This window comes from Oncorhynchus mykiss, chromosome 14, assembly GCF_013265735.2.
Source record: "Oncorhynchus mykiss isolate Arlee chromosome 14, USDA_OmykA_1.1, whole genome shotgun sequence".
In the NCBI taxonomy this organism is placed as follows: domain Eukaryota; kingdom Metazoa; phylum Chordata; class Actinopteri; order Salmoniformes; family Salmonidae; genus Oncorhynchus; species Oncorhynchus mykiss.
The window spans coordinates 40,856,919-41,001,097 of NC_048578.1; the positions used below are offsets into that span (position 1 = coordinate 40,856,919).

Below are 144,179 nucleotides of genomic sequence, written 5' to 3' on the forward strand. Positions count from 1 at the left end.
ACCCACACATGGTGTCTATGACAGTATATAACCAACCCACACATGGTGTCTATGACAGTATAGATAACCAACCCACACATGGTGTCTATGACAGTATAGATAACCAACCCACACATGGTGTCTATGACAGTATAGATAACCAGCCCACACATGGTGTCTATGACAGTATAGATAACCAACCCACACATGGTGTCTATGACAGTATAGATAACCAACCCACACACAGTGTCTATGACAGTATAGATAACCAACCCACACATGGCGTCTATGACAGTATAGATAACCAACCCACACACGGTGTCTATGACAGTATAGATAACCAACCCACACATGGTGTCTATGACAGTATAGATAACCAGCCCACACATGGTGTCTATGACAGTATAGATAACCAACCCACACATGGCGTCTATGACAGTATAGATAACCAACCCACACACGGTGTCTATGACAGTATAGATAACCAACCCACACACGGTGTCTATGACAGTATAGATAACCAACCCACACTTTCCAGTTACGAAAGCATTTTTCAAGGTAATAATCATTTTTCTATGGTTGGCCATGCTTTCCACCCGGCTACCCCTACCCGGTCAACTGCCCAGCACCCTCCACAGCAACCTGCCAAAGCCCCCACCATTTCTCCTTCACCCAAATCCAGATAGCTGATGTTCTGAAAGAGCTGCAAAATCTGGACCCCTACAAATCAGCTGGGTGGGCTAGACAATCTGGATCCTCTCTTTCTAAAATGATCTGCCGAAACTATTGCAACCCCATTTACTAGCCTGTTCAACCTCTCTTTCGCGTCATCTGAGATTCCCAAAGATTGGAAAGCTGCCGCGGTCGCCCCCCTCTTCAAAAGGGGGAGACACTCTAGAAACTGCTACAGACCTAAATCTATCCTACCCTGCCTTTCTAAGGTCTTCGAAAGCCAAGTTAACAAACAGATGACCGACCATTTCGAATCCCACCGTACCTTCTCCGCTATTCAATCTGGCTTCTGAGCTGGTCACGGGTGCACCTCAGCCACGCTCAAGGTCCTAAACAACATCATAACAGCCATCGATAAGAGACAATACTGTGCAGCCTTATTCATCTACCTGGCCACGGCTTTCGACTCTGTCAATCACAACATTCTATTTGGCAGACTCAACAGCCTTGGTTTCTCAAATGACTGCCTCGCCTGGTTCACCAACTACTTCGCAGACAGAGGTCAGTGTGTCAAATCGGAGGGCCTGTTGTCCGGACCTCTGGCAGTCTCTATGGGGGTGCCACAGGGTTCAATTCTCGGGCCGACTCTTTTCTCAGTATATATATCAATGATGTTGCTCTTGCTGATCCACCTCTACGCAGACGACACCATTCTGTATACTTCTGGCCCTTCCTTGGACACTGTGCTAACTAACCTTCAAACGAGCTTCAATGCCATACAACTCTCCTTCCGTGGCCTCCAACTGCTCTTAAATGCAAGTAAAACTAAATGCATGCTCTTCAACCGATCACTGCCCGCACCTCCAGAATCACTACTCTAAACGGTTCTGACTTAAAATACGTGGACAACTACAAATACCTAGGTGTCTGGTTAGACCGTAAACTCTCCTTCCAGACTCACATTAAACATCTCCAATCCAAAATTAAATCTAGAATCGGGTTTCCTATTTCGCAACAAAGCATCCTTCACTCATGCTGCCAGACATACCCTCGTAAAACTGACTATCCTACCGATCCTTGACTTCGGTGACTTCAGTTACAAAATAGCCTCCAATACTCTACTCAGCAAATTGGATGCAGTCTATCACAGTGCCATCCGTTTTGTCACCAAAGTCCCATATTCTACACACCACTGCGACCTGTATGCTCTCGTTGGCTGACCCTCGCTTCATATTCATCGCCAAACCCACTGGCTCCAGGTCATCTATAAGTCTTTGCTAGGTAAAGCCCCACCTTATCTCAGCTCACTGGTCACCATAGCAGCACCCACTCCAGCAGGTATATCTCACTGGTCACCCCCAAAACCAATTCTTCCTTTGGCCGCCTCTCCTTCCAGTTCTCTGCTGCCCATGACTGGAACGAACTGCCAAAAATCTCTGAAGCTGGAGACTCATATCTCCCTCACTAACTTTAAGCACCAGCTGTCAGAGCAGCTCACAGATCACTGCACCTGTACACAACCCATCTGTAAATAGCCCATCTATCTACCTCATCCCCTTATTGTATTTATTTATCTTTTTCTGCACCCTAGTATCTATGCTTGCACATTCATCTTCTGCACATTCTACCATTCCAGTGTTTAATTGCTATATTGTAATACATCGCCACCATGGCCTATTTATTGCCTTAACTCCCTTATCTTACCTCATTTGCACTCACTGTATATAGACTTTTTTCTACTGTATTATTGATTGTATGTTTGTTTATTCCATGTGTAACTCTGTTGTTGTTGTTTGTGTCACACTGCTTTGCTTTATATTGGCCAGTTGCAAATGAGAACTAGCCTGCCAGGTTAAATAAAGGTTAAATAAGATGTAAAAAATTAATTAATTAACACACACATGGTGGTTGTGTCTATGACAGTATACAGTTGAAGTCGGAAGTTTACATACACTTAGGTTGGAGTCATTAAAACTCGTTTTTTCAACCACTCCACAAATTTCTTGTTAACAAACTACAGTTTGGGCAAGTCGGTTAGGACATCTACTTTGTGCATGACACAAGTCATTTTTCCAACAATTGTTTACAGACAGATTATTTCACTTATAATTCACTGTATCACAATTCCAGTGGGTCAGAAGTGGCTTAAGGACAATGGCTTAAGGACAACAAAGTCAAGGTATTGGAGTGGCCATCACAAAGCCCTGACCTCAATCCTATAGAAAATATGTGGGCAGAACTGAAAAAGCATGTGCGAGCAAGGAGGCTTACAAACCTGACTCAGTTCCACCAGCTCTGTCAGAGGAATGGGCCAAAATTCACCCAACTTATTGTGGGAGGCTTGTGGAAGGCTACCCAAAACATTTGACCCAAGTTAAACAATTTAAAGGCAATGCTACCAAATACTAATTGAACTTCTGACCCACTGGGAATGTGATGAAAGAAATAAAAGCTGAAAGAAATAATTCTCTATACTAATATTCTGACATTTCACATTCTTAAAATAAAGTGGTGATCCAGACTGGCCTAAGACTGGAATTTTTACTAGGATAAAATGTCAGAAATTGTGGAAAACGGAGTTTAAATGTATTTGGCCAAGGTGTATGTAGACTTCCGAGTTTAATTGTAGATAACCAACCCACACATGGTGGTGTCTATGACAGTATGGATAACCAACCCACACATGGTGGTGTCTATGACAGTATAGATAACCAACCCACACATGGTGGTGTCTATGACAGTATAGATAACCAACCCACACATGGTGTCTATGACAGTATAGATAACCAACCCACACATGGTGTCTATGACAGTATAGATAACCAACCCACACATGGTGGTGTCTATGACAGTATAGATAACCAACCCACACATGGTGTCTATGACAGTATAGATAACCAACCCACACATGGTGGTGTCTATGACAGTATAGATAACCAACCCACACATGGTGGTGTCTATGACAGTATAGATAACCAACCCACACATGGTGGTGTCTATGACAGTATAGATAACCAACCCACACATGGTGGTGTCTATGACAGTATAGATAACCAGCCCACACATGGTGGTGTCTATGACAGTATAGATAACCAACCCACACATGGTGGTGTCTATGACAGTATGGATAACCAACCCACACATGGTGGTGTCTATGACAGTATAGATAACCAACCCACACATGGTGTCTATGACAGTATAGATAACCAACCCACACATGGTGTCTATGACAGTATAGATAACCAACCCACACATGGTGTCTATGACAGTATAGATAACCAACCCACACACATGGTGGTGTCTATGACAGTATAGATAACCAACCCACACATGGTGTCTATGACAGTATAGATAACCAACCCACACATGGTGTCTATGACAGTATAGATAACCAACCCACACACATGGTGGTGTCTATGACAGTATAGATAACCAACCCACACATGGTGTCTATGACAGTATAGATAACCAGCCCACACATGGTGTCTATGACAGTATAGATAACCAACCCACACATGGTGTCTATGACAGTATAGATAACCAGCCCACACATGGTGGTGTCTATGACAGTATAGATACCCAACCCACACATGGTGTCTATGACAGTATAGATAACCAACCCACACATGGTGTCTATGACAGTATAGATAACCAGCCCACACATGGTGGTGTCTATGACAGTATAGATAACCAACCCACACATGGTGTCTATGACAGTATAGATAACCAACCCACACATGGTGGTGTCTATGACAGTATAGATAACCAACCCACACATGGTGTCTATGACAGTATAGATAACCAACCCACACATGGTGTCTATGACAGTATAGATAACCAGCCCACACATGGTGGTGTCTATGACAGTATAGATAACCAGCCCACACATGGTGGTGTCTATGACAGTATAGATAACCAGCCCACACATGGTGGTGTCTATGACAGTATAGATAACCAAACCACACATGGTGTCTATGACAGTATATTGTGTTTTAACAGGTTTTTAAATGCCCGTGTCCTCCACACCATAAATCAGAAACCTTGTTAAAAACATTGTAAAATAATTCAGAGGCGATTCATCATCTTAACAGTCTATCCACAGACACAGGCAGATATCCACAGGGTTGAGGGAGAGATACCCTAAACCTTGTGGGTCAGTGCCTATCCACAGACACAGACAGATATCCACAGGGTTGTGCGTTGAGGGAGAGATACCCTAAACCTCGTGGGTCGTGGGTCGTGGGTCAGTACCTTTGGAGAACAGAAGCACTAAATAAAACCAACCAATAACAATCCAAGAGGTTTTCAACAATGTTAAAATGTGCCACAATTGCAATAAAAATACATTTTTTTTTATTGTATAAGGTAACTGTTTTCCATACTACATAGTGAAGTACACAGTAGATTAGATCTGATAAACAGAAGGCTGCCAGTTCTCCATGTTTCAACCTGGATCTCTTCTCCCTCGTTGCAAAACAGCAAAGTCTAGTCTCAGTCGCCCCTGTGTGTGAATGATCCCTGGCTGTCAGCCAATAGCAACGCAGTATCGCAGTCCCGACTGGAAAATGGTGTTGCACCAGGGTCCCTTGGCTTGGTGAGGAAACAGAGGAGGAGGACGAAGAGTGGGAATGAGAGAAGGCCTCAGGCCGTCGGGGTTGTATGGACATAGTTGTGTTGGGGGGGGGGGGGGGGGGGGGGGTCAGTTACTGGGCTGCGTTGGAAGGAACCTTTTTGAGGGTAAAGTTGGACCAGTTTACTGCAACCTTCTGACGGGTCTGTTTAGCAGAGTCAAGGCAAAACCTACAGAGAGGAGAGAGATATATCACTATCTGGTTCAATGAACAGGAGGCTGGTGGTGGCAAAACAACAAACAAAACAAGGGCCAGTTTCCCAGACAAAGACCAAGTTTAGTCTTCTTAGACTGAGAATCTCTTGTCTGTTTGGTAAAGCGGCCCCTAAATGTTTCGGATCGTCACCGAGGCCGAGCGTTACCTTTTGAAGTATTCCACCTCACGATCAATCTCATCCATTTCTTTTGGGTCCACGTCTTTAGGGAGAAACACATCGTCTAGGGGAGAAGGAGACAGGACAGAAACATCACAACCAACGAACGGTCACGCTGTCTGATCGCTTTATCATTCACACTGACGTCTCCTTTCCTACATGTATAACACAAGAGACAGTCAACTGGAGGGGTGTCTAAACTAACGTACCTGACATGTCTCCTCTCCTACTACATGAATAACACAAGAGACAGTCAACTAGAGGGGTGTCTAAACTAACGTACCTGACATGTCTCCTCTCCTACAACATAAGAGACAGTCAACGAGAGGGTTATCTAAACTAACGTACCGATGTTGCGGCTGGTTTTCTCTCCCTTGTTCTTGTTCTTCTTATTCTTCCCCTTGGGTTGCTGCTGCTGCTGGGCTTGGTTGTGATTGGTTGAGGTGACAGAGTGACCTTTGGCCTCTTGCTCCTCCCCCTTCCCTCTTTGGGTGCTGGGAGCACCAGAGCTACTCACTGTCCCGTTGGTGGCCTGCTGACGGGTGGGTCTGGTCTCCTCCGCCCTCCTTGCCCCGGTTCTCTGGCTCTCAGCCGAGTGAGGTGGTGGTTTGGAACCAGAACCAGCCTTAGAACCCACAGCATCAGAACTGTTGGGACCAGTTTTCTGCAACTCCGCAGCTGCTTTGGATCCGGGTCTGGTCTGGTTCTGTTCTGGAGGCAGCTGGTCCTGACGTTGCTGCTTCTTGCCCTTCTTCAGCTTACCAGCCCCAGCATTAACCCCAGACCCAGGAGTAGGAGTAGTCATGTTCCTACCAGCCCCAGCATTAACCCCAGGAGTAGGGGTAGTCATGTTCCTACCAGCCCCAACATTAACCCCAGGAGTAGGAGTAGTCATGTTCCTACCAGCCCCAACATTAACCCCAGACCCAGGAGTAGTCATGTTCCTACCAGCCCCAACATTAACCCCAGACCCAGGAGTAGTCATGTTCCTACCAGCCCCAACATTAACCCCAGGAGTAGGGGTAGTCATGTTCCTACCAGCCCCAACATTAACCCCAGACCCAGGAGTAGTCATGTTCCTACCAGCCCCAACATTAACCCCAGGAGTAGGGGTAGTCATGTTCCTACCAGCCCCAACATTAACCCCAGACCCAGGAGTAGTCATGTTCCTACCAGCCCCAACATTAACCCCAGGAGTAGGGGTAGTCATGTTCCTACCAGCCCCAGCATTAACCCCAGGAGTAGGGGTAGTCATGTTCCTACCAGCCCCAACATTAACCCCAGGAGTAGGGGTAGTCATGTTCCTACCAGCCCCAACATTAACCCCAGGAGTAGGGGTAGTCATGTTCCTACCAGCCCCAACATTAACCCCAGGTGTAGGGGTAGTCATGTTCTTGGGCTCCGCTGGGGTCTCCTCTTTAGGCTTAGCTACCTTAATAGAGCCCTGGGTCTGGATCGAAGCAGGGACCTGGTGTTTATTCTCAGGCCTAGCAGAGGGGCACCTCTCTGGGGAGCGCACCCGGATCAGCTTGGAGAGGCTGGGGGTGGTGTGGAGCCTCTGAACATCCTTCGCCACAGTACCAGCCGCAGCCCATGGTCCCCCTACCCCAGGTACAGTAGCACAAGCCGGGGGTGAGATGGGGCCGATGGGGGAGTTGTCCCGGGGATGGGCCTCCTCCCAGCCGCTGACCAGGTCCAGATGGCTCTTGAAGGTACCCAGGGAGAGAGGGGCCAGGTCGAGGTCTATCTGCTGCAGGTCAGAGCAGGAGGAGCCGTTGAGGTGGGAGAGAAGATGGTTGCCCTCCAGAGTAGCCGCTTTTTTGGGGAAGTCATTCACATCCAGGTTGAGGTCGTACATGGAGAACGAGGCCCGGATAGAGTCCTGCAAGGTCAAAGGTCAACGTTTTTATTTTGGAAAAGAGAAGAAAAGCGGAAATAAGTTTAATAAACCAACATTTAAAACAGCTAAAAATGCCTTAAATCAGGGTTTCAACTGTTTCTCAGATTGCAGAGAGGATACACTTTCTGAAACACTGAAATTCACAGATTAAGGACCGGTATCATGGACAGATTAAGGACTGGTTTCATGGACAGATTAAGGACTGGTTTCATAGACAGATTAAGGACTGGTTTCATGGACAGATTAAGGACTGGTTTCATGGACAGAGTAAGGACTGGTTTCATGGTCAGATTAAGGACTGGTTTCATAGACAGATTAAGGACTGGTTTCATGGACAGATTAAGGACTGGTTTCATGGACAGATTAAGGACTGGTTTCATAGACAGATTAAGGACTGGTTTCATAGACAGATTAAGGACTGGTTTCATAGACAGATTAAGGACTGGTTTTATGGACAGATTAAGGACTGGTTTTATGGACAGATTAAGGACTGGTTTCATAGACATATTAAGGACTGGTTTCATAGACAGATTAAGGACTGGTTTCATAGACAGATTAAGGACTGGTTTCATGGACAGAGTAAGGACTAGTTTCATGGTCAGATTAAGGACTGGTTTCATAGACAGATTAAGGACTGGTTTCATGGACAGATTAAGGACTGGTTTCATGGACAGATTAAGGACTGGTTTCATAGACAGATTAAGGACTGGTTTCATAGACAGATTAAGGACTGGTTTCATAGACAGATTAAGGACTGGTTTTATGGACAGATTAAGGACTGGTTTTATGGACAGATTAAGGACTGGTTTCATAGACATATTAAGGACTGGTTTCATAGACAGATTAAGGACTGGTTTCATAGACAGATTAAGGACTGGTTTCATAGACAGATTAAGGACTGGTTTCATAGACAGATTAAGGACTGGTTTTATGGACAGATTAAGGACTGGTTTCATAGACAGATTAAGGACTGGTTTTATGGACAGATTAAGGACCGGTTTCATGGACAGATTAAGGACCGGTTTCATGGACAGATTAAGGACTGGTTTTATGGACAGATTATGGACTGGTTTCATGGACAGATTAAGGACTGGTTTTATGGACAGATTAAGGACTGGTTTTATGGACAGATTAAGGACCGGTTTCATGGACAGATTAAGGACTGGTTTCATAGACAGATTAAGGACTGGTTTCATGGACAGATTAAGGACTGGTTTTATGGACAGATTAAGGACTGGTTTCATGGACAGATTAAGGACTGGTTTCATAGACAGATTAAGCCCAGCACTGGACTACATTTAGCTTCCGATGTATATGCTAGATTTTTTTCCACAGACTTCATGTCTGAGAAACACCCCTTTAAAAGACTCCAACTCCAGATTATCTTCACGAGACAATGTGCGACTAATAACATGTAAAATAAAAACAACACATCAATAGATAGACAAACAACATCAAAACAATAGGCCCTGCCATAGACTAGTGTCCTGTCCAGGGGGTGTCAAGCTGCCTCAATACAATAGGTCCTGCCATAGACTAGTGTCCTGTCCAGGGGGTGTCAAGCTGCCTCAATACAATAGGTCCTGCCATAGACTAGTGTCCTGTCCAGGGGGTGTCAAACTGCCTCAATACAATAGGCCCTGCCATAGACTAGTGTCCTGTCCAGGGGGTGTCAAGCTGCCTCAATACAATAGGTCCTGCCATAGACTAGTGTCCTGTCCAGGGGGTGTCAAACTGCCTCAATACAATAGGCCCTGCCATAGACTAGTGTCCTGTCCAGGGGGTGTCAAGCTGCCTCAATACAATAGGTCCTGCCATAGACTAGTGTCCTGTCCAGAGGGTGTCGCTGCCTCAAAACAATTGGTCTGGACATATTTATTTTTCCTTTATTTAACCAGGTAGACCAGTTGAGAACAAGTTCTCATTTACAACTGTGACCTGGCCAAGATAGAGCAAAGCAGTTCAACACAAACAACAACACAGAGTTACACATGGAATAAACATACAGTCAATAACACAATACAAAAAAAGGAAGTCTATATACAGTGTGTGCAAATGGCTTGAGGAGGTAAGGCAATAAATAGGCCATAGTAGTGAAGTAATTACAATGTATCTGATTAACACTGGAGTGATAGATGAGCAGATGATGATGTGCAAGTAGTGATACTGGTGTGCAAAAGAGCAGAAAAGTAAATAAAAAACAATATGGGGATGAGGTAGGTAAGATTGGGTGTGCTATTTACAGATGGACTATGTACAGCTGCAGCGATCGGTTAGCTGCTCAGATAGCTGATGTTTAAAGTTGGTGAGGGAGATAAAAGTCTCCAGATTCAGCTATTTTTGCAATTCGTTCCGGTCGTTGGCAGCAGAGAACTGGAAGGCAGCCAAATTACGTGTTGGCTTTGGGGATGACCAGTGAGATATACCTGCTGGAGCAGTGCTACGGTTGTTGTTATCGTGACCAGTGAGCTGAGATAAGGCAGAGCTTTACCTAGCAAAGACCTTTTGCTGACCTGGAGTCAGTGGGTCGGGCAATAAATATGTAGCGAGGGCCAGCCGACTAGAGCGCACAGGTCGCAGTGGTGGGTGGTGTAAGTGGCTTTGGTGACAAAACGGATGGCACTGCGATAGACTGCATCCAGTTTGCTGAGTAGAGTGTTGGAGGCGATTTTCCAAATGACATCGCCGAAGTTGAGGATCGGTAGAATAGTCAGTTTTACAAGGGTGTGTTTGGTGGCGTGAGTGAAGGAGGCTTTGTTGCGGAATAGAAAGACGATTCTAGATTTAATTTTGGATTGGAGATGTTTAATAGGAGTCTGGAAGGAGAGTTTACGGTCTAGTCAGACACCTAGGTATTTGTAGTTGTCTAGAGGGTAACCCTAAGTCAGAACCGTCCAGAGTAGTGATGCTAGTCGGGCGGGCAGGCGGGTGCGGGCAGTGAACGGTTGAAAAGCATGCATTTAGTTTTACTAGCGTTTAAGAGCAGTTGGAGGCCACGGAAGGGGTGTTGTATGGCATTGAAGCTCGTCTGGAGGTTAGTTAACACAGTGTCCAAGGAAGGGCCAGAAGTATACAGAATGGTGTCATCTGCGTAGAGGTGGATCAGAGAATCACCAGCAGCAAGAGCAACATCATTGATGTATATAGAGAAAAGAGTCGGCCCGAGAATATAACCCTGTGGCACCCCCATAGAGACTGCCAGAGGTCCGGACAACAGGCCCCCCCGATTTGACACACTGAACTCTATCAGAGAAGTAGTTGGTGAACCAGGCAAGGCAGTCATTTGAGAAACCAAGGATGTTGAGTCTGCCGAAAGTCGAAAGCCTTGGCCAGGTCGATGAAGACGGCTGCAGAGTTTAGGACCTTGAGTGTGGCTGAGGTGCACCCGTGACCAGCTCGGAAACCAGATTGTATAGCGGAGAAGGTACGGTGGGATTCAAAATTGTCAGTGGTCTGTTTATTAACTTGGCTTTCGAAGGCAGGATGGATATAGGTCTATAACAGTTTGGGTCTAGAGTGTCACCTCCTTTGAAGAGGGGGACGACCGCGGCAGCTTTCCAATCTTTAGGGATCTTGGACGATACGAAAGAGAGGTTGAACAGACAGGTAATAGGGGTTGCAACAATGGTGGCGGATAATTTTAGAGAGGGTTCAGATTGTCTAGCCCAGCTGATTTGTACGGGTCCAGGTTTTGCAAAGAACATCTGCTATCTGGATTTGGTCGAAGGTGAAGCTGGGGAGGCTTGGGCGAGTAGCTGCGGGGGGGGGGGGGGGGAGTAGCCAGGAAAAAAGCATGGCCATCCGTAGGGAAATACTTATTGAAATTATCGTGGATTTATCGGTGGTGACAGTGTTTCCTAGCCTCAGTACAGGGGGCAGCTGGGAGGAGGTGCTCTTGTTCTCCATGGACTTTAGTGTCCCAAAACTTTTGGAGTTAGAGCTACAGGATGACAGTTAAAAAAAAAAAAGTTTTTAAATTAATCGAACCTTTGACTGCCTGTGTATTGGTTCCTGACTTCCCTGAACAGTTGCATATCGCGGGGACTATTACAGTCCGCCACAGGATGTTTTTGTGCTGGTCGAGGGCAGTGAGGTCTGGAGTGAACCAAGGACTATATCTGTTTTTAGTTCTACATTTTTTGAAAGGGGCATGCTTATTTAAGATGGTGAGGAAATTACTTTTAAAGAACGACCAGGCATCCTCTACTGACGGGATGAGGTCAACGTCCTTCCAGCATACCCGGGCAAGGTCGATTAGAAAGGCCTGCTCGCTGAAGTGTTTTAGGGAGCGTTTGACAGTGATGAGGGGTGGTCGTTTGACTGCGGGCCCTTAGCGGATGTATTTGGTGTATTTGGAGGGCAAGTTGATCAGGATGATATCTATGAGGGTGCCCGTGTTTACAGATTTGGGATGTGCCTGGTGGGTTCATTGATAATTTGTGTGAGATTGAGGGCATCTAGCTTAGGTCACCTAACAGAACGAACTCTGAAGATAGATGGGAGGCGATCAATTCACAGGCTGGGAGCTGAGGGGGTCTATGACAGGCAGCAACAGTGAGAGACTTATTTCTGGAGATTCATTTTTAAAATTAGAAGCTCGAACTGCTTGGGCATAGCCTGCAAAGTAATGTCATACTTTCCAGGTCTATCTCTGGAGTAGATTGCAGCTTCTCCCCCTTTTGGCAGCTCTATCTTGACGGAAATTGTTGTAGTTGGATATGGAAACCTCAGAATTTTCGGTGGCCTTCCTAAGCCAGGATTCAGACACAGCAAGGACATCAGGGTTGTCGGACTGTGCTAACAGCAGTGAGTAAAACAAAGTTAGGGAGGAGGCTTCTGATGTTAACATGCATGAAACCAAGGATTTTTCCTGTTACAGAAGTTAACAAATGAGAACGCCTGGGGACACACAGGGCCTGGGTTAACCTCCACATCACCCGAGGAACAGAGGAGTAGTAGGACGAGGGTACGGCTGAAGGCTATCAAGACTGGTCGTCTAGTGCGTTGGGGACAGAGAATGAAAGGGGCAGATTTCTGGGCGGGGTAAAATATACTAGTGACGTGTCCAGAGGTATGTTAGTTTAGATAACCCTCTAGTTGACTGTCAAGCTGGCTCAATACAGACACAGGAGATAGGAGGATTCTGGCTCAGACAAACTTACTTTACAATATAACAAGAGACAACCATTAGGCGATAACTACATGTTATCAGTGGGCCCATTATAATCTTTTACATTTTTCGCCTAATTCTCTTTTATACGTTTAGTTTTTCTAAGGTTCAGATTTTTTAGTCCTTCATAAATCACACTTTGTTTAGAGAAAAACAACCGAATTGGATCTAAATCCGTAAGAATACATAAAAACAACAGCAGGAGACCACTGAGGAATCGACCACATTTTTTGTTTTGGTGTGATTGCCGAGTTTACTAAACAAATCACCACTGGATTGATGCAAATAATCATGGTATCATTCTGCCAGGTAAGCCATAGACTACACTGTAGTTAACATTTCATTAATTGAGAAGTTTTTTTTTGGGGGAAAGCCTTTCCATCTACCAGAAGATGGTCGTCATTAGCATCATCGCTAACGGCTACACAAAGTGGTTGAAAAACAGACAGGGGCATTCCTGTGTTAGCATCATCGCTAACGGCTACACAAAGTGGTAGAAAAACAGACAGGGGAATTCCTGTGTTAGCATCATCGCTCAAGGCTACACAAAGTGGCAGAAAAACAGACAGGGGCATTCCTGTGTTAGCATCATCGCTAACGGCTACACAAAGTGGTAGGAAAACAGACAGGGGCATTCCTGTGTTAGCATCATCGCTAACGGCTACACAAAGTGGTAGGAAAACAGACAGGGGCATTCCTGTGTTAGCATCATCGCTAACGGCTACACAAAGTGGTAGGAAAACAGACAGGGGAATTCCTGTGTTAGCATCATCGCTAACGGCTACACAAAGTGGTAGGAAAACAGACAGGGGCATTCCTGTGTTAGCATCATCGCTAACGGCTACACAAAGTGGTAGGAAAACAGACAGGGGCATTCTTGTGTTAGCACCATCGCTAACGGCTATACAAAGTGGTAGGAAAACAGACAGGGGCATTCCTGTGTTAGCATCATCGCTAACGGCTACACAAAGTGGTAGAAAAACAGACAGGGGCATTCTTGTGTTAGCATCATCGCTAACGGCTACACAAAGTGGTAGGAAAACAGACAGGGGCATTCTTGTGTTAGCATCATCGCTAACGGCTATACAAAGTTAATAGATTTTCGAATAAATTCAATACATTTATACTGAATGAAAATATAAAAACTCAACTTGCAACAATTTCAAAAGATTTTACAGAGTTTACATTTCATATTATGAAATCAGTCAATTGAAATAAAATCATTAAACCCTGGATTTCAATTGACTGGGCAGTGTCGCAGGCATGGGTGGGAGTGGGTGGGCCAAACCATTGAGGAGCCATGCCAGACCATTGAGGAGCCAGGCCAAACCATTGAGGAGCCAGGCCAAACCATTGAGGAGCCAGGCCAAACCATTGAGGAGCCAGGCCAAACCATTGAGGAGCCAGGCCAAACCATTGAGGAGCCAGGCCAAACCATTGAGGGGCCAGGCCCAGCTAATCAGAATATGTTTTTCCCCACAAAAAAGGCTTTATTACAGACATAAATGCTCCTCAGCTGTCCTGATGGCTGGTCTCAGACGATTCCGCAGGTCGTGGACCTCAGATGACCCTGCACGTGAAGAAGCCGACTGTGAAGGTCCTGGACTGGTCTGGTTACAACGTGGTCTGCGGTTATGAGGCCGGTTGGACGTGCTGACAAATTCCCTAAAACGATGTTGTAGGCGGCATATGGTTGATAAATTAACATCAAATTCTCTGGCAACAGCTCTTGCTGACATTCCTGCAGTCATCATGCCAATTGCACAATCTGTCAAAACTTGAGCCATCAGCAGCATTCTGCTGTGTGACAAAACTGCACATTTTAAAGTGGCCTTTTACTGTCCCCAGCACAAGGTGCACCTGTGTGACGATCATGATGTTCAATCAGCTTCTTTGATATGCCACACCTGTCAGGTGGATGTTAACAAATTTGTGCAGAAAATTAAGCTTCATCTGCATGTGGAACATTTCTAGAACCTTTTATTTCAGCTCATGAAACATGGGACCAACACTTTACATGTTGTGTTTATATTTCTGTTCAGTATAGTTGATTTCCTACTAAATTCGATCAAAAATGTTTTGTTGAATTCCTTCCGCCTTCCGGATTTTATAGTGCCCTACATATGGACAATGATCATATGAGTCCCAGATGGCTCCCGGACAATAATCATTTGAGTCCCAGATGGCTCCCGGACAATGATCATATGAGTCCCAGATGGCTCCCTATTCCCTATATAGTACATTAGTTTTGCCCATGGGCCCTGGTTAAAAGTAGCGCACTATTTAGGGAATAGGGAGTAATTTGGGACGCAGTTATCCTTACCTTGATGGTGTTTTTGATCTCCTCTAGCCGAGAGGTCAGGAAGGAGTTGACCCTCTCTAGTTCCAGCTGGGGCCACTCCAGCAGCCGACTAGCCTCCGGGTCCTCACCGTACTCCACATCCTCCTCCTCCTCCTCCTCCTCCTCCAGGCTGAGGTGGTCTGGGTCCTCACTGGGCTCTGGAGGGGTGGAGGGGGGGTCGCTACCAGCTCCCTCACCATCACCACTACCGGCCTGGGTCTGCTTCTCCTGAGATGGGGAGAGACAGACAGATGGTTCGACAGGAGGCCGTCATTGTAAATAAGAATTTGTTCATAACTGACTTGCCTAGTTAAATCAAGGTTAAACAAAAATAAAATTAGACAGGACAGACAGTCTCACTACAGAAACAGGAGACAGACTAGTGTCCTGTCCAGGGGGTGTACTGGTACATCAAGCTGCCTCACTACAGAAACAGGAGATAGACTAGTGTCCTGTCCTGTCCAGGGGGTGTCCTGTACATCAAGCTGTCTCACTACAGAAACAGGATATAGACTAGTGTCCTGTCCAGGGGGTGTCCTGTACATCAAGCTGCCTCACACTACACAAACAGGCGATTACTACCAATATTACATCCTACTTACACAAATACATATTTAGATGTTCTGAACCAATACTTTAATATGTATTAACTGGTCTGTATTGGTGACTATTCCCACCACGTCATGTGACATCACCTTCTTCTTCTGTTTATGGCGTGCCCGCTTGGCAGCCTTAGCGCTGTTGGCTGGTTTGTGCTCTGAGGAGTTGATGAAGTCCAGCAGCTCGTCCACGTCTCGGTGGTCGATGGAGGTGGACACGGCCGGGTCAGAGTCCCGTCTCTGGGGAAGACACTCCTCCTTACGACGCGTCAGCCGGGACCGGAGCTTCTCTCGGATCTCTGTGTAGTTACGGCTGGTCGGAGCCGCCGGGGGCTAAAGGGATGGACAGGATATGATCAGAGGAGAGATAACCCTTATTTAATAGGATGCGTTTCATTTCAATGACTTGCTGCCTTCCTCTGTCCTTTGGTCACTCCCCTTAGGTGACAGAAACAGAAACAAGCCACCTCAGATTTAGGGGAAGGATGGCAGAAGGGAGGAGAGCATCTTTATGGATTGAAACCGAGCCACCATCTGATTTAGCTTTTTGTATGTTTATTGGCTGGAGAGAGAGAGACCAAGATGAAAGGTAGGACAGAGAGTGCTGAAAGAGCAGTGTGTTGGATTCCGACCCATGCTGGCAGTGGTATATCGTTCATGTCCTCCACGGGCAGCAGCTTAGACTGCTAGACCACCCCAGGTCACCGGATTTCACTATCCTTTAACCAGGCAAGTTAAAAACAAATTATTATCTACAATCACGGCGGGTTATAACGGCATTGTTCAGGGAAAGAACGACAGATTTTTACCTTGTCAGCTCAAGGATTCGATCCAGCAACCTTTCAGTTACTGGTCCAACTCACAAACCACTAGGCTACCTGCCGCCCCGACCAAATGGGTTTACATTTAGCCCCAGCGTGAACAATGTGGCAAAGGAAAAGTTCTCCATAAATGCTATTAGAATTCATTACTAAAAGACATACAACACGGTGTCAGAACTCACAGTAGCAGCAGTCAAATTACTTTTGTCAATCAATGCTTATATTGTTATTTTAATGCTATTTCAATCAATGACTAAGTGTGCCACACTATACATTAGGGCTGAGAATTGCCAGGGACCTCACGATATCCTGTTGGCATATGTATTGCGATTCGATGTTCCAAACGGGCCTACGAGAACCCCCTGGGTGACAAATTATTGGGGAAAAAGCCTAAATGTAAACGAAAATCTGTTTTTGTGGGGAAATTAGCGAGCAATGTTGTAGTATAAAAGTTGTCATTGACAACCAACAATGTACAAGAGGGTGGGATTTTCATTTTGGGCGACAAGTGGCCATAATCGGGGAAGTATGGTGCTCATAAAAACAGGTTCACGCTTTCTTCCGATATTGCTTGATCAGTTGGTAGGACCATTAGCTGGCCAAAATGAAAAGTGATCCCAAATACATTAACAGTATTGCAATAGTTCTGAATGATTTTTGGATTTCAGGTAGCAAAGTAATCAATATCCTATTCTACAACTTCCTGTCATTATCGGTCATTCTGAGTCGCGTCCCATTTCTTGCAGGCCACTTGCCTTTCCTCCTAGATGGAAAAAAGCAACACCAATCTACTGCTTTTAGTCTCCGACGAGTGCACGGATGAGAAGGGACTGATTTATCCTCAGTTAGTTGACGTCTCAGATAAATAGCCATGTTGCTTGTTGTTTGATTTAGCTAGCTAGTTGTCATTACTTTGAGGCCGTCGGTATGCTCTGGATTACTGCTAATCAAATCACCTCATCTCTCCATCCATGATGAGAGCATCTTCAACGAGGAACAAGCAAAGTATGTTACGCTAGTTAGCTAGCTAAGTGCACCACATATACATGCTCAAATGCGTGTGTATAATGGCCAAACTAAAGGAGCATTGAAACGTTGCATCGCAGTAGATATCAAAACCACAGACGACGCTACTGCGCACCACTGTAGACGCCAACCATGTCTCACCTTCCTCCCTGCGCTTCGTAACCACAGAAGGATGTCCACATTTGACCAAGTAGAGGATACATTGTAGTACACTAAAACAGAGGGAATCTAGCTCTGCTTTCTTTTTGTTGGCGGGTGCTCCAACTCATTTCTACCTCGAATTAGTCATTTTGGAAGCTTTTCCTTGGTAAGCCCGTAACACGATACATTAATACAACTAAAATCAGGCCTTCACTACCTGCCTGTATTTTTGTTTTGTTGTTTCCTGACCCCTCCTGTCTCAGTCTCCAGTATTTATGCTGCAGTAGTTTGTGTGTGTGTGTGTGTGTGTGTGTGTGTGTGTGTGTGTGTGGGGCTAGGGCCAGTCTGTTATATCTGGAGAATTTCTCCTGTCTTATCCAGTGTCCTGTTTGAATTTAAGTATGCTCTCTCTAATTCTCTCTTTCTTTCTCTCTCTCTGAGGACCTGAGCCCTAGGACCATGCCTCAGGTCTACCTGGTCTGATGACTCCTTGCTGTCCCCAGTCCACCTGAGCCCTAGGACCATGCCTCAGGTCTACCTGGTCTGATGACTCCTTGCTGTCCCCAGTCCACCTGGCCCTAGGACCATGCCTCAGGTCTACCTGGTCTGAGGACTCCTTGCTGTCCCCAGTTCACCTGGCCCTAGGACCATGCCTCAGGTCTACCTGGTCTGAGGACTCCTTGCTGTCCCCAGTTCACCTGGCCCTAGGACCATGCCTCAGGTCTACCTGGTCTGAGGACTCCTTGCTGTCCCCAGTCCACCTGGCCGTGCTGCTGCTCCAGTTTATTATTATTGGACCATGCTGGTCATCTATGAACATTTGAATATCTTGGCCATGTTCTGTTATAATCTCCTGCTGGTCATCTATGAACATTTGAATATCTTGGCCATGTTCTGTTATAATCTCGAGATGGCCTACAGGGAGGAGGTGAGGGCCCTCGGAGTGTGGTGTCAGGAAAATAACCTCACATTCAACGTCAACAAAACTAAGGAGATGATTGTGGACTTCAGGAAACAGCAGAGGGAACACCCCCCTATCCACATCGTTGGAACAGTAGTGGACAGGGTAGCAAGTTTTAAGTTCCTCGGCATACACATCACAGACAAACTGAATTGGTCCACTCACACAGACAGCATCGTGAAGAAGGCGCAGCAGCACCTCTTCAACCTCAGGAGGCTGAAGAAATTCGGCTTGTCACCAAAAGCACTCACAAACTTCTACAGATGCACAATCGAGAGCATCCTGGCGGGCTGTATCACCGCCTGGTATGGCAACTGCACCGCCCTCAACCGTAAGGCTCTCCAGAGGGTAGTGAGGTCTGCACAACGCATCACCGGGGGCAAACTACCTGCCCTCCAGGACACCTACACCACCCGATGTCACAGGAAGGCCATAAAGATCATCAAGGACATCAACCACCCGAGCCACTGCCTGTTCACCCCGCTATCATCCAGAAGGCGAGGTCAGTACAGGTGCATCAAAGCTGGGACCGAGAGACTGAAAAACAGCTTCTATCTCAAGGCCATCAGACTGTTAAACAGCCACCACTAACACTGAGTGGCTGCTGCCAACACACTGACACTGACTCAACTCCAGCCACTTTAATAATGGGAATTGATGGGAAATGATGTAAATATATCACTAGCCACTTTAAACAATGCTACCTTATATAATGTTACTTACCCTACATTATTCATCTCATATGCATACGTATATACTGTACTCTATATCATCGACTGTATCCTTATGTAATACATGTATCACTAGCCACTTTATACTATACTATGCCACTTTGTTTACATACTCATCTCATTTGTACATACTGTACTCGATACCATCTACTGTATCTTGCCTATGCTGCTCTGTACCATCACTCATTCATATATCCTTATGTACATATTCTTTATCCCCTTACACTGTGTACAAGACAGTAGTTTTGGAATTGTTAGTTAGATTACTTGTTATTACTGCATTGTCGGAACTAGAAGCACAAGCATTTCGCTACACTCGCATTAACATCTGCTAACCATGTGTATGTGACAAATAAAATATGATTTGATTTGATCTCCTGCTGGTCATCTATAACATTTGAATATCTTGGCCATGTTCTGTTATAATCTCGACCCGGCACAGCCAGAAGAGGACTGGCCACCCCTCAGAGCCTGGTTCCTCTCTAGGTTTCTTCCAAAGGTTCTGGCCTTTCTAGGGAGTTTTTCCTAGCCACCGTGCTTCTACACCTGCATTGCTTGCTGTTTGGGGTTTTAGGCTGGGTTTCTGTACAGCACTTTGTGACATCAGCTGATGTAAGAAGCGATTTATAAATACATTTGATTTGATATTGTTCAAGGTAGGCTATAGCCCCCGTTGCTGGAATGACAGTAATATTGAAGACAAGCTGCTCTAGCTAACGTTAGCCTAAATGTTTCACTGCCTATTTCACCAGCTGTGGTATTCTTCATCCCTGTATCCCACAAAACAAAATGAGCTAGCTAACAAGTTCATTAAGGGAGGGAGAGAGAAAGATACGAAGAGGAAGTGAATCCCCTTCCGTCTGTGTGTGCGTGAAAACATTTTTGATCTCTGACAATTTACTTTATTGTAGAGCCAAATAAATAAGACTGATAAAGTACAGAAACATGTTTTTCTCCCTCCAGGGTTAGATGGTGAAGGGCAGGCTCATAGATCTGGTGTCCAGCACTGGATCCAAGATGGCCGTCACCATGGAACCCTCAGCTTAGGTAAGAGCGATGACCTAGTAGTTTGTTAGTGATCCCCTGTGTTCGTTTGTCAAAGAGAGCTCTGTCAGGTTGGATGGGGTGTGTCGCTGCACAGCTATTTTCAGGTCTCCCCAGAGATGTTCGATCCGATCGGGTTCAAGTCCGGGCCACTCAAGGACACAGTCCTTTAGGTGTCATGGCAAACTCCAAGCAGGCTGTCATGTGCCTTTCACTGAGGAGTGGCTTCCGTCTGGCCACTCTAACATAAAGGCCTGATTGATGGAGTGCTGCAGAGATGGTTGTCCTTCTGGAAGGTTCTCCCATCTCCACAGAGGAACTCTGTCAGAGTGACCATAGTGTTCCTGGTCAACTCCCTGACCAAGGGCCTTCTCCCCTAACTGTTCTGTTTGGTCAGGCGGCCATCTCTATGAAGAGTTTTCATCCATTTAAGAATGATAGCTGTACATAGCCCATCTGTAAATAGCCCACCCAATCTACCTACCTCATCCCCATATTGTTTTTATTTACTTTTCTGCTCTTTTGCACACCAGTATCACTACTTACACATCATCATCTGCTCATCTGTCACTCCAGTGTTACTCTGCTAAACTGTAATTACTTCGCTACTATGGCCTATTTATTGCCTTACCTCCTCACGCCATTTGCACACACTGTATATAGACTTCGTTTTTTCTATTGTGTTATTGACTGTACGCTTGTTCATGTATAACTCTGTGTTGTTTCTGTCGCATTGCTTTGCTTCATCTTGGCCTGGTCTCAGTATATGAGAACTTGTTCTCAACTGGCCTACCTGGTTAAATAAAGGTGATCTGGTCTACCTGGTTAAATAAAGGTGATCTGGTCTACCTGGTTAAATAAAGGTGATCTGGCCTACCTGGTTAAATAAAGGTGATCTGGCCTACCTGGTTAAATAAAGGTGATCTGGTCTACCTGGTTAAATAAAGGTGATCTGGTCTACCTGGTTAAATAAAGGTGATCTCGCCTACCTGGTTAAATAAAGGTGATCTGGCCTACCTGGTTAAATAAAGGTGATCTAGTCTACCCGGTTAAATAAAGGTGATCTGGTCTACCTGGTTAAAAAGAGGTGATCTGGTCTACCTGGTTAAATAAAGGTGATCTGGTCTACCTGGTTAAATGGAGGTGATCTGGTCTACCTGGTTAAATAAAGGAGATCTGGTCTACCTGGTTAAATAAAGGTGATCTGGTCTACCTGGTTAAATAAAGGTGATCTGGTCTACCTGGTTAAATAAAGGTGATCTGGTCTACCTGGTTAAATAAAGGTGATCTGGTCCACCTGGTTAAATAAAGGTGATCTGGTCCACCTGGTTAAATAAAGGAGATCTGGCCTACCTGGTAAAATAAAGGTGAAATAAAATAAATAAATAGAACGATGAAGTGAAAACAGGTTTTAGAATTATAGAAAAAACAAAAAACAGGCTCTAAATTGAGCTCGGGTGCATCCTGTTTCCATTGATCATCCTTGAGATGTTTCTACAACTTGATTGGAGTCCACCTGTGGTAAATTCAATTGATTGGACATGTATAATATGGCTGATGTGTAGCTGTATAATATGGCTGATGTGTAGCTGTATAATATGGCTGATTTGTAGCTGTATAATATGGCTGATGTGTAGCTGTATAATATGGCTGATGTGTAGCTGTATAATATGGCTGATGTGTAGCTGTATAATATGGCTGATGTGTAGCTGTATAATATGGCTGATGTGTAGCTGTATAATATGGCTGATGTGTAGCTGTATAATATGGCTGATGTGTAGCTGTATAATATGGCTGATGTGTAGCTGTATAATATGGCTGATGTGTAGCTGTATACTATGGCTGATGTGTAGCTGTATACTATGGCTGATGTGTAGCTGTATACTATGGCTGATGTGTAGCTGTATAATATGGCTGATGTGTAGCTGTATAATACGGCTGATGTGTAGCTGTATAATACGGCTGATGTGTAGCTGTATAATATGGAGCCATGTGTACCTGTATAATATGGAGCCATGTGTACCTGTATAATATGGCTGATGTGTAGCTGTATAATATGGCTGATGTGTAGCAGTATAATATGGCTGATGTGTAGCTGTATAATATGGCTGATGTCTAGCTGTGTAATATGGCTGATGTCTAGCTGTATAATATGGCTGATGTGTAGCTGTATAATATGGCTGATGTGTAGCTGTATAATATGGCTGATGTGTAGCTGTATAATATGGCTGATGTGTAGCTGTATAATATGGCTGATGTGTAGCTGTATAATATGGAGCCATGTGTAGCTGTATACTATGGCTGATGTGTAGCTGTATACTATGGCTGATGTGTAGCTGTATAATACGGCTGATGTGTAGCTGTATAATACGGCTGATGTGTAGCTGTATAATACGGCTGATGTGTAGCTGTATAATATGGCTGATGTGTAGCTGTATAATATGGCTGATGTGTAGCTGTGTAATATGGCTGATGTGTAGCTGTGTAATATGGCTGTAGTGTAGCTGTGTAATATGGCTGATGTGTAGCTGTATAATATGGCTGATGTGTAGCTGTATAATATGGCTGATGTGTAGCTGTATAATATGGCTGATGTGTAGCTGTATAATATGGCTGATGTGTAACTGTATAATATGGCTGATGTGTAACTGTATAATATGGCTGATGTGTAGCTGTGTAATATGGCTGATGTGTAGCTGTATAATTTGGCTGATGTGTAGCTGTGTAATATGGCTGATGTGTAGCTGTGTAATATGGCTGTAGTGTAGCTGTGTAATATGGCTGATGTGTAGCTGTATAATATGGCTGATGTGTAACTGTATAATATGGCTGATGTGTAGCTGTATAATATGGCTGATGTGTAGCTGTATAATATGGCTGATGTGTAGCTGTGTAATATGGCTGATGTGTAGCTGTGTAATATGGCTGATGTGTAGCTGTGTAATATGGCTAATGTGTAGCTGTGTAATATGGCTAATGTGTAGCTGTATAATATGGCTGATGTGTAGCTGTATAATATGGCTGATGTGTAGCTGTGTAATATGGCTGATGTGTAGCTGTATAATATGGCTGATGTGTAGCTGTGTAATATGGCTAATGTGTAGCTGTATAATATGGCTGATGTGTAGCTGTATAATATGGCTGATGTGTAGCTGTATAATATGGCTGATGTGTAGCTGTATAATATGGCTGATGTGTAGCTGTATAATATGGCTGATGTGTAGCTGTATAATATGGCTGATGTGTAGCTGTATAATATGGCTGATGTGTAGCTGTATAATACGGAGCCATGTGTAGCTGTATAATACGGCTGATGTGTAGCTGTATAATACGGCTGATGTGTAGCTGTATAATACGGCTGATGTGTAGCTGTATAATACGGCTGATGTGTAGCTGTATAATACGGCTGATGTGTAGCTGTATAATACGGCTGATGTGTAGCTGTATAATACGGCTGATGTGTAGCTGTATAATACGGCTGATGTGTAGCTGTATAATACGGCTGATGTGTAGCTGTATAATACGGCTGATGTGTAGCTGTATAATACGGCTGATGTGTAGCTGTATAATATGGCTGATGTGTAGCTGTATAATATGGAGCCATGTGTAGCTGTATAATATGGAGCCATGTGTAGCTGTGTAATATGGCTGATGTGTAGCTGTATAATATGGCTGACGTGTAGCTGTATAATATGGCTGATGTGTAGCTGTATAATACGGCTGATGTGTAGCTGTATAATATGGCTGATGTGTAGCTGTATAATATGGAGCCATGTGTAGCTGTATAATACGGCTGATGTGTAGCTGTATAATACGGCTGATGTGTAGCTGTATAATACGGCTGATGTGTAGCTGTATAATACGGCTGATGTGTAGCTGTATAATACGGCTGATGTGTAGCTGTATAATACGGCTGATGTGTAGCTGTATAATACGGCTGATGTGTAGCTGTATAATACGGCTGATGTGTAGCTGTATAATATGGCTGATGTGTAGCTGTATAATATGGCTGATGTGTAGCTGTATAATATGGCTGTAGTGTAGCTGTATAATATGGCTGATGTGTAGCTGTATAATATGGAGCCATGTGTAGCTGTATAATATGGCTGATGTGTAGCTGTATAATATGGAGCCATGTGTACCTGTATAATATGGCTGATGTGTAGCTGTATAATATGGCTGATGTGTAGCAGTATAATATGGCTGATGTGTAGCAGTATAATATGGAGCCATGTGTACCTGTATAATGTGGAGCCATGTGTACCTGTATAATATGGCTGATGTGTAGCTGTATAATATGGCTGATGTGTAGCTGTATAATATGGCTGATGTGTAGCTGTATAATATGGCTGATGTGTAGCTGTGTAATATGGCTGATGTGTAGCTGTATAATATGGCTGATGTGTAGCTGTATAATATGGCTGATGTGTAGCTGTGTAATATGGCTGATGTGTAGCTGTGTAATATGGCTGTAGTGTAGCTGTGTAATATGGCTGATGTGTAGCTGTATAATATGGCTGATGTGTAGCTGTATAATATGGCTGATGTGTAGCTGTATAATATGGCTGATGTGTAGCTGTATAATATGGCTGATGTGTAGCTGTGTAATATGGCTGATGTGTAGCTGTATAATTTGGCTGATGTGTAGCTGTGTAATATGGCTGATGTGTAGCTGTGTAATATGGCTGTAGTGTAGCTGTGTAATATGGCTGATGTGTAGCTGTATAATATGGCTGATGTGTAGCTGTATAATATGGCTGATGTGTAGCTGTATAATATGGCTGATGTGTAGCTGTATAATATGGCTGATGTGTAGCTGTATAATATGGCTGATGTGTAGCTGTATAATATGGCTGATGTGTAGCTGTGTAATATGGCTGATGTGTAGCTGTATAATATGGCTGATGTGTAGCTGTGTAATATGGCTAATGTGTAGCTGTGTAATATGGCTGATGTGTAGCTGTGTAATATGGCTGATGTGTAGCTGTATAATATGGCTGATGTGTAGCTGTATAATATGGCTGATGTGTAGCTGTATAATATGGCTGATGTGTAGCTGTATAATATGGCTGATGTGTAGCTGTATAATATGGCTGTAGTGTAGCTGTATAATATGGCTGATGTGTAGCTGTATAATATGGCTGATGTGTAGCTGTATAATATGGAGCCATGTGTAGCTGTATAATATGGAGCCATGTGTAGCTGTATAATATGGCTGATGTGTAGCTGTATAATATGGCTGATGTGTAGCTGTATAATACGGCTGATGTGGAGCTGTATAATATGGCTGATGTGTACCTGTATAATATGGAGCCATGTGTACCTGTATAATATGGCTGATGTGTAGCTGTATAATATGGAGCCATGTGTAGCTGTATAATATGGCTGATGTGTAGCTGTATAATATGGAGCCATGTGTACCTGTATAATATGGCTGATGTGTAGCTGTATAATATGGCTGATGTGTAGCAGTATAATATGGCTGATGTGTAGCAGTATAATATGGAGCCATGTGTACCTGTATAATGTGGAGCCATGTGTACCTGTATAATATGGCTGATGTGTAGCTGTATAATATGGAGCCATGTGTAGCTGTATAATATGGCTGATGTGTAGCTGTATAATATGGCTGATGTGTAGCTGTATAATATGGCTGATGTCTAGCTGTGTAATATGGCTGATGTGTAGCTGTATAATATGGCTGATGAGTAGCAGTATAATATGGCTGATGTGTAGCTGTATAATATGGCTGATGTGTAGCTGTATAATATGGCTGATGTGTAGCTGTATAATATGGCTGTTGTGTAGCTGTATAATATGGCTGATGTGTAGCTGTATAATATGGCTGATGTGTAGCTGTATAATATGGCTGATGTGTAGCTGTATAATATGGCTGATGTGTAGCTGTATAATATGGAGCCATGTGTAGCTGTATACTATGGCTGATGTGTAGCTGTATAATATGGCTGATGTGTAGCTGTATAATATGGCTGATGTGTAGCTGTATAATATGGCTGATGTGTAGCTGTATAATATGGCTGATGTGTAGCTGTATAATATGGCTGATGTGTAGCTGTATAATATGGCTGATGTGTAGCTGTGTAATACGGCTGATGTGTAGCTGTATAATACGGCTGATGTGTAGCTGTATAATACGGCTGATGTGTAGCTGTATAATATGGAGCCATGTGTAGCTGTATAATATGGAGCCATGTGTAGCTATATACTATGGCTGATGTGTAGCTGTATAATATGGCTGATGTGTAGCTGTATAATATGGCTGATGTGTAGCTGTATAATATGGCTGATGTGTAGCTGTATAATATGGCTGATGTGTAGCTGTGTAATATGGCTGATGTGTAGCTGTATAATACGGCTGATGTGTAGCTGTATAATACGGCTGATGTGTAGCTGTATAATATGGCTGATGTGTAGCTGTATAATATGGCTGATGTGTAGCTGTATAATATGGCTGATGTGTAGCTGTATAATATGGCTGATGTGTAGCTGTGTAATATGGCTGATGTGTAGCTGTATAATATGGCTGATGTGTAGCTGTATAATATGGCTGATGTGTAGCTGTGTAATATGGCTGATGTGTAGCTGTGTAATATGGCTGTAGTGTAGCTGTGTAATATGGCTGTAGTGTAGCTGTATAATATGGCTGATGTGTAGCTGTATAATATGGCTGATGTGTAGCTGTATAATATGGCTGATGTGTAGCTGTATAATATGGCTGATGTGTAGCTGTATAATATGGCTGATGTGTAGCTGTATAATATGGCTGATGTGTAGCTGTGTAATATGGCTGATGTGTAGCTGTATAATATGGCTGATGTGTAGCTGTGTAATATGGCTGATGTGTAGCTGTGTAATATGGCTGTAGTGTAGCTGTGTAATATGGCTGATGTGTAGCTGTGTAATATGGCTGATGTGTAGCTGTGTAATATGGCTGATGTGTAGCTGTGTAATATGGCTGATGTGTAGCTGTATAATATGGCTGATGTGTAGCTGTGTAATATGGCTGATGTGTAGCTGTGTAATATGGCTGATGTGTAGCTGTGTAATATGGCTGATGTGTAGCTGTGTAATATGGCTGATGTGTAGCTGTATAATATGGCTGATGTGTAGCTGTATAATATGGCTGATGTGTAGCTGTACAATATGGCTGATGTGTAGCTGTATAATATGGCTGATGTGTAGCTGTATAATATGGCTGACGTGTAGCTGTATAATATGGCTGATGTGTAGCTGTATAATATGGCTGATGTGTAGCTGTATAATATGGAGCCATGTGTAGCTGTATAATATGGCTGATGTGTAGCTGTATAATATGGCTGATGTGTAGCTGTATAATATGGCTGATGTGTAGCTGTATAATATGGCTGATGTGTAGCTGTATAATATGGCTGATGTGTAGCTGTATAATATGGCTGATGTGTAGCTGTATAATATGGCTGATGTGTAGCTGTATAATATGGCTGATGTGTAGCTGTGTAATATGGCTGATGTGTAGCTGTGTAATATGGCTGATGTGTTGCTGTATAATACGGCTGATGTGTAGCTGTATAATATGGCTGATGTGTAGCTGTGTAATATGGCTGATGTGTAGCTGTGTAATATGGCTGATGTGTTGCTGTATAATACGGCTGATGTGTAGCTGTATAATATGGCTGATGTGTAGCTGTATAATATGGCTGATGTGTAGCTGTGTAATATGGCTGATGTGTAGCTGTGTAATATGGCTGATGTGTTGCTGTATAATACGGCTGATGTGTAGCTGTATAATATGGCTGATGTGTAGCTGTATAATACGGCTGATGTGTAGCTGTGTAATATGGCTGATGTGTAGCTGTGTAATATGGCTGATGTGTAGCTGTGTAATATGGCTGATGTGTTGCTGTATAATACGGCTGATGTGTAACTGTATAATATGGCTGATGTGTAGCTGTATAATATGGAGCCATGTGTAGCTGTATAATATGGCTGATGTGTAGCTGTATAATATGGCTGATGTGTAGCTGTGTAATATGGCTGATGTGTAGCTGTGTAATATGGCTGATGTGTTGCTGTATAATACGGCTGATGTGTAGCTGTATAATATGGCTGATGTGTAGCTGTATAATATGGCTGATGTGTAGCTGTGTAATATGGCTGATGTGTAGCTGTATAATATGACTGTAGTGTAGCTGTATAATATGGCTGATGTGTAGCTGTATAATATGGCTGATGTGTAGCTGTGTAATATGGCTGATGTGTAGCTGTGTAATATGGCTGATGTGTAGCTGTGTAATATGGCTAATGTGTAGCTGTATAATATGGCTGATGTGTAGCTATATAATATGGAGCCATGTGTAGCTGTATAATATGGCTGATGTGTAGCTGTGTAATATGGCTGATGTGTAGCTGTATAATATGGCTGATGTGTAGCTGTATAATATGGCTGATGTGTAGCTGTATAATATGGCTGATGTGTAGCTGTATAATATGGCTGATGTGTAGCTGTATAATATGGCTGATGTGTAGCTGTATAATATGGAGCCATGTGTAGCTGTATAATATGGCTGATGTGTAGCTGTATAATATGGAGCCATGTGTAGCTGTATAATATGGCTGATGTGTAGCTGTATAATATGGCTGATGTGTAGCTGTATAATATAGCTGATGTGTAGCTGTATAATATGGCTGATGTGTAGCTGTATAATATGGCTGATGTGTAGCTGTGTAATATGGCTGATGTGTAGCTGTATAATATGGCTGATGTGTAGCTGTATAATATGGCTGTAATGTAGCTGTATAATATGGCTGATGTGTAGCTGTATAATATGGCTGATGTGTAGCTGTATAATATGGCTGATGTGTAGCTGTATAATATGGAGCCATGTGTAGCTGTATAATATGGCTGATGTGTAGCTGTATAATATGGAGCCATGTGTAGCTGTATAATATGGCTGATGTGTAGCTGTATAATATGGCTGATGTGTAGCTGTATAATATGGCTGATGTGTAGCTGTATAATATGGCTGATGTGTAGCTGTATAATATGGCTGATGTGTAGCTGTATAATATGGCTGATGTGTAGCTGTATAATATGGCTGATGTGTAGCTGTATAATATGGCTGATGTGTAGCTGTATAATATGGCTGATGTGTAGCTGTATAATATGGCTGATGTGTAGCTGTATAATATGGAGCCATGTGTAGCTGTATAATATGGCTGATGTGTAGCTGTATAATATGGCTGATTTGTAGCTGTATAATATGGCTGATGTGTAGCTGTGTAATATGGCTGATGTGTAGCTGTATAATATGGCTGATGTGTAGCTGTATAATATGGCTGATGTGTAGCTGTATAATATAGCTGATGTGTAGCTGTATAATATGGCTGATGTGTAGCTGTATAATATGGCTGATGTGTAGCTGTATAATATGGCTGATGTGTAGCTGTGTAATATGGCTGATGTGTAGCTGTGTAATATGGCTGATGTGTTGCTGTATAATACGGCTGATGTGTAGCTGTATAATATGGCTGATGTGTAGCTGTATAATATGGCTGATGTGTAGCTGTGTAATATGGCTGATGTGTAGCTGTATAATATGACTGTAGTGTAGCTGTATAATATGGCTGATGTGTAGCTGTATAATATGGCTGATGTGTAGCTGTGTAATATGGCTGATGTGTAGCTGTGTAATATGGCTAATGTGTAGCTGTATAATATGGCTGATGTGTAGCTGTATAATATGGCTGATGTGTAGCTGTATAATATGGCTGATGTGTAGCTGTGTAATATGGCTAATGTGTAGCTGTATAATATGGCTGATGTGTAGCTATATAATATGGAGCCATGTGTAGCTGTATAATATGGCTGATGTGTAGCTGTATAATATGGCTGATGTGTAGCTGTATAATATGGCTGATGTGTAGCTGTATAATATGGCTGATGTGTAGCTGTGTAATATGGCTGATGTGTAGCTGTATAATATGGCTGATGTGTAGCTGTATAATATGGCTGTAATGTAGCTGTATAATATGGCTGATGTGTAGCTGTATACTATGGCTGATGTGTAGCTGTATAATATGGCTGATGTGTAGCTGTATAATATGGCTGTAATGTAGCTGTATAATATGGCTGATGTGTAGCTGTATAATATGGCTGATGTGTAGCTGTATAATATGGCTGATGTGTAGCTGTATAATATGGAGCCATGTGTAGCTGTATAATATGGCTGATGTGTAGCTGTATAATATGGCTGATGTGTAGCTGTATAATATCGCTGATGTGTAGCTGTATAATATGGCTGATGTGTAGCTGTATAATATGGCTGATGTGTAGCTGTATAATATGGCTGATGTGTAGCTGTATAATATGGCTGATGTGTAGCTGTATAATATGGCTGATGTGTAGCTGTATAATATGGCTGATGTGTAGCTGTATAATATGGCTGATGTGTAGCTGTATAATATGGCTGATGTGTAGCTGTATAATATGGAGCCATGTGTAGCTGTATAATATGGCTGATGTGTAGCTGTATAATATGGCTGATTTGTAGCTGTATAATATGGCTGATGTGTAGCTGTATAATATGGAGCCATGTGTAGCTGTATAATATGGCTGATGTGTAGCTGTATAATATGGCTGATGTGTAGCTGTATAATATGGCTGATTTGTAGCTGTATAATATGGCTGATGTGTAGCTGTATAATATGGAGCCATGTGTAGCTGTATAATATGGCTGATGTGTAGCTGTATAATATGGCTGATGTGTAGCTGTATAATATGGCTGATTTGTAGCTGTATAATATGGCTGATGTGTAGCTGTATAATATGGCTGATGTGTAGCTGTATAATATGGAGCCATGTGTAGCTGTATAATATGGCTGATGTGTAGCTGTATAATATGGCTGATGTGTAGCTGTATAATATGGCTGATTTGTAGCTGTGTAATATGGCTGATGTGTAGCTGTATAATATGGCTGATGTGTAGCTGTATAATATGGCTGATGTGTAGCTGTATAATATGGCTGATGTGTAGCTGTATAATATGGCTGATTTGTAGCTGTATAATATGGCTGATGTGTAGCTGTATAATATGGCTGATGTGTAGCTGTATAATATGGCTGATGTGTAGATGTATAATATGGCTGATTTGTAGCTGTATAATATGGCTGATGTGTAGATGTATAATATGGCTGATTTGTAGCTGTATAATATGGCTATAATGTAGCTGTATGTATTTTCCCCATCACTACTATACATACCGCGTTGTGTCCGAAGAACTCACAGTAGCAGCAGTCACAGTACTTCCCATCCTTCTGGTTGTTTGAGGAGGAAGCACAGGAGCTCCTCTCAGAACTAGAGTCCTCGTCCTCTCCCTCCTCCAGCTCCGAAGGGGGGTGACACAACCCCCCCGCACCGTTAGACAGCTTATGTCCTTTACACGCCTGGTCCCTGGAGCATGGACACAGGATACAGAGAACAGAGAGACAGACCATGCTTAGTGAGGTGACATTTTTAATTGAGCAGTGATGACAGGTAGAACCACGACCATGTCTTATCACTAGATTCTAGAGCAGTGATGACAGGTAGAACCACGACCATGTCTCATCACTAGATTCTAGAGCAGTGATGACAGGTAGAACCACGACCATGTCTCATCACTAGATTCTAGAGCAGTGATGACAGGTAGAACCACGACCATGTCTCATCACTAGATTCTAGAGCAGTGATGACAGGTAGAACTACGACCATGTCTCATCACTAGATTCTAGAGCAGTGATGACCGGTAGAACCACGACCATGTCCCATCACTAGATTCTAGAGCAGTGATGACCGGTAGAACCACGACCATGTCTTATCACTAGATTCTAGAGCAGCAGACAGTGATGACAGGTAGAACCACGACCATGTCTCATCACTAGATTCTAGAGCAGTGATGACCGGTAGAACCACGACCATGTCTCATCACTAGATTCTAGAGCAGCAGACAGTGATGACAGGTAGAACCACGACCATGTCTCATCACTAGATTCTAGAGCAGTGATGACAGGTAGAACCACGACCATGTCTCATCACTAGATTCTAGAGCAGTGATGACAGGTAGAACCACGACCATGTCTCATCACTAGATTCTAGAGCAGTGATGACCGGTAGAACCACGACCATGTCTCATCACTAGATTCTAGAGCAGTGATGACAGGTAGAACCACGACCATGTCTCGTCACTAGATTCTAGAGCAGTGATGACCGGTAGAACCACGACCATGTCTCATCACTAGATTCTAGAGCAGCAGACAGTGATGACAGGTAGAACCACGACCATGTCTCATCACTAGATCCTAGAGCAGTGATGACAGGTAGAACCACGGCCATGTCTCATCACTAGATTCTAGAGCAGTGATGACCGGTAGAACCACGACCATGTCTCATCACTAGATTCTAGAGCAGTGATGACAGGTAGAACCACGACCATGTCTCATCACTAGATTCTAGAGCAGCAGACAGTGATGACAGGTAGAACCACGACCATGTCTCATCACTAGATTCTAGAGCAGTGATGACCGGTAGAACCACGACCATGTCTCATCACTAGATTCTAGAGCAGCAGACAGTGATGAAAGGTAGAACCACGACCATGTCTCATCACTAGATTCTAGAGCAGTGATGAAAGGTAGAACCACGACCATGTCTCATCACTAGATTCTAGAGCAGCAGACAGTGATGAAAGGTAGAACCACGACCATGTCTCATCACTAGATTCTAGAGCAGTGATGACAGGTAGAACCACGACCATGTCTCATCACTAGATTCTAGAGCAGTGATGACAGGTAGAACCACGACCATGTCTCATCACTAGATTCTAGAGCAGTGATGACAGGTAGAACCACGACCATGTCTCATCACTAGATTCTAGAGCAGTGATGACCGGTAGAACTACGACCATGTCTCATCACTAGATTCTAGAGCAGCAGACAGTGATGACAGGTAGAACCACGACCATGTCTCATCACTAGATTCTAGAGCAGTGATGACAGGTAGAACCACGACCATGTCTCATCACTAGATTCTAGAGCAGCAGACAGTGATGACAGGTAGAACCACGACCATGTCTCATCACTAGATTCTAGAGCAGTGATGACAGGTAGAACCACGACCATGTCTCATCACTAGATTCTAGAGCAGCAGACAGTGATGAAAGGTAGAACCACGACCATGTCTCATCACTAGATTCTAGAGCAGCAGACAGTGATGACCGGTAGAACCACGACCATGTCTCATCACTAGATTCTAGAGCAGTGATGACAGGTAGAACCACGACCATGTCTCATCACTAGATTCTAGAGCAGTGATGACCGGTAGAACCACGACCATGTCTCATCACTAGATTCTAGAGCAGTGATGACAGGTAGAACCACGACCATGTCTCATCACTAGATTCTAGAGCAGTGATGACCGGTAGAACCACAACCATGTCTCATCACTAGATTCTAGAGCAGTGATGACAGGTAGAACCACGACCATGTCTCATCACTAGATTCTAGAGCAGCAGACAGTGATGACCGGTAGAACCACGACCATGTCTCATCACTAGATTCTAGAGTAGCAGAAAGTGATGACAGGTAGAACCACGACCATGTCTCATCACTAGATTCTAGAGCAGTGATGACAGGTAGAACCACGACCATGTCTCATCACTAGATTCTAGAGCAGTGATGACAGGTAGAACCACGACCATGTCTCATCACTAGATTCTAGAGCAGTGATGACAGGTAGAACCACGACCATGTCTCATCACTAGATTCTAGAGCAGTGATGACAGGTAGAACCACGACCATGTCTCATCACTAGATTCTAGAGCAGTGATGACAGGTAGAACCACGACCATGTCTCATCACTAGATTCTAGAGCTGCAGACAGTGATGACCGGTAGAACTACGACCATGTCTCATCACTAGATTCTAGAGCAGTGATGACAGGTAGAACTACGACCATGTCTCATCACTAGATTCTAGAGCAGCAGACAGGTAGAACCACGATCATGTCTCATCACTAGATTCTAGAGCAGTGATGACCGGTAGAACTACGACCATGTCTCATCACTAGATTCTAGAGCAGCAGACAGTGATGACAGGTAGAACCACGACCATGTCTCATCACTAGATTCTAGAGCAGTGATGACAGGTAGAACCACGACCATGTCTCATCACTAGATTCTAGAGCAGCAGACAGTGATGACCGGTAGAACCACGACCATGTCTCATCACTAGATTCTAGAGCAGTGATGACAGGTAGAACCACGACCATGTCTCATCACTAGATTCTAGAGCAGCAGACAGTGATGACAGGTAGAACCACGACCATGTTTCATCACTAGATTCTAGAGCAGTGATGACAGGTAGAACCACGACCATGTCTCATCACTAGATTCTAGAGCAGCAGACAGTGATGACCGGTAGAACCACGACCATGTCTCATCACTAGATTCTAGAGCAGTGATGACCGGTAGAACCACGACCATGTCTCATCACTAGATTCTAGAGCAGTGATGACCGGTAGAACTACGACCATGTCTCATCACTAGATTCTAGAGCAGTGATGACCGGTAGAACCACAACCATGTCTCATCACTAGATTCTAGAGCAGTGATGACAGGTAGAACCACGACCATGTCTCATCACTAGATTCTAGAGCAGCAGACAGTGATGACCGGTAGAACCACGACCATGTCTCATCACTAGATTCTAGAGCAGTGATGACAGGTAGAACCACGACCATGTCTCATCACTAGATTCTAGAGTAGCAGACAGTGATGACAGGTAGAACCACGACCATGTCTCATCACTAGATTCTAGAGCAGTGATGACAGGTAGAACCACGACCATGTCTCATCACTAGATTCTAGAGCAGTGATGACAGGTAGAACCACGACCATGTCTCATCACTAGATTCTAGAGCAGTGATGACAGGTAGAACCACGACCATGTCTCATCACTAGATTCTAGAGCAGTGATGACAGGTAGAACCACGACCATGTCTCATCACAAGATTCTAGAGCAGTGATGACAGGTAGAACCACGACCATGTCTCATCACTAGATTCTAGAGCAGCAGACAGTGATGACCGGTAGAACTACGACCATGTCTCATCACTAGATTCTAGAGCAGTGATGACAGGTAGAACTACGACCATGTCTCATCACTAGATTCTAGAGCAGCAGACAGGTAGAACCACGACCATGTCTCATCACTAGATTCTAGAGCAGTGATGACCGGTAGAACTACGACCATGTCTCATCACTAGATTCTAGAGCAGTGATGACCGGTAGAACAACGACCATGTCTCATCACTAGATTCTAGAGCAGTGATGACCGGTAGAACCACGACCATGTCTCATCACTAGATTCTAGAGCAGCAGACAGTGATGACAGGTAGAACCACGACCATGTCTCATCACTAGATTCTAGAGCAGTGATGACAGGTAGAACCACGACCATGTCTCATCACTAGATTCTAGAGCAGTGATGACAGGTAGAACAACGACCATGTCTCATCACTAGATTCTAGAGCAGTGATGACAGGTAGAACCACGACCATGTCTCATCACTAGATTCTAGAGCAGTGATGACAGGTAGAACCACGACCATGTCTCATCACTAGATTCTAGAGCAGTGATGACAGGTAGAACCACGACCATGTCTCATCACTAGATTCTAGAGCAGTGATGACAGGTAGAACCACGACCATGTCTCATCACTAGATTCTAGAGCTGCAGACAGTGATGACCGGTAGAACTACGACCATGTCTCATCACTAGATTCTAGAGCAGTGATGACAGGTAGAACTACGACCATGTCTCATCACTAGATTCTAGAGCAGTGATGACCGGTAGAACTACGACCATGTCTCATCACTAGATTCTAGAGCAGCAGACAGTGATGACAGGTAGAACCACGACCATGTCTCATCACTAGATTCTAGAGCAGTGATGACAGGTAGAACCACGACCATGTCTCATCACTAGATTCTAGAGCAGCAGACAGTGATGACCGGTAGAACCACGACCATGTCTCATCACTAGATTCTAGAGCAGTGATGACAGGTAGAACCACGACCATGTCTCATCACTAGATTCTAGAGCAGCAGACAGTGATGACAGGTAGAACCACGACCATGTTTCATCACTAGATTCTAGAGCAGTGATGACAGGTAGAACCACGACCATGTCTCATCACTAGATTCTAGAGCAGCAGACAGTGATGACCGGTAGAACCACGACCATGTCTCATCACTAGATTCTAGAGCAGTGATGACCGGTAGAACCACGACCATGTCTCATCACTAGATTCTAGAGCAGTGATGACCGGTAGAACTACGACCATGTCTCATCACTAGATTCTAGAGCAGTGATGACCGGTAGAACCACAACCATGTCTCATCACTAGATTCTAGAGCAGTGATGACAGGTAGAACCACGACCATGTCTCATCACTAGATTCTAGAGCAGCAGACAGTGATGACCGGTAGAACCACGACCATGTCTCATCACTAGATTCTAGAGCAGTGATGACAGGTAGAACCACGACCATGTCTCATCACTAGATTCTAGAGTAGCAGACAGTGATGACAGGTAGAACCACGACCATGTCTCATCACTAGATTCTAGAGCAGTGATGACAGGTAGAACCACGACCATGTCTCATCACTAGATTCTAGAGCAGTGATGACAGGTAGAACCACGACCATGTCTCATCACTAGATTCTAGAGCAGTGATGACAGGTAGAACCACGACCATGTCTCATCACTAGATTCTAGAGCAGTGATGACAGGTAGAACCACGACCATGTCTCATCACTAGATTCTAGAGCAGTGATGACAGGTAGAACCACGACCATGTCTCATCACTAGATTCTAGAGCAGCAGACAGTGATGACCGGTAGAACTACGACCATGTCTCATCACTAGATTCTAGAGCAGTGATGACAGGTAGAACTACGACCATGTCTCATCACTAGATTCTAGAGCAGCAGACAGGTAGAACCACGACCATGTCTCATCACTAGATTCTAGAGCAGTGATGACCGGTAGAACAACGACCATGTCTCATCACTAGATTCTAGAGCAGTGATGACCGGTAGAACCACGACCATGTCTCATCACTAGATTCTAGAGCAGCAGACAGTGATGACAGGTAGAACCACGACCATGTCTCATCACTAGATTCTAGAGCAGTGATGACAGGTAGAACCACGACCATGTCTCATCACTAGATTCTAGAGCAGTGATGACAGGTAGAACAACGACCATGTCTCATCACTAGATTCTAGAGCAGCAGACAGTGATGACAGGTAGAACCACGACCATGTCTCATCACTAGATTCTAGAGCAGTGATGACCGGTAGAACTACGACCATGTCTCATCACTAGATTCTAGAGCAGTGATGACCGGTAGAACAACGACCATGTCTCATCACTAGATTCTAGAGCAGTGATGACCGGTAGAACCACGACCATGTCTCATCACTAGATTCTAGAGCAGCAGACAGTGATGACAGGTAGAACCACGACCATGTCTCATCACTAGATTCTAGAGCAGTGATGACAGGTAGAACCACGACCATGTCTCATCACTAGATTCTAGAGCAGTGATGACAGGTAGAACAACGACCATGTCTCATCACTAGATTCTAGAGCAGCAGACAGGTAGAACCACGACCATGTCTCATCACTAGATTCTAGAGCAGCAGACAGTGATGACAGGTAGAACCACGACCATGTCTCATCACTAGATTCTAGAGCAGCAGACAGTGATGACAGGTAGAACCACGACCATGTCTCATCACTAGATTCTAGAGCAGTGATGACCGGTAGAACCACGACCATGTCTCATCACTAGATTCTAGAGCAGCAGACAGTGATGACAGGTAGAACCACGACCATGTCTCATCACTAGATTCTAGAGCAGTGATGACAGGTAGAACCACGACCATGTCTCATCACTAGATTCTAGAGTAGCAGAAAGTGATGACAGGTAGAACCACGACCATGTCTCATCACTAGATTCTAGAGCAGTGATGACAGGTAGAACCACGACCATGTCTCATCACTAGATTCTAGAGCAGTGATGACAGGTAGAACCACGACCATGTCTCATCACTAGATTCTAGAGCAGTGATGACAGGTAGAACCACGACCATGTCTCATCACTAGATTCTAGAGCAGTGATGACAGGTAGAACCACGACCATGTCTCATTACTAGATTCTAGAGCAGCAGACAGTGATGACCGGTAGAACTACGACCATGTCTCATCACTAGATTCTAGAGCAGTGATGACAGGTAGAACTACGACCATGTCTCATCACTAGATTCTAGAGCAGCAGACAGGTAGAACCACGACCATGTCTCATCACTAGATTCTAGAGCAGTGATGACCGGTAGAACTACGACCATGTCTCATCACTAGATTCTAGAGCAGCAGACAGTGATGACAGGTAGAACCACGACCATGTCTCATCACTAGATTCTAGAGCAGTGATGACAGGTAGAACCACGACCATGTCTCATCACTAGATTCTAGAGCAGCAGACAGTGATGACCGGTAGAACCACGACCATGTCTCATCACTAGATTCTAGAGCAGTGATGACAGGTAGAACAACGACCATGTCTCATCACTAGATTCTAGAGCAGCAGACAGTGATGACAGGTAGAACCACGACCATGTTTCATCACTAGATTCTAGAGCAGTGATGACAGGTAGAACCACGACCATGTCTCATCACTAGATTCTAGAGCAGCAGACAGTGATGACCGGTAGAACCACGACCATGTCTCATCACTAGATTCTAGAGCAGTGATGACCGGTAGAACCACGACCATGTCTCATCACTAGATTCTAGAGCAGTGATGACCGGTAGAACTACGACCATGTCTCATCACTAGATTCTAGAGCAGTGATGACCGGTAGAACCACAACCATGTCTCATCACTAGATTCTAGAGCAGTGATGACAGGTAGAACCACGACCATGTCTCATCACTAGATTCTAGAGCAGCAGACAGTGATGACCGGTAGAACCACGACCATGTCTCATCACTAGATTCTAGAGCAGTGATGACAGGTAGAACCACGACCATGTCTCATCACTAGATTCTAGAGTAGCAGACAGTGATGACAGGTAGAACCACGACCATGTCTCATCACTAGATTCTAGAGCAGTGATGACAGGTAGAACCACGACCATGTCTCATCACTAGATTCTAGAGCAGTGATGACAGGTAGAACCACGACCATGTCTCATCACTAGATTCTAGAGCAGTGATGACAGGTAGAACCACGACCATGTCTCATCACTAGATTCTAGAGCAGTGATGACAGGTAGAACCACGACCATGTCTCATCACTAGATTCTAGAGCAGTGATGACAGGTAGAACCACGACCATGTCTCATCACTAGATTCTAGAGCAGCAGACAGTGATGACAGGTAGAACCACGACCATGTCTCATCACTAGATTCTAGAGCAGTGATGACAGGTAGAACCACGACCATGTCTCATCACTAGATTCTAGAGCAGCAGACAGTGATGACAGGTAGAACCACGACCATGTCTCATCACTAGATTCTAGAGCAGCAGACAGTGATGACCGGTAGAACCACGACCATGTCTCATCACTAGATTCTAGAGCAGTGATGACAGGTAGAACCACGACCATGTCTCATCACTAGATTCTAGAGCAGCAGACAGTGATGACAGGTAGAACCACGACCATGTCTCATCACTAGATTCTAGAGCAGTGATGACAGGTAGAACAACGACCATGTCTCATCACTAGATTCTAGAGCAGTGATGACGGGTAGAACAACGACCATGTGTCATCACTAGATTCTAGAGCAGCAGACAGTGATGACCGGTAGAACAACGACCATGTCTCATCACTAGATTCTAGAGCAGTGATGACAGGTAGAACCACGACCATGTCTCATCACTAGATTCTAGAGCAGCAGACAGTGATGACCGGTAGAACCACGACCATGTCTCATCACTAGATTCTAGAGCAGTGATGACAGGTAGAACCACGACCACGTCTCATCACTAGATTCTAGAGCAGCAGACAGTGATGACAGGTGGAACCACGACCATGTCTCATCACTAGATTCTAGAGCAGTGATGACCGGTAGAACCACGGCCATGTCTCATCACTAGATTCTAGAGCAGCAGACAGTGATGACAGGTAGAACCACGACCATGTCTCATCACTAGATTCTAGAGCAGTGATGACCGGTAGAATCACGACCATGTCTCATCACTAGATTCTAGAGCAGTGATGACAGGTAGAACCACGACCATGTCTCATCACTAGATTCTAGAGCAGTGATGACAGGTAGAACCACGACCATGTCTCATCACTAGATTCTAGAGCAGCAGACAGTGATGACCGGTAGAACCACGACCATGTCTCATCACTAGATTCTACAGCAGTGATGACAGGTAGAACCACGACCATGTCTCATCACTAGATTCTAGAGCAGCAGACAGTGATGACAGGTAGAACCACGACCACGTCTCATCACTAGATTCTAGAGCAGCAGACAGTGATGACCGGTAGAACCACGACCATGTCTCATCACTAGATTCTAGAGCAGTGATGACAGGTAGAACCACGACCATGTCTCATCACTAGATTCTAGAGCAGCAGACAGTGATGACAGGTAGAACCACGACCATGTCTCATCACTAGATTCTAGAGCAGTGATGACCGGTAGAACCACAGCCATGTCTCATCACTAGATTCTAGAGCAGCAGACAGTGATGACAGGTAGAACCACGACCATGTCTCATCACTAGATTCTAGAGCAGTGATGACCGGTAGAACCACGACCATGTCTCATCACTAGATTCTAGAGCAGTGATGACAGGTAGAACCACGACCATGTCTCATCACTAGATTCTAGAGCAGTGATGACAGGTAGAACCACGACCATGTCTCATCACTAGATTCTAGAGCAGCAGACAGTGATGACCGGTAGAACCACGACCATGTCTCATCACTAGATTCTAGAGCAGTGATGACAGGTAGAACCACGACCATGTCTCATCACTAGATTCTAGAGCAGCAGACAGTGATGACCGGTAGAACCACGACCATGTCTCATCACTAGATTCTAGAGCAGTGATGACAGGTAGAACCACAACCATGTCTCATCACTAGATTCTAGAGCAGTGATGACAGGTAGAACCACAACCATGTCTCATCACTAGATTCTAGAGCAGTGATGACAGGTAGAACCACGACCATGTCTCATCACTAGATTCTAGAGCAGTGATGACAGGTAGAACCACGACCATGTCGCATCACTAGATTCTAGAGCAGCAGACAGTGATGACCGGTAGAACCACGACCATGTCTCATCACTAGATTCTAGAGCAGTGATGACCGGTAGAACCACGACCATGTCTCATGACTAGATTCTAGAGCAGTGATGACCGGTAGAACAACGACCATGTCTCATCACTAGATTCTAGAGCAGCAGACAGTGATGACCGGTAGAACAACGACCATGTCTCATCACTAGATTCTAGAGCAGTGATGACCGGTAGAACCACGACCATGTCTCATCACTAGATTCTAGAGCAGTGATGACAGGTAGAACCACGACCATGTCTCATCACTAGATTCTAGAGCAGTGATGACAGGTAGAACCACGACCATGTCTCATCACTAGATTCTAGAGCAGTGATGACCGGTAGAACCACGACCATGTCTCATCACTAGATTCTAGAGCAGCAGACAGTGATGACCGGTAGAACCACGACCATGTCTCATCACTAGATTCTAGAGCAGTGATGACAGGTAGAACTACGACCATGTCTCATCACTAGATTCTAGAGCAGTGATGACCGGTAGAACCACGACCATGTCTCATCACTAGATTCTAGAGCAGTGATGACCGGTAGAACCACGACCATGTGTCATCACTAGATTCTAGAGCAGCAGACAGTGATGACAGGTAGAACCACGACCATGTTTCATCACTAGATTCTAGAGCAGTGATGACAGGTAGAACCACGACCATGTCTCATCACTAGATTCTAGAGCAGCAGACAGTGATGACCGGTAGAACCACGACCATGTCTCATCACTAGATTCTAGAGCAGTGATGACCGGTAGAACCACGACCATGTCTCATCACTAGATTCTAGAGCAGTGATGACCGGTAGAACTACGACCATGTCTCATCACTAGATTCTAGAGCAGTGATGACCGGTAGAACCACAACCATGTCTCATCACTAGATTCTAGAGCAGTGATGACAGGTAGAACCACGACCATGTCTCATCACTAGATTCTAGAGCAGCAGACAGTGATGACCGGTAGAACCACGACCATGTCTCATCACTAGATTCTAGAGCAGTGATGACAGGTAGAACCACGACCACGTCTCATCACTAGATTCTAGAGCAGCAGACAGTGATGACAGGTGGAACCACGACCATGTCTCATCACTAGATTCTAGAGCAGTGATGACCGGTAGAACCACGACCATGTCTCATCACTAGATTCTAGAGCAGTGATGACAGGTAGAACCACGACCATGTCTCATCACTAGATTCTAGAGCAGTGATGACAGGTAGAACCACGACCATGTCTCATCACTAGATTCTAGAGCAGCAGACAGTGATGACCGGTAGAACCACGACCATGTCTCATCACTAGATTCTACAGCAGTGATGACAGGTAGAACCACGACCATGTCTCATCACTAGATTCTAGAGCAGCAGACAGTGATGACAGGTAGAACCACGACCATGTCTCATCACTAGATTCTAGAGCAGTGATGACCGGTAGAACCACGGCCATGTCTCATCACTAGATTCTAGAGCAGCAGACAGTGATGACAGGTAGAACCACGACCATGTCTCATCACTAGATTCTAGAGCAGTGATGACCGGTAGAACCACGACCATGTCTCATCACTAGATTCTAGAGCAGTGATGACAGGTAGAACCACGACCATGTCTCATCACTAGATTCTAGAGCAGTGATGACAGGTAGAACCACGACCATGTCTCATCACTAGATTCTAGAGCAGCAGACAGTGATGACCGGTAGAACCACGACCATGTCTCATCACTAGATTCTAGAGCAGTGATGACAGGTAGAACCACGACCATGTCTCATCACTAGATTCTAGAGCAGCAGACAGTGATGACCGGTAGAACCACGACCATGTCTCATCACTAGATTCTAGAGCAGTGATGACAGGTAGAACCACAACCATGTCTCATCACTAGATTCTAGAGCAGTGATGACAGGTAGAACCACAACCATGTCTCATCACTAGATTCTAGAGCAGTGATGACAGGTAGAACCACGACCATGTCTCATCACTAGATTCTAGAGCAGTGATGACAGGTAGAACCACGACCATGTCGCATCACTAGATTCTAGAGCAGCAGACAGTGATGACCGGTAGAACCACGACCATGTCTCATCACTAGATTCTAGAGCAGTGATGACCGGTAGAACCACGACCATGTCTCATGACTAGATTCTAGAGCAGTGATGACCGGTAGAACAACGACCATGTCTCATCACTAGATTCTAGAGCAGCAGACAGTGATGACCGGTAGAACAACGACCATGTCTCATCACTAGATTCTAGAGCAGTGATGACCGGTAGAACCACGACCATGTCTCATCACTAGATTCTAGAGCAGTGATGACAGGTAGAACCACGACCATGTCTCATCACTAGATTCTAGAGCAGTGATGACAGGTAGAACCACGACCATGTCTCATCACTAGATTCTAGAGCAGTGATGACCGGTAGAACCACGACCATGTCTCATCACTAGATTCTAGAGCAGCAGACAGTGATGACCGGTAGAACCACGACCATGTCTCATCACTAGATTCTAGAGCAGTGATGACAGGTAGAACTACGACCATGTCTCATCACTAGATTCTAGAGCAGTGATGACCGGTAGAACCACGACCATGTCTCATCACTAGATTCTAGAGCAGTGATGATCGGTAGAACCACGACCATGTGTCATCACTAGATTCTAGAGCAGCAGACAGTGATGACAGGTAGAACCACGACCATGTCTCATCACTAGATTCTAGAGCAGTGATGACCGGTAGAACCACGACCATGTCTCATCACTAGATTCTAGAGCAGTGATGACAGGTAGAACCACGACCATGTCTCATCACTAGATTCTAGAGCAGTGATGACAGGTAGAACCACGACCATGTCTCATCACTAGATTCTAGAGCAGTGATGACCGGTAGAACCACGACCATGTCTCATCACTAGATTCTACAGCAGTGATGACAGGTAGAACCACGACCATGTCTCATCACTAGATTCTAGAGCAGTGATGACCGGTAGAACCACGACCATGTCTCATCACTAGATTCTAGAGCAGTGATGACAGGTAGAACCACGACCATGTCTCATCACTAGATTCTAGAGCAGTGATGACCGGTAGAACAACGACCATGTCTCATCACTAGATTCTAGAGCAGTGATGACAGGTAGAACCACGACCATGTCTCATCACTAGATTCTAGAGCAGTGATGACCGGTAGAACCACGGCCATGTCTCATCACTAGATTCTAGAGCAGTGATGACAGGTAGAACCACGACCATGTCTCATCACTAGATTCTAGAGCAGTGATGACAGGTAGAACCACGACCATGTCTCATCACTAGATTCTAGAGCAGTGATGACCGGTAGAACCACGACCATGTCTCATCACTAGATTCTACAGCAGTGATGACCGGTAGAACCACGACCATGTCTCATCACTAGATTCTACAGCAGTGATGACAGGTAGAACCACGACCATGTCTCATCACTAGATTCTAGAGCAGTGATGACAGGTAGAACCACGACCATGTCTCATCACTAGATTCTAGAGCAGTGATGACCGGTAGAACAACGACCATGTCTCATCACTAGATTCTAGAGCAGTGATGACAGGTAGAACCACGACCATGTCTCATCACTAGATTCTAGAGCAGTGATGACCGGTAGAACCACGGCCATGTCTCATCACTAGATTCTAGAGCAGTGATGACAGGTAGAACCACGACCATGTCTCATCACTAGATTCTAGAGCAGTGATGACCGGTAGAACCACGACCATGTCTCATCACTAGATTCTAGAGCAGTGATGACCGGTAGAACCACGACCATGTCTCATCACTAGATTCTAGAGCAGTGATGACCGGTAGAATTACGACCATGTCTCATCACTAGATTCTAGAGCAGTGATGACCGGTAGAACAACGACCATGTCTCATCACTAGATTCTAGAGCAGTGATGACAGGTAGAACCACGACCATGTCTCATCACTAGATTCTAGAGCAGTGATGACCGGTAGAACCACGGCCATGTCTCATCACTAGATTCTAGAGCAGCAGACAGTGATGACAGGTAGAACCACGACCATGTCTCATCACTAGATTCTAGAGCAGTGATGACAGGTAGAACTACGACCATGTCTCATCACTAGATTCTAGAGCAGTGATGACAGGTAGAACTACGACCATGTCTCATCACTAGATTCTAGAGCAGTGATGACAGGTAGAACTACGACCATGTCTCATCACTAGATTCTAGAGCAGTGATGACAGGTAGAACTACGACCATGTCTCATCACTAGATTCTAGAGCAGCAGACAGTGATGACCGGTAGAACTACGACCATGTCTCATCACTAGATTCTACAGCAGTGATGACAGGTAGAACAACGACCATGTGTCATCACTAGATTCTAGAGCAGTGATGACCGGTAGAACCACGACCATGTCTCATCACTAGATTCTAGAGCAGTGATGACAGGTAGAACCACGACCATGTCTCATCACTAGATTCTAGAGCAGTGATGACCGGTAGAACCACGACCATGTCTCATCACTAGATTCTAGAGCAGCAGACAGTGATGACAGGTAGAACCACGACCATGTCTCATCACTAGATTCTAGAGCAGTGATGACAGGTAGAACCACGACCATGTCTCATCACTAGATTCTAGAGCAGTGATGACCGGTAGAACCACGACCATGTCTCATCACTAGATTCTAGAGCAGTGATGACAGGTAGAACCACGACCATGTCTCATCACTAGATTCTAGAGCAGTGATGACAGGTAGAACCACGACCATGTCTCATCACTAGATTCTAGAGCAGTGATGACCGGTAGAACCACGACCATGTCTCATCACTAGATTCTACAGCAGTGATGACAGGTAGAACCACGACCATGTCTCATCACTAGATTCTAGAGCAGTGATGACCGGTAGAACCACGACCATGTCTCATCACTAGATTCTAGAGCAGTGATGACAGGTAGAACCACGACCATGTCTCATCACTAGATTCTAGAGCAGTGATGACCGGTAGAACAACGACCATGTCTCATCACTAGATTCTAGAGCAGTGATGACAGGTAGAACCACGACCATGTCTCATCACTAGATTCTAGAGCAGTGATGACCGGTAGAACCACGGCCATGTCTCATCACTAGATTCTAGAGCAGTGATGACAGGTAGAACCACGACCATGTCTCATCACTAGATTCTAGAGCAGTGATGACAGGTAGAACCACGACCATGTCTCATCACTAGATTCTAGAGCAGTGATGACCGGTAGAACCACGACCATGTCTCATCACTAGATTCTACAGCAGTGATGACAGGTAGAACCACGACCATGTCTCATCACTAGATTCTAGAGCAGTGATGACAGGTAGAACCACGACCATGTCTCATCACTAGATTCTAGAGCAGTGATGACCGGTAGAACAACGACCATGTCTCATCACTAGATTCTAGAGCAGTGATGACAGGTAGAACCACGACCATGTCTCATCACTAGATTCTAGAGCAGTGATGACCGGTAGAACCACGGCCATGTCTCATCACTAGATTCTAGAGCAGTGATGACAGGTAGAACCACGACCATGTCTCATCACTAGATTCTAGAGCAGTGATGACCGGTAGAACCACGACCATGTCTCATCACTAGATTCTAGAGCAGTGATGACCGGTAGAACCACGACCATGTCTCATCACTAGATTCTAGAGCAGTGATGACCGGTAGAATTACGACCATGTCTCATCACTAGATTCTAGAGCAGTGATGACCGGTAGAACAACGACCATGTCTCATCACTAGATTCTAGAGCAGTGATGACAGGTAGAACCACGACCATGTCTCATCACTAGATTCTAGAGCAGTGATGACCGGTAGAACCACGGCCATGTCTCATCACTAGATTCTAGAGCAGCAGACAGTGATGACAGGTAGAACCACGACCATGTCTCATCACTAGATTCTAGAGCAGTGATGACAGGTAGAACTACGACCATGTCTCATCACTAGATTCTAGAGCAGTGATGACAGGTAGAACTACGACCATGTCTCATCACTAGATTCTAGAGCAGTGATGACAGGTAGAACTACGACCATGTCTCATCACTAGATTCTAGAGCAGTGATGACAGGTAGAACTACGACCATGTCTCATCACTAGATTCTAGAGCAGCAGACAGTGATGACCGGTAGAACTACGACCATGTCTCATCACTAGATTCTACAGCAGTGATGACAGGTAGAACAACGACCATGTGTCATCACTAGATTCTAGAGCAGTGATGACCGGTAGAACCACGACCATGTCTCATCACTAGATTCTAGAGCAGTGATGACAGGTAGAACCACGACCATGTCTCATCACTAGATTCTAGAGCAGTGATGACCGGTAGAACCACGACCATGTCTCATCACTAGATTCTAGAGCAGCAGACAGTGATGACAGGTAGAACCACGACCATGTCTCATCACTAGATTCTAGAGCAGTGATGACAGGTAGAACTACGACCATGTCTCATCACTAGATTCTAGAGCAGTGATGACAGGTAGAACCACGACCATGTCTCATCACTAGATTCTAGAGCAGTGATGACAGGTAGAACCACGACCATGTCTCATCACTAGATTCTAGAGCAGTGATGACAGGTAGAACCACGACCATGTCTCATCACTAGATTCTAGAGCAGCAGCGATATTTCCCTCTTTATTTGTCATTAAAACAGTCTCCATATACAGTATACTTCCATTCATTTTATTCCCAAATGGTACCGGGGGACAATCAGCGACTCTAGGGTGTAAAACAGCACGATCATTACACAGGTGCACCTTGTGCTGGGGATAATAAAAGGCCACACTGAAATGTCCAGATTGTTCTCACAACGCCACAGATGTCTCATGTTTTGAGGGAGCGTGCAATTGGCATGCTGACTGCAGGAATGTCCACCAGAGCTGTTGCCAGAGATTTTATGTTAATTTCTCTACCATAAAACGTTGTTTTTGAGAATTTGGCAGTGTGTACAACCGGCCTCACAACCGCAGACCATGTGTAACCACGCCAGCCCAGGACCACCACATCCAGCTTCTTCCCCTGCGGGATCATCTGAGGAGTATTTCGGTCTGTAATAAATCCCTTTTGTGGGGAAAAACTCATTCTGATTGGCTGGGCCTGGTAAAATCTTTTAAATTGTTGCATGTTGCGTTTTTATTTAGTGTATATCAACTTCCATTATTATACTAGACAAGGTGTCTATTACTGTACATTCCATGAAAACCACCTATCAACGGAACACCATTACCGTAGAAACATCAACCTATCAACAGGAACACCATTACCGTAGAAACATTAACCTATCAACAGGAACACCATTACCGTAGAAAAATCAACCTATCAACGGAACACCATTACCGTAGAAACATCAACCTATCAACAGGAACACCATTACCGTAGAAACATTAACCTATCAACAGGAACACCATTACCGTAGAAACATCAACCTATCAACAGAACACCATTACCGTAGAAACATCAACCTATCAACAGGAACACCATTACCGTAGAAACATCAACCTATCAACAGGAACACCATTACCGTAGAAACATTAACCTATCAACAGGAACACCATTACCGTAGAAACATCAACCTATCAACAGGAACACCATTACCGTAGAAACATCAACCTATCAACAGGAACACCATTACCGTAGAAACATCAACCTATCAACAGGAACACCATTACCGTAGAAACATCAACCTATCAACGGAACACCATTACCGTAGAAACATCAACCTATCAACAGAACACCATTACCGTAGAAACATCAACCTATCAACGGAACACCATTACCGTAGAAACATCAACCTATCAACAGGAACACCATTACCGTAGAAACATCAACCTATCAACAGGAACACCATTACCGTAGAAACATCAACCTATCAACAGGAACACCATTACCGTAGAAACATCAACCTATCAACAGAACACCATTACCGTAGAAACATCAACCTATCAACGGAACACCATTACCGTAGAAACATCAACCTATCAACAGGAACACCATTACCGTAGAAACATCAATGGAACACCATTACCGTAGAAACATCAACCTATCAACGGAACACCATTACCGTAGAAACATCAACCTATCAACAGAACACCATTACCGTAGAAACATCAACCTATCAACAGGAACACCATTACCGTAGAAACATCAACCTATCAACGGAACACCATTACCGTAGAAACATCAACCTATCAACAGGAACACCATTACCGTAGAAACATCAACCTATCAACGGAACACCATTACCGTAGAAACATCAACCTATCAACAGAACACCATTACCGTAGAAACATTAACCTATCAACGGAACACCATTACCGTAGAAACATCAACCTATCAACAGAACACCATTACCGTAGAAACATCAACCTATCAACGGAACACCATTACCGTAGAAACATCAACCTATCAACAGGAACACCATTACCGTAGAAACATCAACCTATCAACAGGAACACCATTACCGTAGAAACATCAACCTATCAACAGGAACACCATTACCGTAGAAACATCAACCTATCAACAGGAACACCATTACCGTAGAAACATCAACCTATCAACAGGAACACCATTACCGTAGAAACATTAACCTATCAACAGGAACACCATTACCGTAGAAACATCAACCTATCAACAGGAACACCATTACCGTAGAAACATCAACCTATCAACAGGAACACCATTACCGTAGAAACATCAACCTATCAACAGGAACACCATTACCGTAGAAACATCAACCTATCAACAGGAACACCATTACCGTAGAAACATCAACCTATCAACGGAACACCATTACCGTAGAAACATCAACCTATCAACGGAACACCATTACCGTAGAAACATCAACCTATCAACAGGAACACCATTACCGTAGAAACATCAACCTATCAACAGGAACACCATTACCGTAGAAACATCAACCTATCAACAGGAACACCATTACCGTAGAAACATCAACCTATCAACAGGAACACCATTACCGTAGAAACATTAACCTATCAACGGAACACCATTACCGTAGAAACATCAACCTATCAACAGGAACACCATTACAGTAGAAACATCAACCTATCAACAGAACACCATTACCGTAGAAACATCAACCTATCAACGGAACACCATTACCGTAGAAACATCAACCTATCAACAGAACACCATTACCGTAGAAACATCAACCTATCAACAGGAACACCATTACCGTAGAAACATCAACCTATCAACAGAACACCATTACCGTAGAAACATCAACCTATCAACAGGAACACCATTACCGTAGAAACATCAACCTATCAACAGGAACACCATTACCGTAGAAACATCAACCTATCAACAGAACACCATTACCGTAGAAACATCAACCTATCAACGGAACACCATTACCGTAGAAACATCAACCTATCAACGGAACACCATTACCGTAGAAACATCAACCTATCAACAGGAACACCATTACCGTAGAAACATCAACCTATCAACGGAACACCATTACCGTAGAAACATCAACCTATCAACAGGAACACCATTACCGTAGAAACATCAACCTATCAACAGGAACACCATTACCGTAGAAACATCAACCTATCAACAGGAACACCATTACCGTAGAAACATCAACCTATCAACAGGAACACCATTACCGTAGAAACATCAACCTATCAACAGAACACCATTACCGTAGAAACATCAACCTATCAACGGAACACCATTACCGTAGAAACATCAACCTATCAACAGAACACCATTACCGTAGAAACATCAACCTATCAACAGGAACACCATTACCGTAGAAACATCAACCTATCAATGGAACACCATTACCGTAGAAACATCAATGGAAGACCATTACCGTAGAAACATCAACCTATCAACGGAACACCATTACCGTAGAAACATCAACCTATCAACGGAACACCATTACCGTAGAAACATCAACCTATCAACAGAACACCATTACCGTAGAAACATCAACCTATCAACGGAACACCCTTACCGTAGAAACATCAACCTATCAACAGGAACACCATTACCGTAGAAACATCAACCTATCAACAGAACACCATTACCGTAGAAACATCAACCTATCAACGGAACACCATTACCGTAGAAACATCAACCTATCAACAGAACACCATTACCGTAGAAACATCAACCTATCAACGGAACACCATTACCGTAGAAACATCAACCTATCAACGGAACACCATTACCGTAGAAACATCAACCTATCAACAGGAACACCATTACCGTAGAAACATCAACCTATCAACAGGAACACCATTACCGTAGAAACATTAACCTATTTACAGGAACACCATTACCGTAGAAACATCAACCTATCAACAGGAACACCATTACCGTAGAAACATCAACCTATCAACAGAACACCATTACCGTAGAAACATCAACCTATCAACAGAACACCATTACCGTAGAAACATCAACCTATCAACAGGAACACCATTACCGTAGAAACATCAACCTATCAACAGGAACACCATTACCGTAGAAACATCAACCTATCAACAGAACACCATTACCGTAGAAACATCAACCTATCAACAGAACACCATTACCGTAGAAACATCAACCTATCAACAGGAACACCATTACCGTAGAAACATCAACCTATCAACAGGAACACCATTACCGTAGAAACATCAACCTATCAACGGAACACCATTACCGTAGAAACATCAACCTATCAACAGAATACCATTACCGTAGAAACATCAACCTATCAACAGAACACCATTACCGTAGAAACATCAACCTATCAACAGAACACCATTACCGTAGAAACATCAACCTATCAACGGAACACCATTACAGTAGAAACATCAACCTATCAACGAAACACCATTACCGTAGAAACATCAACCTATCAACAGAACACCATTACCGTAGAAACATCAACCTATCAACAGGAACACCATTACCGTAGAAACATCAACCTATCAACAGGAACACCATTACCGTAGAAACATCAACCTATCAACAGAACACCATTACCGTAGAAACATCAACCTATCAACAGGAACACCATTACCGTAGAAACATCAACCTATCAACAGGAACACCATTACCGTAGAAACATCAACCTATCAACAGGAACACCATTACCGTAGAAACATCAACCTATCAACAGGAACACCATTACCGTAGAAACATCAACCTATCAACAGGAACACCATTACCGTAGAAACATTAACCTATCAACAGGAACACCATTACCGTAGAAACATCAACCTATCAACAGGAACACCATTACCGTAGAAACATTAACCTATCAACGGAACACCACTAAGAGCTGTCTTATCACTAGATAGATACTATCACTACATTTTATGAACCTACATAGTTTCACAGGAATCTGGAGGGAGAAGAGCAATCTATCAAACTACCAACCTGCAGGCGCCAGCAGTCAGGTGTTGCCCAGCAGTCAGGTGTTGCCCAGCGGTCAGGTGTTGCCCAGCGGCCAGGTGTTGCCCAGCGGTCAGGTGTTGCCCAGCGGTCAGGTGTTGCCCAGCGGTCAGGTGTTGCCCAGCGGTCAGGTGTTGCCCAGCGGTCAGGTGTCCCACGTTGGAAGAGGGCAGCGCCCCCCCACTGTGGCCATTACAGGGGTGGTTACAGCCCATCAGGGAGGGGCCCAGTTTGCTGTGCTGGCCGTTCACAGGAGGAATGTGTGAGTTCTTACATGCCAAGGGCTTATGGAGGACCGCTGCTGAGCAGTCAGGGCCACTCAGGGTCCCCAGCTTGGCCCCTGTTGGGCAGTCAGGGCCACCCAGGGCCCCCAGCTTGGCCCCTGCCGCGGGGACATGGAGGTTTGGTACCAGCGGGGAGAAGGGGGCGTGAGCAGCTAGACCGGGAGAGGAGGAGGATGTGACATGGCCGTGCTGCTGCCCTCCGGAGCTCTGCTTGAGGGGCAGGAGAGAGGAATGCTGAGAGGAGGAGGAGAGGCCAGTGGGACTGTTGGGGGGGACAGACAGGTCTGAGTGTTGGTGGTGGTCGCTGGGGTGGAATGCTTCGCCTGGAGGAGAGACAAAAGTGTTGAGTGGAATATTGGACAAACATATTTGTGATTCCCGGTGGATACAGATGTCTGCTTCTCTCTAGATGAATAATCTATGGGCCATATCTCTGCTTCTCTCTAGAGGTGTAATCCATGGGCCATATCTCTGCTTCTCTCTAGATTAATACTCTATGGGCCATATCTCTGCTTCTCTCTAGAGGTGTAATCCATGGGCCATATCACTGCTTCTCTCTATATTAATAATCTATGGACCATATATCTGCTTCTCTCTAGAGGTGTAATCTATGGGCCATATCTCTGCTTCTCTCTAGATTAATACTCTATGGGCCATATCTCTGCTTCTCTCTAGAGGTGTAATCTATGGGCCATATCTCTGCTTCTCTCTAGAGGTGTAATCTATGGGCCATATCTCTGCTTCTCTCTAGAGGTGTAATCCATGGGCCATATCTCTGCTTCTCTCTAGATGAATAATCTATGGGCCATTTCTCTGCTTCTCTCTAGAGGTGTAATCTATGGGCCATATCTCTGCTTCTCTCTAGAGGTGTAATCCATGGGCCATATCTCTGCTTCTCTCTAGATGAATAATCTATGGGCCATATCTCTGCTTCTCTCTAGAGGTGTAATCCATGGGCCATATCTCTGCTTCTCTCTAGATGAATAATCTATGGGCCATATCTCTGCTTCTCTCTAGAGGTGTAATCTATGGGCCATATCTCTGCTTCTCTCTAGAGGTGTAATACATGGGCCATATCTCTGCTTCTCTCTAGATGAATAATCTATGGGCCATATCTCTGCTTCTCTCTAGAGGTGTAATCCATGGGCCATATCTCTGCTTCTCTCTAGATTAATACTCTATGGGCCATATCTCTGCTTCTCTCTAGAGGTGTAATCCATGGGCCATATCACTGCTTCTCTCTATATTATTAATCTATGGGCCATATATCTGCTTCTCTCTAGAGGTGTAATCTATGGGCCATATCTCTGCTTCTCTCTAGATTAATAATCTATGGGCCATATCTCTGCTTCTATCTAGAGGTGTAATCCATGGGCCATATCTCTGCTTCTCTCTATATTAATAATCTATGGGCCATATATCTGCTTCTCTCTAGATTAATACTCTATGGGCCATATCTCTGCTTCTCTCTAGAGGTGTAATCCATGGGCCATATCACTGCTTCTCTCTATATTAATAATCTATGGGCCATATATCTGCTTCTCTCTAGAGGTGTAATCCATGGGCCATTTCTCTGCTTCTCTCTATATTAATAATCTATGGGCCATATATCTGCTTCTCTCTAGATTAATACTATATGGGCCATATCTCTGCTTCTCTCTAGAGGTGTAATCCATGGGCCATATCTCTGCTTCTCTCTAGATTAATAATCTATGGGCCATATCTCTGCTTCTCTCTAGAGGTGTAATCCATGGGCCTTATCTCTGCTTCTCTCTATATTAATCATCTATGGGCCATATCTCTGCTTCTCTCTAGAGGTGTAATCTATGGGCCATATCTCTGCTTGTCTCTAGAGGTGTGATCCATGGGCCTTATCTCTGCTTCTCTCTATATTAATAATCTATGGGCCATATCTCTGCTTGTCTCTAGATTAATACTCTATGGGCCATATCTCTGCTTCTCTCTAGATTAATAATCTATAGGCCATATCTCTGCTTGTCTCTAGAGGTGTAATCCATGGGCCTTATCTCTGCTTCTCTCTATATTAATAATCTATGGGCCATATCTCTGCTTCTCTCTAGATTAATAATCTATGGGCCATATCTCTGCTTCTATCTAGAGGTGTAATCCATGGGCCTTATCTCTGCTTCTCTCTATATTAATAATCTATGGGCCATATCTCTGCTTCTCTCTAGATTAATAATATATGGGCCATATCTCTGCTTCTCTCTAGAGGTGTAACCTATGGGCCATATCTCTGCTTCTCTCTAGAGGTGTAACCCATGGGCCTTATCTCTGCTTCTCTCTAGATTAATAATCTATGGGCCATATCTCTGCTTCTCTCTAGATTAATAATCTATGGGCCATATCTCTGCTTCTCTCTAGATTAATAATCTATGGGCCATATCTCTGCTTCTCTCTAGAGGTGTAATCTATGGGCCTTATCTCTGCTTCTCTCTAGATTAATACTCTATGGGCCATATCTCTGCTTCTCTCTAGATTAATAATCTATGGGCCATATCTCTGCTTCTCTCTAGAGGTGTAATCTATGGGCCTTATCTCTGCTTCTCTCTAGATTAATAATCTATGGGCCATATCTCTGCTTCTCTCTAGAGGTGTAATCTATGGGCCATATCTCTGCTTCTCTCTAGAGGTGTAATCTATGGGCCATATCTCTGCTTCTCTCTAGAGGTGTAATCTATGGGCCATATCTCTGCTTCTTTCTAGATTAATAATCTATGGGCCATATCTCTGCTTCTCTCTAGAGGTGTAATCTATGGGCCATATCTCTGCTTCTCTCTAGAGGTGTAATCTATGGGCCATATCTCTGCTTCTCTCTAGAGGTGTAATCTATGGCCCATATCACTGCTTCTCTCTAGATTAATAATCTATGGGCCATATCTCTGCTTCTCTCTAGAGGTGTAATCTATGTGCCATATCTCTGCTTCTCTCTAGAGGTGTAATCTATGGGCCATATATCTGCTTCTCTCTAGATTAATACTCTATGGGCCACATCTCTGCTTCTCTCTAGAGGTGTAATCTATGGGCCATATCTCTGCTTCTCTCTAGATTAAAAATCGATGGGCCATATATCTGCTTCTCTCTAGATTAATAATCTATGGGCCATATCTCTGCTTCTCTCTAGAGGTGTAATCTATGTGCCATATCTCTGCTTCTCTCTAGAGGTGTAATCTATGGGCCATATATCTGCTTCTCTCTAGATTAATACTCTATGGGCCACATCTCTGCTTCTCTCTAGAGGTGTAATCTATGGGCCATATCTCTGCTTCTCTCTAGATTAAAAATCGATGGGCCATATATCTGCTTCTCTCTAGATTAATAATCTATGGGCCATATCTCTGCTTCTCTCTAGAAGTGTAATCCATGGGCTATATCTCTGCTTCTCTCTAGAGGTGTAATCTATGGCCCATATCACTGCTTCTCTCTAGATTAATAATCTATGGGCCATATCTCTGCTTCTCTCTAGAGCTGTAATCTATGGACCATCTCTCTGCTTCTCTCTAGAGGTGTAATCTATGGGCCATATCTCTGCTTCTCTCTAGATTAACAATCTATGGGCCATATATCTGCTGCTCTCTAGATTAATAATCTATGGGCCATATCTCTGCTTCTCTCTAGATTAATAATCTGTGGGCCATATCTCTGCTTCTCTCTAGATTAATAATCCACGGGCCATATCTCTGCTTCTCTCTAGAGGTGTAATCTATGGGCCTTATCTCTGCTTCTCTCTAGATTAATAATCTATGGGCCATATCTCTGCTTCTCTCTAGAGGTGTAATCTATGGGCCATATCTCTGCTTCTCTCTACAGGTGTAATCTATGGGCCATATCTCTGCTTCTCTCTAGAAGTGTAATCCATGGGCTGTATCTCTGCTTCTCTCTAGAGGTGTAATCTATGGCCCATATCACTGCTTCTCTCTAGATTAATAATCTATGGGCCATATCTCTGCTTCTCTCTAGAGCTGTAATCTATGGACCATATCTCTGCTTCTCTCTAGAGGTGTAATCTATGTGCCATATCTCTGCTTCTCTCTAGAGGTGTAATCTATGGGCCATATATCTGCTTCTCTCTAGATTAATACTCTATGGGCCACATCTCTGCTTCTCTCTAGAGGTGTAATCTATGGGCCATATCTCTGCTTCTCTCTAGATTAAAAACCGATGGGCCATATATCTGCTTCTCTCTAGATTAATAATCTATGGGCCATATCTCTGCTTCTCTCTAGAGGTGTAATCTATGTGCCATATCTCTGCTTCTCTCTAGAGGTGTAATCTATGGGCCATATATCTGCTTCTCTCTAGATTAATACTCTATGGGCCACATCTCTGCTTCTCTCTAGAGGTGTAATCTATGGGCCATATCTCTGCTTCTCTCTAGATTAAAAATCGATGGGCCATATATCTGCTTCTCTCTAGATTAATAATCTATGGGCCATATCTCTGCTTCTCTCTAGAAGTGTAATCCATGGGCTATATCTCTGCTTCTCTCTAGAGGTGTAATCTATGGCCCATATCACTGCTTCTCTCTAGATTAATAATCTATGGGCCATATCTCTGCTTCTCTCTAGAGCTGTAATCTATGGACCATCTCTCTGCTTCTCTCTAGAGGTGTAATCTATGGGCCATATCTCTGCTTCTCTCTAGATTAACAATCTATGGGCCATATATCTGCTGCTCTCTAGATTAATAATCTATGGGCCATATCTCTGCTTCTCTCTAGATTAATAATCTGTGGGCCATATCTCTGCTTCTCTCTAGATTAATAATCCACGGGCCATATCTCTGCTTCTCTCTAGAGGTGTAATCTATGGGCCTTATCTCTGCTTCTCTCTAGATTAATAATCTATGGGCCATATCTCTGCTTCTCTCTAGAGGTGTAATCTATGGGCCATATCTCTGCTTCTCTCTACAGGTGTAATCTATGGGCCATATCTCTGCTTCTCTCTAGAAGTGTAATCCATGGGCTGTATCTCTGCTTCTCTCTAGAGGTGTAATCTATGGCCCATATCACTGCTTCTCTCTAGATTAATAATCTATGGGCCATATCTCTGCTTCTCTCTAGAGCTGTAATCTATGGACCATCTCTCTGCTTCTCTCTAGAGGTGTAATCTATGGGCCATATCTCTGCTTCTCTCTAGAGGTGTAATCTATGGGCCATATCTCTGCTGCTCTCTAGATTAATAATCTATGGGCCATATCTCTGCTTCTCTCTAGATTAATAATCTGTGGGCCATATCTCTGCTTCTCTCTAGATTAATAATCCACGGGCCATATCTCTGCTTCTCTCTAGAGGTGTAATCTATGGGCCTTATCTCTGCTTCTCTCTAGATTAATAATCTATGGGCCATATCTCTACTTCTCTCTAGAGGTGTAATCTATGGGCCATATCTCTGCTTCTCTCTACAGGTGTAATCTATGGGCCATATCTCTGCTTCTCTCTAGAGGTGTAATCTATGGGCCTTATCTCTGCTTCTCTCTAGATTAATAATCTATGGGCCAAATCTCTGCTTCTCTCTAGATTAATAATCTATGGGCCATATCTCTGCTTCTCTCTAGAGGTGTAATCCATGGGCCTTATCTCTGCTTCTCTCTATATTAATCATCTATGGGCCATATCTCTGCTTCTCTCTAGAGGTGTAATCTATGGGCCATATCTCTGCTTGTCTCTAGAGGTGTGATCCATGGGCCTTATCTCTGCTTCTCTCTATATTAATAATCTATGGGCCATATCTCTGCTTGTCTCTAGATTAATACTCTATGGGCCATATCTCTGCTTCTCTCTAGATTAATAATCTATAGGCCATATCTCTGCTTGTCTCTAGAGGTGTAATCCATGGGCCTTATCTCTGCTTCTCTCTATATTAATAATCTATGGGCCATATCTCTGCTTCTCTCTAGATTAATAATCTATGGGCCATATCTCTGCTTCTCTCTAGAGGTGTAATCCATGGGCCTTATCTCTGCTTCTCTCTATATTAATAATCTATGGGCCATATCTCTGCTTCTCTCTAGATTAATAATATATGGGCCATATCTCTGCTTCTCTCTAGAGGTGTAACCTATGGGCCATATCTCTGCTTCTCTCTAGAGGTGTAACCCATGGGCCTTATCTCTGCTTCTCTCTAGATTAATAATCTATGGGCCATATCTCTGCTTCTCTCTAGATTAATAATCTATGGGCCATATCTCTGCTTCTCTCTAGATTAATAATCTATGGGCCATATCTCTGCTTCTCTCTAGAGGTGTAATCTATGGGCCTTATCTCTGCTTCTCTCTAGATTAATACTCTATGGGCCATATCTCTGCTTCTCTCTAGATTAATAATCTATGGGCCATATCTCTGCTTCTCTCTAGAGGTGTAATCTATGGGCCTTATCTCTGCTTCTCTCTAGATTAATAATCTATGGGCCATATCTCTGCTTCTCTCTAGAGGTGTAATCTATGGGCCATATCTCTGCTTCTCTCTAGAGGTGTAATCTATGGGCCATATCTCTGCTTCTCTCTAGATTAATAATCTATGGGCCATATCTCTGCTTCTCTCTAGAGGTGTAATCTATGGGCCATATCTCTGCTTCTCTCTAGAGGTGTAATCTATGGGCCTTATCTCTGCTTCTCTCTAGATTAATAATCTATGGGCCATATCTCTGCTTCTCTCTAGAGGTGTAATCTATGGGCCATATCTCTGCTTCTCTCTAGAGGTGTAATCTATGGGCCATATCTCTGCTTCTCTCTAGAGGTGTAATCTATGGCCCATATCACTGCTTCTCTCTAGATTAATAATCTATGGGCCATATCTCTGCTTCTCTCTAGAGGTGTAATCTATGTGCCATATCTCTGCTTCTCTCTAGAGGTGTAATCTATGGGCCATATATCTGCTTCTCTCTAGATTAATACTCTATGGGCCACATCTCTGCTTCTCTCTAGAGGTGTAATCTATGGGCCATATCTCTGCTTCTCTCTAGATTAAAAATCGATGGGCCATATATCTGCTTCTCTCTAGATTAATAATCTATGGGCCATATCTCTGCTTCTCTCTAGAAGTGTAATCCATGGGCTATATCTCTGCTTCTCTCTAGAGGTGTAATCTATGGCCCATATCACTGCTTCTCTCTAGATTAATAATCTATGGGCCATATCTCTGCTTCTCTCTAGAGCTGTAATCTATGGACCATCTCTCTGCTTCTCTCTAGAGGTGTAATCTATGGGCCATATCTCTGCTTCTCTCTAGATTAACAATCTATGGGCCATATATCTGCTGCTCTCTAGATTAATAATCTGTGGGCCATATCTCTGCTTCTCTCTAGATTAATAATCCACGGGCCATATCTCTGCTTCTCTCTAGAGGTGTAATCTATGGGCCTTATCTCTGCTTCTCTCTAGATTAATAATCTATGGGCCATATCTCTGCTTCTCTCTAGAGGTGTAATCTATGGGCCATATATCTGCTTCTCTCTACAGGTGTAATCTATGGGCCATATCTCTGCTTCTCTCTAGAAGTGTAATCCATGGGCTGTATCTCTGCTTCTCTCTAGAGGTGTAATCTATGGCCCATATCACTGCTTCTCTCTAGATTAATAATCTATGGGCCATATCTCTGCTTCTCTCTAGAGCTGTAATCTATGGACCATCTCTCTGCTTCTCTCTAGAGGTGTAATCTATGGGCCATATCTCTGCTTCTCTCTAGAGGTGTAATCTATGGGCCATATCTCTGCTGCTCTCTAGATTAATAATCTATGGGCCATATCTCTGCTTCTCTCTAGATTAATAATCTGTGGGCCATATCTCTGCTTCTCTCTAGATTAATAATCCACGGGCCATATCTCTGCTTCTCTCTAGAGGTGTAATCTATGGGCCTTATCTCTGCTTCTCTCTAGATTAATAATCTATGGGCCATATCTCTGCTTCTCTCTAGAGGTGTAATCTATGGGCCATATCTCTGCTTCTCTCTACAGGTGTAATCTATGGGCCATATCTCTGCTTCTCTCTAGAGGTGTAATCTATGGGCCTTATCTCTGCTTCTCTCTATATTAATAATCTATGGGCCAAATCTCTGCTTCTCTCTAGAGGTGTAATCTATGGGCCATATCTCTGCTTCTCTCTAGAGGTGTAATCTATGGGCCTTATCTCTGCTTCTCTCTAGATTAATAATCTATGGGCCATATCTCTGCTTCTCTCTAGAGGTGTAATCTATGGGCCATATCTCTGCTTCTCTCTAGAGGTGTAATCTATGGCCCATATCACTGCTTCTCTCTAGATTAATAATCTATGGGCCATATCTCTGCTTCTCTCTAGAGGTGTAATCTATGGGCCATATCTCTGCTTCTCTCTAGAGGTATAATCTATGGGCCATATATCTGCTTCTCTCTAGATTAATAATCTATGGGCCATATCTCTGCTTCTCTCTAGAGCTGTAATCTATGGACCATCTCTCTGCTTCTCTCTAGAGGTGTAATCTATGGGCCATATCTCTGCTTCTCTCTAGAGGTGTAATCTATGGGCCATATCTCTGCTTCTCTCTAGATTAACAAGCTATGGGCCATATATCTGCTGCTCTCTAGATTAATAATCTATGGGCCATATCTCTGCTTCTCTCTAGATTAATAATCTGTGGGCCATATCTCTGCTTCTCTCTAGATTAATAATCTACGGGCCATATCTCTGCCTCTCTCTAGATTAATAATATATGGGTCATATTTCTGGTTCTCCCTAGATTAATAATCTATGGGCCATATCTCTGCTTCTCTCTAGAGGTGTAATCCATGGGCCATATCTCTGCTTCTCTCTAGAGGTGTAATCCATGGGCCATATCTCTGCTTCTCTCTAGAGTTGTAATCTATGGGCCATATCACTGCTTCTCTCTAGATGAATAATCTATGGGCCATATCTCTGCTTCTCTGTAGAGGTGTAATCTATGGGCCATAACTCTGCTTCTCTCTAGATGAATAATCTATGGGCCATATCTCTGCTTCTCTCTAGAAGTGTAATCCATGGGCCATATCTCTGCTTCTCTCTAGAGGCGTAATCTATGGGCACAATCTTTCCCTGAGATCTGTGTGTGTATGCATTAATAATGCGCTATTGTCAACAGGACACGTGAACTGTAATTCAGGTTAGATGCCGGTATGTCTTGAATTCTCAGTGTCCTAAAAAGGGTGGAGAGAAAGAGAGAGATCTCACCAGGCGGTGTTGGTCGTCGGCACATGGTCTTGAAGTGCTTTGGGGTGGTCTTACAGAGGTCCCCGGAGGTAGAGAGCGGGTTCCCGGGGGAAGAACCACTGGAATTCTGGGAAGGGTGACTGTAGGGGCACACTTTGGCCCCAGGCGTTTTAGCAGATTTCCCAGGAGCCTCATGAGAGCCTCGCTTCTCGTGACACGCTGGTCCCCCTGTTCCTATTGGACCAGAGGGGGGGGGGGGGGGGGGGGGGGGGGGGGAGGGAGGGATAATGAAGAGGAGGAAGATGAACGTTTGAACATCTTGGCCATGTTTTGTTATAATCTCCACCCGGCACAGCCAGAAGAGGACTGGCCACCCCTCAGAGCCTGGTTCCTCTCTAGGTTTCTTCCTAGGTTCTGGCCTTTCTAGGGAGTTTTTCCTAGCCACCGTGCTTCTACACCTGCATTGCTTACTGTTTGGGGGTTTTAGGCTGGGTTTCTGTACAGCACTTTGTGACATCGGCTGATGTAAGAAGGGCTTTATAAATACATTTGATTTGATTGAAGAAAGTTTTACTCAGAGGAGCAACAGGTTCTGTTTCAGTAGACACACACTGGAGTACAGCTCCCTCCATTCTGTCAGTGGAAATGGCTGCAAATGTTACAATTCTGCAAATAATGAAATGTCTACAGTAGTTTGCATCCGTGTAGGACTTCACCTTGAGAGACCCGAGCAGAGAGGTGTGGGGTCAAGGTGCGTTTTACCTTGCTGTGGGTGCGAGGCAGTGCTGTGGTTGCAGTGGATCCCTCCGTTGCTGTGAGCCGAGTTCCAGAGACCAGAAAGCTTGTGGGCTGAGAGGAAGGAGGATGGGTCCCAGTCTACCGAGCTCTGCTCTGGGTAACCATTCCCACAACTCTGAGCCTTACACAACGATGAGTGGGACAACGGAACCTGGGGGGAGGGGGGGGGAAGAGAGAAGATGCTAGTTCAGGACATGGTTGATTAGGTATAGCCTCCCCCCCCCCCACTAACATTTGATGCTGTAGACAGAGCAGAAATGGAGGAAGATACAATGCTATTAATTGGAGCTCTCTGACTGGTACCTGGGAGCGGAGGAAGCAGGAGAAACAAGATATGTTAGTTCAATTGCATTATTTATGTCTGTGTTCACACTCAGGAATGTCCTTTTTTTATTTTGAAGAAAAACATTTTTTGGTCCATTAAAATAACATCAAATTGATCAGAAATACAGTGTAGACATTGTTAATGTTGTAAATGACTATTGTAGCTGGAAATGGCAGATTTTTTATGGAATATCTACATAGGTGTACAGAGTCCCATTATCAGCAACCATCACTCCTGTGTTCCAATGGCACATTGTGTTAGCTAATCCAAGTTTATCATTTTAAAAGGCTAACTGATCATTAGAAAACCCTTTTGTAATTATGTTAGCACAGTTGAAAACTGTTGTCCTGATTAAAGAAGCAATAAAACTGACCTTCTTTAGACTCATTGAGTATCTGGAGCATCAGCATTTGTGCGTTCGATTACAGGCTCAAACTGGTCAGAAGAACTTTCTTCTGAAACTCGTCAGTCTATTCATGTTCTGAGAAATGAAGGCTATTCCATGTGAGAAATTGCCAAGAAACTGAAGATCTCGTACAACGCTGTGAACTACTCCCTTCACAGAACAGCACAAACTGGCTCTAACCAGAATAGAAAGAGGAGTGGGAGGCCCCAGTGCACAACTGAGCAAGAGGACAAGTACATCAGTGTGTTTAGTTTGACAGACACCTTCCAAGTCCTCAACTGGCAGCTTCATTAAATAGTATGCTCAAAACACCAGTCTCAAAGTCAACAGTGGAGAGGTGACTCCGGGATGCTGGTTTTCTAGGCAGAGTTGCAAAGAAAAAGCCACATCTCAGACTGGCCAATAAAAAGAAAAGATTAAACTGGGCAAAAGAACACAGACACTGGACAGAGGATCTCTGCCTAGAAGGCCAGCATCGCGGAGTCGCCTCTTCACTGTTGAAGTTGAGACTGGTGTTTTGTGGGTACTATTTAATGAAGCTGCACCACAGTTCATAACATTAATGAGCCCCACAGTTCATAACATTAATGAGCCCCACAGTTCATAACATTAATGAGCCCCACAGTTCATAACATTAACGAGCCCCACAGTTCATAACATTAACGAGCCCCACAGTTCATAACATTAATGAGCCCCACAGTTCATAACATTAACGAGCCCCACAGTTCATAACATTAATGAGCCCCACAGTTCATAACATTAATGAGCCCCACAGTTCATAACATTAATGAGCCCCACAGTTCATAACATTAATAAGCCCCACAGTTCATAACATTAACGAGCCCCACAGTTCATAACATTAATGAGCCCCACAGTTCATAACATTAATGAGCCCCACAGTTCATAACATTAATGAGCCCCACAGTTCATAATATTAATGAGCCCCACAGGTTAACATTAATGAGCCCCACAGTTCATAACATTAATGAGCCCCACAGTTCATAACATTAATAAGCCCCACAGGTTAACATTAATGAGCCCCACAGTTCATAACATTAATGAGCCCCACAGTTTATAACATTAACGAGCCCCACAGTTCATAACATTAATGAGCCCCACAGTTCATAACATTAATGAGCCCCACAGTTCATAACATTAATGAGCCCCACAGTTCATAACATTAATGAGCCCCACAGTTCATAACATTAATAAGCCCCACAGGTTAACATTAATGAGCCCCACAGTTCATAACATTAATGAGCCCCACAGTTTATAACATTAACGAGCCCCACAGTTCATAACATTAATGAGCCCCACAGTTCATAACATTAATGAGCCCCACAGTTCATAACATTAATGAGCCCCACAGTTCATAACATTAATAAGCCCCACAGGTTAACATTAATGAGCCCCACAGTTCATAACATTAATGAGCCCCACAGTTTATAACATTAACGAGCCCCACAGTTCATAACATTAATGAGCCCCACAGTTCATAACATTAATGAGCCCCACAGTTCATAACATTAATGAGCCCCACAGTTCATAACAGTAATGAGCCCCACAGGTTAACATTAACGAGACCCACAGTTCATAACATTAATGAGCCCCACAGTTCATAACATTAATGAGCCCCACAGTTCATAACATTAATGAGCCCCACAGTTCATAACATTAATGAGCCCCACAGTTCATAACATTAATGAGCCCCACAGTTCATAACATTAATGAGCCCCACAGTTCATAACATTATGGGACGTTCTGTCTCTGACAACACTAGTTATTTACCTTACCTTGAGCACAGAGCAATCTCTTAGATTTGTATTGCATTTAAATACAGATATTTTTTTTAAAATATAAAAACGCCTCTTAAGACGAAAAGTATATTTTCTCCAGAATCCACATGAATAAGACTACCTCTGCTTGTGACGAGAGAAGGCCCAGTCTGACAGAGAACAAACAGCTTTAGAAGAGACTAATCTTATGTCAGGATGTTTAGATGTGGTATTCATTTAGCCGTGCAGAATGAAGCACTGTAACACCATAAAGAGTCACGGCATAACAGTCCCAAAGCTGCCTGTCTCCATCACCACCAAATCCAGTGCCTTTCAGCTTGTTGGCGTATAAGCTGACCAAACACACACACACTATTGTAAAAACATTTTTTTTTTTAAATTTAAAGACCTTCAGAAAACAGCCATTTCCATAAACACAACCCATAGCTAGCAGGCTGGAACATGGGTGTTGTGGAACATAACTGTAGATAGTACTAATACTAGGCTTGAGGTGCATGCATGGTCTTGTCATATGCAGCAGTGCAGACGTCTCCTCACCTCCCTTCTCTCCTCTCACTCGCCTAACTCTTCTACTCCCCTACGTTCCCCACCTCCTACCAGCTCAGTCTCTCCCCCGCCTCACTCATTCTTCTCCTTACGGCGCAGGTGTCTCCTGGGCACTCTGTCTCTCCTCATCTTCCACCCTCTCCCCTCCCCACCTCCTCCTTTCCTTCCTACCTCCTCACCCCCCCCCCCCCCCCCTTTACCTGTGCAGGTGTCTCCTGGGCGCTCAGTCTCTCCTCATCTTCCACCCCTCCCTACCTCCTCCTCTCCTCTCCCTACCTCCCCTCCCTAACTCCTCCTCCCTACCTCCCTTACTGGTGCAGGCGTTTCCTGGGTGCTCTGTCTCTCCTCATCTTCCACCCCTCCCTACCTCCTCCCTCCCTCCCTCCCCTTCTTACTGGTGCAGGTGTTTCCTGGGCGCTCAGTCTCTCCCCATACCACCTCTCCCCTCCCTCCTCCTCCTCTCCTCTCCCTACCTCCCCTCCCTACCTCCTCCTCCCTACCTCCCTTCTTACTGGTGCAGGCGTTTCCTGGGTGCTCTGTCTCTCCTCCTCCCTACCTCCTCCTCCTCCCTACTTCCCTTCTTACTGGTGCAGGCGTTTCCTGGGCGCTCAGTCTCTCCCCATACCACCTCTCCCCTCCCTACCTCCTCCTCCTCCTCCTCCTCTCCCCTCCCCCCCCTCCCCTTCTTACCGGTGCAGGCGTTTCCTGGGTGCTCAGTCTCTTCTCATCTTCCTCCTCTTCCTCTCCGCATACCACCTTCTATCCCCTTCCCCCTCCTCCCTCCCTCCCCTTCTTACCGGTGCAGGCGTTTCCTGGGCGCTCTGTCTCTCCTCATCTTCCACACTCTCCCCTCTCTACCTCCTCCCTCCCTCCCCTTCTTACCGGTGCAGCCGTTTCCTGGGCGCTCTGTCTCTCCTCATCTTCCACACTCTCCCCTCTCTACCTCCTCCCTCCCTCCTCTTCTTACCGGTGCAGGCGTTTCCTGGGCGCTCTGTCTCTCCTCATCTTCCACACTCTCCCCTCTCTACCTCCTCCCTCCCTCCCCCCTCCCCTTCTTACCGGTGCAGGCGTTTCCTGGGTGCTCTGTCTCTCCTCTTCCTCAACACTCTTCCGGCAGCTCTGGCAGATCCAGAGCGGAACCTCTCCCAGTAGAGACTGGCTCAGCGAAGGCACGGTGTCGGACAGCTTCTGGCCCGGCACCTCTCGGAGCAGGGCCTGGGACAGGGCTGGGACAGTGTCAGCTAGCTTCGCCCCGTGACCCCCAGGGAGACCGTTGGCAGAGCTCGCCCCCCAGTCCTTAAACTCACGGTGACACAGGAGGCAGCAGGTGTGCCTCGGCTGGGGGAGAGCGACAGAGAGGTGAGCCAGTGACATTAGGAATGCAGTGGAGAGGAGGAGAGAGAAAGGTCAATCATCTAGGTGAAGGGCAGGAGAGGAAGAGAGAAGGGGAGGAGAAGAGAGGGTTGGAGAGGAGGACGGGGGAGAGGAGAATGGATTTGGTCAATAAGATTAGGTGTGGGGGGGAAAGGATGGGATCTGAGGAGAGGTGGATGTCAGTGAGATAGACATGGAGCATGATGAAGTTGCCCTCTGGACACTGATCTGAGGTCAGGTTTTTAACAGACAAGAATTTCACGAGTAAGATCTGACTATGTTGACCACGATCACAACATCTATATAGCAAAGAGGAAGTAAAGGTTGGCCATGGAGAAGGCTTGGCACATGCACAGAGGCAAGTTTGTAGTGATTTAATGTGGCCCAGGTCCACACTAGCTAGTGGTCTGCTGGTAAAGTAAGCTTTGTTGACCACAAAACCCCATACACCTACAAGGGCGTCCATGTAATGTTTAGGTAACAACTTCGACTCATGCATATGACACTTCAGAGTAGAAATAAATGCGCGCAGAGAAACTGTATGAAAATACTACAGACGCTGATCTCGCATGCAAAGTGCAAACATAACAACGCAAGCCATGCATGGTGCTAGCCAAACGTTAAAACCATTTACAGCTGGCCAGATGAATACCCCCGGGATGTAGTGTGTTGGCCAACTAGCTACAACATGTAGTAACAGCACCGATGCTCAGTATATGGTGTACCAACTGCCAAGTGCGGTTAAAATGTAAGCAAACTTGCAATACCACGGCGAGCTAGGAGCTAACAAGCTAGATACAAATTAGATGGCAACATTTTACAACTTATCCGTGGCAGGCGATTGCAACAATGTCAATCTTGTGGATGACACGAACTACTACCAGCAAATGCAGACTGGATGTAGCTAGTTACTGTAGCTAGACTAGTTGGCTAAATGCAGACTGGATGTAGCTAGTTACTGTAGCTAGACTAGTTGGCTAAATGCAGACTGGATGTAGTTAGTTACTGTAGCTAGTCTATTTGGCTAAATGCAGACTGGATGTAGTTAGTTTCTGTAGCTAGACTAGTTGGCTAAATGCAGACTGGATGTAGTTAGTTACTGTAGCTAGACCAGTTGGCTAAATGCAGACTGGATGTAGTTAGTTACTGTAGCTAGACCAGTTGGCTAAATGCAGACTGGATGTAGTTAGTTACTGTAGCTAGACTAGTTGGCTAAATGCAGACTGGATGTAGTTGGTTACTGTAGCTAGACTAGTTGGTTAAAACTGATGCGAATGGGTCTGTATTGTCGACTTGCTGGCTAAGTTTTAATGATGTATTATGCTAGTGGAGCTAGCTATAATTCCGCCCCGATCACAAATAGTAAATGAACGAAAATACAAAACCTGGAGCACAAGCTAGTTATACAACTGAGCTAGAATCAACCATCCAAACCCCCTCTCTAAAGAAATAAGCAGAACTACAGGATGGCTCTAACTGATCGGTAGGTTAGCTAACCTTTTAACTAGCCCGCTAGTAGTTTTCTCTGCTTGCTAGGCTAGTTACCTGATTCGCCCTGGCCGCCAGTCTATCCAGCCCTGCATCACCGCCAGCTGCATCTCCGGGAGAGACGGGGCTCTTCGATATGCTCTGTTGTCCGGACACTAACTCCTTGCTCGCGACTCCTTGTTGTTTGCTTTTCTTCCTCGCCATCACGCAGATATCGGATATAGCCTTTGGTCACGGTTGCACTAGTTTAGAGATGTTTAAAAGCACGGTTTCTATTTGTTCTAGGATCACAAATGTTTCCCTATCTTCTCCAGTCAAGACAACAGTCAATATGGCGGAGCGCTGCCACACTCTGGGGGTTCATAGGTCAAAGATAGTGCTGGCAAAATGGCTTCACCGTGATGACGCTAAAAGCAGTCGCCATGTTGAATGAGGGCAACCGTTCCAGGTTAGTCTCACACAGTATATAGCATGTTGTACAAAATCTCTGGTTACAGGCCACAAATTAGTGCATTTATTGGCATAATGAATCTATCAACGATTGGCTACCACATCATTCAACGTCATGTTATTACACACGTATTATATGAATTGCATTATATGTCTAAGATATCTAAATGTTGTCTAAGATCTAAATGTAAACTAGAAAATAACTATTCAGATTTTATGCAGCCATACATTTGCGTATGTGTTTCAATATGCCAGTGTAATCTTGTAAAATGTTGCTCAAGTGTTCAAACCATAGAGTTGGGGCCATGTCATGTCTATGTTCCCTGGGCCTTATATGTTCCCGGTGGCTGAGGGAACATAGGGGTGTACCGTACCTAAAGGTCATTCAATTTTGCATTAGGAGAACATTTTGTAGCAAGCTATTGATGTCAGTGTACAATTAAATACTTTCTATCTTCTTCGCAATAATGCTCAGATTGGTTCGGTCCTTTGGATGACGATGGCAGCCAGAGATGAGGGTTCCCCCAACTCGTGGTTTTATTTGGACCCCAAAGTGTTTGGAGAAAAAAAAATATTTTCATTGTTGGACATAAAAGACTGTAACAAAAATATAAAAAAAATCTCCAAGTGATTTTCATTTAAGAAATCCTTTCCCAAGTATTCCCACGCATAATAGACACGGGATGCATGCAAATGTAAGCAAGGTTTGAAATGATTATGTTTTAGTCAAACATTATATGTGTTTCTTGTGGTCAATTTGCAGTGTAGAAATGATTTGTAATTATTTTCTGGCCCCCGACCTGCTCAAGAAACAAATCGTCCAGCAGCTGAAACTAGTTGATGATCCCTGCCCTAGACTTGTGGAACAATTATTGATATGAAAACACAATTCAAATCAGAAGACCAAACGACTGACTGGGCATAACAATTTCTCTCTTGAAATGTTTTCAGTTTCAATATGCATAAAAACTGTAGGTACGTCTCATTATAAAGAACAAAACGTTTTAGATGTCAATACAACCACGTTATCGTTCAAGGTCGTATTTCGAGAATATCAGTCGATCAGTTCTGTTCTATTAATAGGCTGCTCATAATTCAAAGTCAAAATCGCGCCCGCTCCGACTGAGGCCGATGGAAAACAAGAGAGCGCTTGTCGAGGAGTACGGTAGCGGATGACGTCATTACGTAGCGGAAGAAGGTGATTTCTTTGCTGAAGTGCAGAAGACGTAGCACATCGTCTTGCAGCACTCTGTCGTTGAGATACATCTTGCTTGGTATATTTACCTATAGTTCAACCAGTGGCGATTATAGCATGTAAGTCTTGGTGGGGCAAATAAAAAGGAAAGTGGGATGCATGCCAGCAAAGTCACTACACAAAAGAACACTAAACAATACATTAATTGCACTATAACGGTGACAAACGATGCCCACAAACTGTTAGGGCCTACAGTACATAACGCTATCCCAACAGCGGAGTCACAACACCCCCTACACCTGGCTATCAGCAGAGGCTTGACTGGCAGCGAAACAGTTCATTGAGCCTCATTTACTGCCTTTAAAAAAAACATAGCTGATATGTCTGACTTGCTTAAATAAATGTGGTTTCTACTGACCATTGAGATGTACAAACTATGGCGTAAGGTATAAGAGGCCATCCGTAATTTTGATTAAGACATTAATGAGTGAGCCAGGATTGACATAGTTCATATAACTATTTGTTCAGCACTTTTGAAATGTACAGCGACAGAATTCAGAACATGGGCCGTTCTTACAGTGTTTTCCCCGTACACCAAGTCAGAACCGTAGGATAAATAAAGGGGGTATATAAGCAGACATCAAAACTCTTACAATATTCAATGATTACATTTCTCAAAACAGATTATAGGCTACATGTGCACCACCGAGTCAGAACAGTAACGTCAGGTGAAATTAAGAGGTGAAAATAGACCAAGTTATTAGGGTGAGGCACATGGGCTACTAACAGCTTACTACACAACATACACTTAGTATTACTTTCTTAGCTACAGTATACATATCTCCCTGGCAAATTACATCATTTATGCAGCAGCATACAATACATTTTTGGACTCACCTTGTTGCGATGTGCTTACTTGAACAGGAAGGTGGCATGGCGGTCCTTCGTGGGCAAATTGTATCATCAAAGAAAGACAATGAGGCCGGATTTACAATTCCAAGTTGCTAGCTAAGATTTTGAAAGTAAGATGTTGACCTGATCCGTCCAATCAAAGCTACTGTACGTTTAACGTGATTTGACATAATTTTATCCGTTAGCCAATGACCTTGAGCCTTCTTGGAAGGGCACTACTAATGTAATTCTATGGCAGGAGCCAAAGGGCTTGAATGTTCGATGAATGTCTAATCTACTTGGCTGTGACATAAAGTCCCCATGAGTGACAGAAGACTGAGCTGTTGGCTAGTTGTCTAGTGATATTGGTGTCTAGCTGTAGGCTAGTTGTCTAGTGATATTGGTGTCTAGCTGTAGGCTAGTTGTCTAGTGATATTGGTGTCTAGCTGTAGGCTAGTTGTCTAGTGATATTGGTGTCTAGCTGTCGGCTAGTTGTCTAGTGATATTGGTGTCTAGCTGTCGGCTAGTTGTCTAGTGATATTGGTGTCTAGTGATATTGGTGTCTAGCTGTCGGCTAGTTGTCTAGTGATATTGGTGTCTAGTCATATTGGTGTCTAGTGATATTGGTGTCTAGCTGTAGACTATTTGTCTATTGATATTGGTGTCTAGTGATATTGGTGTCTAGTGATATTGGTGTCTAGTGATATTGGTGTCTAGCTGTAGACTATTTGTCTATTGATATTGGTGTCTAGTGATATTGGTGTCTAGTCATATTGGTGTCTAGCTGTAGACTATTTGTCTAGTGATATTAGTGTCTAGTGATATTGGTGTCTAGTGATATTGGTGTCTAGTGATATTGTTGTCCATCTTCAGCTGATTCAGGAAATATAACAACTATTGATATAAAATAATCAGCTAAATAAAAGGTCTACTACTTCTGGTCAGGGATGGCACGGAGCAGACCAGTACCCGCGATGCACCTGAAAAAACAATGAGCCCTCTAAACAGCTGACTGACAAAAGCAAACCATGGATACCTCAACAGATACATCTAATGCATTGGAATAAAGGCAGAGGCTATTTTTTTTATCAAGGACGCATGGCAAAGAAATGGCGAAAATGAGGAATTTCAAACTGCCATATAGTATTGTAAAGGATCTCAGCATTGTCCCAAATTCAGCCGTTCGCGGTCAAGGAGACGGTTTGTGCAGCCCCATAGAAATAAATGATTTAAACGTTTACATTTTAGTCATTTAGCCATTTTCCAACGTGATTTATAGGAGCAATTGGGGTTAAATGCCTGGCTAAACCATGACAGAGAGGTGAGTGTGTTAGTTTCATAGCTACGTAAAACATATGTACCACTGCATTATAAAATAAATAGTAGAATGGTTTAATGTTATTATTTAGAGAGCAAAAACATAAATCCGCTTTGACATTATGGCATATTGTGTTTACGTCAGTGACCCAAACATCTACATTTAATACATTTTAAGTTCAGGCTGTAACACAACAAGATGTGGACAAAGTCTAGGGTATCAATACTTTCTGAAGGCTCTGTGAGTGTCAATTAAAACGAGTCCTTTCGCTCTTTTCTATCCAGAGGCAGAACATGGCTATGCGTCAGTCAAACGCCTAAAATTAAACTTTGTGTTTACAATCACATTTATTTCTTCATTTTGCCTGTCATTGATTTCCCAAGGCAATAGTCTATGAAAACATACGTTTATGTCACGGTCTTGGAAAGGAGCGGACCAAGGCGCAGTGTGAGTATAGTTCCACATATTTATTTAAGTGAAACTAACAACACCAAAATAACAAAGATCGTGAGGACGTAGTGCCCAAACACACTAACAAACAATCAATATCCCACAAAACACAGGTGGGGAAATAGCTACCTAAATATGAACCCCAATCATAACGAAGGCTGAGAGGCTTACGTTGCCAACTTCCCTTGCTTGACTAATCATTTGGACCAACGGTAAATATGGTAGCGGGGATTCCCCGAAGGGCACAAGGCGAGGTTAAGTAGAGGAGGGGGTTTTACGACTTTGAAACGCAGCCCAGATTTCAGTCCTGGAGGTGTGATCCCTGGCAGATTTGGTTATTGATGATTATCCCCCATGAGCCACTGTACACGTGATAGCCTATTTCACAATCTAAGATGATTCAAGAAATCTATACATTTTTAGATTTTTTTTTAGCCAAGGATGTTTTATTTGTGCAATTTTACATCTAACTAAGTTGTTTTGGTGCAGTATTTCTCTAGTTAAAAATAATGTGCAAAGTGTTGTCTTCTGTAAACAAAGTCAGAGCTGCTGGACAGGTCTGTCTCACTGTCTGTGCTAGTGGATAGAGAGCAGTCACTGCAGCTGTTCACCTTATGTTAGTGAGCAAATGGACATCGTCAAAATCAAAACCCAACTGTCATTTACTCGTTGTGACTCACGGCTCTTCCAAACTCTGTTTTAGACAGACTGACTTGATCCTATTTACACTTTGTAGTCAAGGTTGACCCTAAAACAATTGTTTGTGAATCATATCGATGCCACAGCCTGTTGTCAAAGGGATTTGTTGCTTTTTAAAGGCAGTCGCTTTTTAAGGTCTTAATTCATTTAATAGAGATTATTGCAACTGGACTTTTGTTTTATTTAGTAAAGTAAGTAGCCTTAAAAAAAAGCCCTGTGTGAGTCAGAACGGCCCATAGGGCAGGAGTCCATCTTCTGTTTCTATAGAGTGAACCAGAACGGCCCGTAGGGCAGGAGTCCATCTCCTGTTTCTGTAGAGTGAACCAGAACGGCCCGTAGGGCAGGCGTCCATCTTCTGTTTCTATAGAGTGAACCAGAACGGCCCGTAGGGCAGGAGTCCATCTCCTGTTTCTGTAGAGTGAACCAGAACGGCCCGTAGGGCAGGAGTCCATCTTCTGTTTCTATAGAGTGAACCAGAACGGCCCGTAGGGCAGGAGTCCATCTTCTGTTTCTATAGAGTGAACCAGAACGGCCCGTAGGGCAGGAGTCCATCTCCTGTTTCTGTAGAGTGAACCAGAACGGCCCGTAGGGCAGCAGTCCATCTCCTGTTTCTATGGTGTGAGGCAGCTTAATGTACAGTACACCTCCTGGATAAGACACTCGTCTATGGCAGGTTCTAGTTTACAAATAGTTGTATTATTGTAACAAACGTGCTCAGTGTTATTGTGTTGTATTGTGTTGTTGTATTGTATTGTGTTGTATTTTGTTTTTGTGTTGTGTTGTAACAGACATGCTCAGTTGAGACATTGTTGTGTTGTGTTGTAACAGACGTGCTCAGTTGAGACATTGTTGTATTGTGTTGTTGTGTTGTGGTGTTGTTGTATTGTGTTGTTGTGTTGTGTTGTTGTATTGTATTGTGTTGTGTTGTGGTGTTGTTGTATTGTGTTGTTGTATTGTGTTGTATTGTATTGTTGTGTGGTTGTATTGTATTGTGTTGTTGTGTTGTGTTGTTGGATTGTATTGTGTTGTTGTGTGGTTGTATTGTATTGTTGTGTTGTGTTGTGTGGTTGTATTGTATTGTGTTGTTGTGTTGTGTGGTTGTATTGTATTGTGTTGTTGTGTTGTGTGGTTGTATTGTATTGTGTTGTTGTGTTGTGTTGTTGTATTGTATTGTTGTGTTGTTGTATTGTATTGTATTGTGTTGTTGTGTGGTTGTATTGTATTGTGTTGTTATGTTGTGTGGTTGTATTGTATTGTGTTGTTGTGTTGTGTTGTTGTATTGTATTGTTGTGTTGTTGTATTGTATTGTATTGTGTTGTTGTGTGGTTGTATTGTATTGTGTTGTTATGTTGTGTTGTTGTATTGTATTGTATTGTGTTGTTGTGTTGTATTGTGTTTTTGTGTTGTGTGGTTGTATTGTATTGTGTTGTGTGGTTGTGTTGTTGTATTGTGTTGTGTTGTTGTGTTGTTGTATTGTATTGTTGTGTGGTTGTATTGTATTGTGTTGTTGTGTTGTGTGGTTGTATTGTATTGTATTGTGTTGTTGTGTTGTATTGTATTGTGTTGTTGTGTTGTGTGATTGTATTGTGTTGTTGTGTTGTGTGGTTGTATTGTATTGTATTGTGTTGTTGTATTGTATTGTATTGTGTTGTTGTGTTGTATTGTATTGTGTTGTTGTGTTGTGTTGTTGTATTGTATTGTTGTGTGGTTGTATTGTATTGTGTTGTTGTATTGTGTTGTGTTGTTGTGTTGTGTTGTTGTATTGTATTGTTGTGTGGTTGTATTGTATTGTGTGGTTGTATTGTATTGTTGTGTGGTTGTATTGTATTGTGTTGTTGTGTTGTGTGGTTGTATTGTATTGTTGTGTTGTTGTATTGTATTGTTGTGTGGTTGTATTGTATTGTGTTGTGTGGTTGTATTGTATTGTTGTGTGGTTGTATTGTATTGTGTTGTTGTGTTGTGTGGTTGTATTGTATTGTTGTGTTGTTGTATTGTATTGTTGTGTGGTTGTATTGTATTGTTGTGTGGTTGTATTGTATTGTGTTGTTGTGTTGTGTGGTTGTATTGTATTGTTGTGTTGTTGTATTGTATTGTTGTGTGGTTGTATTGTATTGTGTTGTGTGGTTGTATTGTATTGTTGTGTGGTTGTATTGTATTGTGTTGTTGTGTTGTGTGGTTGTATTGTATTGTTGTGTTGTTGTATTGTATTGTTGTGTGGTTGTATTGTATTGTGTTGTTGTGTTGTTGTATTGTGTTGTGTTGTTGTGTTGTGTTGTTGTATTGTATTGTTGTGTGGTTGTATTGTATTGTATTGTGTTGTTGTGTTGTATTGTATTGTGTTGTTGTGTTGTATTGTATTGTGTTGTTGTGTTGTATTGTATTGTGTTGTTGTGTTGTGTGGTTGTATTGTATTGTTGTGTGGTTGTATTGTATTGTGTTGTTGTGTTGTGTGGTTGTATTGTATTGTGTTGTTGTGTTGTTGTATGGTGTTGTGTTGTTGTGTTGTTGTATTGTATTGTTGTGTGGTTGTATTGTATTGTGTTGTTGTGTTGTGTGGTTGTATTGTATTGTTGTGTGGTTGTATTGTATTGTATTGTGTTGTTGTGTTGTATTGTATTGTGTTGTTGTGTTGTGTGATTGTATTGTGTTGTTGTGTTGTTGTATTGTATTGTTGTGTTGTTGTGTTGTATTTTATTGTGTTGTTGTGTTGTATTGTTGTGTTGTGTTGTTGTGTTGTTGTATTGTATTGTTGTGTGGTTGTATTGTATTGTGTTGTTGTGTTGTGTGGTTGTATTGTATTGTTGTGTGGTTGTATTGTTGTGTGGTTGTATTGTATTGTGTTGTTGTGTTGTTGTATTGTATTGTGTTGTTGTGTTGTATTGTATGTTGTTGTTGTATTGTATTGTTGTGTTTTTGTGTTGTGTGGTTGTATTGTATTGTGTTGTTGTGTTGTATTGTATTGTGTTGTTGTGTTGTATTGTATTGTGTTGTTGTATTGTATTGTGTTGTTGTGTTGTGTTGTTGTATTGTATTGTGTTGTTGTGTTGTTGTATTGTATTGTTGTACCACACTTGTTGTACCACGCTCAAGGTACTAAACGATATCATAACCGCCATCGATAAAAGACAGTACTGTGTAGCCGTCTTCATCGACCTGGCCAAGGCTTTCGACTCTCTCAATCACCATATTCTTATCGGCAGACTCAGTAGCCTCGGTTTTTCTAATGACTGCCTTGCCTGGTTCACCAACTACTTTGCAGACAGAGTTCAGTGTGTCAAATCGGAGGGCATGCAGTCTCTATGGGGGTGGCACAGGGTTAAATTCTCGGGCCGACTCTTTTCTCTGTATATATCAATGATGTTGCTCTTGCTGCGGGCGATTCCCTGATCCATCTCTACGCAGACGACACCATTCTATATACTTCCGGCCCTTCCTTGGACACTGTGCTATCTAACCTCCAAACGAGCTTCAATGCCATACAACACTCCTTCCGTGGCCTCCAACTGCTCTTAAACGCTAGTAAAACCAAATGCATGCTTTTCAACCGTTCGCTGCCCGCACCCGCACGCCCGACTAGCATCACCACCCTGGATGGTTCCGACCTAGAATATGTGGACATCTATAAGTACCTAGGTGTCTGGCTAGACTGTAAACTCTCCTTCCCGACTCATATCAAACATCTCCAATCTAAAATCAAATCTAGAGTCGGCTTTCTATTCCGCAACAAAGCCTCCTTCACTCACGCCGCCAAACTTATCCTAGTAAAACTGACTATCCTACCGATCCTCGACTTCGGCGATGTCATCTACAAAATAGCTTCCAATACTCTACTCAGCAAACTGGATGCAGTTTATAACTACCATTCATTACCAACATCTCTTTATACTGTATATCACTCGAGGTGAGGGAAACTACCATCCATTACCAACATCTCTTTATATATACCTCGAGGTGAGGGAAACTACCATCCATTACCAACATCAGCAATAGTCCCTATAGTTATATTATCTTTAGTCCCTGTAGCTATATCATCTATAGTCCCTAAAGCATATAAAGTCCCTATAGTTATATCATCTATAGTCCCTATAGTTATATCATCTATAGTCCCTAAAGCATATAAAGTCCCTATAGTTATATCATCTATAGTCCCTATAGTTATATCATCTATAGTCCCTGTAGTTATATCATCTATAGTCCCTATAGTTATATCATCTATAGTCCCTGTAGTTATAGCATCTATAGTCCCTATAGTTGTATCATCTATAGTCCCTATAGTTGTCATCTATAGTCCCTGTAGTTATATCATCTATAGTCCTTATAGTTATATAATCTATAGTCCCTATAGTTGTCATCTATAGTCCCTATAGTTATATCATCTATAGTCCCTATAGTTGTATCATCTATAGTCCCTATAGTTGTCATCTATAGTCCCTATAGTTATATCATCTATAGTCCCTGTAGTTATAGCATCTATAGTCCCTATAGTTGTATCATCTATAGTCCCTATAGTTGTCATCTATAGTCCCTGTAGTTATATCATCTATAGTCCTTATAGTTATATAATCTATAGTCCCTATAGTTGTCATCTATAGTCCCTATAGTTATATCATCTATAGTCCCTATAGTTATATCATCTATAGTCCTTATAGTTATATCATCTATAGTCCCTATAGTTATATCATCTATAGTCCTTATAGTTATATAATCTATAGTCCCTATAGTTATATCATCTATAGTCCCTATAGTTATATCATCTATAGTCCCTATAGTTATATCATCTATAGTCCCTGTAGTTATATCATCTATAGTCCCTGTAGTTATATCATCTATAGTCCCTGTAGTTATATCATCTATAGTCCCTATAGTTATATCATCTATAGTCCCTGTAGTTATATCATCTATAGTCCCTATAGTTGTATCATCTATAGTCCCTGTAGTTATATCATCTATAGTCCCTATAGTTATATCATCTATAGTCCCCTGTAGTTATATCATCTATAGTCCCTGTAGTTATATCATCTATAGTCCCTATAGTTATATCATCTATAGTCCCTGTAGTTATATCATCTATAGTCCCTATAGTTATATCATCTATAGTCCCTGTAGTTATAGCATCTATAGTCCCTATAGTTGTATCATCTATAGTCCCTATAGTTGTCATCTATAGTCCCTATAGTTATATCATCTATAGTCCCTATAGTTATATCATCTATAGTCCCTATAGTTATATCATCTATAGTCCCTATAGTTGTATCATCTATAGTCCCTATAGTTATATCATCTACATTCCCTGTAGTTATATCATCTATAGTCCCTATAGTTATATCATCTATAGTCCTTATAGTTATATCATCTATAGTCCCTGTAGTTATATCATCTATAGTCCCTATAGTTATATCATCTATAGTCCCCTGTAGTTATATCATCTATAGTCCCTGTAGTTATATCATCTATAGTCCCTATAGTCATATCATCTATAGTCCCTGTAGTTATATCATCTATAGTCCCTATAGTTATATCATCTATAGTCCCTATAGTCATATCATCTATAGTCCCTGTAGTTATATCATCTATAGTCCCTGTAGTTATATCATCTATAGTCCCTGTAGTTATATCATCTATAGTCCCTATAGTTATATCATCTATAGTCCCTGTAGTTATATCATCTATAGTCCCTGTAGTTATATCATCTATAGTCCCTGTAGTTATATCATCTATAGTCCCTATAGTTATATCATCTATAGTCCCTGTAGTTATAGCATCTATAGTCCCTACAGCATCTATAGTCCCTGTAGTTATATCATCTATAGTCCCTGTAGTTATAGCATCTATAGTCCCTACAGCATCTATAGTCCCTGTAGTTATATCATCTATAGTCCCTATAGTTGTATCATCTATAGTCCCTATAGTTGTCATCTATAGTCCCTATAGTTATATCATCTATAGTCCCTATAGTTATATCATCTATGGTCCCTGTAGTTATATCATCTATAGTCCCTATAGTTATATCATCTATAGTCCCTATAGTTGTCATCTATAGTCCCTATAGTTATATCATCTATAGTCCCTATAGTTATATCATCTATAGTCCCTATAGTTATATCATCTATAGTCCCTATAGTTGTCATCTATAGTCCCTATAGTTATATCATCTATAGTCCCTATAGTTGTCATCTATAGTCCCTATAGTTATATCATCTATAGTCCCTATAGTTATATCATCTATAGTCCCTATAGTTATATCATCTATAGTCCCCTGTAGTTATATCATCTATAGTCCCTATAGTTATATCATCTATAGTCCCTATAGTTATATCATCTATAGTCCCTGTAGTCATATCATCTATAGTCCCCTACAGCATCTATAGGCCCTATAGTTATATCATCTATAGTCCCTGTAGTTATATCATCTATAGTCCCTATAGTTATATCATCTATAGTCCCTGTAGTTATATCATCTATAGTCCCTATAGTTATATCATCTATAGTCCCTGTAGTTATATCATCTATAGTCCCTATAGTTATATCATCTATAGTCCCTGTAGTTATATCATCTATAGTCCCTATAGTTATATCATCTATAGTCCCTATAGTTATATCATCTATAGTCCCTATAGTTATATCATCTATAGTCCCTATAGTTATATCATCTATAGTCCCCTACAGTTATATCATCTATAGTCCCTAAAACATCTATAGTCCCTGTAGTTATATCATCTATAGTCCCTAAAACATCTATAGTCCCTATAGTTATATCATCTATAGTCCCTATAGATATATCATCTATAGTCCCTGTAGTTATATCATCTATAGTCCCTGTAGTTATATCATCTATAGTCCCTATAGTTATATCATCTATAGTCCCTGTAGTTATATCATCTATAGTCCCTATAGTTATATCATCTATAGTCCCTGTAGTTATATCATCTATAGTCCCTATAGTTATATAATCTATAGTCCCTACAGCATCTATAGTCCCTGTAGTTTTATCATCTATAGTCCCTAAAGCATCTATAGTCCCTGTAGTTATATCATCTATAGTCCCTATAGTTATATCATCTATAGTCCCTGTAGTTATATCATCTATAGTCCCTATAGTTATATCATCTATAGTCCCTATAGTTATATCATCTATAGTCCCTATAGTTATATCATCTATAGTCCCTGTAGTTATATCATCTATAGTCCCTGTAGTTATATCATCTATAGTCCCTACAGCATCTATAGTCCCTGTAGTTATATCATCTATAGTCCCTGTAGTTATATCATCTATAGTCCCTATAGTTATATCATCTATAGTCCCTAAAGCATCTATAGTCCCTATAGTTATATCATCTATAGTCCCTATAGTCATATCATCTATGGTCCCTAAAACATCTACATTCCCTGTAGCTATGTCATCTATAGTCCCTGTAGTTATATCATCTATAGTCCCTGTAGTTATATCATCTATAGTCCCTGTAGTTATATCATCTATAGTCCCTGTAGTTATATCATCTATAGTCCCTATAGTTGTCATCTATAGTCCCTATAGTCATATCATCTATGGTCCCTAAAACATCTACATTCCCTGTAGCTATGTCATCTATAGTCCCTGTAGTTATATCATCTATAGTCCCTGTAGTTATATCATCTATAGTCCCTGTAGTTATATCATCTATAGTCCCTGTAGTTATATCATCTATAGTCCCTGTAGTTATATCATCTATAGTCCCTGTAGTTATATCATCTATAGTCCCTATAGTTATATCATCTATAGTCCCTGTAGTTATATCATCTATAGTCCCTATAGTTATATCATCTATAGTCCCTGTAGTTATATCATCTATAGTCCCTGTAGCTATATCATCTATAGTCCCTAAAACATCTATAGTCCCTATAGTTATATCATCTATAGTCCCTATAGTTATATCATCTATAGTCCCTATAGTTATATCATCTATAGTCCCTGTAGTTATATCATCTATAGTCCCTACAGCATCTATAGTCCCCTGTAGTTATATCATCTATAGTCCCCTGTAGTTATATCATCTATAGTCCCTATAGTTATATCATCTATAGTCCCTAAAACATCTATAGTCCCTGTAGTTATATCATCTATAGTCCCTATAGTTATATCATCTATAGTCCCTGTAGTTATATCATCTATAGTCCCTATAGTTGTCATCTATAGTCCCTATAGTTATATCATCTATAGTCCCTGTAGTTATATCATCTATAGTCCCTACAGCATCTATAGTCCCCTGTAGTTATATCATCTATAGTCCCTGTAGTTATATCATCTATAGTCCCTATAGTTATATCATCTATAGTCCCTGTAGTTATATCATCTATAGTCCCTGTAGTCATATCATCTATAGTCCCTATAGTTATATCATCTATAGTCCCTAAAACATCTATAGTCCCTGTAGTTATATCATCTATAGTCCCTATAGTCATATCATCTATTGTCCCTAAAACATATATAGTCCCTGTAGTTATATCATCTATAGTCCCTGTAGTTATATCATCTATAGTCCCTGTAGTTATATCATCTATAGTCCCTATAGTCATATCATCTATTGTCCCTAAAACATATATAGTCCCTGTAGTTATATCATCTATAGTCCCTATAGTTATATCATCTATAGTCCCTGTAGTTATATCATCTATAGTCCCTGTAGTTATATCATCTATAGTCCCTGTAGTTATATCATCTATAGTCCCTATAGTTATATCATCTATAGTCCCTCCCTACAGCTTCTATAGTCCCTATAGTTATATCATCTATAGTCCCTAAAACATCTATAGTCCCCTGTAGTTATATCATCTATGGTCCCTATAGTTATTTCATCCATAGTCCCTATAGTTCATGGTCTCTATATTCTATATGGTCTATATATTCTCTATGGTCTCTATGGTCTCTATATTCTCTATGGTCTCTATATTCTCTATGGTCTCTATATTCTCCATATTCTCTATGGTCTCTATATTCTCTATGGTGTCTATATTCTCTATGGTGTCTATGTTCTCTATGGTCTCTATATTCTCTATGGTCTCTATATTCTCTATGGTCTCTATGGTCTCTATATTCTCTATGGTGTCTATATTCTCTATGGTGTCTATATTATCTATGGTGTCTATATTCTCTATATTCTCTATGGTCTCAATAATCTCTATGGTCTCTATATTCTCTATGGTCTCTATGATCTCTATATTCTCTATATTCTCTATGGTGTCTATGTTCTCTATGGTCTCTATATTATCTATGGTCTCTATATTCTCTATGGTCTCTATATTCTCTATGGTCTCTATGGTCTCTATATTCTCCATGGTGTCTATATTCTCTATGGTGTCTATATTCTCTATGGTGTCTATATTCTCTATATTCTCTATGGTCTCAATAATCTCTATGGTCTCTATATTCTCTATGGTCTCTATGATCTCTATATTCTCTATATTCTCTATGGTCTCTATATTCTCTATGGTCTCTATATTCTCTATGGTGTCTATATTCTCTATGGTGTCTATAATCTCTATATTCTCTATGGTGTCTATATTCTCTATATTCTCTATGGTCTCTATATTCTCTATATTCTCTATGGTGTCTATATTCTCTATATTATCTATGGTGTCTATATTCTCTACGGTTTCTATATTCTCTATGGTCTCTATATTCTCTATGGTGTCTTTATTCTCTATGGTGTCTATATTCTCTATGGTCTCTATATTCTCTATGGTCTCTATATTCTCTATGGTCTCTATATCCTCTATATTTTCTATGGTCTCTATATTCTCTATGGTCTCTATATTCTCTATGGTCTCTATATTCTCTATGGTGTCTATATTCTCTATATTCTCTATGGTCTCTATATTCTCTATGGTGTTTATATTCTCTATGGTGTCTATATTCTCTATATTCTCTATGGTCTCTATATTCTCTATGGTCTCAATATTCTCTATGGTGTCTATATTCTCTATATTCTCTATGGTCTCTATATTCTCTATGGTCTCTATATTCTCTATGGTGTCTATATTCTCTATGGTCTCTATATTCTCTATGGTGTCTATATTCTCTATATGCTCTATGGTCTCTATATTCTCTATGGTCTCTATATACTCTATGGTATCTATATTATCTATGGTCTCTTTATTCTCTATATTCTCTATGGTCTCTATATTCTCTATGGTCTCTATATTCTCTATGGTCTCTATATTCTCTATGGTGTCTATATTCTCTATATTCTCTATGGTCTCTATATTCTCTATGGTCTCTATATTCTCTATGGTGTCTATATTCTCAATGGTCTCTATATTCTCTATGGTCTCTATATTATCTATGGTGTCTATATTCTCTATATTCTCTATGGTCTCTATATTCTCTATGGTGTCTATATTCTCTATATGCTCTATGGTCTCTATATTCTCTATGGTCTCTATATACTCTATGGTATCTATATTATCTATGGTCTCTTTATTCTCTATATTCTCTATGGTCTCTATATTCTCTATGGTCTCTATATTCTCTATGGTCTCTATATTCTCTATGGTGTCTATATTCTCTATATTCTCTATGGTCTCTATATTCTCTATGGTCTCTATATTCTCTATGGTGTCTATATTCTCAATGGTCTCTATATTCTCTATGGTCTCTATATTATCTATGGTGTCTATATTCTCTATATTCTCTATGGTCTCTATATTCTCTATGGTGTCTATATTCTCTATGGTCTCTATATTCTCTATGGTCTCTATGCTCTCTATATTCTCTATATTCTCTATGGTGTCTATGATCTCTATATTATCTATGGTGTCTATATTCTCTATATTCTCTATGATCTCTATATTCTCTACGGTCTCTAAATTCTCTATGGTCTCTATATTATCTATGGTCTCTATATTCTCTATGGTCTCTATATACTCTATGGTCTCTATATTATCTATGGTCTCTTTATTCTCTATATTCTCTATGGTCTCTATATTCTCTATGGTCTCTATATTCTCTATGGTCTCTATATTCTCTATGGTCTCTATATTCTCTATATTCTCTATGGTGTCTATATTCTCTATATTCTCTATGGTCTCTATATTCTCTATGGTCTCTATATTCTCTATGGTCTCTATGATCTCTATATTCTCGATGGTCTCTATATTCTCTATATTCTCTATGGTCTCTATATTCTCCATGGTGTCTATATTCTCTATATTCTCTATGGTGTCTATATTATCTATATTCTCTATGGTGTCTATATTCTCTATATTCTCTATGGTCTCTATATTCTATATGGTCTCTATATTCTCTATGGTCTCTATGATCTCTATATTCTCTATATTCTCTATGTTCTATATGGTGTCTATATTCTCTATATTCTCTATGGTGTCTATATTCTCTATGGTCTCTATGATCTCTGTATTCTCTATGGTCTCTATATTCTCTATATTCTCTATGGTCTCTATGATCTCTATATTCTCTATATTCTCTATGGTGTCTATATTCTCTATGGTCTCTATATTCTCTATGGTCTCTATATTATCTATGGTGCCTATATGATCTATGGTGTCTATATTCTCTATAGTCTCTATATTCTCTATGGTGTCTATATTCTCTATATTCTCTATGGTCTCTATATTCTCTGTGGTCTCTACATTCTCCATGGTGTCTATATTCTCTATGGTCTCTATATTATCTATGGTGCCTATATTATCTATGGTGCCTATATTATCTATGGTGTCTATATTCTCTATAGTCTCTATATTCGCTATGGTGTCTATATTCTCTATATTCTCTATGGTCTCTATATTCTCTATGGTCTCTATATTCTCTATGGTCTCTATATTCTCTATGGTCTCTATATTCTCCATGGGGTCTATATTCTCCATGGGGTCTATATTCTCTATGGTGTCTATATTATCTATGGTGTCTATATTATCTATGGTCTCTATATTCTCTATGGCCTCTATATTCTCTATATTCTCTATGGTGTCTATATTCTCCATGGTCTCTATATTCTCTATGGTCTCTATATTCTCTATGGTGTCTATATTATATATATTCTTGTCATGCGTAGGTGTAATAGGTGGCAGGGAAGTCAGGCGCAGGAGAGTCAAATGGAGTGTAAAATGGAGTCTTTTAATAAAGTCCACGGAGTATGCTCCATAACACTAAATGTACATAAACATGGGTACGAGGACCCGACGCGCACCTATACAACAATCACACTACACTGACAATAAAACAATCTCTGACAAAGACATGAGGGGAAACAGAGGGTTAAATACACAACAGGTAATGAATGGGATTGAAAACAGGTGTGTGGGAAGACAAGACAAAACCAATGGAAAATGAAAAAAGGATCAATGATGGCTAGAAGACCGGTGACGTCGAACGCCGAGCACCGCCCGAACAAGGAGAGGCAACGACTTCGGCAGAAGTCGTGACAATTCTCTATGGTCTCTATATTCTCTATGGTCTCTATATTCTCTATGGTGTCTATATTCTCTATATTCTCTATGGTGTCTATATTATCTATGGTCTCTATGATCTCTATATTCTCTATATTCTCTATGGTCTCTATGATCTCTATATTCTCTATATTCTCTATGGTGTCTATATTCTCTATGGTCTCTATGATCTCTATTTTCTATATGGTCTCTATATTCTCTATGGTCTCTATATTCTCTATGGTCTCAATATTCTCTATGGTCTTTATATTCTCTATGGTCTCTATATGCTCTATGGTCTCTATATTCTCTATGGTCTCTATATTCTTTATAATCTCTATGGTCTCTATGATGTCTATATTCTCTATGGTCTCTATATTATCTATGGTGTCTATATTCTCTATGGTCTCTATATTATCTATGGTGTCTATATTCTCTATGGTCTCTATATTATATATGGTGCCTATATTATCTATGGTGTCTATATTCTCTATAGTCTCTATATTCTCTATGGTCTCTATATTCTCTATATTCTCTATGGTCTCTATATTATCTATGGTCTCTATATTATCTATGGTCTCTATATTATCTATGGTCTCTATATTCTCTATGGTGTCTATATTATCTATGGTGTCTATATTATCTATGGTCTCTATATTCTCTATGGTCTCTATATTCTCTATGGTCTCTATATTCTCTATGGTCTCTATATTCTCTATGGTCTCTATATTTTCTATATTCTCTATGGTCTCTATATTTTCTATGGTGTCTATATTATATATATTCTCTATATTCTCTATGGTCTCTATATTCTCTATGGTGTCTATATTCTCTATGGTCTCTATATTCTCTATGGTCTCTATATTCTCTATGGTGTCTATATTCTCTATGGTCTCTATATTCTCTATGGTGTCTATATTCTCTATATTCTCCATTGTGTCTATATTCTCTATATTCTCTATGGTCTCTATATTCTCTATGGTGTCTATGGTCTCTATATTCTCTATGGTCTCTATATTCTCTATATTCTCTACGGTCTCTATGATCTCTACATTCTCTATAATCTCTATATTCTCTATGGTGTCTATATTCTCTATGGTCTCTATATTCTCTATGGTGTCTATATTCTCTATTGTGTCTATATTCTCTATATTCTCTATGGTCTCTATATTCTCTATGGTGTCTATGGTCTCTATATTCTCTATGGTCTCTATATTCTCTATATTCTCTACGGTCTCTATGATCTCTACATTCTCTATAATCTCTATATTCTCTATGGTGTCTATATTCTCTATGGTCTCTATGGTGTCTATATTCTCTATTGTCCCCCCCCCCCCAATAAATCAGAACACAACACCCCCCCCCCCCCCTAATAAATCAGAACCCCCCCCCAATAAATCAGAACACAACACCCCCCCCCCCCCCTAATAAATCAGAACACAACACCCCCCCCCTAATAAATCAGAACACAACCCCCCCCCTAATAAATCAGAACACAACACCCCCCCCCCCCTAATAAATCAGAACACAACACCCCCCCCCCCCCCCCCCCCCCCCCTAATAAATCAGAACACAACACCTTCCCCCCCCCCATAATAAATCAGGACCCAACACCCCCCCCCTAATAAATCAGGACCCAACACCCCCCCCCTGATAAATCAGAACACAACACCCCCCCCCCCCCCCCCTAATAAATCAGAACACAACCCCCCCCCTAATAAATCAGAACACAACACCCCCCCCCCCCCCCCCCTAATAAATCAGAACACAACACCTCCCCCCCTAATAAATCAGAACACAACACCTCCCCCCCCTAATAAATCAGGACCCAACACCCCCCCCCTAATAAATCAGAACACACCCCCCCCCCCCTAATAAATCAGAACACAACTTGAGATAAAAATAATAGCATACAAGTAGTTCTACTACGACGAACTAGTGCATGGCCCTACGAACTAGAGCATGGCCCGAATAACTAGTGCATGGCCCGACGAACTAGTGCATGGCCCGAAGAACTAGTGCATGGCCCGACGAACTAGTGCATGGCCCGACGAACTAGTGCATGGCCCGACGAACTAGTGCATGGCCCGACGAACCAGTGCATGGCCCGACGAACTAGTGCATGGCCCGAAGAACTAGTGCATGGCCCGACGAACTAGTGCATGGCCCGACGAACTAGAGCATGGCCCGACGAACTAGTGCATGGCCCGACGAACTAGTGCATGGCCCGAAGAACTAGTGCATGGCCCGACGAACTAGTGCATGGCCCGACGAACTAGAGCATGGCCCGACGAACTAGTGCATGGCCCTACGAACTAGTGCATGGCCCGAAGAACTAGTGCATGGCCCGACGAACTAGTGCATGGCCCGAAGAACTAGTGCATGGCCCGACGAACTAGTGCATGGCCCGACGAACTAGTGCATGGCCCGACGAACTAGTGCATGGCCCGACGAACCAAGTCTCGGGCCTTTGGAAGGAACATTTTACAGGCCCATCTCTTGACATCGGAGGGAGCATTGAGCAGTTTAAGCAAATTTCTTGCCATGAGTGAAGAGTTTTAAAGCTTAAATTACAGTGCATTTAAAAATATCAATCTTTTTTTAATGGAATACAAGAAGTATCGAGCTGAAAAATGTATAGATGGTGGAGTACTGTGGATATCAATGTCCTTGTGAGTCTCCCAGGTCTTGTTGCCCAGGGTTCAAGGCGCTGCATGGTCAATCCGACGTCTGCATTGGTCGTACAGCATTTACGGTGATACGGCCTCTGCAGATGTCACGGCATTCATATTTCTTGCGCTTCACGGAGAAGAGCTGTTTGGGAAGGAATTTATCAAAGTGAGTGAGTGTGTGTTTATACAGGACCTCCCACCCCTACCTACCATCAACCAATCAAAGCCCTAAGGCATTGTTACAAAATGTGGGAGCTGTACGACGATGTGGTACGGACCTCCATTTGGCCTCTGCATGCCTCCGGAGGATCCAAAGTTGCTTCACATCCTCCATACGATCAGATCGAGCATAAATTGGCTCCTAAGAACTTTGTAGACTCATAATACTACATCGATCTCTAAACTTATTCCACGGATCCCTTGGCCAAAATTAATCAAATCTGTAGTCCGTAATATTCATATGAATATCAGGCTGCTGACCCCCTGCAGTACAGACCCCACTTTGAGAACCCCTGGTACAGGGGATAGGGTGCCATTTGGTGATGTACCCCTTATATCTTGTAAGGGTTGTGGGTAATATCACCTTGAGCAGTGCTTCTACTGAACTGGGATAAGTTTCTCTAGAAAACGAGCATTAAGCATTAGCATTAAGATCATTGTCTACCAATGGATTTAAGATGTTCTTTGTGTTCTTAAGAAACACACCCCGGGCACAGATTAAGATTACTGTACCTGTCCCGCAGGTGTGATGTTCGGATGTACCGATCCTGTGCAGGTGTTCGTTACATGTGGTCTGCCACCAGATTTGGAAGGATGGCTCCGCGAGACGCTGAGTGCCTTCAGGATGTTACCCACTGAGGTGTGCTGAGTGACTGCCTGCTACCCACTGAGGTGTGCTGAGTGACTGCCTGTTACCCACTGAGGTGTGCTGAGTGACTGCCTTCCGTCAGGATGTTACCCACTGAGGTGTGCTGAGTGACTGCCTTCCGTCAGGATGTTACCCACTGAGGTGTGCTGAGTGACTGCAGGATGTTACCCACTGAGGTGTGCTGAGTGACTGCAGGATGTTACCCACTGAGGTGTGCTGAGTGACTGCCTGTTACCCACTGAGGTGTGCTGAGTGACTGCCTGTTACCCACTGAGGTGTGCTGAGTGACTGCCTGTTACCCACTGAGGTGTGCTGAGTGCCTGCCTGTTACCCACTGAGGTGTGCTGAGTGACTGCCTGTTACCGACTGAGGTGTGCTGAGTGACTGCCTGTTACCCACTGAGGTGTGCTGAGTGACTGCCTGTTACCCACTGAGGTGTGCTGAGTGACTGCCTGTTACCCACTGAGGTGTGCTGAGTGACTGCCTGTTACCCACTGAGGTGTGCTGAGTGACTGCCTGTTACCCACTGAGGTGTGCTGGGTGACTGCCTGTTACCCACTGAGGTGTGCTGAGTGACTGCCTGTTACCCACTGAGGTGTGCTGAGTGACTGCCTGTTACCCACTGAGGTGTGCTGGGTGACTGCCTGTTACCCACTGAGGTGTGCTGAGTGACTGCCTGTTACCCACTGAGGTGTGCTGAGTGACTGCCTGTTACCCACTAAGGTGTGCTGAGTGCCTTGAGGATGTTACCCACTGAGGTGTGCTGAGTGCCTTCAGGATGTTACCCACTGAGGTGTGCTGAGTGACTGCAGGATGTTACCCACTGAGGTGTGCTGAGTGACTGCAGGATGTTACCCACTGAGGTGTGCTGAGTGACTGCCTGTTACCCACTGAGGTGTGCTGAGTGACTGCCTGTTACCCACTGAGGTGTGCTGAGTGACTGCCTGTTACCCACTGAGGTGTGCTGAGTGCCTGCCTGTTACCCACTGAGGTGTGCTGAGTGACTGCCTGTTACCCACTGAGGTGTGCTGAGTGACTGCCTGTTACCCACTGAGGTGTGCTGAGTGACTGCCTGTTACCCACTGAGGTGTGCTGAGTGACTGCCTGTTACCCACTGAGGTGTGCTGAGTGACTGCCTGTTACCCACTGAGGTGTGCTGAGTGACTGCCTGTTACCCACTGAGGTGTGCTGGGTGACTGCCTGTTACCCACTGAGGTGTGCTGAGTGACTGCCTGTTACCCACTGAGGTGTGCTGAGTGACTGCCTGTTACCCACTAAGGTGTGCTGAGTGCCTTGAGGATGTTACCCACTGAGGTGTGCTGAGTGCCTTCAGGATGTTACCCACTGAGGTGTGCTGAGTGCCTTCAGGATGTTACCCACTGAGGTGTGCTGAGTGCCTGCCTGCCTTCAGGATGTTACCCACTGAGGTGTGCTGAGTGACTGCCTGTTACCCACTGAGGTGTGCTGAGTGACTGCCTGTTACCCACTGAGGTGTGCTGAGTGACTGCCTGTTACCCACTGAGGTGTGCTGAGTGACTGCCTGTTACCCACTGAGGTGTGCTGAGTGACTGCCTGTTACCCACTGAGGTGTGCTGAGTGACTGCCTGTTACCCACTGAGGTGTGCTGAGTGACTGCCTGTTACCCACTGAGGTGTGCTGAGTGACTGCCTGTTACCCACTGAGGTGTGCTGAGTGCCTGCCTGTTACCCACTGAGGTGTGCTGAGTGACTGCCTGTTACCCACTGAGGTGTGCTGAGTGACTGCCTGTTACCCACTGAGGTGTGCTGAGTGCCTGCCTGTTACCCACTGAGGTGTGCTGAGTGACTGCCTGTTACCCACTGAGGTGTGCTGAGTGACTGCCTGTTACCCACTGAGGTGTGCTGAGTGACTGCCTGTTACCCACTGAGGTATGCTGAGTGACTGCCTGTTACCCACTGAGGTGTGCTGAGTGACTGCCTGTTACCCACTGAGGTGTGCTGAGTGACTGCCTGTTACCCACTGAGGTGTGCTGAGTGACTGCCTGTTACCCACTGAGGTGTGCTGAGTGACTGCCTGTTACCCACTGAGGTGTGCTGAGTGACTGCCTGTTACCCACTGAGGTGTGCTGAGTGACTGCCTGTTACCCACTGAGGTGTGCTGAGTGACTGCCTGTTACCCACTGAGGTGTGCTGAGTGCCTTCAGGATGTTACCCACTGAGGTGTGCTGAGTGCCTTCAGGATGTTACCCACTGAGGTGTGCTGAGTGCCTGCCTGCCTTCAGGATGTTACCCACTGAGGTGTGCTGAGTGCCTTCAGGATGTTACCCACTGAGGTGTGCTGAGTGACTGCCTGTTACCCACTGAGGTGTGCTGAGTGCCTTCAGGATGTTACCCACTGAGGTGTGCTGAGTGCCTTCAGGATGTTACCCACTGAGGTGTGCTGAGTGCCTTCAGGATGTTACCCACTGAGGTGTGCTGAGTGACTGCCTGTTACCCACTGAGGTGTGCTGAGTGCCTGCCTGTTACCCACTGAGGTGTGCTGAGTGCCTGCCTGTTATCCACTGAGGTGTGCTGAGTGCCTGCCTGCCTTCAGGATGTTACCCACTGAGGTGTGCTGAGTGCCTTCAGGATGTTACCCACTGAGGTGTGCTGAGTGCCTTCAGGATGTTACCCACTGAGGTGTGCTGAGTGACTGCCTGCTACCCACTGAGGTGTGCTGAGTGCCTGCCTTCCTTCAGGATGTTACCCACTGAGGTGTGCTGAGTGACTGCCTGCTACCCACTGAGGTGTGCTGAGTGACTGCCTTCCTTCAGGATGTTACCCACTGAGGTGTGCTGAGTGCCTTCAGGATGTTACCCACTGAGGTGTGCTGCCTTCCTTCAGGATGTTACCCCCTGAGGTGTGCTGACCGACTGCCTTCAGGATGTTACCCACTGAGGTGTGCTGCCTTCCTTCAGGATGTTACCCCCTGAGGTGTGCTGAGTGCCTTCAGGATGTTACCCACTGAGGTGTGCTGAGTGACTGCCTGTTACCCACTGAGGTGTGCTGAGTGACTGCCTGTTACCCACTGAGGTGTGCTGAGTGACTGCCTGTTACCCACTGAGGTGTGCTGAGTGACTGCCTGTTACCCCCTGAGGTGTGCTGACCGACTGACTGCCTTCAGGATGTTACCCCCTGAGGTGTGCTGACCGACTGACTGCCTTCAGGATGTTACCCCCTGAGGTGTGCTGACCGACTGACTGCCTTCAGGATGTTACCCCCTGAGGTGTGCTGAGTGCCTTCAGGATGTTACCCCCTGAGGTGTGCTAACCGACTGCCTTCAGGATGTTACCCCCTGAGGTGTGCTGAGTGCCTTCAGGATGTTACCCCCTGAGGTGTGCTGCCTGCCTTCAGGAGGTTACCCCCTGAGGTGTGCTGACCGACTGCCTGCCTTCAGGATGTTACCCCCTGAGGTGTGCTGACCGACTGCCTTCAGGATGTTTATACCCCAACAAGATGCCTTATGGACCTTGCCATAGCAACAACAAAATGTCTATCTGAAGGCACCCAGTCTTCCTCTGTCCCAGTGCTATTATGTACCAGGGTATGCCTGCCTTTTGCATGAATACATGTAATACTAATCACTTCCTTGTTACGCAATTATTTGAGGGAAAACAAATTTAAAAAAGGATCCAGTAACATAAAATATTTTATTGGTATTCATCAATAAGCTCAAACATAAACAGATTCATAATTTGTATGCATTCATTTAAAGAAAATAATAATAATAATAATAATGATTCAACAGTACTTTTTGTTTCCCTTTCGGCCAGTGGATCTGATAGGAGCAACTCACAAGCCAAAAGTGGTCCCCGAATATTGTGTACTACATCACGTATGTGGACCACGCCATCGCTCCCCTCTCTGCTGCGTTAGCATCTTGCTAGCTGTCACTCAAAATGTCAAAAAGGGGCTGAAGCCCGCGGACTACAACTCATTTCTGGCCCATGTGGCGGAAAAGGGGTTAGAAACGAGGGATTTCATGGCTAATTGAGGTAAGACAGTAATTCTGCATGTTTATAAACTGGGTGGTTCGAGCCGTGAATGAGGATTGGCTGACAGCCGTGGTATAATCAGACCGTATAGCATGGATATGACAAAACATGATGTCATTTTTTACTGCTCTAATGACGTTGGCAACCGGTTTCTAATAGCAATAAGGCACCTCTGGGTATGTGATCTATGGCTTAGGAACAGCCCTTAGCTGTGGTATATTGGCCACGTGCCAACGACCCCTCGAGCATTACTGATTAAACTACAGACACAACCAGCCCAAAGAGGGAGGCTGAAAAAAATAATTAAAAAAAAACCCAGTCACACCCAGGATGTCTCTAAGTGTCATTTACAACTTCAGCAATTTGACTCACTTTCTGGAGCTAATTTCTTCAAGCATGCCTCATACAGACTTCGATGTCGACGGGCAATCCTGTCTGTTCACAATGTCAAGAGCGAGGTTCACTTTCAAGCAACGTGGACCCCTCTCATCACACTTGTAACAACTTTAAATCTGAAGCAATGAAATGAAAACGCCATAACTAAAAATAAAGAATATATCAGCGAAGAGAGATGAATCAAGAGATTTCTTTTGACATGTGCTTTTTTTTTGAGCAGTCCAGCTAGCAGAAACAAAAAGATTGGATTTTGAAATGAAAGACATGAATATTTAAAATCGTAAGGCTAAAACACAAATGTAAATGAAGATATGTAGTCAGTCTCATCTACAGTGTGAGAAACACAACTATATGAAGGTAAATGAATTACAACAGACAGGAGAAATGCTTCCTGTGACAGAGAAGACAGAAGAGCACAAGAGGTTAAAGAGCTGAAGAGAAGAGAGCACTGAGGCTCAGTCCCAAAATGGCACCCTATTCTCTATTTAGGGCACTATTTTATATCAGGGTCTATAGGACTCTGGGACACTACTTTATATCAGGGTCTATAGGACTCTGGGACACTACTTTATATCAGGGTCTATAGGACTCTGGGACACTACTTGATATCAGGGTCTATAGGACTCTGGTAAAAAGTAGTACACTACATAGGGTGTGAATAAGGGTGTCATTTGGGATACACCCTTTGAGTTGGGAGGGAATGTTGGGTAGGCCTCCAGGTCTAGGATCAGCTTCCCCCTCCCCCAATCCTAACCGTAGACATTAGTGGGGGGGAAATGGTAAACTGACCCAATATCAGCGTCTAAGGACCTGCTTCACTGTGCGGAACTACATCCTCGTGGTGGTTAGACTTTAAGACGATGAAATTATTCAGTTGGTCACAAAAACAGCCAGATGGAAACCTAACTAGAGTCACGAGTCATTTCTAGAGACACGAACCAGGCTCTTGTACTCGCTCCCGATAAAAAAAATTTAAAAAAAGAGGACAAGACCGACGTCGGCCGTGCACAGTAGACCACCTGCTGGGTGAGACTGGTCCTGTCCCTAATGCTGCCGCATACCTCCAACCATTACAGTCAGTTTACATTCTGTGATGTACAGTCACCACTTCCACAGCGTTGAGCCTCGTCGCGGCCACTTTCTGCTACTGGTATGTAACCTTCATTTCTGCAGGTTTGTCTCATTGAGATTAGCATCTACACCCCAACTGATAAGACCACGCCCACGTGGAGGAAGTAGAATGTAAACAAGCCCAGTGCCTTCACCTACCTGTCCTGAAGGAAAGGAGACAAGGACGCTAGCTAGGACTATTGTGACCCTAGACACTTTGTGGTAGAAGACAAAGTCTAAAAAGCTCTGTATGGTCAAAACGTCATCTGTAGTGGCCCGTACACCGCTTACTGTGTTGCAGCCTCTGCAGAAGTCAGAGCAAAACATACTTTTTTTTGCGTTACGCAGAACTGCTGTGAAGGAAGTTGTCATGGCAGTGAGTTTGTGTTAATACAGGACCCCCCCCCCCCCCCCCCGCTTACCGTCAACCAATCATGTCAATGCGGAGCTATACCGAGACCTCTGCATTGTTACAACATTTAAGAGGCGGAGTTTGATTAAGACTCCGCCTCCGGAGGAGCAGTAATTGCCTCCGACCACATTTGAATCAAATCAAGCTTTTAACTGTAATGGTCCTGAGCTCAGTCACACCGAGAGTAGCAACATTTCTTCAAAGCATTTACAACATTTCCCAGAAACGTTCCAGAAATCCTGGTTGGAGGAATTCAGATTTCCAGCTTATTACCTTATTATACTATATATATATATTAATATATATTATGAATATATTTTATTAATATATATATATATATATTACTACTAATATATTATATTGTTCCGGGAATCTTCCAACTGGTATTTCTGGAAGTTACCGGAATTTTGCAACCTTAATCACAGATCTGGGATCAGATTCCCCTACCTCCAAATGTAATCACAAGGGGGGTAAATAAGATCTGACTCTGGTCCAGCAGTTAGGGACAAACAGATCTGGGTTCAAATACTATTTAACTTTTTTAAATTTATTTTTACTTTTTGTAATTTCTTGTGCCTGCCTGGAGTGCCAGATGAGCAGGGGTTTTCAGCATTCTATTGGTTCCAGGCATACTTAAAATCGATCCCAGATAAAGTAGTTGAAATTATTCTTGAATAGTCTTTGAATCCAGGCAGATCTGAGTGGCCAATGTCTACTTCCTCCCACTGGCACCTCGGGCTCCAGGATAAAGTTTCTAGAAAGACATTTAGGATCAGCTTCCCCTGCCCCAATCCTAATCTTAACCATATCAGCATCTAGGGTAAACTTCACCCTACACTGGCAGCTCAGACATACTGTTGTTTCTTGTGAGCCTGTGAGGCCAGGTCTTTGGCTTTCTCCTTAGCTGCTAGAGCCGTCTCCCTGGCCCTCTCCGTAGCATGCTCAGTCAGGGTCCTGGAGGGGGTATCACCTGGGGGAGGGGGGGGGGAGAGAAAAAACATGGTGATTAGTGGTTAGTAGAGAGAGAGAGAGAGAGAGAGAAAATGTGGTGGTTAGTGGAGAGAGAGGGAGAGAGAGGAATCGTGGTGGTTAGAATATGGCTGGAGTCAAGGAGTCTAAATCCCTCAAATTCAAACCCAACCTGGAAGCCAGTTCCACTGCTTTGTTCCATTGTTCCCCTGTAATCAGGGCCTGGTTTAGACCTGGGACACCAGCCGTTCTTCCCCTGTAATCAGGGCCTGGTTTAGACCTGGGACACCAGCCGTTCTTCCCCTGTAATCAGGGCCTGGTTTAGACCTGGGACACCAGCCGTTCTTCCCCTGTAATCAGGGCCTGGTTTAGACCTGGGACACCAGCCGTTCTTCCCCTGTAATCAGGGCCTGGTTTAGACCTGGGACACCAGCCATTGTTCCCCTGTAATCAGGGCCTGGTTTAGACCTGGGACACCAGCCGTTGCTCCCCTGTAATAGGGGCCTGGTTTAGACCTGGGACACCAGCCATTGTTCCCCTGTAATCAGGGCCTGGTTTAGACCTGGGACACCAGCCATTGCTCCCCTGTAATCAGGACCTGGTTTAGACCTGGGACACCAGCCATTGTTCCCCTGTAATCAGGGCCTGGTTTAGACCTGGGACACCAGCCATTGTTCCCCTGTAATCAGGGCCTGGTTTAGACCTGGGACACCAGCCATTGTTCCCCTGTAATCAGGGCCTGGTTTAGACCTGGGACACCAGCCATTGTTCCCCTGTAATCAGGGCCTGGTTTAGACCTGGGACACCAGCCATTGTTCCCCTGTAATCAGGGCCTGGTTTAGACCTGGGACACCAGCCATTGTTCCCCTGTAATCAGGGCCTGGTTTAGACCTGGGACACCAGCCGTTGCTCCCCTGTAATAGGGGCCTGGTTTAGACCTGGGACACCAGCCATTGTTCCCCTGTAATCAGGGCCTGGTTTAGACCTGGGACACCAGCCATTGCTCCCCTGTAATCAGGACCTGGTTTAGACCTGGGACACCAGCCATTGTTCCCCTGTAATCAGGGCCTGGTTTAGACCTGGGACACCAGCCATTGTTCCCCTGTAATCAGGGCCTGGTTTAGACCTGGGACACCAGCCATTGTTCCCCTGTAATCAGGGCCTGGTTTAGACCTGGGACACCAGCCATTGTTCCCCTGTAATCAGGGCCTGGTTTAGACCTGGGACACCAGCCATTGCTCCCCTGTAATCAGGGCCTGGTTTAGACCTGGGACACCAGCCATTGCTCCCCTGTAATCAGGGCCTGGTTTAGACCTGGGACACCAGCCATTGTTCCCCTGTAATCAGGGCCTGGTTTAGACCTGGGACACCAGCCGTTCTTCCCCTGTAATCAGGACCTGGTTTAGACCTGGGACACCAGCCATTGCTCCCCTGTAATCAGGGCCTGGTTTAGACCTGGGACACCAGCCATTGCTCCCCTGTAATCAGGGTCTGGTTTAGACCTGGGACACCAGCCATTGCTCCCCTGTAATCAGGGCCTGGTTTAGACCTGGGACACCAGCCGTTGCTCCCCTGTAATCAGGGCCTGGTTTAGACCTGGGACACCAGCCATTGTTCCCCTGTAATCAGGGCCTGGTTTAGACCTGGGACACCAGCCATTGTTCCCCTGTAATCAGGGCCTGGTTTAGACCTGGGACACCAGCCATTGTTCCCCTGTAATCAGGGCCTGGTTTAGACCTGGGACACCAGCCGTTCTTCCCCTGTAATCAGGACCTGGTTTAGACCTGGGACACCAGCCATTGCTCCCCTGTAATCAGGGCCTGGTTTAGACCTGGGACACCAGCCATTGCTCCCCTGTAATCAGGGTCTGGTTTAGACCTGGGACACCAGCCATTGCTCCCCTGTAATCAGGGCCTGGTTTAGACCTGGGACACCAGCCGTTGCTCCCCTGTAATCAGGGCCTGGTTTAGACCTGGGACACCAGCCATTGTTCCCCTGTAATCAGGGCCTGGTTTAGACCTGGGACACCAGCCATTGTTCCCCTGTAATCAGGGCCTGGTTTAGAACAGAAAAGCAGCAGTAGTCTGAACCTCATAGGAAACAAATTAAATGTAGTCGTTGGTTGAATATTATTGTAATTGATGAGAAGACTAGACTCCAGCATGTCTTATTGCTATGAAAGATTCAAGCAAAGAGCCAGTTCATTTTATAGCAAAAACTGTAAAAGTAGAGTCTAGCCAGTCTCCCTCTCCGTACTGAACTAATAAAAACAACAGTTCATACATCTGATTCAACCGTTTCTCCCCCACCACACCGTGCCGTTTCTCCCCCACCACACCGTTTCTCCCCCACCACACCGTGCCGTTTCTCCCCCACCACACCGTGCCGTTTCTCCCCCACCGCACCGTGCCGTTTCTCCCCCACCGCACCGTGCCGTTTCTCCCCCACCGCACCGTGCCGTTTCTCCCCCACCGCACCGTGCCGTTTCTCCCCCACCGCACCGTGCCGTTTCTCCCCCACCGCACCGTGCCGTTTCTCCCCCACCGCACCGTGCCGTTTCTCCCCCACCGCACCGTGCCGTTTCTCCCCCACCGCACCGTGCCGTTTCTCCCCACCGCACCGTGCCGTTTCTCCCCACCGCACCTCCCCCACCGCGCCGTTTCTCCCCCACCGCGCCGTTTCTCCCCCACCCCACCGTGCCGTTTCTCCCCCACCCCACCGTGCCGTTTCTCCCCCACCCCACCGTGCCGTTTCTCCCCCACCACACCGTGCCGTTTCTCCCCCACCACACCGTGCCGTTTCTCCCCCACCACACCGTGCCGTTTCTCCCCCACCACACCGTGCCGTTTCTCCCCCACCACACCGTGCCGTTTCTCCCCCACCACACCGTGCCGTTTCTCCCCCACCACACCGTGCCGTTTCTCCCCCACCACACCGTGCCGTTTCTCCCCCACCACACCGTGCCGTTTCTCACCCACCACACCGTGCCGTTTCTCACCCACCACACCGTGCCGTTTCTCCCCCACCACACCGTGCCGTTTCTCCCCCACCACACCGTGCCGTTTCTCCCCCACCACACCGTGCCGTTTCTCCCCCACCACACCGTGCCGTTTCTCCCCCACCACACCGTGCCGTTTCTCCCCCACCACACCGTGCCGTTTCTCCCCCACCACACCGTGCCGTTTCTCCCCCACCACACCGTGCCGTTTCTCCCCCACCACACCGTGCCGTTTCTCCCCCACCACACCGTTTCTCCCCCACCACACCGTTTCTCCCCCACCACACCGTTTCTCCCCCACCACACCGTGCCGTTTCTACCCACAACACCGTGCCGTTTCTCCCCACAACACCGTGCCGTTTCTCCCCACCGCACCGTGCCGTTTCTCCCCACCGCGCCATTTCTCCCCCACCGCGCCGTTTCTCCCCCACCGTGCCGTTTCTCCCCCACCCCACCGTGCCGTTTCTCCCCCACCCCACCGTGCCGTTTCTCCCCCACCCCACCGTGCCGTTTCTCCCCCACCCCACCGTGCCGTTTCTCCCCCACCACACCGTGCCGTTTCTCCCCCACCACACCGTGCCGTTTCTCCCCCACCACACCGTGCCGTTTCTCCCCCACCACACCGTGCCGTTTCTCCCCCACCACACCGTGCCGTTTCTCCCCCACCACACCGTGCCGTTTCTCCCCCACCACACCGTGCCGTTTCTCCCCCACCACACCGTGCCGTTTCTCCCCACAACACCGTGCCGTTTCTACCCACAACACCGTGCCGTTTCTACCCACAACACCGTACTGCTAATAATAAGGAACTGAACTGATCACCCCACCTTATTTTTACAGCGTAATAAAACTGGCCTCCATCTTACCTTGCATTTTGGCCAGGACGTATTCAAACCCTTTCATGGTCTTTGCAACACTGGTCTTGAACCGGGCAAGGCCGAATTCCTGTAAAGTGAGGCCAGACATTAATGATGGTTAGGGTATGACTGACAGGGAGTGCTGGTCTTGTTGTGTGGTATAACTGACAGTGACATTAGTTCCTATGGTGCTATTTGTATTTATTATGGATCCCCATTAGTTCCTGTCAAGACAGCAGCTACTCTTCCTGGGGTTTATTATGGATCCCCATTAGTTCCTGCCAAGGCAGCAGCTACTCTTCCTGGGGTTTATTATGGATCCCCATTAGTTCCTGCCAAGACAGCAGCTACTCTTCCTGGGGTTTATTATGGATCCCCATTAGTTCCTGCCAAGGCAGCAGCTACTATTCCTGGGGTTTATTATGGATCCCCATTAGTTCCTGCCAAGGCAGCAGCTACTCTTCCTGGTGTTTATTATGGATCCCCATTAGTTCCTGCCAAGGCAGCAGCTACTCTTCCTGGGGTTTATTATGGATCCCCATTAGTTCCTGCCAAGGCAGCAGCTACTCTTCCTGGGGTTTATTATGGATCGCCATTAGTTCCTGCCAAGGCAGCAGCTACTCTTCCCGTGGTCCAGCAAAATTAAGGCAGTTATGAATGTAATGTTTTTAAAATTGTATAGCAGAATTCACTACACACTAAGTATGTGCCCTCAGGCCTCTACTCTACTACCACATATCTGTAACAAAAAATCCATGTGTACAAGTGTGTATAGCGCGTATGTTATCATGTGTCTGTGCCTATGTTTGTGTTACTTCACAGTCCCCGCTGTTCCATAAGGTGTATTTTTACCTGCTTTTTAAATCTGATCCTACTGCTGGTATCAGTGGAATAGAGTTCTATGTAGTCATGGCTCTATGTAGTACTGTGGAATAGAGTTCCATGTAGTCATGGCTCTATGTGGTACTGTGGAATAGAGTTCCATGTAGTCATGGCTCTATATAGTACTGTGGAATAGAGTTCCATGTAGTCATGGCTCTATGTAGTACTGTGGAATAGAGTTCCATGTAGTCATGGCTCTATGTGGTACTGTGGAATAGAGTTCCATGTAGTCATGGCTCTATGTGGTACTGTGGAATAGAGTTCCATGTAGTCATGGCTCTATGTAGCACTGTGGAATAGAGTTCCATGTAGTCATGGCTCTAGGTAGTACTGTGGAATAGAGTTCCATGTAGTCATGACTATGTAGTACTGTGGAATAGAGTTCCATGTAGTCATGGCTCTATGTAGTACTGTGGAATAGAGTTCCATGTAGTCATGGCTCTATGTAGTACTGTGGAATAGAGTTCCATGTAGTCATGGCTCTATGTAGTACTGTGGAATAGAGTTCCATGTAGTCATGGCTCTATGTAGTACTGTGGAATAGAGTTCCATGTAGTCATGGCTCTATGTAGTACTGTGGAATAGAGTTCCATGTAGTCATGGCTCTATGTAGTACTGTGGAATAGAGTTCCATGTAGTCATGGCTCTATGTGGTACTGTGGAATAGAGTTCCATGTAGTCATGGCTCTATGTAGTACTGTGGAATAGAGTTCCATGTAGTCATGGCTCTATGTAGTACTGTGGAATAGAGTTCCATGTAGCCATGGCTCTATGTAGTACTGTGGAATAGAGTTTCATGTAGTCATGGCTCTATGTAGTACTGTGGAATAGAGTTCCATGTAGTCATGGCTCTATGTAGCACTGTGGAATAGAGTTCCATGTAGTCATGGCTCTATGTAGTACTGTGGAATAGAGTTCCATGTAGTCATGGCTCTATGTAGTACTGTGGAATAGAGTTCCATGTAGTCATGGCTCTATGTAGTACTGTGGAATAGAGTTCCATGTAGTCATGACTATGTAGTACTGTGGAATAGAGTTCCATGTAGTCATGGCTCTATGTAGTACTGTGGAATAGAGTTCCACGTAGTCATGGCTCTATGTAGTACTGTGGAATAGAGTTCCATGTAGTCATGACTATGTAGTACTGTGGAATAGAGTTCCATGTAGTCATGGCTCTATGTAGTACTGTGGAATAGAGTTCCATGTAGTCATGACTATGTAGTACTGTGGAATAGAGTTCCATGTAGTCATGGCTCTATGTAGTACTGTGGAATAGAGTTCCATGTAGTCATGGCTCTATGTAGTACTGTGGAATAGAGTTCCATGTAGTCATGGCTCTATGTAGTACTGTGGAATAGAGTTCCATGTAGTCATGACTATGTAGTACTGTGGAATAGAGTTCCATGTAGTCATGGCTCTATGTAGTACTGTGGAATAGAGTTCCATGTAGTCATGACTATGTAGTACTGTGGAATAGAGTTCCATGTAGTCATGGCTCTATGTAGTACTGTGGAATAGAGTTCCATGTAGTCATGACTATGTAGTACTGTGGAATAGAGTTCCATGTAGTCATGGCTCTATGTAGTACTGTGGAATAGAGTTCCATGTAGTCATGGCTCTATGTAGTACTGTGGAATAGAGTTCCATGTAGTCGTGGCTCTATGTAGTACTGTGGAATAGAGTTCCATGTAGTCATGGCTCTATGTAGTACTGTGGAATAGAGTTCCATGTAGTCATGGCTCTATGTAGTACTGTGGAATAGAGTTCCATGTAGTCATGGCTCTATGTAGTACTGTGGAATAGAGTTCCATGTAGTCATGGCTCTATGTAGTACTGTGGAATAGAGTTCCATGTAGTCATGGCTCTATGTAGTACTGTGGAATAGAGTTCCATGTAGTCATGGCTCTATGTAGTACTGTGGAATAGAGTTCCATGTAGTCGTGGCTCTATGTAGTACTGTGGAATAGAGTTCCATGTAGTCATGGCTCTATGTAGTACTGTGGAATAGAGTTCCATGTAGTCATGGCTCTATGTAGTACTGTGCGCCTCCCATAGTCTGTTCTGGACTTGGGGACTGAAGAGAATAAGAATGTGGGGTATTTTTTATTTATTTAACGAGGCAAGTCAGTGAAAAACAAATTCTTATTTACAATGACGGCCTAGGAACAGTAGGTTAACTTTCATTGTTCAGGGGCAGAACAACAGATTTTTACCTTGTCAGCTCGGGGACTCGATCTAGCAACCTTTCAGTTACTAGTCCAACTCTCTAACCACTAGGCTACCTGCCGCCCCTGCATGGGTGTCTTTCAACATGTCAATTACCTCTCATAAATACCAGTAGTGAGGAGTGTCAATCTCTCCTCCACTTTGAGCCAGGAGAGATTGGCATGCATGTCATTAATGTTAGCTCTCCTTGTACTTTTAAGGGCCAGCCGTGCTGCCCTGTTCTGATTGCAAATTTCCTAAGTCCCTCTGTCACCTGACCACATGACTGAACAGTAGTCCAGGTGCGACAAAACAAGGCCCTGTAGGACCTGCCAAGAAGGTAGAGCAGCGCTTTATTATAGACAGACTTCTCCCCATCTTAGATACTGTTGTATCAGTATGTTTTGACCATGACAGTCACCCCAACTTGCTCAATTTCCACATTATTCATTACAATATTTAGTTGAGGTTTAGGGTTTAGTGAATGATTTGTCCCAAATACAAAGCTTTTAGTTTTTTAAATATTTAGGACTAACGTATTCCTTGCCACCCATTCTGAAACTAACTGCTGCTCTTTGTTAGGTGTTGCAGTCATTTCAGTCGCTGTAGTAGCTGACGTGTATAGTATAGCCGCAAACACTGGCTATACTCAAAACCAGTGGCATGTCGTTAGTAAAGATTTTTTAAAAAGGGGCCTAGACAGCTGCCCTGGGGAATTCCTGATTCTACCTGAATTATGTTGGAGGCTTCCATTAAAGAACGGAGGACACCAAGCGACCACCTGGTAGATGTAGTCTCTTATTGTCAATCTTCCAATGATATGCCTACAAATACGTCACAATGCTGCAGACACCCTGGGGAAAACGTGGAAAACGTAAGCTGACTCCTAGCTCCTTCACAGCCATATAAGGAGTCATTGCCATGAGGCGGTTTCAAAAAATGCGCCACTTCCTGATTGGATTTTTATCTGGGTTTTTTCTGTAACATCAGTTCTGTGGCACTCACAGACAATATCTTTGCAGTTTTGGAAACGTCAGAGTGTTTTCTTTCCAAAGCTGTCAATCATATGCATAGTCGAGCATCTTTTCATGACAAAATATCTTGTTTAAAACGGGAACGTTTTTCATCCAAAAATTAAAATAGCACCCCCTAGTAATAAAAGGTTAAGCTACATATGTTAATGTGTGCTATTTTGAGCACTTTATTGGGATGCTTGCTTGTTTTTATTGCTTTACTGGGAAGCAGAAGTAGATATTTTCATATTATTTATGTTAGTGCAGTGTTAGTTGTTGTTGTGTGATGTGACTGGCAGTGTTGTTAGTATAGACATGTATAAACAGATTCTTGTTGTCACTAACTTTCACAAGCAAGTAAACCCAACTGGGCAGTTGAATAGCCAACACAACAGCTGAGGTTTTATCAAAGTCAGATACCAGCCAGTAAATCATTCAACAATTTCTACACAGGCTGAAACATGCAAACTGCCAGCTGGTGGTTCCTATATCTTTCTGTAACTCATACATGGCTACATAGCTATATACATGGCTACATACTATACATGGCTACATAGCTATATACATGGCGGTAGAAAGATTGTCAAGTCAGGGACTTTCTAGGGACTCCACCCTTCCAGTACCACTTAGTTCCCACTGGCCCTTAAATCCCCCCCCCCCCCCACACACACACGCACCTGTATAGCTCTGGAGAGCCCGTAGAGGTTAGACGAGATCCAGGCCTCTCTGTTAATCTCCGTCCAGCTGGTGTTGTCAGGGTTAATTCTGTACTCACAACGCTCCTCCACAGACTGACAGGGGAATCAAAACATAGACCTTATTAGGACTAAAAGTACAGTGAACATAGTGCATTCAGAAAGTATAGCATTACAGCCTTATTCTAATGGATAAAATTTTATTTTCCTCATCAATCTACACACAATATACCCCATAATGACAAAGCGAAAAACAGGTTTAGACATTTTTGCTAAAATATTAAAAATAGAAAACAGAAATAACTTTACATAAATATTCAGACCCTTGACAGGATCTGCAGAGAATGGGAGAAACTCCCCAAATACAGATGTGCCAAGCTTGTAGCGTCATACCCAAGACGACTCTGGGCTGTAAATCGCTGCCAAAAGGTGCTTCAACAAAGTACTGAGTAAAGGGTCTGAATACTTACGTAAATGTGATCGTTTAAAAAAAATGTAAATACATTTGTAACAATTTTTAAAAACCTGTTTGTTTTGCTTTGTCATTATGGAGGTAGCGTGTAGATTGAAAAAAAACAACAAACAATTTAATCCATTTTAGAATGAGGCTGTAACAAAATGTGGAAAATGTCAAGGGGCCTGAATATTTTTCAAATGCTAGAGTAGAAGATAAACAGTAATTAGTAATTAGATTTATTAGGATGCCATAACGCTGGCTAATCTTCCTGGGGTCCACATTGCATTAAGAGCTGGTTCATGTCTTCAGAGTGACTTCAGGGGGGACTCCCGCCAGAGAAGTACTGCTCAAATTCATATACACTGAGCAGAAGTACGTGGACACTCCTTCAAATTAGTAGATTTGGCCATTTCCTCCAAACACGTTGCCGACAGGTGTAGTTAAAAACAATATATATATATATATATATATATATTTTTTTTTATTGAGCACACAGCCATGCAATCTCCATAGACAAACCTTGTCAGTAGAATGGCCTTACTGAAGAGTTCAGTGTCTTTTAACGTGGCACCATCATAGGATGCCACCTTTTCAACAAGTCAGTTCATAAAATTTCTGCCCTGCTAGAGCTGCCCCGGTCAACTGTAAGTGCTGTTATTGTGAAGTGGAAACGTCTAGGAGCAACAACGGCTCAGCCACGAAGTGGTAGGCCACACAAGTTCACGGAGCGGAATCGCCGAGTGCTGAATCGCGCAAAAAATTGTCTGTCCTTCTTTGCAACACTCACTACTGAGTTCCAAACTGCCTCTGGAAGCAACGTCAGCACAACTGTTCGTCGGGAGCTTCATGAAATGGGTTTCCATGGCCGAGCAGCCGCACACAAGCCTAAGATCACCATGAGCAATGCCAAGCATCGAGTGGTGTAAAGCTCGCCGCCATTGGACTCTCGAACAGTAGTTCTCTGGAGTGATGAATCACGCTTCACCATCTGACAGTCCGACAGACTAATCTGTGTTTGGCGGATGCCAGGAGAACGCTACCTGCCCCAATACATAGTGCCAACTGTAACGTTTGGTGGAGGAGGAATAATGGTCTGGGGCTGTTTTTCATGGTTCGGGCCCCTTAGTTCCAGTGAAGGGAAATCTTAACGCTACAGAATACAATGACATTCTAGGCGATTCTGTGCTTCCAACTTTGTGACAACAGTTTGGGGAAGGCCTTTTCCTGTTTCAGATTGACAATGCCCCCGTGCACAAAGCGAGGTCCATACAGAAATTGTTTCTCGAGATCAGTGTGGAAGAACTTGACTGGCCTGCACAGAGCCCTGACCTCAACACCATCAAAAGCCTTCCCAGAAAAGTGGAGGCTGTTACAGCAGCAAAGGGCAGGACCAACTCCATATTAATGCACATGATTTTGGAATGAGGTGTTCGACATGCAGGTGTCCACATACTTTTGGCCATGTAGTGTAGATTCAAAGATGAAGACTTGCGTTGGCTCCCTGAGCTAATACCAAGGCTTTAGCTCAGCAGGCTAACACAGTCACAGTACGAATCCCAGTCGGTCACACGTACCATCATGCGTGCGTGGCTGATGTTCCAAGTCAGCGTTGTCATGGTTCTGTTCTGGGGGTCCACGATGGAATCCTCGATGATGTAGGCGTGCCTGGCCATGGTAACCGGCAGGTACTTCTCCATCCAGCGAGGGGCGCGGTTAGTTTTGGTCAGCAGTCGCCTAGAGACCAGACGGTTACCGGGAGTTACATCCCTGAAGATGATGTCCTCCGTTAGGACATGGTTACTGCGGAGAGAGAGGAGATTAGAGTTCATTGTAATATTTATAGTTCATTGTAATATTGTATTACAGTTAGAGACATGCTGGGGAGAAAGGAGATGGGAGGGGTAAAATAGGTATCATTCAGAGACACTTTACAGCTTAAAAGGATACTAAAATATTAGAGGTCGAAACGTATCAATACCACCACAACAAAAAAAGGTGTATTAACCAGAATGCCCCTTGATCCAGACAGGTAAACTCAGATACGGCTCAGATCAATCATTGGGCATCTTTGAGTTCAGTATCATTATATATTATATATATTTTTTACATTTCATTTTAAAATAAGAGAGACAGCCATGTAGGCATTAATTCATAAATTATACAAATCTAAGTACACAGTGTATTTATTAGGTTCAGACCCCTTCACTTTTTCCACCTTTGGTTAAGTTACAGCCTTATTCTAAAATGTATTGAATTAAATATTTTCCTCAATCTACAAACAATACTCAATAATGACAAAGTGAAGTTTTTGCAAATGTATAACAAACAGAAATACCTTATTTACGTAAGTATTCAGACCCTTTGCTATGAGACTTGAAATTGAGCTCAGGTTCATCCTTGAGATGTTTCTATAACTTGATTGGAGTCCACCTGTGGTATATTCAACTAATTGGACATGATTTGGAAAGGCACACACACCTGTCTATATAAGGTCCCACAGTTGACAGTGCATGTCAGAGCAAAAACCAAGCCATGAGGTCGAAGGAATTGTCCGTGGAACTCTGAGACAGGATTGTGTCGAGGCACAGATCTGGAGAAGGGTACCAAAACGTTTCTGCAGCATTGAAGGTCCCCAAGAACACAGTGGCCTCCATCATTCTGAAATGGAAGAAGTCTGGTACCATCCAGAATCTTCCTAGAGCTGGCCGGCCAGCCAGCCAAACTGAGCAATCAGGGTAGAAGGGCCTTGGTCAGGGAGGTGACCAAGAATCCAATGGTCACTCTGACAGAGCTTCAGAGTTCCTCTGTGGAGATGAGAGAACCTTCCAGAAGGACAACCATCTCTGCAGCACTCCACCAATCAGGCCTTTATGGTAAAGTGGCCAGACGGAAGCCACTACTCAGTAAAAAGGCACATGACAGCCCGCTTGGAGTTTGCCAAAAGGCACCTAAAGGACTCTCAGACCATTTGAAATCAAGATGGAATTATTTGGCCTGAATGCCAAGCGTCAGGTCTGGAGGAAACCTGGCACTTTGCCTACGGTGAAGCATGGTGGTGGCAGCATCAGGCTGTGGGGATGTTTTTCAGCGGCAGGGACTGGGAGACTAGTCAGGATCGAGGGAAAGATGAATGGAGCAAAGAGAAATCCTTCATTAAAACCTGCTCCAGAGCGCTCAGGACCTCAGACTGATCAACAACATTTGCATAAAAGTAGCTTATTTTATAAAAATGTATTTAACCAGTAATGACATAATTCATGAGGCAAGAGGTGGGCGGCCTGTCAGAGAAGTCAGTTGGCTGAGGCAGTAGATCTCTGGTGCAGACGTGCGAGAGAGACCGAATAAGTGAATTGATCAAGTTTTGGTGGCTATCAGCTTTGAAAATCTGCATATTTTTGCTTTATGGTTTGTATATTACCACAAACAAAGTACCAGGGTGGTGAATCGATGTTAGCTTCAGCTATCAGCTAGCTAGGAAAGTTATCCTACAAAAGATGGAAGATACCGGTATCTTCTTGCATTGTAAAGGGTTGTGGCCTGTAGGACATTGTTTTGCGAACAGTAATGAACAGTTTCAACATGCCTTGGTGCATTATTCAAGCATGTTAACTTCTGTGCAGCATGGAGTGGAGAGGTAGCATGTGAGCTCACGCTATAAAAAAGGGGACATCTGCTGCGCCGATAGACCGGTTTGATCCGTGAGACACATTTATTGACAGAAGTGCCGAAAGTTCCCAAAATAAATCTAGTGGAGGCTGCCGAGTGGAGGCCGACTGATAATAATGCCTTGAAATACAGTCAGTGGAATGGTATCAAACATGTGGTTGATACCAGTCCATTGACTCCATTCTAGCCATTACTATGAGCCGTCCTCCCCTCGGCAGCCTCCACTGCACCAAACCATTTTTCATGTTCTAGTACTGGGGGATTTCCAGTAATTGCGCTAAGCTAACGATATGCTAACTTCAATCATCTCCAGACTGCACGCAGACACAGGGGGAAAAAAAATGGCTTCCATGAGTTTGACTGGGTAAGTATCTTGCAGTAAACCTCTGATTCACTGACAGTGAATGTGTGTGTGTGCACCAACAATGCTTCAACTTCACTATGACTTTAGTGATACAGCAAACAACCTGTTTTACAGGTTGGGCATTTATATGGGTTTGTCGAGGTCTATTTATAGTACAGCCTAGTGACATTAGGAGGGTTAGTCGAGGTCTATTTATAGTACAGCCTAGTGACATTAGGAGGGTTAGTTGAGGTCTATTTACAGTACAGCCTAGTGACATTAGGAGGGTTAGTCGAGGTCTATTTATAGTACAGCCTAGTGACATTAGGAGGGTTAGTCGAGGTCTATTTATAGTACAGCCTAGTGACATTAGGAGGGTTAGTCGAGGTCTATTTATAGTACAGCCTAGTGACATTAGGAGGGTTAGTCGAGGTCTATTTATAGTACAGCCTAGTGACATTAGGAGGGTTAGTCTAGGACTATTTATAAACGGGGTAGTTTGAGCCAGGAATGCTTATTGGCTGACAGCTGTGGTATATGAGACCACATACCACGGGTATGACAAAAAAATATATATTTTTACTGCTCTAATTACATTGCCCGGACGGTATATGGTTCTCTCTGCTTCTATTTTCAATCACTTGATGCATTCGCACCTGATGCGCATTAGGTAAACAATAGCCGAAAGTAACCGTGAAAATACACACCCGGAAATACAAAGCTACAGGTAATTATATAGACCAGCGTTCTGGAAGTCGGTTTAATAACATATTGGTGGATATTTTGTCTCGTATTTCCACCCGAGGATGAAATCAGCAGACAACAGGTAACAAACAGTAAGTTTAACTTAAGTTTATTCAACATTCTGACTTGTAAAATGGGACTTTTGGGGATTTATGAACACAGACAGGCAGTGGTGGAAAAAGTACCCAACTGTCATACTTCAGGGAAAGTATAGAAACCTTTATAGAAAGTTGCTCAAGTGAAAGTCACCCAGTAAAATACTACTTGAGTAAAATGCAAAATGATTTGGGTTTTAAATATACTTAAGTATGAAAAGTATTAAATCACTTCAGCAAAGCATACAGCACCGTTTATTATTGTAATTTACAAAAGATGCATTTATGTTTAGTGAGTCCGCCAGACGTAGGGATGAGCACGTGTTCTCTTGATCGGTGCGTGAATTTCACCATTTTCCTGTCCTACTCAGCATTCATAATGTAACGAGTACTTTGGGTTGTCAGGGAAAATGTATGGAGTAAAAAGGAAAATATTTTCTTTGGGAATGTAGTGAAGTAAAAGTTTTCAAAAATATAAATAGTTAAGTACAGATACGCAAAAAAAAAAAACTACTTAAAATTACTTTTACAGCACTGTAGACGGACGGGTTGGTTGTTTAGCAACAAAACCAAAACATGCACAGCTATGGGGCAAAACAAACGGGATTGGCATAGTGTGTTGACAACATGTTAAATATATTTAGTCTCCAATGTTTATTGAAAACATACATTTCCACAATGAGCACTCATTATACATCTTTACAGTTGTTAGCTAGCTAGCTAATATTAGTAATGTTAGCATAGGGGTGACGTCAGTCAAAACAAGTCATAGTATCAAGAACAAGATAAAAACGAGACACCTAGCTGTCTGGTCGCTATCTGGCCATCCAGAAGCACAACAACAGACGGACTTCTGCCCCACGCATCATTTTCACGATGTCAGCTAACACGTCTATAACACGTGTTGTCTACATCACACGTTCCGTGGCTAGGGTTGTGGTATCTTTTTTTTTACCTGTAGAGGGTTAGCCCTTCATCATAACTCTCAGTTCCATAGGGTTAGTGTTCCCACACAAACAGAATTATATACTACAGCGCTTGTATACAGAGTGGATTACCTGTGCTATTGTCACCGAAAAATACTGCTGGCTGCAACTGTGTACAATAAATGTGTAGTTTTACATTTGTGAAATCATTTTGATGTGATATGAAAGTAGAGGGCTGTATGTTTCTAGAACCGTACCGCAATTGAGGATCGATTCACATTTAGATGGGAGTATTTGTCCGTTTTGGCTTCCAGAGCCAATTCGCCCTATAAAACATAACATGTAAGGTCTTTGGACGTTTAGATTTTTGCCCTAGCACTACACAGCTGATTCAAATAACGAACTCATCATCAAGCTTCGATTATTTTAATCCGCTGTGCAGTGCAAAAAACGAAACGTGCACCCGTTGTGGTCGTCGGGCCGAGTTTGTGAAATGCTGGACTAAGGAGTAAGGTGAGGCTCCTTTTCTCCAGTATTGGGCTAGGGTATCTTTCTTACCTGTAGGGGTTGGGGTATCGCTCCCAGAAAGCGATGCAGACTTGGTCCCAGGAACTTTTCAGAAGACCCACACAGGCAAAGTACTTCACCATTGTTCCCGTAAAAAGACGACTTTATATGTACACTTTGGTAAATACCTGGTAGAAGAATAGTACACGTGAGTAAGCTCAAATTAACTAGTATATTATCAATTACATGCACATTTGCCCAATTAATCGTGAAATGAGAAGGCTGCACTAAAAAGCGAAACTCCTAGATAAAGCATAGAAAGTGGAATGTTGACAGCTATCAATCAACTTCGGTAAAATAAAAAATAAAAAAGTTAACGTGACCTAAGCTAACGGTTACCCGTCTGTGCATATTATCTCTCTATATGCATGTCCACATAACGCTCGATCTGCAACCCAGTTCTGCTAACGACGTTAGTGACAGGTTGACAGGAAACGGGCACGTCTTCACGCAGTCCCTCGAGTCTTACTGGAATGCTGACGAGCTAGTTAGCTTAGCATAGAGTGGGTGGTCAACGCCATCAATTAATTAGCTACATAGCTAAAGTGACCCATTTCCATATGAAGGAAAACACATCTTTCCGCTTGAATATGAAACGGTAAGAAAGCCACTTACCTCGTTGGCAATACCATTTACAGCGGAGATAATTGCATTTTTCTACTACTTCTAGAAGAATGTAGCTTGCAGCTACACGACAGACTGATTCCGGCCAATTGAAAGGGAAGGTCAAGAACAACGACATATCCGGTGCGACCAAGAGCAGAGCGGAAGCGGCGAAGCGAGAGCGATCCAAAATTTGTCTTCTCCACGGCAGGTGGCGTTGTTTCAGCGGAAGGAGGATGGCGGAAGCAAAGAAGGCGCTTGAATCTGATAGCCGTGGAAATAAGGATGAATGGGCTTTTGTCCAAAATGATGAAATATTGTGGGAAAGGAATCGTCTAGTAAGGGTTTTACCCCTTTTGTATCTGGTAGGAGTTGGTTTTCTGGGAGTATTGGGGCTGTTCTTATTATATCACAGTGATTGGGGCCTGATTTGGTGGATCAGGGAGAGGATCTAAAATGGTGAAAAGAACCTTGGATAAAGTAGTCAGTGAAATACAAGAGGAGTGTGCTTGCATTGATTTTGTGTGTTTCAGCTGATCAGAAGGAACATTTGTTGGCCTCACTCAAGTTAATCATTATCCTGTGTCGTGTTTTGAGCTACAGAGCAGGGAACCCGTCAAAGGATTGACGCTGGATTGGTCGACGTTCATAGGATGACATTGTGTGGTTAATTGAAGGAAGGAGAAGAGTTTGTCTGTTCTGTTTTTCGATGTGGAGTCCTAAACTGGGTGCAGCTGTGATATGTGTACTACTGTGACAGAGCTTTTGTATCAAATAAAATTGTATTTGTCACATGTGCCGAATACAACCAGTGTAGACTTTACTGTGAAATGCTTTTTTTTTTACCTTTATTTTACTAATGATGGTGTTGGAGTCGTATTTGGCCACACAGTATTGGTGAACAGGGAATACAGGAGGGGACTAAGTGCACACCCCTGACGGGCCCCAGTGTTGAGGATCAGCGTGGCAGACATATTGTTGCCTACTCTTACCACCTGGGGGCGGCCCGTCAGGAAGTCCAGGATCCAGTTGCAGAGGGAGGTGTTTAGTCCCAGGATCCTTAACTTAGTGATGAGCTTTGTGGGCACCATGGTGTTGAATGCTGAGCTGTTGTCAATGAACAGCATTCTCACATAGGTGTTCCTTTTGTTCAGGTGAGAAAGGGCAGTGTGGAGTGCGATTGAGATTGCGTCATCTGTGGATCTGTTGGGGTGGTATGTGAATTGGAGTGGGTCTCGGGTGTCTGGGATGATGCTGTTGATGTGAGCCATGACCAGCCTTTCAAAGCACTTCATGGCTACTGATGTGAGTGCCACAGGGCTTTAATCATTTAGGCAGGTTACCTTGGTGTTCTTGGGCACAGGGACTATTGTGGTCTGCTTGAAACATGTAGGTATTACAGACTCAGTCAGAGAGCTTGAAAATGTCAGTGAAGACACTTGACATTTGGTCCGCCGCGCATGCTTTGAGTACACGTCCTGGTAATCCGGCGGCTTTGTGAATGTTGACCTGTTTAAAGGTTTTGTTCACATCGGCTACCGAGAGCGTTATCACACAGTCATCCAGAACAGCTGGTGCTCTCGTGCATGCTTCAGTGTTGCTTGCCTCGAAGTGAGCATAAAAGGCATTTTAGCTCATCTGGTAGGCTCACGTCACTGGGCAGCTCGCGTCTGTGTATTTCCCTTTTATAGTCCGTAATAGTTTCCAGGCCAATGCAGTGTAAGAGATGTTTAACATTTGGGTCATGTAGAGAGTGTCTGCAGATGGAAGGAGCCCAGATTTGGGACATGTGGGGAAGATCACTTTGATGGAGAAATAATGATAATAATAATATAAGAAGTATAAAAGAAGAGAATTGCAGAGGAATAAAGTGTTGTAACTGTGGATGAGAACCTGAGGCAACATCTTTGGATAGGGAGAAACAGATGGAGAAACTCTGTCACCTATTATCTATGCAGAGGCAGTAGAAAGAGCAGAAGGCCCGATGGTAGGGCTCTGGGGCCCGAGAGGGCGGGGCTGTATGAGGCAGTAGAAAGAGCGGAAGGCCCGATGGTAGGGCTCTGGGGCCCGAGAGGGCGGGGCTGTATGAGGCAGTAGAAAGAGCAGAAGGCCCGATGGTAGGGCTCTGGGGCCCGAGAGGGCGGGGCTGTATGAGGCAGTAGAAAGAGCAGAAGGCCCGATGGTAGGGCTCTGGGGCCCGAGAGGGCGGGGCTGTATGAGGCAGTAATCCATATAGCTCATCAGATGTTAAATATGTTAATCCCCCCCTGCAGAAACAATAATGTCAATCTTTCTTAACTTTAAAAAAACATGTTTTTACTTGCACAGTAACATTTATCACCAAAGCAACAAAGTTTCTTCACGTGTCTGGATCCTGCTGGTGACACGCAGGCTTGTATGGATGTCAATGAGAGGGTTGAATTAGATCAACAACAAAAAATTAATAGATTATGTGAATACGTGAGGCTTCTTTGACGAATAAACGTTTCAGAATGCTGAAGTTGTCACGAGTGTATTGACATAAGTAGGACACGTGACACCCCGGCAACTTTGTGAAAAAAACACATATAGGAGTTGAGCCAGAGATCCTTTTGCTAATGTCTCTGGTTGTGCCTGTTCTCCACATGCGTATCTACCCTCTAATTGCCTAGAATGGTCCCACCTGACCTTGCCTCCCGACCTCCATTTCTGAAGACATGTCATTTAATTGTTACAGCTGTTAACTGGGTTAGCGATGTGGGTACACAGACCCACGAGCCACTGCAGCTCCTAATGAGGAGTTTCGTTTTTTGTGTGGCCCCGAGCTCCATTAAAGTTGTCCATCCCTGGTGTAGAGGATCATTATACCATCTAAACCACTGTGAAATATATTTTACAACAGACCTACAGCTTCTTAGACTGTCTTTCATTGAGACTGACAGATCTATAACACATAGCACAGACCTACTGCTTCTTAGACTGTCTTTCATTGAGAATGACAGATCTATAACAGATAGCACAGATCTACAGCTTCTTAGACTGTCTTTCAATGAGAATGACAGATCTATAACACATAGCACAGATCTACAGCTTCTTAGACTGTCTTTCATTGAGAATGACAGATCTATAACACATAGCACAGATCTACAGCTTCTTAGACTGTCTTTCATTGAGAATGACAGATCTATAACACATAGCACAGATCTACAGCTTCTTAGACTGTCTTTCATTGAGAATGACAGATCTATAACACATAGCACAGATCTACAGCTTCTTAGACTGTCTTTCATTGAGAATGACAGATCAATAACACATAGCACAGATCTACAGCTTCTTAGACTGTCTTTCATTGAGAATGACAGATCTATAACACATAGCACAGATCTACAGCTTAGACTGTCTTTCATTGAGAATGACAGATCTATAACACATAGCACAGATCTACAGCTTCTTAGACTGTCTTTCATTGAGAATGACAGATCTATAACACATAGCACAGATCTACAGCTTCTTAGACTGTCTTTCATTGAGAATGACAGATCAATAACACATAGCACAGATCTACAGCTTCTTAGACTGTCTTTCATTGAGAACGACAGCTCTATAACACATAGCAATAGATCTACAGCTTCTTAGACTGGCTTTCAATGAGAATGACAGATCTACTGCTTCTTCTTAGACGTTTCTATGCGAATATTACAGTATTACATTTTTTTTGCCTGGTCAATATAATGCCAAATCTGTGGCTGAAGCCATCCCTGTGCAGCTTCATATTGACAGCCAGGTGGCAGTACAAGACCTGTTAACGTTTCAGAAACGCAACACATTTTGTTGTTGTTGTGAATACAAATGTCGACCAATTTCTATTTATTTGGGGTTTATACCTAATAAGGAAATCTATTTAATCTCACAGCCTATTGGACCATTGTCCTATTACAACAACAACGGTTTGGTTTTGAAATGTACCTTAATAACAAGCATTTTATTGGAGGAAAAAGAAGAGACGAGACCTGCGGCACCTGGGTGTGTACAGATCAATCATTCAAGGTGTTTTGAAAGATCCAGCTCTAGAGTTCAGTGACCTAGCTGTCTTACCTGTCTAATTAAAGGTTTAAGATATGACCGTGACTGAGCAAGGAGTCAGGATTATCCTCCACAACCATATAAACCTCTCTTACCTCAGTTCAGAATAAAAATATTTACCTCTTCCTTGTCTGCTTGTGTCAAACGGTGTGGAATGTTGGGCTAGTTAAAACTGCACGTCCCTCATGTACATATTCTTCATCCCTTTACACTTGTGTGTGTGTAAGGTAGTTGTTTTGGAATTGTTAGGTTAGATTACTCGTTGGTTATTACTGCATTGTCGGAACTAGAAGCACAAGCATTTCGCTACACTCGCATTAACATCTGCTAACCATGTGTATGTGACAAATAAAATTAGATTTGATTTAATCTTCACTTTATTGTTGAAGTATGTTGTATAGTTGATGTGACTAGCAACATTAAAGAGGACAACTACACTCGACCACCACACCATCTCAGAACGTCTCTTTATCTGTGACAGATGTACTACACATCAGAAATGGACTGGCGTGCTTGTTCCTCTTAGCCTGGTCCCAGCTCTGTTAGTGCTATCACGCAGATAGTTCCCCGATCTCTTTTATTCCAAATTCCCTGTACATCCAGCAGATACTGCATTGCACTGAGTTCAAAGAATGAAAGCCTAGTTGTATCTGATGACTTAATCAAATAATATTAATTCATTCTTCATGTTTGAAATGTCAGAGACGTCAGCCTGCAGTTGTGAGAGAATCCCCACTGTGAGGGTTGAGGGCTCTTTTCTCTGCTTTTTATACAAAAGAAGCCCCCGACGCTGAAGGCCCACGACGCTGAAGGCCCGCGACGCTGAAGGCCCTCGACGCTGAAGGCCCTCGACGCTGAAGGCCCTCGACGCTGAAGGCCCGCGACGCTGAAGGCTCGCGACGCTGAAGGCCCGCGACGCTGAAGGACCGCGACGCTGAAGGCCCTCGACGCTGAAGGCCCGCGACGCTGAAGGCCCGCGACGCTGGCTAATATATGAGCCACATCCTGTTGTGAAGTGAACGTTGTAGAGCGTTGACACTGGCTTGAGTGTCAAGTGACACGCTATTCCCTTTCTAGTGCACTACTAATGACCAGGTACTCTGATCTAAAGAAGTCCACTATATAGGGAATAGGGTGCCGTGTGGGACTCACACACAGTGAATAGCAAATCAACTTCATCACGCTGCCAATTATATCCCTTTGTCTAACGATCCACTTCAACTAGAGTAGGCGTGAACATTTGTACTGTGTCCCTTAGTGAACAGTGACAGGTCGACGTCCAAAATGGCACCCTACTCTATATATAGTGCACTACCTTAGACCATAGGACTCTGTTCAACAGTAGTGCACTGTACAGGGAATCGGGAGCCATTTTGTACGCAATCACTGATTAAACAAGTCTATTTTTTCCTTGAATGTAAACAACTATGTGTTCTCTCTGCTCATCCTGTTATAGTCAGTTTTAATGAGTTCTGTTATAACCAAAGATAACGGGCTTGATCAATCAACACGTCTTTGAATTCATTGGACAAGAGTAGTTTAATTATTTAGAAGTACCATAGACAGTTAGATGAAGTAGGGTCATATAAAACATTTACACATGCAATGCCTTCTCTCAACTTGGAACTTCAGTCAGTCAGTCATTTTAAGGTAGGTATTCAATGTCAGGTCATTCGATTCAGACAGTTTCACCACAACCTTATTAAGGTCCCTGTAAAGTCTCATATTAATCCTCAAAGAGGACCAGGAGTTTTCCCTGATCCATACCACATGATCTGACCAAGGCTATATAACTAGGACCCAGAGTTCATCCTAGTTATACCACACGGTCAGGTAATTATAGGGTCCAGAGTTTTTCCTAGTTATACCACACGGTCAGGTAATTATAGGGTCCAGAGTTTATCCTAGTTATACCACACGGTAAGGTAATTATAGGGTCCAGAGTTTTTCTTGCTCAGGTCGGTTGTGAGGTCAGGAAAAACAGGAGATGGACTCCTGCCCCACGGGCCGTTCTGGTTCACTCTACAGAAACAGGAGATGGACTCCTGCCCTACGGGCCGTTCTGGTTCACTCTACATAAACAGGAGATGGACTCCTGCCCTACGGGCCGTTCTGGTTCACTCTACAGAAACAGGAGATGGACTCCTGCCCTACGGGCCGTTCTGGTTCACTCTACAGAAACAGGAGATGGACTCCTGCCCTACGGGCCGTTCTGGTTCACTCTACAGAAACAGGAGATGGACTCCTGCCCTACGGGCCGTTCTGGTTCACTCTACAGGAACAGGAGATGGACTCCTGCCCTACGGGACGTTCTGGTTCCCTCTACAGAAACAGGAGATGGACTCCTGCCCTACGGGCCGTTCTGGTCCACTCTACAGAAACAGGAGATGGACTCCTGCCCTACGGGCCGTTCTGGTCCACTCTACAGAAACAGGAGATGGACTCCTGCCCTACGGGCCATTCTGGTTCTGACTCACACAAGGCTTTTTTTTTTTTTTACAGCAGCCTCAGTTTCTCTTTCTCATGGTGCTAATATCACTCCTTACAGCAGCCTCAATCAGACGGCAGGTCAATCAATCAATCAGACGGCAAATCAATCAACCAATCAGACGGCAGTAGGAGGGTGTCCTCCGTTCCTCCTGTTCAGAGACATCCTCCTTAGTGACCGGGTCCTAAAGGATCCCTCAGGGTGAATACTGTCTGGTTTAGCCTCACACCTGAACACCATGAGGAACCCATTCCTGTAGTTCTTATTCATCCAGCCGTACAGGAGCGGGTTGGCGAAGGTGGAGCACATGGCTACGATGTGGAAGAGAGTATAGATGAGCTTGTATTGTCTTAAGCTGAGGACCAGGTCTAGGTCACTGGCTAGTTGAAACACGTGGAAGGGTAGCCAGCATGTGGCGAATACTACAACCACCATAACCAGCATCTTGGTGGTCTTCTTCCTGCGCTGGATGGCGTCGATGCGGCTCGCTGGACTCACGTGGTTCTTCAGCTTCACCCAGATGCAGATGTAGGCATAACTGATGATGGACAGTGGCAGCACGTACTGCAACAGAAACATAGACAGGCTGTAAATGACTCCGTCTCTGCTGCTGCCGTAAGGCCACTTCTCGTAGCAGACTGAGATCCTCAGGTTGATGGACGGGATCTCCTCCTGACGGTACTCTCTGAAGATGGCGAGCGGGCAGGCCAGCACGGCGGACAGCGTCCAGGTGAGAGCCACGATGAGCAGGCTGCTTCGCCAGGTGAGGCGTTGGCCCAGGTGGAACACGATACACCTGTAACGCTCCAGAGCGATGACGGTCAGCGTCAGGATCGATACGTGCACGCTCAGCGCCTGGGCGAACGGGACCATGTGACACAGCACCGCGCCGAACTTCCACTCGTCGAGCAAGGTATAAACGAGTGTGAACGGTAAACACAACGTGTCCACCAACAGGTCGGCCAGCGCCAGGTTAGCTATGAAGAAGTTAGTGACCGTCCTCATGTTCCGGAAGCGGATGATCATGTAGATGACAAGGGCGTTGCCTACTAGACCCAGTAGGATGATCAGACTGTACGCTGTGATCAAAGCAGCCTGGACTCCTACATGCTTGGTGATGTCAGAGTGGAACCCCGGCCGGTCGAGGTGGAGGCTGAGACTGTCGTTACCCAGGATGCCTAGCTGCCAGTGGGTGGAGGTGGTGTCCATGTGGACTGGCTGTTGGAGGGATCTAAGTTTGAAGGGTCTGAGGGGTCATGTTTTCTGCTGGGAGGGAAGGAGGGAGGATCACTGGAGCTGGTCAGTCAGTCCGAATACAGTTTATATAGTCCAGAACTGATGGTAACACTGCAGAGTCCAGTCACTGAGGCCAAATAGTCCCTGGTCCAGATACACTGGGAGCACTGCCTGGTCTGGTCATTCAGTCTACTGGTAGGGAAGACAACACTGCCTGGTCTGGTCTGGTCATTCAGTCTACTGGTAGGGAAGACAACACTGCCTGGTCTGGTCTGGTCATTCAGTCTACTGGTAGGGAAGACAACACTGCCTGGTCTGGTCTGGTCATTCAGTCTACTGGTAGGGAAGACAACACTGCAGGGTCTGGTCTGGTCATTCAGTCTACTGGTAGGGAAGACAACACTGCCTGGTCTGGTCATTCAGTCTACTGGTAGGGAAGACAACACTGCCTGGTCTGGTCATTCAGTCTACTGGTAGGGAAGACAACACTGCCTGGTCTGGTCATTCAGTCTACTGGTAGGGAAGACAACACTGCAGGGTCTGTCAGTCAGCTGGGAAGTCCAGATACCTGCAGTGGGAGAAAGAACAGATGGAACATTCTCAGTGATAACACAGAGGAGAGAGGTCAGGGGTCAGGTGAAAGACAAATACTACGACGACCAGAGTAAAACATGAGTCTAATATGGGTTGTTAGCTCTCTGATTCTGCAGGAGGTTACAACTAACTTAGGGAGGTTCATAGATAGCGCTGGAGGAGGTTACAACTAACTTAGGGAGGTTCACAGATAGCCTGGTCCTCTGGAGGAGGCTACAACTAACTTAGGGAGGTTCATAGATAGTCTGGTCCTCTGGAGGAGGCTTCAACTAACTTAGGGAGGTTCATAGATAGCCTGGTCCTCTGGATGAGGCTACAACTAACTTAGGGAGGTTCACAGATAGCCTGGTCCTCTGGAGGAGGCTACAACTAACTTAGGGAGGTTCATAGATAGCTCTGGAGGAGGCTACAACTAACTTAGGGAGGTTCATAGATAGCCTGGTCCTCTGGAGGAGGCTACAACTAACTTAGGGAGGTTCATAGATAGCTCTGGAGGAGGCTACAACTAACTTAGGGAGGTTCATAGATAGCTCTGGAGGAGGCTACAACTAACTTAGGGAGGTTCATAGATAGCTCTGGAGGAGGCTACAACTAACTTAGGGAGGTTCATAGATAGCCTGGTCCTCTGGAGGAGGCTACAACTAACTTAGGGAGGTTCATAGATAGCTCTGGAGGAGGCTACAACTAACTTAGGGAGGTTCATAGATAGCTCTGGAGGAGGCTACAACTAACTTAGGGAGGTTCATAGATAGCTCTGGAGGAGGCTACAACTAACTTAGGGAGGTTCATAGATAGCCTGGTCCTCTGGAGGAGGCTACAACTAACTTAGGGAGGTTCAGAGATAGCCTGGTCCTCTGGAGGAGGCTACAACTAACTTAGGGAGGTTCCTAGATAGCCTGGTCCTCTGGAGGAGGTAACAGCTAACTTAGGGAGGTTCATAGATAGTCTGGTCCTCTGGAGGAGGCTACAACTAACTTAGGGAGGTTCATAGATAGCTCTGGAGGAGGCTACAACTAACTTAGGGAGGTTCATAGATAGCCTGGTCCTCTGGAGGAGGCTACAACTAACTTAGGGAGGTTCAGAGATAGCTCTGGAGGAGGCTACAACTAACTTAGGGAGGTTCATAGATAGTCTGGTCCTCTGGAGGAGGCTACAACTAACTTAGGGAGGTTCATAGATAGCCTGGTCCTCTGGAGGAGGCTACAACTAACTTAGGGAGGTTCATAGATAGTCTGGTCCTCTGGAGGAGGCTACAACTAACTTAGGGAGGTTCATAGATAGCTCTGGAGGAGGCTACAACTAACTTAGGGAGGTTCAGAGATATCCTTGGCTTCTCAATATACACCCTGATATACAACATTACTCACCTTCCTCTCTCTGGTCTATCTCTCTGTCTGTCTCAGGTCTGTCTTTCTTTCTCTCTCTCTGTTGGTCTCTTTCTCTCTCCCTACCGTCCTCTCTCTCTCTCTCTCTCTCTCGCTCTCTGTCTCCATCTCTCTCTCTCTCTCTCTCTCTCCCCCCCTATATAAATCATGCCCGGTCTCTCCTATAGTTCCCTACCGCCCGGGTTTATAGTCTATGTGTTTATAATTCATAATCAGTGGGCATCCCTCCTCACTGTGTGTTTATAGGAGAGGGCTTGAGGAGAGAGATATACTGCTGCAATTGTGAACACTGTTTACTGTCCGTGTGTCCTGTGTCTCCACCATACAACCAGAACACTGGTTACTGTCTGTGTGTCCTGTTTCTCCACCACACAACCAGAACACTGTTTACTGTCCGTGTGTCCTGTGTCTCCACCACACAACCAGAACACTGTTTACTGTCTGTGTGTCCTGTGTCTCCACCACACAACCAGAACACTGGTTACTGTCTGTGTGTCCTGTGTCTCCACCACACAACCAGAACACTGGTTACTGTCTGTGTGTCCTGTGTCTCCACCACACAACCAGAACACAGTTTACTGTCTGTGTGTCCTGTGTCTCCACCACACAACCAGAACACTGAAATGACACTAGTGCTGCAAAAACATTTCCCAGGTCCAGAAATCTTGGTTAGTTTGGTAGATTCCTGATTCTCCGGAATCAGAAGGGAGTAATGAATGAAATCCAGAATACTCCCATTTCAGGAAAACCTGGGAATTTTAGGAATGTTACTTGTAGTTTGCAACCCCAAATTACACCCTAATCCCTAAATAGTGCACTACTTTAAAGCCCAAGTAGGGTGCTGTTTTATAACTTTCACACCGCCCCTTGATCAGCACTAAATTAGCCAGGAGAGGAGTTAATTATTTTATTATATTTTTTATTTAACTTTCATTTTACTAGGCAAGTCAATTAAGAACAAATTCTTATTTACAATGACGGCCTACCAGGAGTCAAAAAGCCTGCGGTGACGGGGGCTGGGATTAAATATCCAATCTAAAACATTTGTGCATTTTAAAGTAACCTTAAATATCCAAACTAAAACAGTTTCAAAGTAACCTTAAATATCCAAACTAAAACAGTTACAAAGTAACCTTAAATATCCAAACTAAAACAGTTACAAAGTAACCTTAAATATCCAAACTAAAACAGTTTTAAAGTAACTTTAAATATCCAAACTAAAACAGTTTCAAAGTAACTTTAAATATCCAAACTAAAACAGTTTTAAAGTAACTTTAAATATCCAAACTAAAACAGTTTTAAAGTAACTTTAAATATCCAAACTAAAACAGTTTTAAAGTAACTTTAAATATCCAAACTAAAACAGTTTTAAAGTAACTTTAAATATCCAAACTAAAACAGTTTCAAAGTAACCTTAAATATCCAATCTAAAACAGTTTTAAAGTAACTTTAAGACTGCATCTCAAATGGCACCTTATCCCCTAAATAGGATCTCTGGTCAAAATTGGTGCCCTATATAGGGGACAGGTGCACTATATAGTGGACAGGGGCACTATATAGGGGATAGGTGCACTATATAGGGGACATGGGCACTATATAGGGGATAGGGGCACTATATAGGGGATAGGGGCACTATATAGGGGATAGGTGCACTATATAGGGGATAGGTGCACTATATAGGGGATAGGGGCACTATATAGGGGATAGGGGCACTATATAGGGGACAGGGGCACTATATAGCGGACAGATGCCCTATATAGGGGATAGGTGCACTATATAGGGGACAGGTGCACCATATAGGGGATAGGTGCCCTATATAGGGGATAGGTGCACTAAATAGGGGATAGGTGCACTATATAGGGAATAGGTGCACTATATAGGGGACAGGTGTCATGGTTCCTCCTGTCACCACAGGGCAGCAGAGACTGTCCTTGAAACATTAACGACACTCTGGTATGTTCTATTTACCCATTATAAGTCCCAGTTAAAAGAGGTGTGTTTTCTGTTGTCCTTTGCTGAAGCTTGAATCGTTTCCTGAGTGACGTCGTTTCCTGTGTGAGGTCGTTTCCTGTGTGAGGTCGTTTCCTGAGTGAGGTCGTTTCCTGTGTGAGGTCGTTTCCTGTGTGAGGTCGTTTCTTGTGTGAGGTCGTTTCCTGAGTGAGGTCGTTTCCTGAGTGAGGTCGTTTCCTGTGTGAGGTCGTTTCCTGAGTGAGGTCGTTTCCTGTGTGAGGTCGTTTCCTGAGTGAGGTCGTTTCCTGTGTGAGGTCGTTTCCTGAGTGAGGTCGTTTCCTGTGTGAGGTCGTTTCCTGTGTGAGGTTGTTTCCTGTGTGAGGTCGTTTCCTGAGTGAGGTCGTTTCCTGTGTGAGGTCGTTTCCTGTGTGAGGTCGTTTCCTGAGTGAGGTCGTTTCCTGTGTGAGGTCGTTTCCTGTGTGAGGTCGTTTCCTGAGTGAGGTCGTTTCCTGAGTGAGGTCGTTTCCTGTGTGAGGTCGTTTCCTGTGTGAGGTCGTTTCCTGAGTGAGGTCGTTTCCTGAGTGAGGTCGTTTCCTGAGTGAGGTCGTTTCCTGAGTGAGGTCGTTTCCCGAGTGAGGTCGTTTCCCGAGTGAGGTCGTTTCCCGAGTGAGGTCGTTTCCCGAGTGAGGTCGTTTCCTGTGTGAGGTCGTTTCCTGAGTGAGGTCGTTTCCCGAGTGAAGTTTTGAGACCTAGTGGTTATTTTGTCGTTATTTAATTGCCTTCCTTCTTCCCAATTGTCCTGTGATCCCGCGGCTACCGTTTCTCAGTACAGCATTATGTTAATCCTTAACCACTGATTCCACGTCTCGTCTATTCTCTGCACCTGGGTCCAACCTCACCACTTCACAATAGGGTGCCATTTGGGACTCACGAAACACAGCGTGAAGAAAGCTCCTTGATTATTTGCACAAGGAAAAAACTCTATAGATGGTCTCTGAATAGAATCTATTAATTGAAATTCAGCGCACATACCACGCGCATGCAGTGTACTCACCATCCTCCTGCCAGGTAGCTCGCTCAACAGCTGATGATGCCAAATTAAATGTACACGTTGGATTACGTTTGAGGGTGTTCTTGGACCGTGTGTTTGGGGAAACAGAGTCATTACTGGCTCAAAAAACAAGCAAATACGGATGCATCCCAAACCATACCCTATGCCATGTACACTTCACCACTTTGGTAGGACCTATTACCTGATATGATCTGATATGACCTATTACCTGATATGATCTGATATGATCTATTATCTGATATGATCTATTATCTGATATGATCTATTATCTGATATGATCTGATATGATCTGTGATCTGATATGATCTATTATCTGATATGATCTGATATGATCTGTGATCTGATATGATCTATTATCTGATATTAGGGGTGTGCTAAGTTATCTACCCTCTCAGCACCTCATCCCTCCTAGCCTCAGCCTCCAACCCTCCCAGCCTCCAACCTTCCCAGCCTCCAACCCTCCTAGCCTCAGCCTCCAACCCTCCCAGCCTCAGCCTTCAACCCTCCCAGCCTCCAACCCTCCCAGCCTCCAACCTGCCCAGCACCTCATCTCTCCCGGCCTCAGCCTCCAACCCTCCCAGCCTCCAACCCTCCCAGCACCTCATCCCTCCCAGCTTCCAACCCTCCCAGCCTCCAACCCTCTCAGCCTCCAACCCTCCCAGCCTCCAACCCTCCCAGCCTCCAACCCGCCTAGCCTCCAACCCTCTCAGGCTCCAACCCTCCCAGGCTCCAACCCTCCCAGCCTCCAAACCGCCCAGCACCTCATCCCTCCCAGCCTCAGCCTCCAACCCTTCCATTCTCAGCCTCCAACCCTCCCAGCCTCCAACACTCCCAGCACCTGATCCCTCCCAACCTCAGTCTGCAACCCTCCCAGCCTCCAACACTCCCAGCACCTGATCCCTCCCAACCTCAGTCTGCAACACTCCCAGCACCTGATCCCTCCCAGCCTCAGCCGACAAACCTCCCAGCACCTGATCCCTCCCAGCACCTGATCCCTCCCAGACTCAGCCTCCAACCCTCCCAGCACCTGATCCGTCCCAGCCTCAGTCTGCAACACTCCCAGCACCTGATCCCTCCCAGCCTCAGCCTCCAACCCTCCCAGCACCTTATCCCTCCCATTCTCAGCCTCCAACCCTCCCAGCTTCAGCCTCCAACCCTCCCAGCATCTCATCCCTCCCAGCCTCAGCCTCCAACCCTCCCAGCCTCAGCCTCCAATCCTCCCAGCCTCAGCCTCCAACCCTCCCAGTACCTGATCCGTCCCAGCCTCAGTCTGCAACACTCCCAGCACCTGATCCCTCCCAGCCTCAGCCTCCAACCCTCCCAGCCTTAGCCTCCAACCCTCCCAACACCCGATCCCTCCCAGCCTCAGTCTGCAACCCTCCCAGCATCTCATCCCTCCCAGCCTCAGCCTCCAACCCTCCCAGCCTCAGCCTCCAACCCTCCCAGCAATTCAGCTCCAGGGGAGTCCAACACATAAACAATGGAAGGCCAGAAGGAATTCAGACTGAAACATGGAATCAGAAGCCTGCATGTGCCTGGGTCAGAAATAAGGCTTGTCGATTAATACATCTATCTGGGTTTGTGGGTTTGTGTTTATTATGCAGGCTATACTAAGATTGGGACCAGAACAACTGCCTTCCTACACTTAGCATTATAAAACAACCTTCCTTCGTTCTTTGTCAACGTGTCGCTGTCAGCAGACATATGGTAATAGCATTCAGACAGACAGACAGACATACAGACAGGGGGATAGACAGACAGACAGACAGGGCATAGACAGACAGACAGACAGACAGACAGACAGACAGACAGACAGACAGACAGACAGACAGACAGACAGACAGACAGACAGACAGACAGACAGACAGACAGACAGACAGACAGGGGGACAAAGAATGGGTGCTATCTCAAGTATTTGGTGCTTAGTAATTGTCTCCAGGGCTTTCTAAAGAGCAGGCGTTTGTCTGCAATAAACTGTAACCTGCCATGAACCAACACACACAAAACACTACTAGTAAAATGTATGTTTCTCTCTCTCTCTCTCTCTCTCTCTCAACTAGTAAAATGTATGCTATAGGCTTTGATGTAGACTTTACTATCGATGTGTAAATCTCACGATTTCTATACGACACTAAAAGTAAACTCACCATCGTAGACCCCCTCTATTCATGCTTTAATGACAACGTCTATTATTGTGTGTTTTAGGCTTGAGGCTGTATGGTTGTTATTTCATTATGCCTCAGTAGCCTCTATTTACCAAAGACAGTGCTGATACATTGAATCAGAATCCATCACGCTGCATCACTGAACCGGGAGGTGATGATGTAACTTTTGAATAATTAACCTATTAACCGTGACATGTACCGCCCCTCTTTGATCATCACATTATCAAGAGAAATGTTTAATCATGTCAATGCTTCAAATCAGTTCAATTATTACTGTCCAGGTAAACTGCGTACATCTCCAGTAACCTACCCACACGTTGAATTACTCACCTTTCCCCCGTCTGAGTCGCAGGCGCCTTGGTAAACGAGTCTTCAAATGAGATGTTGCACGGAACAAGTGAAAATCCTGAAGCTCCTCCTAAGCAGAGAGCGGAGTGAAGCACGCGTATGTTGCGTGTGCTCTCTCTCCTTTTATTTCTCTCTCTCCCTCCTTTCCTCTCCCTCTCTCTCTCTCTCTCGCTCTACTTTTCTCTCTCTCCCCTTCTCTCTCTCCTTTTATTTCTCTCTCTCTCCTTTTATTTTTTTTCTATCTCCCTCTTTCTTCTATATCTCTCTATCCTTTCTCTCTCTCTCCTTTTATTTCTCTATCTCTCTCATTTTCTTTCTCTCTCTCCTTTCTCTCTCTCTCTCTCCTTTTCTTTCTCTCTCTCTCCTTTCTCTCTCTCCTTTTATTTCTCTCTCTCTCTCCTTTTATTTCTCTCTCTCCCTCTCTCATTTCTTTCTCTCTCTCTCCTTTCTTTCCCTCTCTCTCCTTTTCTTTCCCTCTCTCTCCTTTCTCTCTCTCTCCTTTCTCTCTCTCTCTCTCTCTCCTTTCTCTCTCTCTCTCCTTTTATTTCTCTCTCCTTTCTCTTTTCTTTCTCTCTCTCTCCTTTCTATCTCTCTCTCCTTTCTCTTTTCTTTCTCTCTCTCTCCTTTCTCCCTTTCTCTCTCTCCTTTCTATCTCTCTCGCTCCTTTTATTTCTCTCTCTCCCCCGCTCTCATTTCTTTCTCTCTCTCTCCCTTCTCTCTCTCTCCTTTCTCTCCCACTCTCTCCTTTCTCTCTCTCTCCTTTCTCTCTCTCTCCTTTTCTTTCTCTCTCTCTCCTTTCTCTCTCTCTCCTTTCTCTCTCTCTCGCTCTCTCCTTTTATTTCTCTCTCTCTCTCCTTTTATTTCTCTCTCTCCCTCTCTCTCCATTTCTTTCTCTCGCTCTCCTTTCTCTCTCTCTCTCTCTCTCTCTCTCTCTTTCTTTCTCTCTCCCTTCTCTCTCTCTCCTTTCTCTCCCACTCTCTCCTTTCTCTCTCTCTCCTTTTCTTTCTCTCTCTCCTTTCTGTCCCTCTCTCTCCTTTCTCTCTCTCTCTCCTTTCTGTCCCTCTCTCTCCTTTCTCTCTCTCTCCTTTTATTACTCTCTCTCCTTTCTCTCTCTCTCGCTCTCTCCTTTTATTTCTCTCTCTCTCTCTCTCTCTCTCTTTCTCTCTCTCTCCTTTCTCTCTCTCCTTTTATTTATCTCTCTCTCTCTCCTTTTATTCCTCTCTCTCTCCCTCTCTCTCTCTCTCCTCTCTCTCTCTCTCTCTCTCTCTCTCTCCTTTCTCTCTCTCCTTTTATTTATATCTCTCTCTCTCTCTCCTTTTATTCCTCTCTCTCTCCCTCTCTCCATTTCTCTCTCTCTCCCTCTCTCTCCATTTCTTTCTCTCGCTCTCCTTTCTCTCTCTCCTCTCTCGCTCTCTCCTTTTATTTATCTCTCTCCCTCTCTCTCCATTTCTTTCTCTCGCTCTCCTTTCTCTCTCTCTCTCTCTCTCTCTCTCTCTCTCTCTCTCTTTCTCTCTCTCTCCTTTCTTTCTCTCCTTTTATTTATCTCTCTCTCTCTCTCCTTTTATTCCTCTCTCTCTCCCTCTCTCTCTTTCTCTCTCTCCTCTCTCTCTCTCTCTCCTTTCTCTCTCTCCTTTTATTTATCTCTCTCTCTCCTTTTATTTCTCTCTCTCTCCCTCTCTCTCCATTTCTTTCTCTCGCTCTCCTTTCTCTCTCTCCCTCTCTCCTTTTATTTCTCTCTCTCTCCATTTCTTTCTATCACTCTCCTTTCTCTCTCTCTCCTTTCTCTCTCTCTCCTTTTATTTCTCTCTCTCTCTCTCCTTTTATTTCTCTCTCTCTCCCTCTCTCTCCATTTCTTTCTCTCGCTCTCCTTTCTCTCTCTCCCTCTCTCCTTTTATTTCTCTCTCTCTCCATTTCTTTCTCTCGCTCTCCTTTCTCTCTCTCCCTCTCTCCTTTTATTTCTCTCTCTCTCCATTTCTTTCTATCACTCTCCTTTCTCTCTCTCTCCTTTCTCTCTCTCTCCTTTTATTTCTCTCTCTCACTCTCTCTCGCTCTCTCTCTCTCCTTTTCTTGATCTCTCTCTCTCCTTTTATTCTCTCTCTCTCTCTCTCTCTCTCCCCCTCTCTCCATTTCTTTATCTTGCTCAATGCAAGGAACACACACAGACCTCGTATATAACGGATAGATTGCCCTGACTGTGTAACAATAGTATATTATTTTCCTATTGATTTTAATCATGAACCCAAAGCAATGCATGTCAAATCAAATTATGCCAAATGCTTCTTTCAATGTTAGTTCTCTCTCTCTCTCCCTCACCTTAGACCTTGCTGGTGTTTTCATCATGTCAGATCCAGAAAGAAACACCAAAGTGGTCAACTGTTTTTCCATTACTGTGGTTGATGCATAATTGAACCTAACAATCAGGCAGCATATCTCAAGAACTCTTCTTCTTCAGGTTTCTGGGTCCACAGCGTTACGGCACACAGACAAATACAGTGTTTTTGTTACCTTGTTGTGTAAAGTGGATACTAGCACCAAAACAGGATCGTTTCTAGAATTGTTTGTGTCACCAAAGCTAGAGAATCTCGACCCTGCAAATCTCTGATCAAAATAGTCACCAGACCAGTACATTGTAATATAAGAATATCATAAAGACATCGTGAGCTCTGAGAAGATCATGAAAACAGAGTCAGCTCTCAGGAGATCACGAAAACAGAGTCAGCTCTCAGGAGATCACGAAAACAGAGTCAGCTCTCAGGAGGTCACGAAAACAGAGTCAGCTCTCAGGAGATCACGAAGACAGAGTCAGCTCTCAGGAGATCACGAAAACAGAGTCAGCTCTCAGGAGATCACGAAAACAGAGTCAGCTCTCAGGAGATCACGAAGACAGAGTCAGCTCTCAGGAGGTCACGAAGACAGAGTCAGCTCTCAGGAGATCACGAAGACAGAGTCAGCTCTCAGGAGATCATGAAAACAGAGTCAGCTCTCAGGAGATCACGAAGACAGAGTCAGCTCTCAGGAGATCACGAAGACAGAGTCAGCTCTCAGGAGATCACGAAGACAGAGTCAGCTCTCAGGAGATCACGAAGACAGAGTCAGCTCTCAGGAGGTCACGAAAACAGAGTCAGCTCTCAGGAGATCACGAAAACAGAGTCAGCTCTCAGGAGGTCACGAAAACAGAGTCAGCTCTCAGGAGATCACGAAAACAGAGTCAGCCACGTAAAAAGACAAAGATCCATTGATTAAAGAGCATGAATCCTACATGGCACCTTTATTATCTCTGTAGTGCAGAGCCCTGGTCAAAAAGTAGTGTACTACATAGGGAAAAGGGTGCATTTGGGAGACAGGAAATATCAGATGTTGGTGTAATCCACCTCACCTTCACATATTCAGAATGGGTCCGCTGTCTACATCACAACATGTGTGGGTGTTTAATTCCCTGAAACAAGGCTGCACCTAGTGTTCTGAGATGTAATAATAGCCCTTGGTGGAATGACTCCGATGTATGTTCCAAATGGCACCCTATTCCCTATGGGATCTGTTCCAAATGGCACCCTATTCCCTATGGGATCTGGTCAACATGGCACCCTATTCCCTATGGGCTCTGGTCAAAATGGCACCCTATTCCCTATGGGATCTGGTCAACATGGCACCCTATTCCCTATGGGATCTGGTCAAAATGGCACCCTATTCCCTATGGGATCTGGTCAAAATGGCACAGTATTCCCAATGGGATCTGGTCAAAATGGCACCCTATTCCCTATGGGATCTGGTCAAAATGGCACCCTATTCCCAATGGGATCTGGTCAAAATGGCACCCTATTCCCTATGGGATCTGGTCAAAATGGCACCCTATTCCCTATGGGATCTGGTCAAAATGGCACCCTATTCCCTATGGGATCTGGTCAAAATGGCACCCTATTCCCTATGGGCTCTGGTCAAAATGGCACCCTATTCCCTATGGAATCTGGTCAAAATGGCACCCTATTCCCTATGGGCTCTGGTCAAAATGGCAACCTATTCCCTATGGGATCTGGTCAAAATGGCACCCTATTCCCTATGGAATCTGGTCAAAATGGCACCCTATTCCCTATGGGTTCTGGTCAAAATGGCACCCTATTCCCTATGGGATCTGGTCAAAATGGCACCCTATTCCCTATGGGATCTGGTCAAAATGGCACCCTATTCCCTACGGCCTCTGGTCAAAATGGCACCCTATTCCCTACGGGGTCTGGTCAAAATGGCACCCTATTCCAATTTGTTATCCAATGATTGCACGTTGGCTAACAGGATGGATGGTAGAGGCAGATTACCCACTCACCGTCGGATCCTTACAAAGCACCCCGACCTACAGTGCCTTGCGAAAGTATTCGGCCCCCTTGAACTTTGCGACCTTTTGCCACATTTCAGGCTTCAAACATAAAGATATAAAACTGTATTTTTTTGTGAAGAATCAACAACAAGTGGGACACAATCATGAAGTGGAACGACATTTATTGGATATTTAAAACTTTTTTAACAAATCAAAAACTGAAAAATTGGGCGTGCAAAATTATTCAGCCCCCTTAAGTTAATACTTTGTAGCGCCACCTTTTGCTGCGATTACAGCTGTAAGTTGCTTGGGGTATGTCTCTATCAGTTTTGCACATCGAGAGACTGACATTTTTTCCCATTCCTCCTTGCAAAACAGCTCGAGCTCAGTGAGGTTGGATGGAGAGCATTTGTGAACAGCAGTTTTCAGTTCTTTCCACAGATTCTCGATTGGATTCAGGTCTGGACTTTGACTTGGCCATTCTAACACCTGGATATGTTTATTTTTGAACCATTCCATTGTAGATTTTGCTTTATGTTTTGGATCATTGTCTTGTTGGAAGACAAATCTCCGAGGACGGCCAGGTCTTGGTAGATTTGCAGTGGTCTGATACTCCTTCCATTTCAATATTATCGCTTGCACAGTGCTCCTTGGGATGTTTAAAGCTTGGGAAATCTTTTTGTATCCAAATCCAGCTTTAAACTTCTTCACAACAGTATCTCGGACCTGCCTGGTGTGTTCCTTGTTCTTCATGATGCTCTCTGCGCTTTTAACGGACCTCTGAGACTATCACGGTGCAGGTGCATTTATACGGAGACTTGATTACACACAGGTGGATTGTATTTATCATCATTAGTCATTTAGGTCAACATTGGATCATTCAGAGATCCTCACTGAACTTCTGGAGAGAGTTTGCTGCACTGAAAGTAAAGGGGCTGAATAATTTTGCACGCCCAATTTTTCAGTTTTTGATTTGTTAAAAAAGTTTGAAATATCCAATAAATGTCGTTCCACTTCATGATTGTGTCCTGCTTGTTGTTGATTCTTCACAAAAAAATACAGTTTTATATCTTTATGTTTGAAGCCTGAAATGTGGCAAAAGGTCGCAAAGTTCAAGGGGGCCGAATACTTTCGCAAGGCACTGTACATCCCTGATATCTCTGTCTCCTCTTCATTACAGTGACGGGAATTGGACCTTGTCCAGTTAAGAGAAAACTGTTTTCTGCCACTCCCAAAATATGTAATTTGTGGATAATTGAACCTCTTTCATGGTACTCCCCCACAAACAGGACCAAGCCTGGCCTGCTGAGGAGTGATGTACTCCATCCTAGCTGGAGGGGTGCTCTCATCTTATCGATCAACAACCCCTCTAGCTCCACAATGAGATAGGGTGGAGGCTAGGCAGCAGGCTGTTAGCCAGGCTGTTAGCCAGCCTGCCATCTTAGTGGAGTTTGCCCCTTGCACAGTCAGTGTAGTCAGCTCAGTTTTCCCCATCAAATTAAATCAAATGATACAACCACCCCCCAAAAATATATTTTAATTCCAGGTTGTAATGCAACAAAATAGGAAAAATGCCAAGGGGTTTAAATACTTTTGCAGCCACTGTATGTTGAACATAATAAATGGCTCCCTGTCCTCTGGATGTGTACCAAGCTCACTAAAAGTGGCAATAATAAATCATCTCCTGAAAAAGCCAAATCTTGACCCGGATATAAATAAAAAATACAAAAGTTTTAGAACACTGTCGTGTCTTTACTATCATTAAATGAAGACTTTTAGTTTTTATTAAAGATTCTCTGTAATTAGTATTACGCGATTAAACTGATTAATCATGTAACCGTCTCCTTCCAAACTTCATAAATTGTTGGTTATCTGTGAGTCATCCATACATTCATTGTCTTCAATAATTTATTCATTTATTTATTACTAATTAAGTAATTCACAGAAATGCATAAACAAACAAACAAAGTAAATATGGTTACAAGAAATGATAGGAGAATGTGCCCCTAGTGGGCTAAACCGGCATGGCGGCTTGGTGGATAAAAGGGAAGTGGGGGTCGACTGGGAAGACAACAGACAGTTGATAATTACAACAATTGAAATGCTAATCCTTTGCACATGAACGCTCACTCATTCGGGAACAATTGCAATTAGTATATATATTTACGCTCAGTGTGTCGTCGGGATCTCTGCTGAAAAGTTAGTTTCTGTTGGAGAGTTTACGGTCCTCTCTCTCTCTCTGTCGTGGTTAGAGTGGATAGTTCAGAGTGACGTTCAGAGTGTCGTTATGGATAGGTGTTTCGGCGGTTGTCGTTCTACGCGTTCAATGACACCGAATTCCTAGCTGCAGACTAGTAATTAATATCAAAGACTTGTTCTTATTCTGTCGGTATCGATAGTCTAAGAGTTTAACCATGTGGGATGGTTAAAAGATTCAGCAATCGTCTCAAACCTTGGCCCTCTTGTTATCGAGATGAGCTGGTCTGCAACCTTTGTCCTCTCGTAATTAAGAGAAACATGATCTCGTGATAGAAAACCCGAGTGGGGTTTTATTCGGAAGGGCAGAAAAGGGCCTGTCCCAGGATGCCCGACCCTAACTGGGCTCATGGGCGGTCATCTGATTTAGTTCAACTCAAAAGGGAATTGGAGTTTCCTTCATTAAACAGTCCAAAATCACATTACATAATTTTACAAACAGTATCATACTCACTCATTCATCTTATACAACAATTAGATGTAAACCTCATATCTGAGGCTATTATATAAACAGCGTTATGGTAATGTGGCCGCACCGTCTCCCATGAGCTTCTCCAAGTTGTAACAAACGGACCAGTTCGTAGCTGGATTCTTCACCCATCTTTTATACTTTCTCCGGAACATAAATGTTGTTCGGACCTCAAGTTCTGTGAGGTGGAAGAAATTCCTTTGTTCTCTATGAAACTTCTGGATCTTCCCTAGGAATTTACGACCTCTCTGACCACAGCAGCCTGGTTGTAGGAAGCAGAGAGAGGGGGGTGGTGCTCGCCGCACCCAAAGAGGGTAACGTCATGACAACACCTACTCATTCAAGGATTTTTCTTAATTTGTACTATTTTCTACATTGTAGAATAATAGTGAATACATCAAAACTATGAAATAACACATATGGAATCATGTAGTAACCAAAATAAAGTGTTAAACAAATCCTAATACCTTTTATATTTGAGATTCTCCAAATAGCCACCCTTTGCCTCGATGACAGCTTTGCACACTCTTGGCATTCTCTCACTCTTGGCCCAGGGGTGTGAAGGTAAATGAGAAGGCAATGGAGTGACAAACCACCCATCTCTGCCTGGCCTGCCCCCCTTCTCTCCACTGGGATTATCTGACCCTATTACGGGGGCTGAGTCACTGGTTTGCTAATCCCTAGGAGGGGTGCCTCACGTCGTGCCAGGCTTTTTCCCTGATATACTCAACCTGAGTGGGTTCAGTCACTGACGTAATCTCCCTTTCTGTCCTTGTGCTGTGGTAGAAGATATTTGTGGGTTGTACTCAGCCTTGTATCGGGGTAGTAAATTAGTGGTCTGTTAATATCCCTTTGGTGTGGTCTATGGAAAAGTAACTTTGGATGAGGCACAGTGTTACCTGACCCCCCCCCCCCCCCCCCCCCCCCCGTCTCAGCCTCCAGTATCTATGCTGCAATAGTCTATGTACCGGGGGGGTGGGGTCAGTCTGTCCTTTCTGTATAATAACCTGTATATAATCTGTGTAATTCTCCTGTTTTATCTGGTGTCATGTGTGATCTTACGAATGCTCCCTCTAATCCCCCCCCCCCCCCCCCCCCCCGCCTTAGGATTACCTGACCTGATGACTCCTGGCTGTCCCCAGTCCACCTGGCCGTGCTGCTGCTCCGGCTATGGAACACTGACCTGTTCACCAGACATGCTACCTGTCCCAGACCTGCTGTTTTTAACTCTCTAGAGACAGCAGGAGTGGTAAAGATACTCTTAATGATCAGCTATGGAACCCTGACCTGTTCAGCGGACGTGCTACCTGTCCCAGACCTGCTGTTTTCAACTCTCTCTCACTCTCTCTCACTCCTGAGGTGCTGACCTGTTGCACCCTCTACAACCACTGTGATTATTATGTGACCCTGCTGGTCATCTATGAACGTGTGAACATCTTGTAGAACAGGACTGGTTCTTCTCTAGGTTTCTTCATAGGTTCCAGCATTTCTAGGGAGTTTTCTTTAGCCACCATGCTTCTACATCTACAGCTCAGCGTTTAACAACATAGTGCCCTCCATCACTAAGCTAAGGACCCTGGGATTGAACACCTCCCTCTGCAACTGAATCCAGGACATCCTGACGAGCCACCCCCAGGTGGTGAGGGTAGACAGCAACACATCCACCACGCTGACCCTCAAGACGGGGGCCCCTCAGGGGTGTGTGCTTAGTCCCCTCCTGTACTCCCTGTTCACCCATGATTGCGTGGCCGCACATGACTCCGACACCATCATTAAGTTTGCAGACGACACGAAAGTGGTAGGCCTGATCACCAACAACGATGAGACAGCCTATAGGGAGTAGGTCAGAGACCTGGCAGTGTGGTACCAGGACAACAACAAACAAACAAAATGGAAAACTTGGCTTCATCATTCATTGAATCAGATGCCAGATATTGCCAACTACTTTAATTATTTTTTTATTGGCAAGATTAGCAAATGTAGGCATAACATGCCATCAACAAACGCTGACACTACACATCCAAGTATATCTGACCAAATTATGAAAGACTAGAATTGTACTTTTGAATTCCGTAAAGTGAGTGTGAAAGAGGTGAAAAAATAGTTGTCTATAAACAATGACAAGCCAACACTTAACAAAGAATTGCAGTTAGTTTCAGAGTGGGTGGCAAGGAATAAGTTAGTCCTAAATATTTCTAAAACTAAAAGTATTGTATTTAGGACACAGCATTCACTAAACCCTAAACCTCAACTAAATATTGTAATAAATAATGTAGAAATTGAGCAACTTGAGGTGACTAAACTGTTTGTAGTAACCCTGGATTGTAAACTGTCATGGTAAAAAGCATATTGATACAACAGTAGCTAAGAGAAGTCTGTCCATAATAAAGCGCTGCTCTACCTTTTTAACAACACTATCAACAAGGTAGGTCCTACAGGTCCTAGTTTCTACCTTCTTAACAACACCATCAACAAGGCAGGTCCTACGGGCCCTAGTTTCTACCTTCTTAACAACACTATCAACAAGGCAGGTCCTACAGGCCCTGGTTTCTACCTTCTTAACAACACTATCAACAAGGCAGGTCCTACAGGCCCTAGTTTCTACCTTCTTAACAACACTATCAACAAGGCAGGTCCTACAGGCCCTGGTTTCTACCTTCTTAACAACACTATCAACAAGGCAGGTCCTACAGGCCCTAGTTTCTACCTTCTTAACAACACTATCAACAAGGCAGGTCCTACAGGCCCTGGTTTCTACCTTCTTAACAACACTATCAACAAGGCAGGTCCTACAGGCCCTAGTTTCTATCTTATTAACAACACTATCAACATGGCAGGTCCTACAGGCCCTAGTTTCTACCTTCTTAACAACACTATCAACAAGGCAGGTCCTACAGGCCCTGGTTTCTACCTTCTTAACAACACTATCAACAAGGCAGGTCCTACAGGCCCTAGTTTCTACCTTCTTAACAACACTATCAACAAGGCAGGTCCTACAGGCCCTGGTTTCTACCTTCTTAACAACACTATCAACAAGGCAGGTCCTACAGGCCCTAGTTTCTACCTTCTTAACAACACTATCAACAAGGCAGGTCCTACAGGCCCTGGTTTCTACCTTCTTAACAACACTATCAACAAGGCAGGTCCTACAGGCCCTAGTTTCTATCTTATTAACAACACTATCAACAAGGCAGGTCCTACAGGCCCTAGTTTCTACCTTCTTAACAACACTATCAACAAGGCAGGTCCTACAGGCCCTAGTTTCTACCTTCTTAACAACACTATCAACAAGGCAGGTCCTGCAGGCCCTAGTTTCTACCTTCTTAACAACACTATCAACAAGGCAGGTCCTATAGGCCCTAGTTTCTACCTTCTTAACAACACTATCAACAAGGCAGGTCCTACAGGCCCTAGTTTCTACCTTCTTAACAACACTATCAACAAGGCAGGTCCTATGTAACTACTGTTCAGTAGTGTGGTCAGGTGCCACAAAGAGGGACATCGGAAAATTGCAATTGTCTCAGAACAGGGCAGCACGGCTGGCCCTTAAAAGTACACAGGGAGATAACATTAATAATATGCATGTCAATCTCTCCTGACTCAAAGTGGACATTCTTATGAAAATAACTAGTGATGAAGTCAATCTCTCCTCCACTTTGAGTCAGGAGAGATTGACTTCATCACTAGTTATTTTCATAAGAAGTGTTGATAAGCTGTCTATTTGAACTACTGGCACACAGCTCACACACCCATGCATACCCCACTAGACATGCCACCAGGGGTCTGTTTAAACTACTGGCACACAGCTCACACACTCATGCATACCCCACTAGACGTGCCACCAGGGGTCTATTTGAACTACTGGACACACAGCTCACACACCCATGCATACCCCACTAGACGTGCCACCAGGGGTCTGTTTAAACTACTGGCACACAGCTCAGACACCCATGCATACCCCACTATATGTGCCACCAGAGGTCTCTTCACAGTCCCCAAGTCCAGAAAAGACTATGGGAGGTGCACAGTACTACATAGAGCCATGACTACATGGAACTCTATTCCACAGTACTACATAGAGCCATGACTACATAGAACTCTATACCACAGTACTAAATAGAGCCATGACTACATGGAACTCTATTCCACAGTACTACATAGAGCCATGACTACATGGAACTCTATTCCACAGTACTACATAGAGCCATGACTACATGGAACTCTATTCCACAGTACTACATAGAGCCATGACTACATGGAACTCTATTCCACAGTACTACATAGAGCCATGACTACATGGAACTCTATTCCACAGTACTACATAGAGCCATGACTACATGGAACTCTATTCCACAGTACTACATAGAGCCATGACTACATGGAACTCTATTCCACAGTACTACATAGAGCCATGACTACATGGAACTCTATTCCACAGTACTACATAGAGCCATGACTACATGGAACTCTATTCCACAGTACTACATAGAGCCATGACTACATGGAACTCTATTCCACGGTACTACATAGAGCCATGACTACATGGAACTCTATTCCACAGTACTACATAGAGCCATGACTACATGGAACTCTATTCCACATCAGGTAACTGATACCAGCAGTAAAATCAGATTTAAAAAACAGGTAAAAATACACCTTATGGAACAACGAGGACTGTGAAGAGACATACACACACACACACACACACACACACACACACACACACACACACACACACACACACACACACGCACGCACGCACGCACACACACACACACACACGCACGCACACACACACACACACACACACACACTAACGCTAGCACACGCACTACACATTGTGATATTTTGTATGGTGGTCTTATACATTTCGTATTGTACAGAGCATTCAGAAAGTATTCAGATCCCTTGACATTTTCCACATTTTGTTAGGTTACAGCCTTATTCTAAAATGGAGTAAATATTATTTTTCCCCCTCATCAATCTACACACAATACCCCATAATGACAAAGCAAAAACAGGTTTTTAGACATTTTTGCAAATATATGAACCCCCAAAAAACTGAAATATTGGTAAGTTTCCCCTCACTTGCACTTCTCCACATGGCCAGATTTCTAGGGGTTTTCTCCACATGGCCAGACTTCTAGTGGTCATCTCCACATGGCCAGACTTCTAGTGGTCTTCTCCACATGGCCAGACTTCTAGGGGTTTTCTCCACATGGCCAGACTTCTAGTGGTCTTCTCCACATGGCCAGACTTCGAGTGGTCTTCTCCACATGGCCAGACTTCGAGTGGTCTTCTCCACATGGCCAGACTTCTAGTGGTCTTCTCCACATGGCCAGACTTCTAGTGGTCTTCTCCACATGGCCAGACTTCTAGTGGTCTTCTCCACATGGCCAGACTTCTAGTGGTCTTCTCCACATGGCCAGACTTCTCCACATGGCCAGACTTCTAGTGGTCTTCTCCACATGGCCAGACTTCTCCACATGACCAGACTTCTAGTGGTCTTCTCCACATGGCCAGACTTCGAGTGGTCTTCTCCACATGGCCAGACTTCTAGTGGTCTTCTCCACATGGCCAGACTTCTAGTGGTCTTCTCCACATGGCCAGATTTCTAGTGGCCTTCTCCACATGGCCAGACTTCTCCACATGGCCAGATTTCTAGTGGTCTTCTCTCCTGATGATAATCCTAAAATGCCATATGGTCCAAAAGTCAACATACTGTACAAACAATTATCTCGGTAATAAAAATGTGTTTTTGTATCTACTGCTCTGTTAACGAGCTAGCTTAAGCGTAGTCAATGGCTAGCTAAGACAGAGAACGGAGACGGAAGAAATTCAATACTTTTATTCAATTAGTTTAAATACAGCACATGGATTCATTGTGGATTGGAGGTTTCTGATCGCGCTGGTGAATGATAGCTAACAGCGTCGGGCTAGAGATGACGTGCTTCCTGCAGGAAGTTGGAAGGGAGGAAGTTATAGTCTTGCGGAGGTCTTCTCTGTTGTTAATTAGCATTTAGCATTTTTGAGAGTAAATTGAGATGAATACATTGATAAATAAATGAATACGTCCTTGTCACCGACTGCTTCAATCGAATCGTTCCGTATTATGTTTGATGTATGCGAAAACACAGTGGAAATCTCCATGTTTCTAGTTAATCGTTGGTATTTTTCAGGTTGGCTACACAATAACTCTGTGAATTTAGAAGCCTCTCTCTTTGTAAACAATATGGAATGTATCCGATGTGCTCACCAGAGATGTAAATGGTAAACAATTCTAGCCGTTTTGTTTTCTGTCAGGCAACCTGTAATTAGATTGGTTTATATTTTGTTTCAGAAAGCTGCCTAAATGTTGGCTTTGATTTATGGACAATATTCCTTTGATGAGTTGTATTTATCAAAATGCCACTCTTTACTTTTCTGTTTTGAATTGCATTTATCAACCATTTCTGGACGTTTAAATATGGACGTTTCAATAGAACACGTGTAAATATTATTAAATAAAATATTATTTATGCTTCTAATGTGTAGAAATGACATGTCTATTTTCGTGCATTTTTGTGTGACATTTCAATACCGCCATTTTGAATGATTAACACAATTCAAATCTGCCTTATGGAAGGATGTTGACATCACGCACGGTCACACATACTAGGACTGAAATGGCAAAGAAAACACCACCCACACCAGTATCTACAGCAGGAGGTTTTTTGTGAATTAATGAACTAATTTATCGCTGTCTGTCCTGTATGTTAGCCATTTAGGTTATCAATGTATCACCACCGGCCAAGCACATCAATCCAGAGCTATTATAGAGCTATATATATTTATACATATATTTATACATATATTTATATGTATTCAAACTTCCCGCTGTGTTTGTGGTGCGACCGGACCCAATGTAACAAGAACAAACAACCTTTTGCAAAAGAAATTGTCTTTATTGCGATCGGACTACACACTGGCTCTAGAAGAGGTAATACAGCTCCTGTCGTAATCTTTTATTCAGATAGCCGCCATATTTAAAGTGCTCTACCTTCGAACAATATAACTATTTTACAGCTCAACTGTTGTCAATGCAATAGACCCTGTAGCTACAGGTGAACTTTGGTTTATTATGCCAGTATTAATCATTACACTCTTCGCAGACTTATATTGTCCAAAAAAACAGTGTTGCACAAGTCTTACAGGCTCTCTCATATTTAATGATATCTTCAGTTCATCACAATTGTAACCTAGATAACTTAGAAACTCAGAAAAAAAAAGAAACGTCAACTGCGTTTATCTTCAGCTTAACTTAACTTAACATGTGTAAATATTTGTATGAACATAATAAGATTCAACAACTGAGACATAAACTGAACAAGTTCTACAGACATGTGACTAACATAAATGGAATAATGTGTCCCTGAACAAAGGGGGGGTCAAAATCAAAAGTAACAGTCAGTATCTGGTGTGGCCACCAGCTGCATTAAGTACTGCAGTGCATCTCCTCATGGACTGCACCAGATTTGACAGTTCTTGCTGCGAGATGTTACCCCACTCTTCCACCAAGGGACCTGGAAGTTCCCTGACATTTCTGGGGGGAATGGCCCTAGCCCTCACCCACCGATCCAACAGGTCCCAGGCGTGCTCAATGGGATTGAGATCCGGGCTCTTCGCTGGCCATGAACACTGACATTCCTGTCTTTCAGGAAATCACACACAGAACGAGCAGTATGGCTGGTGGCATTGTCATGCTGGAGGGTCCTGTCAGGAAGAGCCTGCAGGAAGGGTACCACATGAGGGAGGAGGATGTCTTCCCTGTAACGCACAGCATTGAGATTGCCTGCAATGACAACAAGCTCAGTCCGATGATGCTGTGACACACTGCCCCAGACCATGACGGACCCTCCACCTCCAAATCGATCCCGCTCCAGAGTACAGGCCTCGGTGTAACGCTCATTCCTTCGACGATAAACGCGAATCCGACCATCCCCCCTGGTGCGACAAAACTGTGACTAGTCAAAAAAGAGCACTTTTTGCCAGTCCTGTTTGTGCCCATAGGCGACGTTGTTGCCAGTGATGTCTGGTGAGGACCTGCCTTACAACAGGCCTACAAGCCCTCAGTCCAGCCTCTCTCAGCATATTGAGGACAGTCTGAGCACTGATGGAGGGATTGTGCGTTCCTGGTGTAACTCAGGCAGTTGTAGTTGCCATCCTGTACCTGTCCCACAGGTGTGATATTCGGATGTACCGATCTTGCGCAGGTGTTGTTACACGTGGTCTGCCACTGTGAGGATGATCAGCTGTCCGTTCTGTCTTCCTGTAGCGCTGTCTTAGGTGTCTCACGGTACGGACATTGCCATTTATTGCCCGGGACACATCTGCAGTCCTCATGCCTCCTTGCAGCATGCCTAAGGCACGTTCATGCAGATGAGTAGGGACCCTGGGCATCTTTCTTTTTGTGTTTTTCAGTCAGTAGAAAGGCCTC

General features: G+C 44.0%; 3 protein-coding genes across 7 annotated transcripts; all 3 read right to left on the minus strand.

Annotated features, from left to right (window-relative positions):
* Positions 1-4,981: 4,981 nt before the first annotated feature.
* Positions 4,982-69,816, minus strand: LOC110489235 (protein FAM193B). 4 transcript variants are annotated; one of them, XM_036943549.1, is made up of 12 exons: positions 69,514-69,816; positions 67,654-67,932; positions 63,486-63,672; positions 62,745-62,957; positions 53,248-53,869; positions 31,649-31,838; positions 15,762-15,998; positions 15,049-15,294; positions 7,046-7,537; positions 6,004-7,000; positions 5,644-5,719; positions 4,982-5,451 (listed from the first exon to the last, which is right to left on the minus strand). In XM_036943549.1, the coding sequence occupies exons 1-12, from the start codon at positions 69,658-69,660 to the stop codon at positions 5,355-5,357; spliced, it is 3,783 nt and encodes a 1,260-aa protein (XP_036799444.1). In that variant the 5' UTR covers positions 69,661-69,816; the 3' UTR covers positions 4,982-5,354. The 4 variants fall into 4 exon arrangements, with proteins under 4 accessions (XP_036799444.1, XP_036799445.1, XP_036799447.1 ...); XM_036943550.1 differs by having other exon boundaries at positions 6,004-6,433; positions 6,485-7,537; positions 69,514-69,815; XM_036943552.1 differs by having other exon boundaries at positions 6,004-6,417; positions 6,559-7,537; positions 69,514-69,814.
* A 24,251-nt stretch (positions 69,817-94,067) lies between these two features.
* Positions 94,068-113,531, minus strand: LOC110489236 (PRELI domain-containing protein 1, mitochondrial). Of its 2 annotated transcripts, none has more exons than XM_036943554.1 (6): positions 113,382-113,531; positions 112,758-112,894; positions 108,000-108,225; positions 105,951-106,064; positions 101,183-101,261; positions 94,068-97,319 (listed from the first exon to the last, which is right to left on the minus strand). In XM_036943554.1, the coding sequence occupies exons 2-6, from the start codon at positions 112,847-112,849 to the stop codon at positions 97,195-97,197; spliced, it is 636 nt and encodes a 211-aa protein (XP_036799449.1). In that variant the 5' UTR covers positions 112,850-112,894; positions 113,382-113,531; the 3' UTR covers positions 94,068-97,194. The 2 variants fall into 2 exon arrangements, with proteins under 2 accessions (XP_036799449.1, XP_036799450.1); XM_036943555.1 differs by lacking the exon at positions 113,382-113,531 and adding an exon at positions 113,106-113,222.
* Positions 113,532-119,793: 6,262 nt separating this feature from the next.
* LOC118938734 (neuropeptide Y receptor type 2-like) lies at positions 119,794-128,784 on the minus strand. The gene is made up of 2 exons (XM_036943553.1): positions 128,652-128,784; positions 119,794-121,723 (listed from the first exon to the last, which is right to left on the minus strand). The coding sequence occupies exon 2, from the start codon at positions 121,126-121,128 to the stop codon at positions 120,037-120,039; it is 1,092 nt and encodes a 363-aa protein (XP_036799448.1). The 5' UTR covers positions 121,129-121,723; positions 128,652-128,784; the 3' UTR covers positions 119,794-120,036.
* Positions 128,785-144,179: the final 15,395 nt, after the last annotated feature.

Excerpts from the sequence above, each read along its gene's own strand:
- LOC110489235 (XM_036943548.1), bottom strand. The coding sequence starts at position 69,660 with ATGGCGAGGAAGAAAAGCAAACAACAAGGAGTCGCGAGCAAGGAGTTA. Across the intron at positions 67,933-69,513 it reads TGGCGGCCAGGGCGAATCAG|CCGAGGCACACCTGCTGCCT; the intron begins GTAACTAGCCTA and ends GCTCTCCCCCAG. Across the intron at positions 62,958-63,485 it reads TGCCTCGCACCCACAGCAAG|GAACAGGGGGACCAGCGTGT; the intron begins GTAAAACGCACC and ends CTGGTCCAATAG.
- LOC110489236 (XM_036943554.1), bottom strand. The coding sequence starts at position 112,849 with ATGGTGAAGTACTTTGCCTGTGTGGGTCTTCTGAAAAGTTCCTGGGAC. Across the intron at positions 108,226-112,757 it reads CGATACCCCAACCCCTACAG|TAACCATGTCCTAACGGAGG; the intron begins GTAAGAAAGATA and ends CTCTCTCCGCAG. Across the intron at positions 101,262-105,950 it reads GGCTCTCCAGAGCTATACAG|GAATTCGGCCTTGCCCGGTT; the intron begins GTGCGTGTGTGT and ends CTCACTTTACAG.
- LOC118938734 (XM_036943553.1), bottom strand. The coding sequence starts at position 121,128 with ATGGACACCACCTCCACCCACTGGCAGCTAGGCATCCTGGGTAACGAC.